Raw genomic sequence first — 144,179 nt, 5'->3', positions numbered from 1 at the left:
GTTACGTGTCCTCACAAATTCAGTTTCAGTTTCGTTGTAGTCACAGTTGTCATCCAGTCTGCTATCTTCGCCGGGCGGTGTGGCTGAGCGGTTCTAGGCGCTTCAGTTAGGAACCACACAACCGCTACGGTCGCAGGTTCGAATCCTGCCCCCGGCACGGATGTGTGTGATGTCCTTAGGTTAGTTAGGTTTAAGTAGTTCTAAGTTCTAGGGGACTGATGACTTCAGCTGTTAAGTCCCATAGTGCTCAGAGCCATTTTCTGCTATCTTCCTTGCTCCATTTCTTTGTTTTCCGGCCACTCCCACTAATTCCCTACACGCATCTCTTAAATGATCGAAGATCTACACTTAGTTTTTGTATCATTATCACTGTGAAAATACATGTACCACTGTCATAAGTCAAACTAGTACAATCTAATTCTCAGAATTATTGGCGTTTCTGGATTCAAAACTCTATTTGCTATACCAAAGCAACTCCTCACTACTCCTGCTCTTCTGTTTATATCCATCCAGTCATTGTCTTCATCTGCCCTAAGCACATAAACGTATCTCATGGTTGTATGACTTCATTGTTGATTTCTTATTTTTTTCCTGTAGATGTGCTGGCTGTACGTTATTTTACTCCTATTGTAATTCATTTTCATTCCAGCTCACAAATTTGCTCCATCATACTGTTTAACCCACACTTTAAATTTATCTGACATAGAAGCAAACAGTAACATATCTCACCTGAATGAAGATGGTTCGCATACGTTATATGCAACCGTAGTCCTACTTCATTTTGTCAGTTTAAGAATTTGAAAACTTTGCCAAGTAGATACTATACAACAAAATTAAAGGAACACTTTATTGAAACCCCGTTATTTTCTTCAATCCTCAAAATTTGGTTCGAAGGTGTCTACAACCTTGCTTTATAAAGGCAGAAAGTGTGGCTCTCGGCGACTTCACACTTGGGCTCGGTGACGCTTCAGACACCAAGGCATCGACACGAAAGAAAAAAATATCAGAGCTCGGAAGTTCATGAGACGTTTAAAGTGGGTTAATGATGCCACATTGCCATCATATTTCACTACAATTCTACCATGGGCGTGTCACACCACGGTAAGGTCGTCACATAGCCCCTTACCCACTTCTCACTCCTTCTCTTGACGCCTCTGCGAGACATGCCTGAAACGCGACGCCCTTGGGGCGTTATTTTCGATACATTGCGCGGTCGAAGACAACAGTTTCCAGTGAGATGAGCAACAGTACGACGTGATCGAACTCCTTTGGAGTCAAGTGTGACCTAAATTCCTGCTCTGATATACAGCGTGGAACCACCAGGGACCGTTAAAAGCAGTTTGACGAAATTGGGACGTGATGCGAAGCGGAAAAGGGGTATTAATGCGTTTCCATCTACCTTTTCCGTGCTCTCCTTTGGCGTGTGCACGGTGGGTTGGTGGGTAAGGGGGAGGGGGCTGCGACGTTGGCACGTGTATGAATAAATCAACAAAGGGTCCCTCTATGACCTCCCCTTCCCCTCCACATTTCGGCATCGCCCTTAGTCTCTCTTGTGAACCTTCGTTGAGCACCTTAAAAATGTCCCTCTAACAGACAGGCCATTAACACACTTCTAAGCGCCGACACGAGAGCCAAACCTTTCGACATTGTATACAGTAAATGGTAAGAATTAGGCGAGTGACGACATGTGGCTCAACCTTTGGCCCATCTCAGTGTAGAAGACTTAAAATGTTTCTTTTGTCTTACAGAATTATGGTAAGGAGACAGCTGTCTTCCGCTGAGGTTAACATGGCCGTTGCCCTGTTTGGAGGTGTTAGGCAACATGATACATTGTGAACGTGCTGGACATTCGCACAGAGTGGTAGGAAGGGTGCTGCACTGACAATGCGAGACTGCCTCTGCAATGCGACGTCTGGGTCAGGGCGGTCGCCGCTGCACTAAACATGGGAGGATTGTGCTACTGGGTGGCCGGCAACCCGGAACCGATGAGCAACAGCACTGATTCTAGCTCAGGCTGTTCCAGCAAGTGCTCTGTGGGCAGAAGCGCTCACATCCTCAGCTCGGAGCTGTGTCTGGGACAAGGAACGTCTTTCCCTTTCGTGTCTAGAAAGAAAGCAATTTCCTCATTCATCACGAATGGCAAAAAAAAAAAAAAAAAAAAAAAAAAAGACTGCAAAGAATTGGTTTGTTATTTGAAGGGCAACATACAGGCAAATATAACTTTTATAAAAGTATTGGAATTGAGGACTTTTTAGAGCCGTAAAGTACTTCTGGTGCTGCTGTAATATGTTTATTTATTTCAGATGAACACTGCTGAAAAAACCTGAATGAAGCTGTAATTCGTGGAGGTTATAGACTAGGTCACAATATACTACTGACTATTAAACAATTCTCTTTGGTACCTCTCCCTAAATCATATCTGGTAGCAGTGTGATAATAGCAACTTTAGAAGGAGCTTGTCTCTGAAAGCAAGTGGTGTCCCGTCCAATCCTAGACAGGGGAGCGGAACTAGAGGCACAGCTAGGACTGAAGCTCAGAGATTCACAGATTTTTTTCTTGCACTCTGTGATAGCACAGATTATGTCATTTTGCTCCACTTGCTTTTTTTTGCGTGGTTTGGATATGCAACTAGAAATTAAGGAGTAGCTGCTAAATACGATACCACTTGGTAACACGACAAAATGGGTCAATATTTTTGAATCTATTTGTGAGTTTGTGGGCAGCATGAACTTGCTGAGGGGAAGTTTTCATCTTGTGGCCACGGACCGTGAGCCACAAATGACTGAACGTCAGCCAGGTTTTGTTTTTACCTTAAAATATAGACTTAAGTCTGACTGTGGAAAGGACATCTGCGTTATACGCTGCTTACACTCTTTCATTCAACAGGTGGCATTGTGTGCTGAAACTGTCGAGCTTCTCGATGTAATGGACACTGTGCTGCACAGTTCGATTATTACTATTTTTTTCTAGTTCGTGAGGAATGAGGAAAATGCTTTCATTCTAGACATGAAAGCGGGAGAAATTCCTGGTCTCAGAGAACCAAAATGGACATCAGACGTTGATTCTCTGGCTGGTATCAAAATTTAAAAATATAAACATGGCCAAGGCTGTGCAATGGGGATTATAGGTACGTTTGGTTCAATATACTATTGTGAGCAGCTACCCTCTGCAATGTAGGGGACAACAACAAAAAAAAGGTAATATCTTCAGAGCTTTACAATGAAGAGTACGCTGCACATCGCTACAGCAAACTAGATATCACCTAATACAAGTGCACTTGTCTCGCAAAAAATCTTTAAGGAACGAAATAAATTGGTAAATCTCTTGTTAACTCTGCAAAGGATACTCGTTAAATTGTTCTGCTCGCCGTGTCCACACAGCCGGCTCATCCTTTACCAGCTGTTAAATTTTTATGGACATCAGTTTGTAATTCTGTCTAATTCCATGTACATTAAATTGTATTTAGAGGGATTTCACAAACAGCTGTGGTAAGGGCGGGATTAGGAGAGCAGCGGCAGTTCCTCATGACGTCACGCCCAGATTGCCATCGCCCCAGCCGTGTGGCAATACAACCACAGCCCAAGCCCGAGAGGTGTTTATCCGCGGGCAAGTGAGCGCTCCCCAGTTTACGGACGAGCGCTCGAGCTGAAACAGCCTGGTACTTGTCACGTGGTGTCAGTACAAACAATTTGGTGACGGTTGTCGAAACTGCACATTCGTCTGTGCATGTCACTGAAGTTGCCAAACTTGACATGTGCACATCGTGTTGGCAGCTTGCAGTTTGGCAGACAGCACGTGCTGTGTGTACGGAGTGTTAGTGTCGGGCTCCCTTCGCTGATGAGTCACGCTTCTCCATGGATGGCCATTATGGGACGACTCACGTTTAACTTCACAGTGGGGAGGCAAGGAATCGTTCGGGTGTCATTGTCCTGCAGATCGTACAACATTCTGGAGGTAGCAGCATCAAGTCTACACTTCATACTAATGCAAGACAGCGCCCGATCTCATATCACCCGGGTCGTCCAAGTTCATCTTAATACAGCGAAAATTCTTGTAATGAAATAGGATGTCAACAAATAAAACATAAGCCCAATTGAAAATGTGTGCTGTTTCATCCATCAGAAAGTAAGACACAGAAGTCCTCAGCCCAGAGAGTGGCCGAGCGGCTCTAGGTGCTTCAGTCTGGAACTTCGCGACCGCTACGGCCGCAGCTTCGAATCATGCCTCGGACATGGATGTGTGTGATCTCCTTAGGTTAGTTAGGTTTAAGTAGTTCTAAGTTCTATGGGACTGATGACCTCAGAAGTTAAGTCCCATAGTGCTTAGAGCCATTTGAACCATTTGAACCTCAGCCAGGAAGAGTTCAGTGATATGCCAATGTATTACAAAAGAACAGGAACAACATCCCCCAGACCTATATCAATTCATTGATCCACATCTGTCCTTGCCGAAGCCAGACTGTCATTATTGCTGGACATGGTGTCATCTGTTACTGAAAATGCATTGGGATCAGTAAGGAGGTAATTAAAATCTGCATGTATACCTTTCTTTGTCGTAAAAATGATATTCTTCTAATCAAAACGAAACAGCTGAGTGCCGCTAGGCCCCTGCACTAGCGTTTCCTGACAACGTGCGAAATCTGCTGGGTGTTGATAGAGTTGGCTATTCTTCCGGTGATTATGAATCAGTGAATGGCGTGTACCTGTACAGGGACATTTTTAAGGTGTCTAGTAAAGAAGCACAGATACCAGCAAGTGAGACGCTGAACGGGGGGTCTCAGTGGGACCATTTGCTGTTTTATTCGCACAAGTGTCAATGTCATAACCTTCCTTGCCCCCCCCCCTCCCCCCCTTTATCCGCGTCACCCAACCGTGTCCTCCGTGCACATACCCCAGGAAAAGGCGGAAAAGGTAGATGAAAACGATGAAAACGTATAAATAGCCTTTTCCGCTTCCGATCACGTTCGAATTTCGTTGAATGGTTTTGAACGGTCCACAGTGGTTCCATCCTGTACACCAGAGCAAGATTTTAAATCACACTTCACGTTCAGTGGGATTGCAGCCGTGTCACGTACATAGAGGAGGGCCTCCTAAGGCCTTTGCCTGTCAGTTCTGAGCAGAGGTATGTTCGAAAAATAGTCTTCGTCCACCTGTAAGGAAACCACCTGGTATTAACGCTGAGTGTCACAGTTAGGGCCTCTGTCGCAGAGGCGTCAAGAGAAGGGTTGGATGCGGGTAAGGGTAGCTGTGACGACTTTCCCGTGGTGTGTCACGTTCACAGCGACGTTGGGTAGAATTTGGTGAAATATCATGGCAGTGTGGCAATAATTAATCCACCTTACATCTCACATGAGCTTCTGAACTCTGACCTACTTTTCTCACGTGTCGGCACGGTGTCTGAATTATCGCCGAGCCTGAAGCCGCGGGGTGCCACTGTGTTGCATCACTACAGAGATGCCGTGTAGCTAGAGCCACCCGTCAGGTAGACCGTTCGCCTGGTGCAAGTCTTTCGAGTTGACGCCACATCGGCGACTGAGCGGAGAAAATCTCCGACCCAGCCGGGAATCGAACCAGGGCGGTTAGGTATGACATTCAGTCGCGCTGACAACTCAGCTACCAAGAACGGACACTATAGAGATAGTCTGTGGGTACCGTCGAGCCAAATTTCGGGCTCTTTCATCGCAAAGAAAGGAAATGACGGTGTTTAAAAAATTGGCCTTTTCAGTTTTTTGTACGAGATATTTCACCCAGGGAAGAAAATTCTTTGTTATGAGAAATGTAGGATAACTATTTTAGTTGAATAATCGTATTTGTTAGATATGTAAATATATTTATGTTGCATGGTTTTTCGAGAACTATGAAACTAAGATAACATACACTATATACTGAATAATATGGCACAATTGGCACCCTCCCTGCTTTTTACGGTATTATGAAAAGTATAATAATGGATTAACCCCTTTTACTTTTTACCTGTTACAGTTATAGACTAATACACTATAGGATTTCAGTTAGGGATATTTTCACATTTAGGAAGCAAATTTCTGTTTGTAAAGGCCGAAAATTCAGTTATAGGCTGAGGTATAGTTGCTTTTCGACTTTAATTGCTATACATAAATTATTAAAAAATGCGACAATCTTCAGGGAAATTCGTTTCCGCCTATTATTGAGCGTGTACACAGAGTTATCGTAAATAGTCTGATAAGCTTTTTAGGCTATTGCAGGGTAGGCTGCGCTGAGAAATAGCTGTTAAGAAAAATATCGATTGGATGAACCGTCTCAGAGTTATTTAGCATTGAAGTTTGTCATTCAGGCCGTTGGGCACACTGATGCAAGTGACCCGTCAGAGACGTTCTCACCAAACCTGTTCTTCGTCTATTTTCCGTAAACCGAACAAAGACCGATACAAAAACTGGACATCGGATGGTAGTAAGGATCGAACCCGAGCTATCATCTACGCTATGAAAACCACCTACATTAATTGTATACTGCGGGCCGACTGAATTAGTGCGTACAACATCCTGATCTGCTAACATTAATTCTGATTAACTCGGAAGCGGCATAAAGTATCGCATTTTTTCTTAACAATTATTTCTCAGCACAATATACTCAGCAACACCCTTACAAGCTTTTCGGACTGCTTCTGAGCACCCTGTATGTCCACAGCAGCAGTGATGTGGTGGCCACACTTGGTATTACTCTGAAAATCTGTTGTTTTAGAGTTGTTAGTCTTCACACTGGTTCGAAGAGATCCACCACAAATTCCTCCGATATACGAATCACTACGTCACAGAGCAGCACTTGCACACTACATCTATGAAATAGCTCATGCTATGCTCCACTGCTTGGAATTTTAAGATTGAAATGTTAGGTAATCTTTCCTACCTTTTGGAGGATTGTAAAGAATGAAAAAATGCTCAAACGAGGGGAGTGGAGTTGGCTGTCATGTCTGTACCATACAAAGCTGGAAATCAAGTATGTGTAAAGTCATGTGACACTGCAATATGGGGAAATAAACAACATTTAATTTTGAATATAATTGTTGGAAATTTCATGCAATGTCAACAGCACCAATGTCAACGTACAAGGTGCGCAAAATAAAGCTGGTCAGAAAAAAAATTAGTGCACCTCAATATAGGCAGCACAGCTTACCTCATCTGCCCTGGGAGTGGACGGGTAAGTAGGATTCCCTGTTTTAAAGTAGATGAGATGTTTTCCGGGGCCAGTTCAGTTTTGTTATGCCCGCTTCAGATAATGTTGCACGTTCCTCCAACAAGGGAAGGGCGCTAAATTCGGATGTTAGGCAATAGGTTCTCGGTTCCTATCACTGGACGAAAACAAAAACGAGAACGTACGAGCAGCAGGACGAATGACATTTGTTCAACTTTTAGTGATCAGATTTTGCAACAGAGACAGGTGGTGTACTGAATCCTCGTCAAAGTGGTCGTCCCTATCAGCGATGTGTATCCAAATTTATGAAAATTTTGTGCCATGAATACGGTGACCGTAATTGCTCGGCTTTATTTGTGCCTTGCTAGTTATATATTAACAAATATTTCTTGTTTTATACAACCAGGAGTATTTGTTTCGTGCGTTACCTGAGCGAATTGCTTTAATATTTGGTAAGTGATAGAAATAAACATAATTATGTATATTCAACCCTGAAGTTTTCTCGTCTTACGCTATATTCAAATACAAGTTCCGAAATACTTTTTGGCAAGAATTTTATCTCAATACATAAAAAATAAAATCGGACTGTGTATGTTTGTGTTCGCAAAACTCGAAAAGTAGTCGGCTGACTGACTTGAAATTTTGACACAATGATGCATTCGAATACGCGTCTGTTTCTGTATAAATATTTTTAAATATAAATAATACGCTAATAAGTACGTAACATACAAAGGGAAACATTGTTATAAAAATCCCTGAAATGTTGTTGACCTGTTTAATTTATATAATGAACGTTCAGTCAGACATAGGCTATGTATTCTTAATATATATTAAGAATATATATATATATATATATATATATATATATATATATATATATATACTTTTTAATACATATATTTTTCTAAAAATGTCGAACCGTTGTTGACTGACTTCATTCTAATTTTTACATGGTATTGTGATGAGAACTCTGATGGAGAATAGGCTATATTTTTAATGCACATATAACATTTAAATATGTATGTATAAAGAGGATAGTTGTTTCAAAGATCTCAAAAAGCTTTTGACCCTTGTACTTCAAATTTTAAGCGGTAATCTATTAAACATTCATACTACAGAATCTGAAATTGCAATAACAATAAAGAAGGCTCAGGGTCACAGAGTAGGGGAGGTAGTGATGGACAAAGTGGGAAGAAGCTGACATAGAGAGCGGAATGGAGAAGAGAGACATAGGGAGCAGGAGGAGATGGTGAGAGAGAGAGGGAGGAGAAGATGGACAGAGGGGGAAAGAGGTGATGGACAGAGAGAGGTGGAAGAAGCAGGAAATGTACAAAGAGAGGGGGAGGAGGAGATTGACAAAGTTAAGGGGAGAAGGAGATTAGGACATGGTTTCTCTTTTCTTTCCGCTCCATTTAACCAGACTTGAGCTACAGTAAAGTGTGGCTAGATACAGCAAGTTCTGATATATACACCTGCACTCAAGCTCCGTTCGCTGCCATCAAGTTTAATCCTGTATTACACACCAGTGTATCACATACAAACGTCAAGAAATAGTTAAATTGCGTGTATTGCAATGTTTCTTAGTAACAAAAGAGACAGTCGCTGATTTTGAAGAGTCGCAACAAAATGTGAATTTGTATGATCATTGGTTACAATTGCTATGTAGAATTCAGTCTGTTCCACAGATCATACGTTTACCACACTTTAAGTAGCTCCCCAACACTTTTCCAAAGTCACGTCTCTCATCACTGACGTTTCCGCTACAATTATTAATCGTCAATGCCCGACGACTGGGACACTCTATCTCCTAGGTTGTGTAGGCAGCAGACGTTTCACATGCCAGCGTTAAAGGGAACAAGGAGTACCTTGAATAGGAGAAAAGCGCCTTTGCCAGATTCAGCTGCTGTAGCCGACAACTTCTCGATGACAGAAATCACGATGGAGCAAAATTTTCACCACTTTCGGGCTTTCCCAGAATAACCGGTGAACAGCCATACAGCCATACCATACGGAAATAGTTACTCGCAGTGTGGATTCTGAAGCCACCGTCCCAGATGTCTGCCTCTGTTTACTGTACGTCACAGGGTCACAGATTGTCATGGCAGGTGTGCCACCAACACATGATTTAAGCGTGCGAAAGAGTCGCCCGGACTAATGAATCACAGTACACACGATGCAAGGTATCCAGTTGACGGAGAGTGCAGTGTTACGAAAGTGCTCAGAGTAATTTCATGTGAGAGATGTTGACGTGGTTGAAATGTGTCTGCTGATAAGTCACGCCATTAACTTGCACCGACGAACGGTGCAGGAACCTTCTATCCAAAGACGTAAATCTAATTGTTCACCTACAGCACCCAACAGAAGATGTGTATTTTCAGTAAAACAACTAATTCCACTTTCGCTCTAGAATTTTGTCATAATAGTTTCAGAAATACATTAGAGATATGAGAGCATTTTTAGTGCTATATAAACTATCTAACTGCAGTCATATTGGGCAGTACTGAGATCCCATCGATCCAGATATAAGCGGTCTGGGTCTACAGCCGACCAAATTTAGCTTTTTTAGGTGACGGATGAGCGGTCAAGGATAAGGATGGTTTCCTAAAGTCCCTGTTCTCTCGCTGAGTTCATATCAGCTGATGTTATCAGAATGAAAGCACATGCCACACTATATTAGTCAGATGTTTCTAAGTAAATTTTTCATGTGTAAATACTTTTTAGGTAATTATCGAAGAAACATTTCATGGTAGTTCTAAAGAAAAATTTAATCTCCACTGCCACTTATAAATTCCTAATTTTTTTCCATTTTACTGTAGGGATTTGGAAATTCCCATCAATAATGGAATTGCCTATGGGAATAAATAGCAGTGAACACAGTTTTTCTTTGAAAATGTAAGCTTTTCCGTCACTACTGCGGTACTAGAAAACAAGGTGTTATTAGATAGGCCTGCCCACTAGATACAGGCTGCCGGAGTGGCCGTGCGGTTCTAGGCGCTACAGTCTGGGGCCGAGCGACCGCTACGGTCGCAGGTTCGAATCCTGTTTTCGGCATGGATGTGTGTGATGTCCTTAGGTTAGTTAGGTTTAATTAGTTCTAAGTTCTAGGCGACAGATGACCTCAGAAGTTAAGTCGCATAGTGCTCAGAGCCATTTGAACCATTTTGAACCCACTAGATACAGAATTATTGAGATAGTAAAATCGATTTCTGGAGCTATACGTCACAAACCATAATATTGCATGTGTCTGGATAGCGAGAAATGTAGCAGAATCCGCATTAGAAAAGAGAAAACCAAAACAATTGTAATTTGTCGGTGCAATGTGTAATTTTAAATAAAAAATTTGAAAGGATCAGTAAAGTCAATTATAAAGTGGTTTTACTGATGAGAGTTTTATGGAGTAATTACTGCTAAAACAATTCTTGAGCATAATGTCAAAAGATGTTATAGTAATTGTATGGTATTTTTACGAAGCAGTTGGTCGTCGTCTTCCGGTTGTAGAGACCTCTCTGCCTTCTCATCTGCACTTTTAGAAGAAAAGCAGCTACACCGTGCAACCTTCACACATTTACTACAAGATACTATATTACGCCAGGGAACTGTGTGCAAAATATACAGTTCTGTATCCTCTTGTGGTTGATAATTCCATCAGCAAAGTTCGCACTTGCATACTTGTTCAACTGGAACTGTTTTGTTTTCCATAGACGGTCAAACTGTGGTTTTGGCCCAAACATTTTCTTACGGTACAGTTTTTTCTTCTGATACCGACGTGCTGATGTTAAACTAACCTCCCACAAACACTGATACAAAAGCAATATTTTGCCACACACGATAAATTAATCCCCTAAAGGTAACTAACTCATTCCACTTTAGGCAGCTAAATTATGGGCTTGAGTAGAAAACATACGTCGTAAAAAGAAGAAGGTGTGAAATTGCTAACCTTCGCACATTATGAATTTTTACTGAAATACTTTTCGTTCATAGTCGGGAAATAATAGGTTATGGGTTATTCTCAAATTTGAATATGTTCGCCTGTCTGTGGATAATGTTAGTACTTTCTACGGATGAATCAGTTTCATTCATACCATGCATACGTGGAAATGACAGAGAAAAATTATATAAAGGATAGCGACGACCTAAAGTTCTGGAAAAGTAGCAGAGTATTGTAGCGTAATGCTATCTCCGTATACATCACTAAGTTTTAGAATTTCGTTCTTGAGAAATGTCTTTGTTATATTTCGTCAAAATATGCAGCATTTAACCGTAAGGATTTCATACTGTTGCAGGGTTGAAGGGGAAATATCCTTTGATGGCAGTTTCCAATCGCAGGCGACTGGGCACGGGAATTTGCCGATGTCCTCCGCAAGGGGATTACGTCTACAGGCTACCTGAATTCGTGAACAGGCAATTTTGTCGGTCGTTCGCTTTCACCGCATGTACTCGTTTATTCGTTTGGTTCCATCGCCAGTCGCTTTGCCTGCGTCCCTGTGCCACTATGACACACACATAAACACACACACACAAACATATACACATTCGCACACTCGCACACTTACGCACACAAACACTGACAGTCACTAAACAGAGGAAGAAATGTCAGACGTGAATTGATATTCTGGGAACGTGGAGTATTTACCCTGACGTGTATTTCTTTTTTATTTTAGCGATGCGATTTACACTACAGGATAAACACCGCAATGTTTTGCTGTTATGCGTTTAGGTGGTAAAAGTTGAAAGAAACAAGATTCTGAACTACGACGAGTAAAATCAGTAACAGAAGATAGTAATTAATCTCTGTTGCAGCTCTTTCAGAGGACCAGGCCGGTTGAGCGAGGAGCATGTCCACCAAAGAAGATGGTCTTCCACTAGAAAACTTCCATTTAATGCTTCAAAATGTGTCCTATCAATCGATTCCTTTTATTAGTTGTGTCATGAATTTCTTTTCCCTGAAACGATTAAGTGCCTCATCATTAATATCCGATTTATTCAGCTAATCTCAGGCGTTCTTCTGTAGCATCTCATTTCAGAAGTTTCTGTTGTCGTCCTGTCTGTACTGTTCATCTTACACGTTTCACTTTCGTGTACTGCTACAATTCAAAAACATAGTTTTAGAAAAGGCTTTCGAATACTTTAAATTATATTAGTTGCTAAAATTTTTATCTGGTTTTAGATAACATTTAGATATTTACATTTTAAACCTGCTACCTTCAGAACCTCAAAAATTGTATTCTAGTCGACACTGTTAAAAGCTTTCTCTAAACCTACAAGTACTGTAAACACGGCTTTTCCTTCCTTTAGTGTATGTTCTAAGCCAAACCGTAGATGCAGTATTACCTAGCGTGTTATTATGTTTCTCAGAAATTCACACTGATCTCTCCAGTGATCAGCTTATACTAATCTTTCCATTCTGCTGTAAATAAATTGTGTTAGTATTTTACAACCTTCAATTATTCAGCTGATGGATGGGAAATATTAACACCTGTCTCCACCTTTCTTCTTTGGTACTAACGTTATTACACATTTCCTGAAGTCTGAGGGTTTTTACCCTGTCTCGTATCTTGTATACCTGGTAGAATAGTTAGAACATGATAGGTTTTCTCAAGGATCTTAGTAATTCCGAGGGAATGTCATTTATTCCATGTGACTTGTTTCGGCTTAAGTCTTTCAGCGCTTCGTCAAATTATTCAGGCAGTATTATATTTCCTGTCTCATCTTCGTCTTCTTCTTCTTCCCTTTCCAGAATATCATCTGTAAGTTTCTTTCCTTTGTGTTGCTCTTCCTTTATTCCCACCATCATTCAGCCTTCCCTTCTATACTTAATACTTGTTTGCCATCTTAGGTCTTGACATTCTTATAGGCGGCATCTATCTATCCTACAGTAAAGTATATTTCTACAGTTCTGGTTTAATCTTTAGCTGTCCCTACTCTGCCATTTTGTACTTCCGCTCAGCCTTACTCTTAACCGTCCGTTTATTCTTGTTTATTCTTTGGAATGCATTATTTTCTGTACATTTGTATTCTGATCTTTTCTTAATTGATTCTATAGACATAGTCCATATCAATTCAGGCAGGCTAGGAAAAAATCTTACCTTCATAGTCTCGGATGTTCTTGAATTTAGCATACGTTAAATTTAAGGAACACGTATTTTTTGTTTTCTCCTAAAAATTTTTGCTACGAGATGCAGCCCTCCAAAGATGACACTACGCGTACCATTTTGAAGATGCGAATTTGAGAAAAATTTTTAAGATGCTGTATCTGTGGAACACTTCTTGATATTTTGTTGGTTTTTTTCTTTATTTGAAAGATAATTGCTTTATGATTACAAAGAAATCCTCCATTTAAACTTATCTGTCAAAATTCTTTTTCTATAGCGTTCTAAATTTTTTTTTAATCTATGGAGAAAAATATTTTTCAAAAATTGTCAATCCATGAAACTTTGATTTTCTTCTGTTGATTAGTACCATTTAGTTCTACATTCCCTGAAGAGGAGAGCGTCCACATTTAGGTTGAGCAGGTTTTATAAACAATCGAAATTTTTGCCATACATAAAACTTGCTTTATTACCATAATATCACCTAAAAGACTCATCAAAATCAAATCCTGGCCTTATTTAACATAATTTTAGTTTTGAAAGATGAGTAAGATACTCATTTTTCAAGCATTTTAAATGGTTCCAAAATTTATGTGGAAGGCCCAAAGACTTAAAGGTTTCAATTTATTCAACTTCTGTGCACTTTGTTTTGTACTGAAATTAGTCAGTCAATGAGCTGAAAATGTGTTCCACTGCTTCAGCACCTTCCTTTGATACAGAGTGATACCTTTTTGTTGAATGGTTCAAATCGAAAAAAATGGTTCAAATGGCACTGAGCACTATGGGACTTAACATCTGAGGTCATCAGTCCCCTATAACTTAAAACTACTTAGACCTAACTAACCTGAGGACATCACACACATCCATGCCCGAGGTAGGATTCGAACCTGCGACCGTAGCGGTCGCTCGGTTCCAGACTGAAGCTCCTAGAACCGCTCGGCCACACCATCCGGCTCTTCCGGTTGAACCAATAGGAACTGGAACACTTACAATCTTCGAAACATTGTGAACAAGAAGTGAGCACTGATGGCGTTGTTGCTGTCCTTCAGCTGGAAACCTATATCCAGCAGCTGGTCCATGTGGCAGCACAAAGTTCACTGCAATTTCGTTTGACTCATAACTGGGGTCTGTAATCTCTGCAATTCACCAGTCACAGTCATACACTCACGCCACAAACTTCCCCGTTCTCAGGTTGTGAATCTGAATGTTATCCTGCTGTTGGTGAGGTGTCGGCTGAACGAACGAAATTTCTTCTTTCTTGCTCTTTAAAGTACGTACAATGTGAGTTCGCCCATCACTTTGAGTCCAGAAATGTGTCTTCTAAGTTACTTTCACAGCAGTAGTTTGTTTGGATCATTCTGCTTTTTTCTGCTCATGGAATTCTTCGATTTCCTCTTTGGACAAAAGACTCTCGTAAAATCCTCAGCATTCTAAATCGCAGCTGTATTTTGTATTGAAAGATTATGTTTTGTAGCGCGGTGCTTCAGCAGGCCTCCTACACCATCACAAGGCCCATTCCCCTGACCAGTGTTACTGTATACGTATTCAGTTGGCACAGGCGACTTACTCAATTCAAGCGGCTCGTAACGATTTTTAAAATGACTATGTACACCATCAGAAATAATGATGAACTTCTCTGCCCCTGTTTGCAGTTGAACAATTTTGCGCATTGCTAGCGCTGAGTCATGTCCTGTGTCACCAATTATAACTACAACAATTGTTGTCTTGTTTTGAAAATATGTCACTACTGTAAAAACTGAAACCTGGTCATTACTCCAGTGATACCCCTGTACTTCTTGTGTGAGAATTACAGACCAATTCTCAGCAAAATAACAGTGAAGCACTCAACATAGTTCTTCAGCCTGTACACACCATTTCACTTCTGAAATGTGTCTTTGTTGCAATTTCTTCAGATTCTGGTGTGTTACTGCTTTCACTGACCATTTACCAAGTTCACCAATGAAACTGTCAAAGTCAACAATTTTCCTAATTAGTTTATTTTCCTCCCACCTCGCATATGTAATGTCTGCAGAGTTATCTGCTACGACTTCCAGGCCAAGTGTCGGTAAGGACAGTCCTCCCTTTCCAGGGCAGTCGCCACATTCTTGAAAAAACAAGTCTCTAGATTTACTTCACAGACAACAAATGACTTCACACGCCCAACCAAGGTGTCATATGTTACGTGCTCTAGTCAGTTCCTCAAATCTACCACACAAAGTTCCAAATTCGCGCAGTACACATATAAACAGATATCTCTAGATGAGTGTGGAACTACCCACTTAGATAGTAAGGCATAAAATTTTGATCTTCCAGTATGTGAAGTTGTATAGTTGCTCTTATAAACTGCAAAAGTTTATTTAATACTGCGAATCATGTACCTCTTCACTTCCACAACGTTTTGAATTTCAATTGTTACACTCATGGTGTCTTTTTTGTTATCACTCTGACGAGAACAGTCCAAATTATATTCCAGATAAAATGACTACACTATTTGAACTTGATCTGCTTCTACAGAATGACCATAATAGGGATCTGGTCTACCAGAGACTCCGTTTACAGACCTCACATTTCTTGATTTGTCTATCATGTACTTTGATACTGATGGAACGTCGTTCAGAATTGCGTTTTTTGAAAATGTCTCTGCAATAGTAGTTAAAACCTGCACCTTTTCACTGTAAGATGCACAATATTCAACAGCTGAATTGATATTTATGAAAATTCCTCGCAAGAGGTGCAAGACTGTTTTGGCTCATTTTCTTCTGAACGTCGAGTTTCTACTTTGAAGAGTGTGGTCAGTTATGCTGTAGTGTATTCATCCGTAGCTTGATGTAAAATCTGCATCACCTGCACCACGGGAGGCTTCACCTTGTTCAGACACTATCATTGTTGTTATTCTGTCAAAACATTTAGGACAGAAAATGTCGTCACTGGCAACATCTTCTCATTTGAAAACAGAGTTTTCAAATGAGAACACTTATTCTCAACCTGGACAAAGTCTGTTTTTTTGTTTGCCTTATACATCACTCTTTTATGGATATGCAAATAGTTAGCACACTTCACTCTCCTGTGGCCCCAGTCAGAAGACATTTGAAACGGTCCTTTTCGCGAAACACATGGCAACTGTGTTAGCTGGCAAATTCCTCACGAAAACAAAGAACTCACTGGATGGTCTCAGGTTTCTTAGAAGCCTCTTCAGCAAACAAATTAGCACTGAACAACTACAGTATAGAAAGCTGCAATGAACAACCACGACAAAGAAACTGACAAGAAACTACAAAAAAGTGTAAGAAATATCTGCAACACCCAAGAAAAGAAATAAGTGCAACAAAGAATGTGATAAGAAATAATTGCAACAAAGACAATAGAAATAAAATTTCTAACAAAGAAAGCAGTAAGAAAGAACTTCAGTGAAGACATACATTATACTTGAAAGTTTAAAAAAAGATTTTTTAAAATAAAACCTGTCCAACTTAAAATTGGAAGCCCTCCTTTACAGAGAATATAGTACTACCTGGTACCAATCAACAGAAAAAAATCTAACTTTTCTGGATTTGCATTAAAAAAATTCTGTAAATTATAAAAAGAATTCAAAAGGCAACAGTAAAAGAACTCTGACAGATATGTCCAAACGGAGAATACCAATGTAATCATAGAGCAATTATGTTTCAAATAAGAAAACTCTAACAAAATAACTAGACCTGTTACAGAGAAACAGCATTTTAAAATTTTTTTGAAATTCGCGTCTTTAAAATGGTATTTGCAGTGTCATTTTTGGAGGCCTGTATCTCGGGGCAGGAATTTTTTTCGGAGAAAACAAAGCAATACAAGTTTCTTACTTACTCGTTAATTTGAACATATACTAAATTCAGTAACATCCGAGATTATGATGGTAACCACCTTGCCTCAAGTGATAGGGATTATGCCTATACCTTACGCTTTCTCCATGGACTTCTGTCCTCTAAAGCCTTCATTACTATTTCTCTAAAAGTTCCTAATTCGCCGTTTCCCATGTTTCGGTCAACCACTGGCTTTGCTTTTTTTCAACAACGAAAATTTGTGCTAGAAGGGAACCCGTACTGCTTGCATTCTGCATGCAATCATCTTGAACAGCTTCTAACTTTTTCACATTTTATTTTCATTCTTTTACACCGAACCCGTATTTCCTTCTTACGCAAGCACACAATCCTATTCTTGGGTAATATTTCGTATCAGATAGCCAATGTCTTCAAGCGAAAAGGTATGAACATATCTTTAACCATTGAGAAGAGGACTGAGCAGAAATTGCCTCATACCACCAACACACGAAACCGCGACACCACACCAAACGGCTGTATACCAAACTAAATGGTTGGATCGTGACTGTTTCTACTCATGTCAGACAGGTAGAACATTTGAAATCAGATTCAAGGAATACATGGCAGCACAAAAAAATAACCAAGAAATACAACACATCAAGAGTAGCTACTCCTGCATGAAACTAAAGACAGTATTAATATCACAGATACCAGCACATTACCTACGCTATCTAAGGGCCAAAAACCAGACATCCTTGAAACACTCCAGCTATACAAACACAGAGAAAAAGAACCTGAGTCTATTATAAATGATAACATTTACAACGCTATTATCTCGGTTTTTAAAAGCAGCCGTTGTTATTAAATTTGCAAACACACACACACACACACACACACTCACACACACACAAACACACACACACGCGCGCGCATACACACACACAAAATTTCCTCCATCTTCCCCTCCTCCCCTTCATATTTATCATGAATTAGTTAGTTACTTGCATCTCTAAATGATATTTTCTTAATCAACGATTTGACTGGACTGACTCGCAAATCCCAACCTATGTTACCACATCCCGATGGTTTCTACCTCTATGAGCTTGAGAATAGAGATGTATTTTTGTATTATTACAAGTATGTTTATTTCTATATACTATTTAAAATCATAGTCCATATGTTACTTGAACCTTTACTTCGTTATAGGGTGTAATGTGTAATAAATGTAATACGAATACTAACAACCCAAAGCTCTGGCACAATCAAAACCTAATATCTCCATCTATCACTCCTTTCACTCTCTATCTCTGAAACCCGCCCTCACACACACACACACACACACACACACACACACACACACATATATATATATACACACACACACACACACAACACCAATGTAACATAGTAATAATAACGAAAATGTTGTTCATACATAATTTTTTCCAATGTTGGTGACATAACTATTACATGAAACGTTGCTAATATGTCATCGTAAGCCGGCCGCGGTGGCCGAGCGGTTCTAGGCGCTTCAGTCCGGAACCACGCGTCTGCTACTGCCGCAAGTTCGAATCCTGCCTCGGGCATGGATGTGTGTGATGTCCTTAGGTTAGTGAGGTTTAAGTAGTTCGAAGTCTAGGGGCCTAATGACCTCAGATGTTAAGTCCCATAGTGCTTAGACCCATTTGTCATCGCAATTACTGAAGTATGTACAAACCATTAAGTTAAGTAAACTTGACAGAAAAGTATCCATGACCACTGGAGATATTCACCGTTCCAATCCTATTTGTCAACGCAGCCATAGATCCCTAGAGTGTTTTACTTTTGCTGTGTTTCTTGCACTCTGAAATAGTATTTTGTTTTGTCACATGCTCTTTGCTCGTGTTAGTTTCCAGATGCCATCTTCATTATTTTGGTTCTTACAAAATGTGAAGGTGTAAGTGATGTATCACGGCAGAGAAAGGTGCCTTTGATCAGTGGAGGTATATTACTTCTCTTTCTTTTTCTTTCTTGTGTTTTCTATATTTCCGTCAAAAATCTCAACAAAGCCATGAGCCATGTTCTGAAATAGTGTTTTGTTTCTCTACTAGACAGTATCATAGATAATTCAATGTCGTAACGTGACTTACTGATCCCATGCTAATCCACATAAATCAACCTGATGGCGGCTATCAACCTTCGAAACGCGCTGTGGAAATAAATAAACAGTCATTGGTAACAGTAATCTACTTCTTTCATTCGACGAGTATATTCCCTTTCACCTGCTTTACTTGCAGAATTTTTATATTCTCTCCATTTCTCAGCATCCCCTGTGTTATGCATGAACTTCTACTACTCCTTGTCTTTTTACTTATGTCATCCTCTGTTGCCTTCCCCATTTCATCTCTCCGACCACTCCATTCGTCTTCTATTATATTTCTTGTTCACGACTCAGCCAACTCTGTCCTAATGCTTCCTCTGAAACTCGCCACATACTCTGCTTCCTTCAGTTTATTGAAGTCCCATGTCCATAACGTTCCACCTTTTCTTCAATGACTTCAGTTTTAGTCTGTACTAATAAACAGTAAATCATAGTCAGATTCCACATCTGTCCCTAGATATGTCGTACAGTTTGTACATGCTTTTACGAATACGAAGGACATCTTTCCCATGAGTCGCCAGGCGCATTTTCTTTCGTGTTTCAGCAGATATTTGTAATTTCGTTTTTGCAGCGTGTAGCTGGTGTCAGCCCAGACAGGTTCTGCTCATCACGTCTTTCATACGACGCCCAGCGTCGGCAGACTACGTCGGTTGTTTCCCATTTCAAAGATCACGATTATTAAATCAGGGTTTTACATACGCATGTAATACAGCGCTACCAGAACAGTATAGTACGATATTCGTTTTACCAACATGTGTTAATAGGAACAGTAAAACACGAAGAAAAATCAGTACACCAGCAGCGACTAAGTAGCGGGGGTCATGATGGTGCTGTCGCTGTTGGAGTACTCGTTATTCCTCGTGTTTTACTGTTCATGTTAAAAGATGCCGGCAAAACAAATTTCACTCTAGAATAGTTTGGGACCACTCTGTCGAATGGGCACGCAAACCGACGCCTTCGATCGGCGCTGGATCTTTCATGAAAGACGTGATGAGCACTATTTGTTTGCGTTGACTCCAGTTACACACTGCAAAAACAAAATCGCAAATATGTGCCTACATAGCGGAGAAAATGAAGCTGACGAATCTTAGGAGAGCCACACTGTATATTCAGTCTGAAACCTTCCAGTGTCCCCAAGTCTGTTCCATGTATACGCCTTCTTTCCTGATTCTTGGACCAAGTGTGAGCGATGATGAGCTTACGTTCTGTGCAAAATTTACCAGGTGGCTTTCTCTTCCGTTCTTTTCCCCTGGTCTATGATCTCTACTACCTTTTCTCCTCTCTGGTTTTCTACTACCAAATTTAAGTCCTCAGTCACAATTAATTTTGGGACTCCCTTAACTATCTGAATAATTTCCTTTGTCTTATCATGCGTTCTTTCACTATGGATATATATTTGTGCTAATGTGGGTGCTGTTGGTTACGTGTCTGTCTTGGGACTATAGCTGTAGGATCGATCCTACCTACGCTTAGCAATTGCTAAACATGTATGAGAATTGTATACACGTAGTAATCTTTTTCTTCTCTCTCTCCCTGTCCATGTCCTCCCGCCCCTCTGTTGGGTCATCTCCCCCTTTTCCCTCTCTCTTTGTCGATATCCTCCTCGTTCCCCCTTCTCACAGTCCATCTCCTGCTCCGCCACAAATCTGTCTCCATCTGCTCCTCACCCCTCTCTCTGCCCGTCTCCTCGTTCCCCCGCTCTCGCTCCATCTGCTCTTCCGCCCCCTTTCTCGACCTGTCCTTTCTCTCTCTCTGACGTTGAGCTTTGTTGTTATTGCAAACGAAACCTTTATTCGGAAACAAAGTCGCTTAAAAATGAATGGTTAAATCCCATACGAACATTAATATGAGCTTTGCAGAAGAGACCTCTCCAGCTACTGGATCTGTGAGTGTAGTGGATCCAGTGACATATTTGCTATAGTTTTAATCTGCAAACGGTTATGATTCGTATTCCATAGCAATATTAGTATTCTAATCATATCTCGGTAAACTGTAAATAGAACTTTCCTCTCAAAACTGACTGTGAGGAAGAAAACAAAACTGCACAGCGTTGTGTATGCGTTTTCTGCGTAAAATTATATATAAGGAGAAAGAATATACTCGTATGTGGAAGAAGCAATTTGTCTAATGGTTAGAAAGCCGTTGTATCTAAGTTACAACTGACTGCGAGGTAGAAAACGAATCCACACATTTTCACATCACAGCATTTCCTTCCTCGTAGTCGGTTTTAACATTTTTGTTTATTAAAAATATTTAGCTTATGTCCGTCTGAATGTTAGTAAAGTATCGTGTAACAAATTGAGGAAAAACCGTCAATAACTCCAGATTTTTGCTGACAACGTCTTCCCATTACATATTAAATACATATTTATGTACTATATGTATTACAAAAATATTTTTCCCATGTCCATCCGAACGTTTATTAGAGTATTGCGTAAAAATATGAAGCACATTCGTCATTAACTTTTCCAGCTTTTAGCTAATTACGTTTCCCGATTATGCATTATACACAGATTTATAAACTACATATGTTAAAGAAATATGTAGTAAGTCTATCTCCATCTAAACGTATATTAGAGTATTTTTTTCTAACCAACGTTTCCTCTCTCTCCCTATATATGTACAGGGTGTTTCAAAAATGACCGGTATATTTGAAACGGCAATAAAAACTAAACGAGCAGCGATAGAAATACACCGTTTGTTGCAATATGCTTGGGACAACAGTACATTTCCAGGCGGACAAACTTTCAAAATTACTGTAGTTACAATTTTCAACAACAGATGGCGCTGTAAGTGATGTGAAAGATATAGAAGACAACGCAGTCTGTGGGTGCGCCATTCTGTACGTCGTCTTTCTGCTGTAAGCGTGTGCTGTTCACAACGTGCAAGTGTGCTGTAGACAACATAGTTTATTCCTTAGAACAGAGGATTTTTCTGGTGTTGGAATTCCACCGCCTAGAACACAGTGTTGTTGCAACAAGACGAAGTTTTCAACGGAGGTTTAATGTAACCAAAGGACCGAAAAGCGATACAATAAAGGATCTGTTTGAAAAATTTCAACGGACTGGGAACGTGACGGATGAACGTGCTGGAAAGGTAGGGCGACCGCATACGGCAACCACAGAGGGCAACGCGCAGCTAGTGCAGCAGGTGATCCAACAGTGGCCTCGGGTTTCCGTTCGCCGTGTTGCAGCTGCGGTCCAAATGACGCCAACGTCCACGTATCGTCTCATGCGCCAGAGTTTACACCTCTATCCATACAAAATTCAAACGCGGCAACCCCTCAGCGCCGCTACCATTGCTGCACGAGAGACATTCGCTAACGATATAGTGCACAGGATTGATGACGGCGATATGCATGTGGGCAGCATTTGGTTTACTGACGAAGCTTATTTTTACCTGGACGGCTTCGTCAATAAACAGAACTGGCGCATATGGGGAACCGAAAAGCCCCATGTTGCAGTCCCATCGTCCCTGCATCCTCAAAAAGTACTGGTCTGGGCCGCCATTTCTTCCAAAGGAATCATTGGCCCATTCTTCAGATCCGAAACGATTACTGCATCACGCTATCTGGACATTCTTCGTGAATTTGAGGCGGTAAAAACTGCCTTAGACGACACTGTGAACACCTCGTGGTTTATGCAAGATGGTGCCCGGCCACATCGCACGGCCGACGTCTTTAATTTCCTGAATGAATATTTCGATGATCGTGTGATTGCTTTGGGCTATCCGAAACATACAGGAGGCGGCGTGGATTGGCCTCCCTATTCGCCAGACATGAACCCCTGTGACTTCTTTCTGTGGGGACACTTGAAAGACCAGCTGTACCGCCAGAATCCAGAAACAATTGAACAGCTGAAGCAGTACATCTCATCTGCATGTGAAGCCATTCCGCCAGACACGTTGTCAAAGGTTTCGGGTAATTTAATTCAGAGACTACGCCATATTATTGCTACGCATGGTGGATATGTGGAAAATATCGTACTATAGAGTTTCCCAGACCGCAGCGCCATCTGTTGTTGAAAATTGTAACTACTGTAATTTCGAAAGTTTGTCTGCCTGAAAATGTACTGTTGTCCCAAGCATATTGCAACAAACGGTGTATTTCTATCGCTGCTCGTTTAGTTTTTATTGCCGTTTCAAATATACCGGTCATTTTTGAAACACCCTATATATATATATATATATATATCGACGCTATATATACCCTATATATACGCGCCATATATATATATATATATATATATATATATATATATATATATATATATATATATATAGGGTGTTTCACTAGATGTGTTTGCCTCTGTAAGTTACGAAGTAATAGGCGACGGAAATATTTATTGCGGTAGGTCACCATAAGAAACGTTACACTCTCTGCGGAGCTATGAACATAGTTTATTGTGCTGTTATCCAAAGAGTTACAGCAAAAAGATACAATTTTTAAATGGAACAATAGTTGTTTCTATCATGCACTGGAATCAGTAACACCAGCTGTGTATACTTCAATTTGAATTACATTTAGCCGGCCAGTGTGGCCGTGCGGTTCTAAGCGCTTCAGTTGGGAACCGCGTGACCGCTACGGTCGCAGGTTCGAATCCTGCCTCGGGCATGGATGTGTGTGATGTCCTTAGGTTAGTTAGGTTTAAGTAGTTCTAAGTTCTAGGGGACTGATGACCTCAGAAGTTAAGTGCCATAGTGCTCAGAGCCATTTGAACCATTTTTTTGAATTACATTCCTATCACTTTTAATTTGGGAGCAACAACCCTTGAAAGTTTCACGGGAAGAAACCACACACACTGCGAATAACGCAATTTACCTTCTAAATGTGGTGTGGCCGAGTTGTAACGTCGCCGGTGTCACGGAGCGAAAAGCTTCCTCCATGCGCCGTTAGACTGCCGACTGTCGCCGCACACGGCCGTATACCCGAGAGTTCGAGCCACACAAAGGGGGCTCAATGTACCACAGTTACTGACATCGGATGAAGATGGCATACACGAACAGTGAGTACGTTGACATGTTGCTGAAGTTCTGCGAGTGCCGACACGACACCACTGAAGCAGCCATGGAGTACGCCGTGAGATAGCCTAGGCGAAGAGCTCCGGCAACCATTACGTTTTACGTGCCGAACAACGTCTTCGCGAAAGAGGCAGCTTGAGAATGCGCCTCAGTGTAAGACGAATAACTGGAAGAAGTGAGGAGACGGAGGTGTTTGTTTTAGCTGCAGTACACCACGATCCTCATCTCAGCTTATGAACCGTTGCTGCAGTCGCTGGTGTCAGTGCAACATCTGTGTGGCGTATAGTACACAGCCGCAGGTTTAGCCCTTACCGCCAGTCACTGACCCAGGAGCTGCATGGGAACGATTTCCGTGCGAGAGTTACATTCTGTGAATGGGCCATGCGTAATTTCATGCTGGAGTCTTTTCAAGGCGTTATGTTCTCTAATGAGTCCAAGTTCACAGATTGTGGTGCAGTGAATCGCCATAACGTGCACTACTAGGCTGCAGACAATTCTCGGTGGGTACGACCTGTCCACGGTCAACGGAGGTGGTCTATTAATGTGTGGTGTGAAATCCTTGGAGACGAAATCATCGGTCCACCCTACTTCCCAGGTGCACTGATAGGTGAGTTATATCGCACGTTTATAGTCGATAGTTTGGGTGGTCTCCTTGAACATGTGTGTCTACACACGAGATTCCATATGTTGATGCAGCACGATGGTCACCCAGCCCATTCTGCGCGTGCTATTGTGGAAGAACTAAACAACAAGTTTGCAGGAAGGTGGTTGGGGCGCCACGGTCCTCATTCATGCCCCGCAAGGTCGCCAGATTTAACACCATTAGATTTCTTTTTGTGGGGATATTTAAAGGCTCGTCTTTATGTCATTGAGCCCACATCCCCAGATGATCTAAAACGGCGCATCGAGGACGCATGTTCCTCCGTGACACCGGCGATGTTACATCTCGTCCGCAGATCCTTTAGAAGGCGCATTGCATTGTGCATTCAGGAACATGGACACACGTTTCAACATCTCATTTAAATCAACTTCCGACAGCCAGAGCATCCATCACCCACCACACAGCCATGTACTATCTACAGCGTTTGGTATCTGCCCCTGTAACTTTGAAGGGTTTTAGCTCCCAAACTAAAACTGATAGGAATGTAATTTAAATTGATGTATACGCAGCTGGTGTTACTGATTCCAGTGCATGATAGAAACAACTATTGCTCCATTTAAAATGGATTTAAGACAAAACAAAGAATTACCATGGATATACGAGAAAACATTCGTTGAAACACAGATTTCTTTCTTCATGCACAACATCTTGCAAACAATAGATGCAACTGAAAAGGTTCATTTCGTCTTCCTAGAATTCCAAAAGGCTGTCGACACTGTACCATGTCCTTGATTACAAACCAAGAATCGATCACTCGAAATATCCTTGCAGATTTGTGTTTTGGTAAAGGAATATTTGACTATTAAAATCTAGTAGGTTATACTTCACAGAGAGAATTCAACAGAAACGAAAGTATCGTTGGGGGTACCTCAGAAAAGCTTAACCAAAGTTCAAATTTTTTCATCATACATGAATAATTTATCGTATAGTATTAGCAGTACTATAAGAGTGTTCTCTGAAGATCCTGTTATGTGTAGGAATAAGTTTTCCCTAACTGATCGCAAGCAATTTCTGGAAGACTTGGACAAAATTTCCTGTAGTGAAGTGAATGGCAGGTCTCTTGAAATGTTGGTAAATGGTAGCTAATGCCTATAACAAAGAGAAAGAGACGTATAGCATCAGATTACAAGATTATTCTTGAATATGTTGAGTATGTCACAACGTATAAGTATGTAGTGCTAGTACTATGAAGCGATATGAAATAGGAAAATTACAAAAATATCAAGAGGAAATAAGCCCCATATGCAAAGGAAAACGTATATAAGACGCTAGTACGATCAGTTGTAGTCAATTGTACGACTGTTAGGTTTCGTTATCAAGTAGATATGACAACAGACATGGAACTAATTCTGAGACATGCTGCCAGGATCGAAAAAGGTCGGAGTAGCACACACGAAAGTGTAACAGAGATTATTAAGAAAAGTAAAGGGAGTCCTTGGTGGGTAGTATAATGATGCTGATTCTGGCTCAAAGAGCATTACCATTAACCATTCCAGGTTGAGAACAACGATTCTAATTTCGCACTATACCCCCACCAAAAATTTATGTATACTCACAAAATGAGTTTTTTATTCCATGAAAAAATTAAAAACTACAAATATCTAATATTCATTCAGATCCAATAATATGAATTGGAAGACCTTTATTTACTTGTTTACCTTGATAAATGAAATGTAATCCAACAATATTATCTAATTTATCATCATCATTTGTAAAGATTTTAGTAATTTAAAATAATTATGAAAAAACTATTTGGGAATTAAGTTTTATATCCTAAGGAACCATCACTAGATTAGTTATATCATCACACAGTTGTTCTGGTGAAAAACTCTCCAAAGTATTGATATAATTTTGATGACTAATACTTCTTAAAGTTTCTTTCACTTAGGGATATAAATTTGCTGCATGTGGTAATAATTCTAAAAAATTCTTCACAATTTAGATGTCTATTTCTGATTATATGTATTCGATTTTGTACATTTTTTAATTGTGCTCGAATAACATAATATCCATAATTAAGATAAATAAATCTTAAAATAAAAAAATTTGGTTTTAAATTTTGTTCATTTAATTGAGGAACAACGTGTGGTAATAAACTATTTATTCGTTCATTTCTTACCTGAAAAATTTCTATAGCTTTATCAAAACGTTCATCTCTCATATTTATATAACTATCCTTAATATTATTCAGTACTTCTAAATGATTTATTAGCCTTTATAGAGCCACTTTATATTAATCTTTGTTTTATATTGGCTATGTTTCCGAATTGATAGTAAAACATCATGAGTAACCGATTTTTTTAAATTGTTTTGTTTGTTGTTTTTTTTATTTTGATATTAAAGAATATAACCCAGTTTCGTTAGTAAATGTGGTTGAATTTTCATTTCTTTTTGAGGACAACTTATGAACATCTTTAAAATTTTCTGATATTGTAGATCATCTTTTTCAAAATTCTTCTTAATAGTTTGCTTTGTATCTTTATATTCTAAATGTTTAGCCAGATATATGTACTTAAACCATGGATTATTATTTTGATGAATAATTATTAAATTTTTTTATCATTACATATTCATTGTTATCTTTTAATCCACAAGTGACATCATTTATATATAATAAAATTTTATATATTTAAATTTTTTAATGCCAATAATTTTTGCTTTGTAGATGGAAAGCGAAAATAAAATGATTTGTCCGTTATTCAATCAAGAGAAAGAAAGTCATAAAGAAATTAAAATGACAAAAATGAATCGGCCTTCAAAATCGGGTTGTATACAAAGGAAAAAATATGAATATAGGGCAAAATCAATATGTCCATATAAAATAACTTTATAAGGAGGTTGTTTGTGTCGTTACCCCCAGATGATAATGATAATAATCAGGATTCGTACACTGAGAAGTAAGTTTAAACAGTTTATTAGCAAAAGACTGATTATAAGACACACATGCTATGCACACCCATCATCACTGTGTCTGACATTGCAACACCGACTAATTATGGCCATATCGTAAGGCTGCATGGTGAACTAAGGAAAGAACCATATTCACGCACGAGGCCGCGCTAGTTATATGGCGCGCTGCAGACTACGGCCAGTGGTATACTCTCCTACGGCGCACTGCAGCCGGAGGCACGTCTACTGTCCAAACTAATTGTGAGCATTCCAAGATAGGTTGGTTGGTGAGCGTGTGGTACATACTGTATGGCTACGTGGAATCCCATAGACCCTTACATTACTCTCCCCAGAGAAAAAGAGCAACTTTAGGTGGCTCAAAACGACCTCCTCGGCGTTATGAATTTATTTCGCCATTCATGGCATCCGAAGGCATTGCGAACTGTCTTTCATTTGCAGACACAGTAACGTTCGGTACAGAGAAGCGAGCTTTCAGGACATATTTATAAAAGCAATCCAAACACAACACTGACAATCAAGTATGCGTTAACATTACAGGATGAATCGATGGACTTAATTGTATTTGCTGCTTCAGTGAAACTTAACTCATTATAGCAAGAAATTACATTTTCATGGATATCCTTAATTAAATCATTGTCTTCAGAAAAAAACTTCATAAGGAATGCTTCCCATATGTTAATATGTATGAATAACTGTAATAAACAGATAATATTCTCATTAATGGCAAATGTCTAGCTGCATGAAATGTAGTTGGCAATACACTGGGCATATCAAATAGTTCACATGATAAATCACAATGTGTGGCATTCAAGAATAATCTACTACTATTCAATTTGATTGTAAAGAATAGCTCAGGTGTAGCATAATTTTTACATGTAAATGTGACATCAAGGGTGGAGTTAAATGAGAAAACTATACATCCAGGACATCATTTACGAAATGGATGATAAAGAGGCGCCAAAATTCTAGGGCAATCATCCCCTGGGGTATGATTGATAAACAATTCTTTCTTACAGCTGTACACTCTACTATCTCAGAATACTGCTGATTCAGGACCAATTAACTTATGACTACGTTTACATGTATGCATATCGTTTTCATTTAGGGACACAAAATATCTTCGAACCTTGCTGATCTGTAGATAATGATTTTGTACATACTTTACATCAAATACCTGCCTGTCTCCATTTCAAGGGTAAGTTTAAATCTCATACATTTCAAAATTATGCTTTGATCTGGAAATGGGTATAGAAACAACAACAGTTAATTCATCTTCAATCATTAAGGAGTGTGTGGTGGTTAACTTGTAGTAAGCTGATAAACTGTAAGAGTTAACAGTAACATGGTAAATCATCGTATATGTTGCATCTAGCTTTCGTTCAATTGATAGTAGGATCTGTAAAAATTGTTCTGGATGTGGTAGTACACTGCTCAAACAATCATTTGAACTACGTTCTAAGGCTGTTCTTAGGTGAAGGCATCAGTTCTAGCATTTGATAAACGATCATTAATCCTTAACAAATGAGTGTTTAAGTGTGCACCACAGCATTTAATGCTTTGAATAGTTCTTAGGTATTTGCATACGGTTCATTACAACTTACTTGGAAATGTCAGATAAATTGCTTTACAATCTGTTTAATGAAAACTGTGTGCTTAGTAATTGTTCTTTGCATATTCTGTAATACGATAATTTCATTACAGAGGTTAGCTGAATTTGTACTGGACTGTTGTTCCAGAGATAATATTTTTCCTGTAACTTCTAGTAGATCTCGACTAGTTAAAATACCAAATACAGTACGAAGGATACTCCCTCCAAAATCAAACCAGGCACATTTACGCCTAATTAAAGTTTTGTGTGGCAAAAGCTTTAAAAACAGTAAATCTCTTGTTAATAATTAGCAAATGTAGACTCTACCTACCTTTTTGCTGTGATGTACCCATTTCCAAAATTGTATCATTTCTCTTGACAGAACGAATTAGATCAATTTGCTTCTTTACAGAATTGAGCTGTTGCTGGATTTCACTCAAATTGTACTTGAGTGCAAGTTTTACATTACTTGTTGAAACTAGGATGTTGGATCATAGTTCAAACAAAACACCTGTACTCTGTGGTACTATTACTACAGCATTAGTAGAATATGCTATCATAGCAAACATTATAATAAAAATGAACATGCCTAGCTAGTTCTAAGTACTAGAGTTAACAATAAACATAAAATAATTGAATTGCTTGTGGTAACCTGTGGAATAAAAGGTTTAGCTTCACATGTGCACTCGTGTAATAGCTTCAATACTTAATTTTCATAACACATTCACATAAGCACATGGCTGAAATAAACATACGCATTGCACTCTCACACACTGCACACGTTTACACAAATTGTAGGGGTGTCTCGAACAGGATCACTTGGAACGTGGCGATGCCTTGGCCTCGAAGTCAGGACTGTGATCTTGCGATTCTCGTTTCCTGGGTTTGAGAACAGCAGGTCTGCCTCTCAGCCAATCCTCATCACCTTACAATGTTACAGGAAATCTATTCGGAAATGGCTTTACGCGACTGACATGAACGACCGAACTAAAGGACAGTTGGAGCTTAAGAGTGACTGTCAACAACACCTGCAAGATCGGATATGGCCCTTTCCAAAACTTCTTAGACTTTTTGACTTGACTCTTCTTTAACACCACATTGCTCAGATACACAAGGTCTCCAACTCAATACTGTGGCACTGCTGCTCAGTGGTCATATTGTCTTGCTTGCTGAAGAAAGGATTGACGATTTCGCTGTTTCACTCCCCTCCATGCTTCCTTTAGTTTGTGTGCTAGATCCCTTACGTGTTCATTGCTGATTCCGGCAGTCGATTGTGCAAAGTCCAAGGGTGAATGCATTCGCCTTCCATAGACGATCTCATATGCACTTAGGCCAGTTGAGATGTGTATTTTGGCGTTGTGACAATTTACCAAGAACGCTAAACAGATATCCCAATTGTCGTGTTTGCTGCCCACATAATGGCTAACCATTTTAATGACTGTTCTGTGGACCTGCTCGACTATTCTGTTTCCTTCAGGGAGTGCTGGTGTAGCCCTTAACTGAGTTATTTGCATGAGCTTACTAGTCTGTTTAAGTAATTCACTCATAAAATTCGTTCCTTGATCGCTAATTATACTTAATGGTGATCCAAACTTAGGAATCCATTCTTTTACAAAAACTTTAGGTATAGACTCAGCACTCTGATCACGTATTGGTATCATGATAAGGTATTTAGAGAAATGATCTAACATTGTCAATATCTATTTGTTTCCATCCTTAGTCTTAGGCAACGGTCCTATAACATCTAGTCCTACTCTTCAAATGGTACACTTGTCTCTGGCAGTTCTGGCAATTGCGCTCAACTTTTTCTTACATTATTCCGTCTGTTGCAGGAATCACATTGTGAAACAAACTCTAAAACGCCAACTTTGCGGCTCGGCCACCAAAAAATTTGAGCTATTTTAATGTTTGCTGCTTTTGTACTGTAATGTCAGGATAATAAAGAAGCATGTTGTTCTCTCATGATTTGCTATTTCATGCTTTCTGGAATTACTAGGTGGTTTCCTTTACTAGTGATTTAGTACAATAATCCATCTGTTTCGACAAAAGTTGATCATAATATCAATAATCTGCCTTGTGGATCTTCTTCTTGAGCTGTCCTTAACTCTTCTTTTCGACTTATTGTAACACAAGCATTGACTTTTCGACTCATTGCATCAGCATTCACATGTTGTTTACTAGATCGGTGAATAACCTTAAATTGGTACTCACTCAGTTTTAATGCACATTGTGTTAATATTGAACTTGGATCCTTTAAGCTCAATAACCTTTTAAGTGCAGCATGATCTGTAATAACCGTAAATTTTCTTCCTGTTAAGAAACATACGTTATGTGTTATACCAAACACCAAAGCACAAAGCTCCTTCTCAGTAGTAGTATAATTACATTCTGTTTCGTTTAATTGTCCGGAAGTAAATGAGATTGGATGTTCATAACCATCAACATCTTGCGACAAGATTGCACCTATGTCAAAACTGGATGAATCTGTTGAAAGAATTAAAGGTTAAATGAAATGCCGATAGGCTAACACAGGGACCACGGTTAGAGTAGTTTTAAGTTTTTCCATTGCCTTTTTGCATTCTGTTGTCCTATTAAATGTGGCTCCTTTCCTTAGTAGCTGTGTCGATGGACATGCTGTATTCGCATAACCGGCTATAAATCGTCTGTAGAAATTTGACAATCCCAAGAATGATTGTAGTTCTTTCAAATTCTGTGGTTCAAGGAAGTTCTTTAAATCTTCAATTAATTTTGGATCAGGTGGAACACCTTCACTGGTTATAAGATGACCAAGGTAGTTAACCTTACTAAATGCAAAATGACATTTACCTATTGACAAAGACAGGTTTGGGCTTCTTAAACGCTCAAAAACAGCTTGTAGTCTCTCAGTATGCTGCTTTATGTTTTCACTAAATATTATTACATCATCAAGGTAAACATGTGCTTGTGTTTGGGTGAGCTCTCGTGAAACAGAATCCATCAGGCATTGAAATGTAGCTGGAGCATTGCAAGGTCCAAATGGCATACGAAAATACTAGTATACTCCTGTAGTAGTAACAAATGAAGTTTTTGCTTGATCATCTGGATGTACTGTTAAGTGGTGATAACCACTTGTTAAATCACATTGTGAAAAAATTCGACATCTGCCCAAGTAATACAAGGTTTCCTCTAAATTTAGTATGGGGTGAGTACCGGTTGTGGTCACAGCATTTAAAGATCGCTAATCAACACAAGAACGGAACTGTGGTTCTCCAGAAATTGATTTCTTCTTTACAATTACAACAGGTGAACACCATGGTGATTCTGAAGGATCTCTTGGTTTTATAATTCCAGCTTCTAATTGTTCTTGAACCATGTCTTCCACCAACTCTCTTTCACTAAATGCTATTCGGTAAGGTTTCTGTGTGATTGGGGCTGCATTCCCTGTATGAATACGATGCTGAACTAAATGAGAGACAGATAAATTTGCACGTTTTCGGAATAAATCTGCATACTCCAGCTTCTAATTATTCTTTAACCATGTCTTCTACTAAATCTATTTGACTAAACAGTATTCGGTAAGGTTTCTGTGTGATTGGGGCTGCATTCCCTGTATGAATACGATACTGAACTAAATGAGTGACAGGTAAATTTTCACGTTCTGGGAATAAATCTGCATTCTCGAACAAAACCGGTGCTAAAATTTTTTGTTCATCAGTTGTCAAATGTTCTATCTTCTTCCAAATCTTGCGTTTCACTTCGTTATTAACTTCGTCTCCTCACTGCAATTTTGTGGTACTGTTACCAAAATCTGTGTTTATAACTGCAGCGTTTGTTACTTCATCTGGAATATGTATTACGTCACTTTCACTTACGCTCGGCACTTCAGCAACTTTCGTTCCTCGTGGCAAAACAACGTCCTCATTGCTCATATTTGTTATTGTCACTGGGAATTTTGCGACATTCTGTCTCATCACTGCAGCGACACCTACACTTGTAGTAACATAACAATGCATTGTACCCAGTAACTGACATTTCTCGGATGGCTCAATTAATAACAAACTTCCTTCCTTGCATCGGGGTGACTTAACTTCAACGTAGAGTGTCTTTCCTGCTCCCTTGGGAATTTGTTGAGGCTGATCAATTTGAACATCGACTCAAACGGTTTGAGCTGATGTATCGTTTGGGCGATCCATTCGCACGACGACAATATTGCTGATCCTTTGAGTACGATCTGAAGAACGATTTTCTAGGTTGAAGTTGCTATGGCCTAGTCTGATCTTTCTTTCTGAGACAAATATATCTGCCTTATCAATGGACAAGAAATCAAATCCAAGTACACTGTCGTAACGCGTATCGTTATTTGAAACTACTTGCACCCTTGCTGTGCTTTTCTCTTTATCTTCATTTTCTCCTTCATCTTGGTCTTGGCCAAGAATTAATTCTACGCCAACTTCTCCATAGTTATGTATCTTTCCTCCATTTAACCTTAGCACTTTTAATAATGGCTATTTCCTTTTATCCCGTTTATCTATGTAACACCACATTAATGAGGTCTGTGCTGTTGCGCCAATAAGTAGTTTGATGTTTCTCCCACGATATACAGCACCTATCACGAAGTCATTTTCGATCTGATTTTCGCTGTAACTTACAGGAATCACTGTCTCTGGCAGGGGGCGGACGGAGTGGTGCCCCGTACGTCCCCATACTCGCTTAAAGATCTGGCAGATTGTCTGTTGCTCGCATTACCTTTCTTCTTTTTACGACAATCTCTCGAAACATGACCCTGCATCCCGCAGTGATAGCAGATTCGATTCTCTTTACAATCTTTACGCTTGTGATCAAGTTTATTGTGTGTGTAACATTGTACTGTTAAGCTGAAAATTCTGCGGTCTTGTTTCTGAATCTCATTCGGAAGTCATAGTGCTTCAGCCAAACCAACAGCTGACTCTACTGCTTCCTGAAACGTTTTACATCGCGCCAGTCTAACAGCTTTGCTTACTTCCTCTCCGTACAACCCATGAATAAATGTGTCCAAGGCTCTCTGGTCGGCTTCGGAATACTGAACGCGATTTTAATTTTCATCTTCTAATAACTCGTACGTTTGAGCGTTGATGTTTCGACTTCTGTCGGCAAACTGCTCGATAGATTCGTCTCGTCACATTCGCAAACTGAAAAGCTGGTCTCCGTAAAACGTTATCGCGTTTTTACGTTTAAATATCTGAACAACAACTATTCTAAACTCGTTGTAATCTTCTGTTTTCAGGCAAGTAGGCTCCACGCTAATGAAATCTTGTGCTGCGTGACCCAGATGGATTCCATATGATTTGAATTAGGTTAATTTGGTCACCGATACGTCAACGTGAGTTCACTATAATGCTTCTAAACTGTAGCACTGTTATGACTTCGAGACATGGGAAATTATGCCGCTGAAAGGTGACATAGTCGTCTCCCGTAGCATAATATTGCTCCCACCAGCCTGCGTCCATGGCGCGCTACAAGTTTTGAGCGGTCGTTCACCTCGATGACTTCGTTTGTGGAGAGTGTAGCAAAAATGTAATTCACCTGAAGAGCTGACACGTTTCCATTAATGGACTGTCGAATCCCAATGGTCTCGTGTCCACTGCAATCGTAACTGATTCTGTCGTTGGGCCAACATGTGAACACGTTGGGGTGGTCTGCTGCGGAGCTCCATGTTCAGCAATATATGATGAATGGTGTGTTCCGAAACACTTATACGTGCACCAGCATCGTGCGCTTTTGGCAGAAATGCTACAGAGCAGACAATCCTCCGAAATCAACGTTCTGTGAAGAGTCTTGTACGTCCAACCACTTAGTGCCTAGTGGTAGCTTCACTGTCCTCCTGTATTCTCACGACAGTAGAACGTGGATATTTTACCAGTCTCGGCGTTTCCGAAACATTCGTTCACAGACTTTGTGTAGTAATAATCTGTAGTTTGACATGGTCGCTTATCTCAGTGGATTTTCCCATTTACATACCTTACCTTCGCTAGGGTGATCCCCCATCCGTCTCGGCAGCGCTTACATGAATTTCGTAGCGCGTCATATGGCGGCAACCAACTTCGCGTTGGGCAGTGGCCATAATATTTTGGCTTATCAGAGTATATTAATTATTCAGTACGGATATTGACAAGTTCATGACAACATTCTCTGATGCACTATTATTCTCATCCATATGATTCTGGCCAGTATATATTTTGAAATAGCAACAAAAACCGATACTGTCCTCCCATAAATTGTAAACTTTCAGTCAAAATCACACAGTTTAACGGATTAAATTGTTATTATACTAAACGTGCTTTGTACTTAATTAAGGACTGACAGTTTCATCTGGTTTGTAAATTTCTTTAAATTTCTCATTCGAGCTGTTAATGATAGGTGTCATCTTACAAAGCCAGTCAACATGGTCTGCAGTTCCATGATTGCAGAAATGTAAGCATCTCACAATTTGATAATGAAAGCTCCATAACAAGCTGCAGTTAGGTTATATATTTAATATTTTTCGCGACAGACATGTTTCAGCTTAATTACCATTATCAAGTGACATCTAGTTGTCAACGACGGCCATGTCGCATCTATAGTATTTTTTTCTATCCATGTGTGGTAAGTACAATATTTTTTTTGTTACAAAATATATTGTGCTAACCACGACTTTTTACAAATTGTACAGAAACTAGATGGCAGTTATAAGAGTCGAGGGGCATGAAAGGGAAGCAGCAGTTGGGAAGGGAGTGAGACAGGGTTGTAGCCTATCCCCGATGTTATTCAATCTGTATATTGAGCAAGCAGTAAAGGAAACAAAAGAAAAATTCGGAGTAGGTATTAAAATCCATGGATAAGAAATAAAAACGTTGAGGTTCGCCGATGACATTGTAATTCTGTCAGAGACAGCAAAGGACTTGGAAGAGCAGTTGAACGGAATGGACTGTGTCTTGAAAGGAGGATATCAGATAAACATCAACAAAAGCAAAACTAGGATAATGGAATGTAGTCGAATTAAGTCGGGTGATGCTGAGGGAATTAGATAAGGAAATGAGGCACTTGAAGTAGTAAAGGAGTTTTGCTTTTTGGGGAGCAAAATAACTGATCATGGCCGCAGTAGAGAGGATATAAATCGTAGACTGGCATTGGCAAGGGAATCATTTCTGAAGAAGAGAAATTTGTTAACATCGAGTATAGATTTAAGTGTCAGGAAATCGTTTCTGAAAGTATTTGTATGGAGTGTAGCCATGTATGGAAGTGAAACATGGACGATAAATAGTTTGGACAAGAGGAGAATAGAAGCTTTCGAAATGTGGTGCTACAGAAGAATGCTGAAGATTAGATGGGTAGATCACATAACTAATGAGGAGGTATTGAACATAATTGGGGAGGAGTTTGTGGCAAACGTGACAAGAAGAAGGGATCAGTTGGTAGGACATGTTCTGAGGCATCAAGGGATCACAAATTTAGCATTGGAGGGCAGCGTGGAGGGTAAAAATCGTAGAGGGAGACCAAGAGATGAATACACTAAGCAGATTCAGAAGGATATAGGTTGCAGAAAGTACTGGGAGATAAAGAAGCTTGCACGGGATACAGTAGCATGGAGAGCTGCATCAGACCAGTCTCAGGACTGAAGAGAACAACAACAACAACCACCACGACTTGATAGAAAAATAATTCTATAGACGAAAAATGGTCGTCATTTACCACTAGACGACACTTGATAGTGGCAATTAAGCCTGTCATGTAAATTATTAAGTATATTACTTTATATCAGGTCGTTTTGAAACTTTCATTTTAATCATGTCTTATAAAGACGTATACCATGCTGCGTGCCCAACGGTAAGTACAGTCTCGAAATCTGTTTAATCTTGTAAAATGCATTACTGTTTTAAATGTGGGTATTTCTACTACCGGTTTTGTAGAGCAATAAGTTTGCATAACTGGTCTTCTGACTTGCGCAATGAAAATGCTCAGTGCATAGTAGGTCTTAATTTCAGCAAGAGTAACAGGATACGAAATGTAGTCCACTTTCTGTTTTTCCGTTAATTGTCTGTTATATGACGTGTGAAGGGATTTGTTTTCGCGAAGAGTATTTTCCAAAATCTGTCACCAAACGTAACTAGAAAATAGTTATAATAATCCAGGATGTCCACTCAAATGATATTAAACTGATACTCTTATACCACGAGTCACAGGATATTTCCAAATGGTTGGCGTGCTTTTCGCTTTCTGCCAAATCCATGATACACATGATTTAGGCATTGAATTTTACTCTTCGTTGTCATCATCTATAATTAAACGTTTTGCCTACTTCGTATTTTGTGCAACCACGTCACTATCAGTGGATTCTTCATCACTACGTCCGTGTAAACTAAGCTCGCTTAACATTATGTGAGAGTTTATTAGACATATCTTGAAAAACGAAAGTATCCACTAGCACGCTTGCTTTGTAACGTAGATTTAACGAATTGCTTCCAATTTCCGTGTAGTAATGGTAAGAACTAACCCACGACCGTAATTGACAAGTGTTTATGTAATGAGTTAGAGTCTAGAATTTTACGTTTGGGCCGATCTTCGTTCCGCCGAGTGTGACGTGATGTTTACGTTTCGCCAGCATTTGTTTCCACGAGTCTGACCCGAGATATTCATGTTTCTTATGACGAGTCAGACTCGTCAAATTACGGCCAGGAGTTAAATTGACCCCCTTGTTACTCACCGAGCGATGTGACGCGTTAGTTGACACACTTAATTCACATTTGGGAGGACGACGCCTGAAATTCATGTCCGGCCATCCTGATTTAGGTATTCTATGATTTCCCTAAATCAGTAAACGCTGGGATAGTTCCTTTGAAAGAGCATGGCTGATTTCCTTCCCCACTCTTGAATTTTTCCGACCTCGTGATGTCTCTAATGACTTCGATATCGACGAGTTCTTAAACCATTATAGTCCTTTTTCCTTCCTTTCCCTTGCCACTCACTCAAGTACTCATCCTTATAGAATACTGTACTTTATGTTTGTTCATTAAAAACTTAGTTATCCAAGAGTTTACAATGAATAGTTTGGAATTTCTTTGCAGCACCTGAATGAATTGCTGCTGAGAGAAAACTGTTGGGTCTTCTCTACAACGCTTTTTCATGGATTATAATCGTAGAATTTCCTTTGTCAGCTGTCACAAGAGTACTTAACTCTTGCGCATTTTCTTGTTAACATCGTTCAATTTCTCAGGTGAGAGATTTCATGAGTATAATTTTATTTTCTAATACTTCATTAAAACTTCGTTAGATTTAAAACGGATGGCACTTTTCACGCATGGTTGTAATTTATTTTTCACTAGCATGTTTTCTGTATGCTATGACATTTTTAAACTGTGGCAGATGCATTTTTGTACTGTGGCTGTGTTTAAGACCTTTATTATTTTAATAGCGTTAGTACATTATCTCCTCTATTACAGAATGTACATTGATATGCTTTTTTGTGTTTATGACAGTCTCCTCAATTAACGTTGTTTAGAGCATCTAATTTCTTTTTGAGCATAGGTGAAATTCTTTGATGTTCTTTATTTACTATAATCTATCTACTTGAGAATGACGAAGAACAGCAAAGACGAGAAGCTGAATACTAACTGCAGATGAAAGTTGTATACGAATTTGTTACTTGTTTACTGCTCTGAATATATACCTAAGTTCATCATATAATTTCATACTTTTCTTTTGCTTGACCAGCAGCTTCAGTCTGACTGATTTCATTAGATTTTTTAATAATACATGATCTCATTAGGTCAGCTCTGTGTATCTTGACAGATCTACACTTATCAGTTCTTGAAAGAGTAGCTTAATGCCACTAGCTCAAAATATCGACTTTTGGAGGACTGTGGCAGTCATGCGGCACAGAATATTTGTAATATATCCTTGCACAGCGTACTGAGATGGCCATGTGTGATTTCAGCACAATCCAAGAGAGGACCTTCATGGCACATGCACAACAAGTAATCTTACCTAAGCACGAAAAAAAGTATAAAGAGAAAACAATGTTAATATACTAGACAAGCATAAAAACAAGTAGATAATTCAAAATCCATATGAAGATAAACTAAAAAATTCAACTGTCACCCAATTTAGTGGAATTGAGATAAAGCTTATTCTCAACATCACAGGAATCTTCATCCTGTCTCAACTCCCCATACGGCAGTCAGCCGGAAGACGAAATTCTCTTCACCTCCTCCTTTTCCTCCTTCTCTCCTTCCTCCATTCTTGGTTACATTTTTGTGTTTGTTTTGCTATACAAATCGCTGCTCATCACAGATCACACTCTAAGAACACTCATTTTATATTTCGATTAAAAATATATTAATTTGAATAGGGAACCAACTTCGTTGTTAACAATAACGAGGAAAATACAAATGGGATTTAAAAAATGTTGTAGGCGCTATAGGCTGTAGTCTAAACTTTTAATTTCGAGTAAATAACGATAAATAACAATCTGTTGGAACTTCGTTTAAATTAGGTGTCAGCAAGTTGTTTAGCGGTATGAACCTGAGCATCAGATAATAGTGACTACATAAAACCTTTAACCCAAACATCCAACAATTTTAACAATTTTTTGAATGATATTGTCGCCATTTGACTCTAATGATTTTTATTTTGTTGTTGTATGATCCTGATTTCAACCTTAGGTTGTTTTCAAGTACAAAAACTTATATTTGAAGAGACACCAGACTGGTACGAAATACAAGTCTTTGTTGAAAAAGCATATCTGGTCATATAGACCAGATCTGTCATTAGTAAAAGTAAGAACATATCCAAAGCGCCTAAATACATTGCAGGCTTCCGTTTCTGGACTCTGTAGTACAGATATTACATGAAACCGCTAAGCAGTAAACAGGTATGCATCACACAATTGTGTCTGAACGGTTAGAGTTGTTGTTCAGACACAGTAATATGGCGCGTACCTGTTTATCGGTTAGCAGTTTCATATAACAGCTGTGCCACAGAGTCCACATACGAAAGTTTTTAATATATTTAGGCGTTTTAAAGATGTTCTCACTTTTACTAATGACAGATCTTACCTATATGACCAGATATGCTTTTTCGACGGCTTGTGATTCATGGCAGCCTGGTCTATCTTGATATATAAACAAGATTTCTTATCTGAAAATGACCTTGAAACGCGTATGTATTTAGTACAGCGATGGCGAGCCATGACAGAATCTCAGACCAGAGAGTTATTTATTGTTGCTAGTCTGCGCTTGACCGCGCGAGAGTTCAGTTGCATGTAGGGAGTAGTAGTTGCTAGTTGCACTCCGTCAGTGCCAGTAGCGCGCGAGAGACAGACGGAGTTGTGTGTGACGACTTGGTGGGCGTCGACATGGGACTCTGGTCAAGATTCAGGACGAGGTATATTTTTTAAATAAGGTAATGAAGCAGCATTGCGCTCATCTGATAATGTAATGCATCTTAAGTGTGATTAATTTGTTCAAGAATCGCCCCAATAATAATTTTGTTTTCAAACCAAGCATTTTAACAAAACAAACATTTTATTGAAAGAAAATTTCCCATGCATTTCCTCAAAGAATTTTAGCGATGCATTTCCTCCAAGCTATGCCGAAAAATAAGAGCAGGTGCAATTTTACTGAGGTAAGAACAGGGCCTAAGATCGACATTTCGGTCTATTTGCGTTTTCATTGTCACTGAGATTTCATTTTTTATTGAATTGACTTTCATTTTTGTGGGGAGCTTACACATGGGTCAGATTGCAATTTTTCATTTATTGTCATTGTCATTAAATTCCATTGCTGGGAGGTTACACTTAGCTCTATGTCCATTAGCATTTGAATAAGAATACTTCTACTATTTTGTGGGGAGGTTACACTTGGCGACATCCGGCCAGAATCGTATTTCTTTGGGAATCTTCTAAGAAACAGTCAGATATCTGCTCTTATTTGCTTCAATATAATTAGAATTTGGCGCAACGCTTTTACTAATTTTATGACTTTCTTTCCTCAGATCATCGGCAATTCGTTGCTCTGTTGTATTTGTGTGTTGTTTTTGCATTGTGCTTATTTGTTTTGTGAATAATTGTGACTATTGTAAAAATGCTGCGAAAGACTGTGAATAGTGTATCGCGAGGTATTATGAATAAAATTACCGACTTAAACAAAGTGACCGATAGTAATTGTGACACGCAGTGTAATGATGACAATCTTGCGTTCACTGACAATCAGTGCGTTCCAACCACTAATGATGATTATTATCTTACTGATGAACAAACGAACTCAATTGTCTCCTCTGTTAATTTGACTACAATTGATGACGCGGGACGCCCTATTGTAATGAGCAATACCCAGCTTAACACACCCGATTTGGAAAATTCAAGTAACGTACAGACAAATTTTTCTAATGAAAATGGACAGGGTACTGAAAGTACGACGGATCCATTTAATTCCGAAATAGTGACCGACAGTGTACATTCGACTGGCAAACCTTTTTGTAAATCTCAGAATAACCAAATGGTTACAGAAAGCGAGACAATTCCAGATCCACCATTAAACAGCACAGTGAATAGAGTAGGTAATAATGGCTTGGATCAAATTATGGCAATATTGCTACAACAAATTAATGAAAATTTCAAACAACAGAATGAAAGACAAGACAACAATCACAAACAACATAGTGAACAGAACAAACAGTTGAATGAAAAATTGGACAACAATTACAGACAGTTAAATGAAAAATCAGACAACAATTGCAGACAGCTTAGCGAGCAGATTACAGCCGTTGCCGCGCAGTGTCATGATACTAAGCAACAGTTATGCGAGGAAATTGAGGCTTGTTCAAAAAAAAGTAGCGATGAAATTAGGTCTGTTGCTCAGGAATTAAGGGAAATGCAAACAGCTGCAACAGAAACACTCAGAGACGAAATTAGCGGAGTCGCTAAACAATGCTCTGAAAAAGCTACACAATTACGCGACGAGTTTAAAGCAATGACAGCAGAACTTTCGCGTACAATGGACGCAAAGATAGACGCGAAATTCGACCAACAGAACTCTCAAATTGACGAACGTTTTAATCTTCACATACAAAACAGTGATACGTGTTTCCGCAAATTTATTCAGGATCAAAATAAAGTAAAACGTCAAGTAATGGAAACAGTCACTGCACAGAGACAAGAAGACAAACGTAAAGTGTTTGCGAAAGCAAAAACATACGTAGACAACAATATTGCTGTAGTGTCCGACAAAATTAATACCATCGAACAGTTGAATGCGGAATTATGTGATGAAATTTCTGATCTTAAATCAAAAACAGATACACACACAGCAGATATTCAGACAGTGACAGACAGATTTGAACAATTAGAAATAACACAGGATTGCGAAGTCATCAAAGCTGACGTTAAAAAATTGAACGAAACCACACGTAAATTACAAAAACAGATTAATACTTCCGACATTAAAAGCGATGATCAGGTAAAAATACTGACTGAAAAATGTGATGAATTGGCCAGTCGTATTGACGCTATTGAAAGTAATAATGACAGCATATCAGACAATACTTCACTGGCTTCATTTAATCAAACACCTGAATTTCAAAATCTACAGCAGACAACTAATGAGATCGATTCGTCTAATAACACGTTGCGTAGAAAATTGTCAAGTTTACAACAAGAAGTAACAAAGATGAAAAATATTTCAGTTAATAACACATCACAGCAGACTCCACTTTGCGAACATTTGTCAGACTCACGCAGTGCGTATAGTTTAGGCAATCAACAGAGAGTATACGACTTAGATTCCAAACAGACACAGACAAATAGATTCTCTTACAATCATGAGCCTGTTCCAACATACAGAGACGATAATTTTGATTACAAACATTTTCTGTCAGTGAGAAAATTTAAAGTGTTTAAAAATGACAGAACACAGATTCATCCGCTAGATTGGATACAACAATTTAGCTTTGCTTTTCCACCGACTTGGCCCGTAATGCAAAAACTTGAATTTATTTGCAGCTTTTTGGAAGGCGAACCGGCAACTCGTATGAGACCGATCGCGAGACAATGTTATTCAGTAGAAGAATTTCAGAATGCTTTTCTGTCAGCGTATTGGTCGAAGACGACACTGCGCGGAATTAAAGATCAGTTAATTAGCTTACCAAATTATGAGAACTCAAATTTTCCCAGTGTGGCGCAGTTTTTTGAGCACATGGTGCAACAAAACCAGTATTTAAGTGAACCCTATAGTGAATCTGCACTCATTCAATTATGTATCTCTAAATTACCACGATAATTAAGAGTGTCACTTTTAACAGGTCAGCAAAAAGAAAACATTTCGGCATTCAGAGATCTGTTACAGCTCTTGGAAGTACAACAATCAGATTATTCTTTCGTAAACAAAAACTTTTCGTATAATAACCAAGGTCAACAGACTTACAGTAACTACGATCAGTCACGTAATTTCAATAGTAAAGGTAATAGACGCTTTAGGAACGACAACCATCGGAACTTTAATAGCAGACAAAATTTTGATTATCAATATCGTCAAAATTATCAGCAACAGGAACCACATTTTAGTAACAATAGAGGTTTTTCACAACAACAGCAACAAAATCAGCCGGTTAGCATACGTAAGCAAAAATGTAATGCACAAGGTCAACCTAACTTTAATGTTTCGCCGCGTGGACGTATAGTCCCTGCTACAACAAATACTAACGCACGGCAGCAAAGGAACAACTACGTACAGAAAACACAGTATCTCAATTCCTATCGCAATGCACCGTATAGGAATGACTGTTACGACAGACGTAAAAATAATGAGGACAATTTTCAGCGTACATCTAACAACAGTCGGTCATACCAACAGCAAAATTATCCACAAGAACCTATTCTCATGAATGAACCCGACAGTAGGTATCATCCAGAGCGTAATACGTCTGGAAGAAGTAATAGAACAGTTCAAATAGTAGAAATGCCACAACATCCTCCTGAGAATAATAACACGTCAGATAGAATTTGACTAGATACAGTACAGGTCGCATCTTCCAGTAACATAAGCACTACTTTTGACACGCAGAATGTTGTTCACGAAAATGTAATTACTTTTGACGATATCAGAGACACTCTTTTGCAGGAAAGACCAGTTGTTCAGAAAACCATTTCACATCCTGTCATCGAAATTAAAATTGGTTCATCGAAATTTTCAGCAGTAATCGATTCCGGATTACCTATGTCAGTAATAAATGAAGAAACTTTTAACGAGTGTAATAAAGAGAATACCTATCCCACATTACCATTAGGCAAAACGACAGTGAAAGAAGCAGTATCGAGTAAAGGAGCAGACGTTAAATTACAGACACATTTATCATGTTGTATTGCAGGTCATACTTTTCACTCAAATTTTTGGATTGTTCCTTTATTGACAACAGACGTTATATTAGGTACTAATTTTCTCGTACAACACGACGCAGTGGTTGATTTTCCTATTTAATAATGAAGGATGAAAATGTGCAATTGGCTTTAGAATATCAGCAATCTTTATCTGCGGAAGAACAAACAATTAACCGCACAGAGGTCATTTCCGTATCACGCAACATAGACTGTAATTCCACATTGTTCACTGATACATACGTACATAACTATAACACTCCAGACGAAGCTGACTACGACGTAATGCAGATGATTTCTGATAAAGTTAAACAAAGCAGTGCAAATACAGACGACGAACGCACGCAACTACGCAAAATTCTTTTACAGCAAGCTCCAGTTTTTGACAACATTCCTGGTACTATGTACGGATTTATGTATGAATTTCGAGTCAAACAGCACGATACATTTAAAGCTAAACATTATCCCATTCCGTATATCCATAGAGAACATGTTAAGAAAGAATTGCAGGATATGCTTGACCAAGGAATTATCGAACCAGCAGTTAGTCCGTACATAAACCCGCTACTTATTGTTAAGAAAAAAGATGGCTTACTTCGCCTCGTACTTGATTCACGTCACATTAATGACATTATTATTAATGAAACAGATCGACCACAGAAATTAGAGGAACTTCTACAGAAATTTCACGGTACTGCTATTTATTCTACATTAGATTTGAAATCGGGATTTTGGCAAATTCAACTTCGTCCGAATTGCAGAAAGTATACAGCCTTTCTCTGTTTTGGCGATTGTTATCAGTTTTGTAAATTACCATTCGGCTTAACTATTTCTTCTGCGGCTTTTATTCGCGGTTTGAACACAATACTTCCGACAGAATTACGACGTACGTAGATGACATTCTTATTGCAGAAGCTAACTGGACTGAACACAATCGGATTTTAAAACAACTGTTGCTAATTTTTCATGCACAAGGACTTACAGTCAATCTCAGTAAATCGCATTTTGGCAAAACTTCCATAAAATTTCTTGGACACGTAATTTCAGCAGAAGGCATTGCGCCTGATCCGGCAAAACTTCAAGCTCTACGTGACATTACTATTCCTACAACGAAGAAGCAATTACGCAGTTTTTTGGGTTTAATTAACTTTTTTCGTAAATTTATTCATCACTCTGCTTTAGACACACCTAGATTATGCCAATTAACAGGTAAAAACAGTATTTGGTCCTGGGATAAGCAAGCACATTCTCAATTCATGAACCTGAAAGAAGCCTTGTTGAATGCTTCACTTTTATCGCACCCAGATCTTACCAGAAATTTTTCTATTGCCACCGACAGTTCTAACACCGCTCTAGGCGTACATATTTTCCAGGAAATTGAAGAAGATGGCTCTACAGTAATTAAAAACATCGCATTTGCGAGTCGCATTCTGTCACCTGCTGAACGAAATTATTCCATTACAGAATTGGAAACGTTATGTGTTGTATGGGCTTTTACGAGATTTCGGCATTTTCTTTATGGCAGACATACCACCATTTACACAGATCACAGAGCTATACAATCCTTACTTTCGGCTAAATTCACTCACGATAGATTCAGCAGATGGAAACTTTATTTAGAGGAATTCAATTTTACAATAGTTCACATTCCCGGCACACAAAATGTTATAGCAGACGCACTATCGCGTTCTCTCAGCAACAATCAGCAAGACGTCGCAACCAACTTCTGCAAAGCAAATTTCAGCGTTATGTACATCCAACAAGTTGCATTTGAAAATTTTATTTCGTCGTCATTACAGGACACAGCACAAGAGCAAAGCAAAGACAACGTGTGGAAAGAAATTAAACACCTCTGGCAAGATAGGAATAATGTTACGATTAGAAACCATTACACTGTACGCAATGACATTCTGTTTCGCCGCTCTCATCCTGACAGCAACAATTGGTTATTATGCATTCCTGACGAACTGGTTAACAAATTAATATGGTATACTCATTTAAGTTATGCACATTACGGAGCCAGAAAATGTTTTCTTATACTGAGACAGAACTGTTATTTTATCAACATGGAGAAACGTATACGACGAGTTTCAGCGTCATGTAAAATTTGCCAGAAGGCAAAGTCAGACACAACGTCACACATTCCTCCATTACATCCAATTGTACCTGTTAAATTGAGGCATATGGCCGCTGTAGACATTTTTGGTCCGATTCCGAGAACTAATAGAGGTTTTTGCTACACATTTGTCGCTGTTGAACTCACTTCAAAATTTGTTACTTTCACTCCATTACGCAAAGCTACTGCTAAAACTGTTTCCAAAGCATTTGAAAAGCATTTTCTATTTCATGTGATGAAGTAATTTCTGACAATGGATCACAATTTCGTTCTGCTATATGGACACAAATGTTACGAGCTAGAAACATTTCTCCGATCTATATATCCAAGTATCATGCCTCTTCGAACCCCTGTGAACGATTAATGAAAGAAATTGGTAAACTGTGTAGAATATACTGCCACAAAAGACATATTGACTGGGATACACTCATATTCTCATTCCAAGATGTAATTAATTCCATTCCAAATGAATCCACTATGCTATCTCCGTCTGTTATACTGAAAAACGTTGAACCTCCAAACAAAATTACAGAATTAGTAAACTTTCCTACATTTCGTCGACTACGACACCATAAAATAATTAACATTGCGCTGAACAACATTAAACGTGCCGCAGAGCGCCGGAGAAGACAGCAAAAACAGGTTTGTACACGCCGAGACTTTCACATTGGACAGAAGATATTAGTACGTACACACTATTTATCCAGCAAAATAAATGGTAAGTGCAGTAAATTTGAACTTCTATACGCAGGTCCATATCGGATTCGCAGCATTCCTCACCCCAATGTTGTACACGTCGAAACTTTGAGAACCAGAAAAAGTAAGGGGAACCACCATGTATACAATGTTAAACCCTTTATTGAATGAAGATATTTTTCCAGGTGAACTTACACATTTTATGACTACTTATGCAATTATATTCACATGACTACTTATTGATGATTATCGCATTTTTTCTTGGCAAGTTGTCATTATTTGTTTACGTATGTACGATTGTTTTCATGTTTTGTTTGTATGCACTGTGAAATAGTTAAGATATAGCAAACACCAGTTGACTTTGACATTTTTTGCCCTATGATATCTCAACATCGTGACTATTTTACATTTTTCTTTTTTTTTGTTGCTGCATTGTGATATTCTCGGTACATTTTTGCCTTTGAACACTGTCTATGCTTTTGACGTATTACGTTCTCTGTCATGTTATGCTGTATGCTTAATTATGTCACCATAAACCAGTCATTATTTAGTGGGTATATGATTTAAATGCAAGACATTAATCTTTGTTCATCAATTTCAGAAAGAAATGATGCGTAAAGGAAATAAATTAAACAGAAATGGGAATTTCAACTACGGAATAGACGAAAGAAGATACAAAAACCTTATGAGGAAGAGTAAATGGATCAGAATTAACAAGCATTAACAAGAATATACAATACACATCATAGAATAGCAGTCTTAACTAATTTTTTCTTTCAGAATACGAAGCGATTGATGCAGGCTGTCAGACAGAACTACACATCTTAGTTTTAGTGATGAAATATGCTAGAGAGAAGGAATAGGTGTGTAATGAGTAATGAAGTGATTTTTTGCAGATGATAATGAATGCTGATGCAGAGTAATGATGAAGAATATGCTACAATGAATAATGAAGTTTTTCTTTACAGGTGATGATAATAGTGAAGTTCTGATAATATGGATAATGAAGTTTTTTCTTTGCAGATGAGGATAATATTGAACTTATGTATTTATGCAATGTAGTTATTTAAGTATTTGTTGCAGTTCGCTTTGACAGCAGGTGTTATATTGCATAGTATAATGACTGAAGGTTTTGGAAAGGACAGCTATGGGACACATTTTTTATACACATTTCACTACCTGTTAATTCGAAGTTCACTACTTTTCAGCACAAAATGCATTTCTTCTGTCAGCTTAATAGTCCATTTTTTATATATTTTTTTTGCAGGAGAAATTATTTATGAGATTAATGCGCTATAAGCAGTTGTTCATTAAATCTATGTCATTATATATACTATACTTGTATCATAACCTTGACTCATGACGAATGACGTTACACATTTTCATTTACAGGAACAAACCAGAAGCAATTTTTTTTTCTTTTTGTCTTCTTGCTTTCCCCTATAATTACCCCAAGCAATGCATTGCTAACAAATAATGCTATCCATTTAAGAGAGTTCTGAGTAATACTGTATGATTTTTGATAGTCACATACGTTGAGTAATAATTACAGTGTGTTACATTTTGAATACTGTATATGTCACTGGAAGAATTAAAAATGTTGTGTACCATTCAATACTTGCTGACCTATTAGTGCCAATAATTTGTATAACTAAATGAATTATGTTAATACTATGCCATTCATTAGCTCCTGTTTTCAATGATGACTTTTCATGTCTGTAACTGGCCAATTAGTGCCAATAATTTGTATAACTATATGAATTATGTTACTACTATGCCATTCATTAGCTCCTGTTTTCAATGATGACTTTTGATGTCTGTAACTGGCCAATTAGTGCCAATAATTTGTATAACTAAATGAATTATGTTAATACTATGCCAGTCATTAGCTCCTGTTTTCAATTATGACTTTTGATGTCTGTAACTGGCCAATTAGTGCCAATAATTTGTATAACTAAATGAATTATGTTAATACTATGCCATTCATTAGCTCCTGTTTTCAATGATGACTTTTGACGTTTGTAACTGGCCGATAGGTGGCAATATTGATTGTAATCAGATGATTTATGAACATTATTCTGTAATACTAAATAAATGGTACAGAAATATTCAATAACTGGGCTATAAATGCTGCAAACTACGAATGTAATTCTCAATGAAGACTAGTATGTGACTTAATGTCCATCAACTACTGACCTAACTACCCTGAATTACTGCAATGTCCATTTGTCCTGTCTATCCTCATGATCATGGAGCACTATATTATGTTTTGCACTAATTCTACGTTGGTGTGCCTTGTAAGAGCGTGGTGTTGACACGACATGCTGTCGACCGCCGTGAGCGATGGAGACGTTATTATGGTCACACTGTTTGGTGTACCTGATGTACTGCCAAAATGATAATATGGAATATTACTACGACATTTCAGTGTCTTGGATACGCTGATAAATACTTCTGGGAAATGAACTGCAAATTGTCTCACTTGGTGTTGTACTACTGTGGAAAGATATGGACTTTCAGTGCAGCTGCGTGCAACCGAAGTGCTACAACCATGACGCAATCCTTCCTAATCCTTCCCTAATTTTTGTAAAATGAAAAAGTGATATACAGTACATGTGCACTTCCTTTCATTTGTTAATAAGATCAGTTATCCTGAAATTACTAAAGACTCCTATAGTGCATGATTACTTTATTACACTCCTTGATTTGTTTGTTTGTTGTAGAAAAATACTAGAGAGTACTACAGTGCGTGTGCACTTTTGTCATTTGTCAATATGATTTGTACTCATTAGGTTTATTTGTCGTAAAAATATTAGAGAGTTTTTCAGTGCGTGTGCACTTTATGCCATTTGTACTCATTACGTATATATATTTTGTGGTTTTCTGACATGTTCTGTACTACAGTGCGTGTGAACTTTTGCCATTTATTAATACATTTTTTGATTTGATGATATGTTCTAAACTACAGTACATGTGCACTTATGTCATGTGTTAATATGTTTTCTACTTAACTTCAGTGCCTGTGCACTTTTCTCAATTTTCAACATGATCTGTACTTATTCTGCATACATTTTGTGATTTTCTGATATGTTCAATACTTCAGTGCGTATGCACTTACGGCATTTGTTACTCATTGTAGATACACTTCCTAATTTGCTGATATGTTCTGAACTGCAGTGCATGTGCACTCAAGTCACTTGTCAATATGATTTTTTGCCATTCTGTTCTGAAAATGCTAAAGAGTTTTTCAGTGCGGGTGCACTTTTGTTATCTATCAAATAATTTGTATACACATTTTTCTGATTTGCTAATATGTTTTGTACTCACATTTTGTCATTGTCTAATATGTTTTGTGCTTGAGGCATGTGCACCACATTTAATTCATGTACTACATCTGAATGTTCTGTAAATTGTAAAAGTTAATTAATTGAGAAAAAATTTGTTGCTCATGGCAAGTCGAAATGACTCACCATCGCTGCCAAAGTTTTGCCCCCCCCCCCCAGTGGAGGGTTATGAAACGCGTATGTATTTAGTACAGCGATGGCGAGCCATGACAGAATCTCTGACCAGAGAGTTATTTATTGTTGCTAGTCTGCGCTTGACCGCGCGAGAGTTCAGTTGCATGTATGGAGTAGTAGTTGCTAGTTGCACTCAGTCAGTGCTAGTAGCGCGCGAGAGACAGTCGGAGTTGTGTGTGAGGACTCGGCGGGCGTCGACATGGGACTCTGGTCAAGATTCAGGACGAGGTATAATTTTTAAATAAGGTAATAAAGCAGCATTGCGCTCATCTGATAATGTAATGCATCTTAAGTGTGATTAATTTGTTCAAGAATCGCCCCAATAATAATTTTGTTTTCAAACCAAGCATTTTAACAAAACAAACATTTTATTGAAAGAAAATTTCCCATGCATTTTCTTAAAGAAAAAATTTACTTAAGTTCAAAGAATTTTAGCGATGCATTTCCTCCAAGCTATGCCGAAAAATAAGAGCAGATGCAATTTTACTGAGGTAAGAACAGGGCCTAAGATCGACATTTCGGGCTATTTGCGTTTTCATTGTCACTGAGATTTCATTTTTTATTGAATTGACTCTCATTTTTGTGGGGAGCTTACACATGGGTCAGATTGTAATTTTTCATTTATTGTCATTGTCATTAAATTCCATTGCTGGGAGGTTACACTTAGCTCTATGTCCATTAGCATTTGAATAAGAATACTTCTACTATTTTGTGGGGAGGTTACAACCTAAGTCCGAAATTTGGATCGTATGACAATAAAACAAAAATTGTTTCAGTCAAATGGCGGCAGCATTACTAAAAAAATTACCATGACTGTGGCTCCAGCCAAAATAAAAGTATTTTTACCAATATGTATATGTTATGGTGCGTATCGTGGAACGCCTGAGGAGAAGGAACGCATCTGAGGAAATGTGTCTTGATTTACTGATCTGCTATAAAAGTGAATACTGAAAATTATCACCAAATGTGGTCGCCACTCTCGGAGCTATTTTGACTTGCACTGTCTTTATTCCGTCATTGCAACTGGTCGTGATCTGACGGTTGCTGTCTGGGACCATGTGTATTTCATCAGCAGCATGCGGCTCTCTCTGCAACTTGTTACAGTACACATCAGGAAGCATAAAACAGTGAGCAGTAGCGAGTATTGTGGAACGTTTTTAATGATTTTAACAGGCACCGTCGAAAACACAATCAATAGTCTTGTGATTGTATTAAGTTAATGGTTTTAGAGTACTACTGAATGTTTGGCTCATTCATTTGCAATCCAGTGGTCAGTCATAGACACACATACACATGTAATTGCTATACCATTATGGTTAATTCGCTTATTTTTGTTTGCTGTAGTATTTTAATTACTCTTCTCTACAATTAATATTCTCGTCTTTCTCTAGTAACTTCTTTCTAAAGAATAGAAAATGCCATACATTGTCATTTTAGAATTTCTTGTTCTGTGTGTGTGTGTGTGTGTGTGTGTGTGTGTGTGTGTGTGTGTGTGTGTGTTTGTATTCGTTTCAGCGTGCATGATATCTTCTCAAATATTTTAGGGGATCTTCCATATTCTTTCTTCACACTAATCTTGGAATGTGGGCGCCGAAGATCTCTTTGTTTGAGTGAACATAATTATCTGAGAAGCGTGCCAGATGTAGGATAAGTAGTGTAAAGCTACAGGTTACAGTTACCTGAGCGTCTCAGGGTTCTATATTCTTTACTGATGCGGACGAGAGGCAGCCATTCTCCCTACTGATTATCACATACTTCAAACGGGTAATCTTGAGTGTCACATAGCCGAAATCGTGTTACAGTAGCCTGAGGAGCCTAATCACGAGTTACAGTTAATATTCATGGTTACCCATTAGGAAGATAGTAAGGCAATGGATACATTAGGGTTATTCGGGTGTCTGCTCAGAGCTCACGTGCCTCGCAATTACCCACTGAAGTTGCGTGAATTTTCCGTTGACATCACCATCTGACTCCGGACAGGCACGGAAAGCTTTTAGAATTGTGTCTTCTCTATTTAAGGTTTGTTGTTTGCCGAGCGTCTACTCATACGTTATAAAGCTGAGTGGTCATAAAATTTCAACAGATAAAGTATTCTGAATGAATGAGTTACGCCACTGCCAGTAAACGCGTAACTCACGAGGTAACTTTAGTGTAACGTATATTACGGGGTGAGGTCTCAGCGATCCTTACGTTTAAACCGATATTTAAGAAGCAAACTATTTGTCTAGATGTTAGTTGACCTCTCCTTCTTGATTATATTGTACAAAATAGAGCCTGCAGTATTTTTACTTTTTTCGCACATAATCACATACTTCTGTGCGGTTTTTAAATGCCATTCTTAGATAAACTGTTAGGGATCGTAAATACGAGTCCAGAATACTTAACACTTAGCGATCAGAGTTTTACATTCTCAAAAATTACGGTAACTCTTTAGCAAGTAAATTTTCGAATAAAATTAAATTCCAGGTTTGAAACCAGAACATAAAAATATCACTTCATGGGCACAAAAAGAAAGGCTGACATTCAATTCTGGCATCTACATTTTTCTTCATCACCACTCAGAACACACTTGACTATAAGGACCACTTCAAGTATTTTGTTGGAGAAACAGGTAGGTCCCCATCACAACTGTCCTGAAATCCTCCCATTGAATGACCCTCTGTTAGCAGAACTGTGGTACTGAGTATTGTAAAATCGTTGTCTTTTTCGTCTATTTCTTGATCTATATCACTGACATGTCCAGCGAACCACTAACGATTTCATCAAACTTACACATAGCTCACGACTGCAGTCTATGTGACCTTGTAAGTATCAACAACATGTGTCAACAACAAACAAAGAAGGCGATAATGCAACCGACCGTAAAACACTGTAGGATTGGCCGTGTAAAGAGGGTAGAGGGGGCATACAAGCATCACGCCGAAACTGACCTTGGATAACAAGTTCGAAAATTTCTCGCGGTCTGAGAGACAATACTCCGTGAGTTAAGGCTTAATTCTGTTTTCATATGTATAAGGTTTTCAATTACTATGTTAAGGATAGCATGATAACACAGTCACAGGAACTGTGTACAACCGATAGCTCCTTAAATACAGCATGTGTCGACGAGTGTAGTCTACGTATCTTTCCTAGCGTGATCAGAACTGTCCTCTCTTGGCCGGCCGGGATGGCCGAGCGGTTCTAGGCACTACAGTCTGGAACCGCGCGACCGCTACGGTCGCAGGTTCGAATCCTGCCTCGGGCATGGATGTGTGTGATGTCTTTAGGTTAGTTAGGTTTAAGTAGTTCTAAGTTCTAGGGGACTGATGACCTTAGAAGTTAAGTCCCATAGTGCTCAGAGCCATTTGTCCTCTCTGGTATTATCAGCAATGCGTTTTTAATTTCTGATCGCGCGAAATTTATCTAAAGCCATTTACGACTGTAAGTTTACCAGTTTCTGTGTATTTAGCTGATTAAAACACTCTCCAAAATAATCCATGGTTGTCTTTCAGTAAGCATGTGTTCTGTAGCATTCTGTAGCTACTGTAATCTTGGGAAGTGGATACCAAGATCTTAATCTACACTCAGTAGCATGAGCACGGACAGGAAAACATATTCTCACAGGACAGTACAGTTGTGTCATTAAGTTCGCAGTACGAAGAAAGGCACGGGTTCAGTGTGACGTCTGTCACTCATTACATCTAGAATCGTTCTTGGCAAAATTACTTCATTTAGTCATCAGTAACGCAGCATAAAACCACAACAGTTCTTCCTATACCCCAAGCTACTCTGTTAGCTGTTTTCATAAATATTTTCATGAAGATACTGCACAGGTGCAATACATAACGGTTTTTCCTCTATGTTCGGATTCCATCGTCAGTGATTTCACTGGTAGCAGCTCCTGTTGTAGTGTCATGGAAATCGAGTTCATCTCTCATTTCTAACAGACGCTGTAACAGTTTACGCTACCTCTAACAACAAACTATTGGACAGACAAAGTTGTCTAAAGTATGTTCGTGTAGGAAAACTACTCGGACTTCAAGTATGGGTCTTGAACAAAAATGTTTACTGCAGTAGTACTCAAGAACAGCAAAATACAGCTCAGTTTCATCGTATAAATTCTGAAACGTATGTTGATTAGTGTAGCTATGAACGTCAGCTGAGCCAAATTGTAAACGGGAATAAATATGTGGAGTAAGAGATGAAATTTTTTTTCAGCTGTATGGGTTGTGTCGGCTAGTGTTGGAGTCAGCAAAGACAAAAACATGGAAGGAGAGAAGTTGCAACGGTCGGCGGTAGGAATCCAAAAATGATCTGTAAATTAAACTTTCAAGCCCTTATAATACTTCATTGCTAAAAAGAAAATAAACGTAACTTCTCTTTGTGAAGTGGCTCCCGTGTCTCCTGCTTGCAAGTACTTTAGCTACTATTACTACTCGCAGAACGGAGGCGAAGTATCGGCTTCCTATTACTCAGTACTGATGCTCTCGAAGTCTGACATCGAACTGGGCCGACCAGGGATGGGCGCATGGTTAAATCAGCGTTGTCAGGGGGGCGCTAAACTCTTCGTGAAGTTGTGTCGCTGCCCACTCTTTCCATTGGGACGCGGGTCAACCCCTTCTTGATGCCGTTTCGTGGAGCAACGCTAGTCGCTGTGCAGTCGATGCTTTAGGAGCCATCTTACAACAAGGGAGAGGAGGGAGGGGGAGGATAGAGGCAGGAAGATGTGTGGCATGAGGAGTCGGGTGCCGCAATTGGGGCCGACGCAGAGCTCCGGCAGCGCCCCGACACCCGTCCTGCTCTCCGAGGGGAACGTCGGTCGAAAAACTCCTGTAAAGCCACCCACCCTCTTCCAGAGCAGACCCGACGAGAAAAGGAGAGACCGGCGATGACGAGGGCGGCGGCGATGATGACGACGACTATGGCGGTGCCTTCTCGACGATGGGCGGTGGGACGAGCGCAGGAAAGTTGAACTGATGCGGCGGCGACGGCGATGGTTCCAGCTCCATCGGTTCCGGAGGTGGTGCCGAAGGGGCACGCAGCGGCGGCCGCGCTGGCCGCAAGATCCTGGTGGCATATGAATCTGGGAACAGAAAATCTGCGGAAGAATGTCGCAAGCGAGAAGCTGTATCTGATGGCGGCGCCGCAACCCAGCATGACCTTGAACAAAAGCATACAAAAGCCCAAATTGCGAGAAATCGTTCCTCTCTCTCAGCGTTTGATGCGACCAAAAACACTGAAAAGAATAGCATCATTAAGTGCAAAGCCATACTTCCATAGCGTGGAATGCGCCGTGCGCTGCAGTATGTGTAGCAACTGGAGCAGCGTACAGTGGCGCTGGCCACCGTCGCGGGATTGGGAGCGGTACGTTGCGAGGAATATGAGCAGTGCTTGCTCCCCCGTGTGGGAGGCATGCAGTTTGCTCGTCTGTTGCTTGAACGTACGCACATATAGTTTAGATTTTCCGTTTGACAGAGGATCAAACGGAGCTATGGTGAGTTAAGTGATTGGCCGCACAGAACTGTTCGAAGAACTGAGCTGTAAACTGTGGTCCGTTGTCTGTAATGAACGCTTCACGTAAACCCTCGAAGTAGAAAAATAGATGACAAATCCAGAATGTTACTACGCGACGTAGTTGAGTTCATGGGCACTGCGAATGGATATTTTCTAAAAAGAATCCACAACAATAAGCCAACCAGGGTTCCAAAAGGAACCAGCAAAGTCAATATGCACTCGCTGCCGTGGCGATTGAGACTTTTGCTAGTCTGAAAACGTTTGCAACGGGGCCGATAGATTTTCAGCCAAGCGCGACGCTGTGACGTCATCTGTTCAATATGGGGCGTCCATGATCGGCCAAGTACAGCGCCGACGCGCTAACTGATTTGTGTGTATAATTCCCCAATGTCCTTGGTGAATCAATCGCAACACATCTCTTAGCATCACTTTAGGAATAAGCACACGCCAATGTCCACAGTCTGTTTGCAGCAGTTCAGGGGAAAAGTTGGTTGATTTGTTGGTTGGTTGATTTGGGGGAGGGGACCAAATAGCGAGGTTCAAAAATGGTTCAAATGGCTGTAAGTACTATGGGACTTAACATCTGAGGTCATCAGTCCCCTAGACTTAGAACTACTTAAACCTAACTAACACATCCATGCCCGAGACAGTATTCGAACCTGCGAACGTAGCAGCAGCGCGGTTCCGGATTGAAATGCCTACAACTGCTCGGCCACAGCGACCGGCAATAGTGAGGTCATCAGTCTCATCGGATTAGGTCAGGATGGGGAAAGGAGTCGGCTGCGCCCTTTTAAAGAAACCATCCTGGCATTTCCCTGAAGCGATCTAGGGAAATCACGGAAAACCTAAATTAGGATGGCCTGACGCAGGTTTCAATGGTCGTCCTTCCGAATGCGAGTCCAGCGTGGTAACCACTGCACCACCTCGCTTGGTCAGGGGAAAAGTCTCTAAAACTTGAGTGTCCTGTGAATCGATCTGACAACAAGATGCGGCAGTAACATCGAATTCAGAATCAGGACCAACAGGAAGGTGAGAAAGGGCGTCTGCATTCGCATGCTTCGACTTGGGCTGGTACAATATTTCCTGCTGATACTGTGACTGTTGGATCCTGCCAACTTGTCTCTTGTAGGGTACCTAGGAAGCTGTTACCTCGGATAGCTAGACAACATACAAGCAAATCATATGAATGGAGTTTGTTTCAGTAATTGATTTGACAATCGTTAACTTTCATTTCTATATGTCAGCGGCTCGTGGTCTTGCGGTAGCGTTCTCGCTTCCCGCGCATCGGGTCACGGGTTCGATGCACGGCGGGGTCAGGGATTTTCTCAGTCTCGAGGTGACTGGGTGTTGTGTGTCTTTTATCATCATTTCGTCCTCATTCACACGGAAGTCGCCGAAGTGGCGTTAAAGATCTTGTGGTGTGGCGGCCGAACCGCCCCGCGAGGGGTCTGCCGGCCGCCAATGCATACGTTCATTATTATTATTATTATTATTATTATTATTATTATTTGTATATGATAGGTCGCAGGCAATTAGCGACACGTAAATAAACAGTGCCTTCACTGTAAACAATTTACATGCAAGCCAATGACACAAGTTCGTAAATCACTGCTGTCGTTAATATCACCGCTTGTCTTCCACTCCGGCTCTTCTAGTGTGGCCGACGCTACGCGTTGCGTCGCTTTTATTCTCTTCGGGTAGAGGCCGCTCCTGTCATGGTGACTTCCTAGTCAGCGTGATAGTGGCTGACGTCGTCTCACTGCCCTCTCTGCTGTATCGTTCTTCGTCTTGGTGCCGGCGCTTGTCGTTACGCTGGAGCAGTGACAATAACAATGCTCAGTGTTGCAGCTTCTGAGCCGTGCGTGGCTTATGGCCTGTCACGAGGTAAGCCTTCCGACCAAACAGATAATGGTGCGACTTTGTCACATTATAGATAATAGCGAGGGATTCCTTATCGATTTGGGAATAGTTTCATTGAGTCTTGGTCAATAACTTGAAAGTGAAAGTAATCGGCCTGTCCTATGAACCAAATCAGTGCGAGAGCACAGCTCCGATTCCGTACGAAGAAGCGTCCACTACCAAAACCACAGGCTTTGTGGGATCGAAACGAACAAGATATCTGTCACTCGACAAGGCATTTTTAAGTTTATGGAATGCAACCTGACACTCTTTGGACCAAATAAAAGGCACAATCTTGCGGTGCAGACGATGCAACGGAGCCGATGTATAAAACGGATGTAATATGTCAAATTGCCGGGAACGGACTGCAATTCCGTCACGTTCTGCGGGACAGGGAGGTCACGAATCGCCATCAAGTGTGAGTGAAGGGGATGAACACGTTGGCTATGAAGAACATGGCCTAAGTACTAAATTCCAGTCTGAAAAAAGTACATTTGTCTAGGTGACACTTCAAACCTGCACCTGAAAAAGCTTACGAAGGTTACTGATACGTTCTTTCGGTGTACGATCTGACACCACAATACCGTCCAAGTACCGGGTGATCAAAAAGTCAGTATAAATTTGAAAACTGAATAAATCACGGAATAATGTAGATAGAGAGGTACAAATTGACACACATGCTTGGAATGACATGGGGTTTTATTAGAACAAAAAAAAAATACAAAAGTTAAAAAAATGTACGATAGATGGCGCTTCATCTGATCAGAATAGCAATAATTAGCATAACAAAGTAAAACAAAGAAAAGATGATGTTCTTTACAGGATATTCTCAATATGTCCACCATCATTCCTCAACAATAGCTGTAGTCGAGGAATAATGTTGTAAACAGCACTGTAAAGCATGTCCGGAGTTATGGTGAGGCATTGGCGTCGGATGTTGTTTTTCAGCATTCCTAGAGATGTCGGTCGATCACGATACACTTGCGACTTCAGGTAACCCCAAAGCCAATAATCGCACGGACTGAGGTCTGGGGACCTGGGAGGCCAAGCATGACGAAAGTGGCGGTTGAGCACACGATCATCACCAAACGACGCGCACAAGAGATCTTTCACGCGTCTAACAATATGGGGTGGTTCTAATAAAACCCCATGTCATTCCAAGCATGTGTGTCAATTTTTACCTCTCTATCTACGTTATTCAGTGGTTTATTAAGTTTTCTAATTTATACTGACTTTTTGATCACCCGGTAATTTGAATACAATGGAACCTTTGTGGTAAGCTGTTCTAAGTAGCATTGTAATATGGCAGGCGCGGAACCGCTGCCAAAGGGGAAGCGCAAAAATTTGAACAACTCAAAATGTGTGTAGAGCACTAACCACATATTGAGACTCCTCATCGAGTGGAATTTGCAAATACCCAACGCGTAAGTCAATTTTTGAAAAACAGCTGCCCATACCATGCCTGCCATTAATTCTTCAGGAGGAGGCAATGGGCAAGTATCAATTATTGTTTTTGGATTCAAAGTGGATTTAAAGTCAACACAAAGACGAAGTATTCCGGAAGGCTTTGATAAGTTGACTCGGGGACAAGTTTATTGACTAGCTTGCTTGCAACTTAGTCTCTAAGAGCATGAGGAACGGGACGTGCCAGAAAAATCTTAGGTTGCACATTGTCCTTCATCGTAACGTGAGCCGCAAAATTATTTGCTATGCCAAGTCCTTCAGAAAATGAATCAGGAAAGTTCAGAAGCAGTTGAGAAACACTGCCTTTTGGGTTGAAAGCAGAAATTGAAAGTACATTGTCTTGACTACGAAGACCAAACAAATCAAATGAATCTAACCCAAAAATATTTTCACAGTCTCGCGAACACAAAATGGTAAATGTCACTGTTCTGGCGTGAGACTGGAATGTGGCACGCAAACTATATGTACCTAGCACTCGAACGACCCAACAGGTATATGCAGTAAGTTACGTGCAATATTTTGTCTACTCTGGTGAGCCAAACTGTTCATATGTGGCACGATTAAGCAACGTAACGCAAGCGCCAGTGTCTAATTGAAGTCTCACACAGCGTCCACCATGATTAAGTTCACAATCAGTTTGTTTGGCTGTTGTTGCACAGGACTTGTGTGGGGTGAGATCACATCCTGAATTTGGTCATTACTACTACCGGTAGACGGTAGTTTTAGAAAAAGCTACATTCACTGAGTGAGAAGGTGCTCCGCACTTACGTGAGCAAACGTGGGTAAATGTCTTTTTCGGTTGCGAGCACACAGACTGTACATGACCTGGCTTTCCACAAGCAAAGCAAGTCGCGTTCCGCGAAGAGGGATTTTGTCTTTCACGCGTTGAAATGCAGCGGGTACACGATTTCACAGCAGACACACGTGTTGACACTTGTTTAATCTGGCTGCAAGGTGGCGGCCTATTTGCGCGCAGCGGTCGGTCGCAAGAGCGGACATGTTTACCACGTTGCGTTATACTGCAGACTGGAGCTACCAAATGGTTCAAATGGCTCTGAGCACTATGGGACTAAACAGCTGTGGTCATCAGTCCCCTAGAACTTAGAACTACTTAAACCTAACTAACCTAAGGACATCACACACATCCATGCCCGAGGCAGGATTCGAACCTGCGACCGTAGCAGTCGCGCGGTTCCGGATTGAGCGCCTGAACCGCTAGACCAGCGCGGCCGGCTGGAGCTACCTACCTCAAAGCTTTCCACGGTGCTATCACACGAGTCCTGATGTACAATAATTTGCAACACTGGTATCAAAGTAGGATCAGAACACTTGAGAAGTTGCTCATGAATCCTACTGTCTGGCAAATCGTACGCAGTTGCATCTCGAATCATTGTGTCACCATAGTACTGTCCACAGTTACGTTGAAAACGAATCTGTCGTGTCAAACCCTCAGTTTCAGTGACCCACTCACGTTATGTCTGTTCTGGCTTTCTCCACAATGGAACGAACTTTTAACAAGCTGCAGAAACCTGTACCTAGTCCTTGTAATACTTATTGAGGGCGGAAACTAAATCCTCCAAACCAGCAACTCTGCCCTACTAGACGGGAATAACTTCAGAGTGATGCGCTAAACTCCTGTGATGGCCGCTGATAGGAAATACACTTGATATGTAGCACAATGAGTGTCGAAATCAGGGTATCACTGATTCCTCTCCTCTTGCTGTTCATGAAAAGCACGGTTCGCCCTCGGTAGCTGAGTGGTCAGCGCGATAGAATGTCAATCCTAAGGGCCCGGGTTCTATTCCCGGCTGGGTCTGAGATTTTCTCCGCTCAGGGACTGGGTGTTGTGTTGTCCTAATCATCATCATTTCATGAGCTGCTGGACTTCCGTCATTAACTGACACACTTAGTGCTTCTGAAACTAAATGAACTGCATTAGATCAAAGCCAGCAGCAGCTGGAGGCGTAGGCGTAGGCGTAGGTGGTGTAGGAGGCGGCTTAGAGGACATTTTAATGAGACGAGCGCCGGAACAAATTATAGGTAGAAGCAAGGCAAAAGAAAGAACAATTAGAAGCAATGCGCTTATAAAGAGAGAAATATTAGTGACGCTCTGCGTTGGAGCGGCGTAGTGCGAAGACAGTGTTGGTTCTGGAATTCTCTACATCTACATCTACATGATTACTCTGCAATTCACATTTAAGTGCTTGATAGAGGGTTCATTGAACCACAATCATACCATCTCTCTACCATTCCACTCCCGAACAGCGCGCGGGAAAAACGAACATCTAAACCTTTCTGTTCGACTCTGATTTCTCTTATTTTATTTTGATGATCATTCCTACCTATGTAGGTTGGGCTCAACAAAATATTTTCGCATTCGGAAGAGAAAGTTGGTGACTGAAATTTCGTAAGTAGATCTCGCCGTGACGAAAAACGTCTTTGCTTTAATGACTTCCATCCCAACTCGCGTTTCATATCTGCCACACTCTCTCCCCTATTACGTGATAATACAAAACGAGCTGCCCATTTTTGCACCATTTCGATGTCCTCCGTAAACCCCACCTGGTAAGGATCCCACACCGCGCACCAATATTCTAACAGAGGACGAACGAGTGTAGTGTATGCTGTCTCTTCAGTGGACTTGTTGCATCTTCTAAGTGTCCTGCCACATGAAACGCAACCTTTGGCTCGCCTTCCCCAGAATATTATCTATGTGGTCTTTCCAACTGAAGTTGTTCGTGATTTTAACACCCAGGTACTTAGTTGAATTGACAGCCTTGAGAATTGTACTATTTATCGAGTAATCGAATTCCAATGGATTTCTTTTGGAACTCATGTGGATCACCTCACACTTTTCGTTATTTAGCGTCAACTGCCACCTGCCACATCATACAGCAATCTTTTCTAAATCGCTTTGCAACTGATACTGGTCTTCGGATGACCTTACTAGACGGTAAATTACAGCATCATCTGCCAACAACCTAAGAGAACTGCTCAGATTGTCACCCAGGTCATTTATATAGATCAGGAACAGCAGAGGTCCCAGGATGCTTCCCTGGGGAACACCTGATATCACTTTAGTTTTACTCGATGATTTGCCGTCTAGATGTTGTGTCGGCTACTGTGGAAGTCAGCATCGACACAAACAAGGAAGGAGAGAGAGGTTGCGATGGCCGACGGAAGGTATCAAAAAATGATCTGTACATAAACTTTCAAGTTATTAGCATATTTTATTTCTAAAAAGAAACTGAACATAATTTATTTTTATGATGTGAGTATTGTGCTTCCTGCTTGCAAATACTTGAGCTACTATTACTACTCGCAGAACGCAGGCTAAGTAACGGTTTCTTGTTACTCAGTACTGATGCCCTCGAAGTCTGCTGCGACCGAACTGGGCCGACAAGAGATGTGCGTCTGGTTAAATCAGCTTTGACGAGGGGCGCTGAACTCTGTCTTCCTGGAGGAGTGGCGCTGCCACCTCTTTCCATTGGCGCGCGGGTCAGCGCCTTCTTGATACCATTTCGTGGTCGGTGTGGTATCGATGCTTTAGGACTGCACAATATTGACCACTGGCATCTGATCTATTGTCAAAACTGAGTCACTACAATTTGATTGATGCTCTGTTGTAAAATACGTAAAACTTTCAAATATAAATATTACTCTAATTCTTCAGTTTCTACCGACACCTTTTATAACAAAATTATCCATGGTTGCATTGCCAGATGTTGGAGCCAAAAGGACTCAATATTTCGGAGACCGATCCTGGCGCCATCGTTAGGTGCAATGATGATCTAGGCCCAGAAGCCATCAAAAGTTGTGTTCATTAGCACGTCCGAAGTTGCGGCGGGATCATTCACAGAAACACTTGTAGATGTTGCCGCTTCCGTCGGTTTTACTTTAAAGAAACTAACGTGGCAATAGGGGTAGTAGAAATTAAAAAGGCTTCGTGACTTAGATTCCCAATTAACAGGTACATTTAACCGTAATTGCTAATCTTCTGCTGTCTAGATCGTGGCCAGCATCGGATCTCATCATTTCCAACAGGGCTTTCTGATTATTCATGAAAGGATTGTGGGAGACCACAGGGTTATTCTATACACTAGAAGTCGGACGGGTCTGGTAAAATATTTCATATATTTCCATAAACACACACATGGAAATGCGATGTAGCCTGTTACAATTACAATATCGGTCACTACACACATAGGAGTGGTACAAACCTGACACAGAAAACTTCTTCCTGCAGGACAACACAAAGGGAACAACTGTGTAATACAAACGAGCATTCTGTCTACTTGATCACTGAGAGATAAGTTGTAATCATTATTATCCGTGAGAAAGTACGAACTGAAACTCAGGCAGGGGCAGTACAAAGCACTATCGCAAAAGCGTTTCTTCGTCGCTCCTGCCGATAGATATACAAGCCGTAACATTTCTGATAGTTGACCACCGAATGATAGCGCTTGCGTTACTGTCAATGGTAAACGGTACTAAATGGAGTTTTAAGGTATTCGGCTGCTAATAAGAACAGTTAGCAAGCACAAAAACGTACAAATGGTGCCCACGTCTGCGCTACTGAACTCCACGGACCTACTCCATCTAATATCTGCAACCAACTGAGGCGAGCAGGTCTCTCCCATCACTTTTTTCACCGATAGTATTACAACTCGATAAGCATCCGGTGGCAGAAAGAGAAATCCATAGCCAACTTACCACAAAATTTTGTTCCGGCTCACAAGGCATGGACTCACGGTTCCCAGGTTCATATCCCTGCACTGGTGGAAATCCGGCGAAAAAGGAGTGACAGACTGATCTCCCGCCTCCACGAGGAATCTGTCTCGAAAAGCTGATCGTCATATTGCAATTTACTAGGAATAATGAAATCATGGTGTGGAAAATTACTCCACCCCGCTAGGCAGCAGTCCTCTCGTTAGGAAAACCTACAGTGATATTTGGTTGCTGGAGAAAATTCTTTCGATGTGGTTTAACAGACTGTTAATTTCATCAACTTTCTAAATATTGATGGGCTTGACCTTAGTGATGTATTAAATGATTCGTGAATTTACGTATAGTATGATCTATCGTCACAAAAGTAAAATTTATTTTTATATGAGACTCTCTCTTTGTCAGAAGGGTTGGACATGGTGGCAGTTGTTCCTACTGGAAACTTTGTGGAAGACTGAAGGAAAGCCTCTGCTCTACAACGTCACCATGTAGCGATGTGGCCAGACAGCCTTCATTAAGGGTACACAAACTTCCAGATATCTACAATACTGGCAGTAATAATATTCAGAACAAAATCATAATTACTATGAAGGTTACAAACACATCTCCTAAAATATATCAACACTGAAATGATTTTCAGTAAAGCAAACGATGCCTTATGGATTTCTGTTCTATAGAACTAACCCGGTATGACAATAACTCAATTTTAATCTAAGTGACCTGTTTACAGTATTGGAACTGAGTTCCTTTTAAGTAGAAATTTATCTTACTTTCGACCTTCCAGACAGCTGTTCCATCTGGAAGATCCGTTTAAAACATTATGCAAATCAGTTAATTTTTGTACAACACTTTGCGCTTGAGCTGAAGACCTTTCCCCTCTCACTTTCCTAACCTCTGAATCACTAAGCTCTTATTAACTTTGTAACCTCCCCACAGATATTTGATTGACAATATTTAAATGTTAACGTGAATAGAACCTAGTGTAACATCCCCGCAAAAATGTAAGTCATTTATGGACAACGACAATTAATGATAAATAGCAATCTGAACCAAATGTAAGCTGCCCACAAAAATGTAAGACAATTCAATGATAATGAAATCTCAGTGACAATGAAAACGCAAATAGACCGAAATGTCGATCTTAGGCCCTGTTCTTACCTTAGTAAAATTGCATCTGCTCTTATTTTTCGCCATAGCTTGGAGGAAATGCATCGCAAAAATTCTTTGAACTTAAGTAAATTTTTTTAAGGAAATGCATGGGAAATTTTCTTTCAATAAAATGTTTGTTTTGTTAAAATGCTTGGTTTGAAAACAAAATTATTATTGGGGCGATTCTTGAACAAATTAATTACACTTAAGATGCATTACATTATCAGACGAGCGCAATGCTGCTTCATTACCTTATTTAAAAATATACCTCGTGCCGAATCTTGACCAGAGGGCCATGTCGACGCCCGCCGACTCCTCACATACAACTCTGACTGTCTCTCGCGCGCTACTAGCACTGACCGAGTGCAACTAGCAACTGTCACTACCGACTTCCTAAATGCAACTGAACTGTCGCGCGGTCAAGCGGAGACTAGCAACGATAAATAACTCTCTGGTCAGAGATTCTGTCATGCCTCGCCATCGATGCTACAAAACATACGTGTTTCAGAACCCTCCACTGGGGGGAGGGGGCAAAAATTTGGCAGCGATGGTGAGTCATTTGGACTTGCCATGAGCAACAATTTTTTTTTTACTAATCAACTTTGCAATTACAGCATATATACAGATATAGAACATGAAGGAAATATGGTGCATATGCATCAAGTACAAAACATATTAGACAATTACAAAATGTGAGTACAAAACATTTTAGCAAATCAGAAAAATGTATATACGAATTATTTGATTGATAACAAAAGTGCACACGCACTGAAAAATTCTTTAGCATTTTCAGAACAAATAAACAGAATGGCAAAAAAAAGTCATGTTGACAAGTGACATGAGTGCACATGCGCTGCTGTTTAGAACATATCAGCAAATGAGGAAATGTATATACAATGAGTAACAAATGCCATAAGTGCACACGCACTGAAGTATTGAACATATCAGGAAATCACAAAATGTATACAGAATGAGTACAGATCATATTGAAAAATGAGAAAAGTGCACAGGCACTGAAGTTCAGTAGAAAACATATTAACACATGACATAAGTGCACATCCACTGAAAAGTTCTTCAACGTTTTCACAACAACTAAATGTAATGGCAAAAAATCATCAAATCACAAAATGTATATACAATATAAATAACAAGAGTGCACATATACTGTACTTCAGAATATATCAACAAATCGCAAAAAATGTCTTTAGCATTTTCACAACAAATAAACAAAATGGCAAAAAATCATGTTGACAAGTGACATAAGTGTACTTGCACTGGAGTTCAGCAAATCGAAAAAAAAAAAATGTATAGGCCATGAACATAAATGATGTTAGCAAAAAATGATTTTCACTATGTTTCAAGAATTATGATAGGAAAGGGAAGGATTGCATCATGGTTGTAGCACTTTAGGTTGCACACAGCTGCACTGAAAGTCCATATCTTTCCACAGTACTACAACACCAAGTGAGACAATGTGAAGTTCTTTTCCCAGAATTGTTTATCAGAGTAGCCAAGACACTGAAATGTCGTAGTAATCTTCCATGTTATCATATTGGCAGTACATCAGGTACAATAAACAGTGGGACCATAATAACGTCTCCATCGCTCACGGCGGTGGACAGCATGTCGTGTTAACACCACGCTCTTACAAGGCACACCAACGTAGAATTAGTGCAAAACCAAATATAGTGCTCCATGATCATGAGGATAGACAGGACAAATGGATATTGCAGTAATTCATGGTAGTTGGGTCAGTAGTTGAAGGACATTAAGTCACATACTAGTCTTCATTGAGAATTACATTAGTAGTTTGCGGCATTTATAGCCCAGTTATAGAACATTTCTGTACCATGTATTTAGTATTACAGAATAATGTTCATAAATCATCTGATTACAATCAGTATTGTCACTTATCGGCCAGTTACAAACGTCAAAAGTCATCATTGAAAACAGGAGCTAATGAATGGCATAGTGTTAACATAATTCATTTAGTTATACAAATTATTGGCACTAATTGGCCAGTTACAGACATCAAAAGTCATAATTGAAGACAGGAGCTAATGAATGGCATAGTATTAACATAATTCATTTAGTTATACAAATTATTGGCACTAATCTGCCAATTACAGACATCAAAAGTCATCATTGAAAACAGGAACCAATGAATGGCATAGTATTAACATAATTCATTTAGTTATACAAATTATTGGCACTAATAGGCCAGCAAGTATTGAATAGTACACAACATTTTTAATTCTTCCAGTGACATATACAGTATTCAAAATGTAACACACTGTAATTATTACTCAACGTCTGTGACTAAAAAAAAATCATACAGTATTACTCAGAACTCTCTTAAATGGGTAGCATTATTTGTTAGCAATGCATTGCTTGGGGTAATTATAGAGGAAAGCAAGAAGACAAAAAGAAAAAGAATTTGCTTCTGGTTTGTTCCTGTAAATGAAAATGTGTAACGTCATTCGCCATGAGTCAAGGTTATGAAACAAGTAGAGTATATGTGATCACATTTATAAATGATGGACACAATTGGGTAAAAAAAATGCAAGTACTAGTATAGGTTTAATAAGTAAAAAGTTTAGTAAGTATCATGAAAGGCTCCTCCTAGAAAAAATACAAAATGGAATATTGAGCTGAAAGAAGAAACGCATACTATGCTGAAAAGTAGTGAACTTCGAATTAACAGGTAGTGAAATGTGTATAAAAGTGTGTTCCATAGCTGTCCTTTAAAAACCTTCAGTCATCATACCATACGGTATAAAACATACTGTCAAAACAAACTGCAACAAATACTTAAATAACTACATAGCATAAATACATAAACTTCAACATCATCCTCATCTGTAAAGAAAAAACGTCATTATCCATATTATCATAACTTCATTATTATCATCACCTGTAAAGAAAAACTTCATTATTCATAGTAGCATATTCTTCATCATTACTCTGCATCAGCATTCATTATCATTTGCAAAAAATCACTTCATTACTCATTACACAACCATTCCTTATCTCTAGCATATTTCATCACTAAAACTAAGATGTGTAGTTCTGTCTGACAGCCTGCATCAATGGCCTTGTATTCTGAAAGAAAAAAATAGTTAAGACCGATATTCTACGATGTGTATAGTATATTCTTGTTAATGCTTGTTAATTCTGATCCATTTACTCTTCCTCATAAGGTTTTTGTATCTTCTTTCGTCTATTCCGTAGTTGAAATTTCATTTTCTGTTTAATTTATTTCCTTTACGCATCATTTCTTTCTGAAATTGATGAACAAAGATTAATGTCTTGCATTTAAATCATATACCCATTAAATAATGACTGGTTTTTGGTGACATAATTAAGCATACAGCATAACATGACAGAAAACGTAAAATGTCAAAAGCATAGACAGTGTTCAAAGGCAAAAATGTACAGAGAATATCACAATGCAGCAGCAAAAAAGAAAAATGTAAAACAGTCACGATGTTGAGATATCATAGGTCAAAAAAATGTCAAAGTCAACTGGTGTGTGTTATACCTTAACTATTACACAGTGCATACAAACAAAACATGAAAACAATCGTAAATACATAAGAAAGACAAAATGTGACGTTCGTTGTGTTCAACTTGTATGTAGTGTAGTTAATAGAGGCGAGAATTAAAGACTTTAATGGAGAGAGAATTTGATAAAATTAATACGTCACTACATAGAATTGCATAATTATTCATAAAAGACGTAAGTTTGTCTGGAAAATATGCACGGTCTGATGTGTAACGACAAGAAGAGCAACCTGCTAACATTACCTTGCCGGGCACTTGCCAAGAAAAAATACGACAATCATCAGTAAGTAGCCATGTGAATATAATTGCGTAAGTGATCATAAAATTAGCAAATGGCATTACAGCATGTTAAATCATAAAGTATCTTCATTCAATAAAGGGTTTTATGTTGGATAAGTGGTGGTTTCCTTTCGATTTTCTGGTTCTCAGAGTTTCGACGTGTACAACATTGGGGTGAGGAATGCTGCGAATCCGATATGGACCTGCGTATAGAAGTTCAAATTTACTGCACTTACCTTTTATTTTGCGTGTACAAACCTGTTTTTGCTGTCTTCTCCGGCGCTCTGCGGCACGTTTGATGTTGTTCAGTGCAATGTCAATTATCTCGTGGTGTCGTAATCGACGAGATGTAGGAAATGTTACTAATTCTTTAATTTTGTTTGGTGGTTCAACGTTTTTCAGTATAACAGACGGAGATAGCATAGTGGATTCATTTGGTATGGAATTAATTACATCTTGGAATGAGAATATGAGTGTATCCCAGTCAATATGTCTTTTGTGGCAGTATATTCTACACAGTTTACCAATTTCTTTCATTAATCGTTTACAGGGGTTCGAAGAAGCATGGTACTTGGATATATAGATCGGAGAAATGTTTCTAGCTCGTAACATTTGTGTCCATATAGCAGAACGAAATCGTGATCCATTGTCAGAAATTACTTTCAACACATGCCCTACATGAAATAGAAAATGTTTTACAAATGCTTTCGAAACAGTTTTAGCAGTAGCTTTGCGTAATGGAGTGAAAGTAACAAATTTTGAAGTGAGTTCAACAGCGACAAAGATGTAGCAAAAACCTCTGTTAGTTCTCGGAATCGGACCAAAAATATCTACTGCGGCCATATGTCTTAATTTAACAGGTATAATGGGATATAATGGAGGAATATGTGAAGCGGTGTCTGACTTAGCTTTCTGGCAAATTTTACATGACGCTAAAACTCGTCGTATACGTTTTTCCATGTTGGTAAAATAACAGTTCTGTCTCAGTATAAGAAAACATTTTCTGGCTCCGTAATGTGCGTAACTTAAATGAGTATACCATATTAATTTGTTCACCAGTTCGTCAGGAATGCATAGTAACCAATTATTGCTGTCAGGGTGAGAGCGGCGAAACAGAATGTCATTGCGTACAGTGTAATGGTTCCTAATCGTAACATTATTCTTATCTTGCCAAAGGTGTTTAATTTCTTTCCACACGTTGTCTTTACTTTTCTCTTTTGCTATGTCCTGTAATGACGACGAAATAAAATTTTCAAATGCAACTTGTTGGATGTACATAACGCTGAAATTTGCTTTGCAGAAGTTGGTTGCGACGTCTTGCTGATTGTTGCTGAGAGAACGCGATAGTGCGTCTGCTATAACATTTTGTGTGCCGGGAATGTGAACTATTGTAAAATTGAATTCCTCTAAATAAAGTTTCCATCTGCTGAATCTATCGTGAGTGAATTTAGCCGAAAGTAAGGATTGTATAGCTCTGTGATCTGTGTAAATGGTGGTATGTCTGCCATAAAGAAAACGCCGAAATCTCGTAAAAGCCCATACAACACATAACGTTTCCAATTCTGTAATGGAATAATTTCGTTCAGCAGGTGACAGAATGCGACTCGCAAATGCGATGTTTTTAATTACTGTAGAGCCATCTTCTTCAATTTCCTGGAAAATATGTACGCCTAGAGCGGTGTTAGAACTGTCGGTGACAATAGAAAAATTTCTGGTAAGATCTGGGTGCCATAAAAGCGAAGCATTCAACAAGGCTTCTTTCAGGTTCATGAATTGAGAATGTGCTTGCTTATCCCAGGACCAAATAGTGTTTTTACCTGTTAATTGGCATAATCTAGGTGTGTCTAAAGCAGAGTGATAAATAAATTTACGAAAAAAGTTAATTAAGCCCAAAAAACTGCGTAATTGCTTCTTCGTTGTAGGAACAGTAATGTCACGTAGAGCTTGAAGTTTTTCCGGATCAGGCGCAATGCCTTCTGCTGAAATTACGTGTCCAAGAAATTTTATGGAAGTTTTGCCAAAATGCGATTTACTGAGATTAACTGTGAGTCCTTGAGCATGAAAAGTTTGTAACAGTCGTTCTAGAATCAGATTGTGATCAATCCAGTTAGCTTCTGCAATAAGAATGTCATCTACGTACGTCGTGATTCTGTCTTTAAGTTCTGTCGGAAGTATAGTGTTCAAACCGCGAATAAAGGCTGCAGAAGAAATAGTTAAACCGAATGGTAATTTGCAAAATTGATAACAGTCACCAAAACAGAGAAAAGCTGTATACTTTCTGCAATTCGGATGAAGATGAATTTGCCAAAATCCCGATTTCAAATCTAATGTGGAATAAATAGCAGTACCGTGAAATTTTTGTAGAAGTTCTTCTAATGTCTGAGGTCGATCTGTTTCATTAATAATTATGTCATTCATGTGACGTGAATCAAGTACGAGGCGAAGTGATCCATCTTTTTTCTTAACAATATGTAGCGGGTTTATGTACGGACTAACTGCCGATTCAATAATTCCTTGGTCGAGCATATCTTGCAATTCTTTTTTAACTTGTTCTCTATGAATATACAGAATGGGATAATGCTTGGCTTTAAATGTGTCGTGCTGTTTGACTTGAAATTCATACATAAATCCGGACATTGTACCAGGAACATTGTCGAAAACTGGAGCTTGCTGTAAAAGAATTTTGTGTAGTTGTGTGCGTTCGTCGTCTGTATTAGCACTACTTTGTATAACATTGTCAGAAATCATCTGCATTACGTCGTAGTCAGCTTCGTCTGGAGTATTATAGTTATGTACATACGTATCAGTGAACAATGTGGGATTACAGTCTATGTTACGTGTTGCGGAAATGACCTCCGTGCGGTTAATTGTTTGTTCTTCCGCAGATAATGAATGCTGAAACTCTAAAGCCAATTGCACATTTTCATCCTTCAACATTAAATAAGAATTCTGAAAATCAACCACTGCGTCTTGTTGTACGAGAAAATTCGTACTTAAAATGACGTCTGTTGTCAATAAAGGAACAATCCAAAAATTTGAGTGAAATGTGTGACCTGCAATACATAATGATAAATGTGTCTGTAATTTAACGCCTACTCCTTTACTCGATACTGCTTCTTTTACTTTCGTTTTGCCTAATGGTAATGTAGGATATGTATTCTCTTTGTTGCACTCGTTGAAAGTTTCTTCATTTATTACTGACATAGGTGATCCAGAATCGATTACTGCTGAAAATTTCGATGAACCAATTTTAATTTTGATGACAGGATGTGAAATGGTTTTTTGAACAACTGGTCTTTCCTGCAAAAGAGTGTCTCGTATGTCGTCAAAAGTAATTACATTTTCGTGAACAATGTTCTGCGTGTCAAAGGTAGTGCCTGTGTTACCGGAAGATTCGTCCTGTATAATATCTAGTCAGATTCTATCTGACGTGTTATTATTATCTGGAGGATGTTGTGGCATTTCTACTACTTGAACAGTTCTATTACTTCTTCCAGACGTATTACGCTCTGGATGATACCTACTGTCGGGTTCATTCATGAGAATAGGTTCTTGTGGATGATTTTGCTGTTGGTATGACCGACTGTTGTTAGATGTACGCTGAAAATTGTCCTCATTATTTTTACGTCTGTCGTAATAGTCATTCCCATACGGTGCATTGCTATAGGAATTGAAATACTGTGTTTTCTGTACGTAGTTGTTCCTTTGCTGCCGTGCGTTACTATTTGTTGTATCAGGGACTATACGTCCACGCGGCGAAACACTAAAGCTAGGTTGACCTTGTGCATTACATTGTTGGTTAGGTATTCTAACCGGTTGACTTTCATGCTGTTGCGGTGGAAAACTTCTATTGTTACTAAAATGTGGTTCCTGTTGCTGAAAATTTTGGCGATATTGATAATCAAAATTTTGTCTGCTATTAAAGTTCTGATGGTTGTCGTTCCTAAAGCGTCTGTTACCTTTTCTATTGAAATTACGTGTCTGATCATAATTGCTGTATGTTTGTTGACCTTGGTTATTATACGAAAAGTTTTTGTTTACGATAGAATAATCTGATTGCTGCACTTCTAAAAGCTGCAGCAGATCTCTGAATGCCAAAATGTATAATATCTGTCCTGTATAATATCTAGTCAGATTCTATCTGACGTGTTATTATTATCTGGAGGATGTTGTGGCATTTCTACTACTTGAACAGTTCTATTACTTCTTTCAGACGTATTACGCTCTGGATGATACCTACTGTCGGGTTCATTCATGAGAATAGGTTCTTGTGGATGATTTTGCTGTTGGTATGACCGACTGTTGTTAGATGTACGCTGAAAATTGTCCTCATTATTTTTACGTCTGTCGTAATAGTCATTCCCATACGGTGCATTGCGATAGGAATTGAAATACTGTGTTTTCTGTACGTAGTTGTTCCTTTGCTGCCGTGCGTTACTATTTGTTGTATCAGGGACTATACGTCCACGCGGCGAAACACTAAAGCTAGGTTGACCTTGTGCATTACATTGTTGGTTAGGTATTCTAACCGGTTGACTTTCATGCTGTTGCGGTGGAAAACTTCTATTGTTACTAAAATGTGGTTCCTGTTGCTGAAAATTTTGGCGATATTGATAATCAAAATTTTGTCTGCTATTAAAGTTCTGATGGTTGTCGTTCCTAAAGCGTCTGTTACCTTTTCTATTGAAATTACGTGTCTGATCATAATTGCTGTATGTTTGTTGACCTTGGTTATTATACGAAAAGTTTTTGTTTACGATAGAATAATCTGATTGCTGCACTTCTAAAAGCTGCAGCAGATCTCTGAATGCCAAAATGTTTTCTTTTTGCTGACCCGTTAGGAGTGACACTCTTAATGATCGTGGTAATTTAGATATCCATAATTATATCAGTGCAGATTCACTATATGGTTCACTTAAGTACTGGTTTTGTTGGACCATATGCTCAAAAAATTGCGTGACACTGGGAAAATTTGTGATCTCATAATTTGCTAAACAAATTAGCTGATATTTAATTCCGCGCTGTGTCGTCTTCGACCAATACGCTGACAGAAAAGCATTCTGAAACTCTTCTACCGAATAACATTGCCTCGCGATCGGTCTCATACGACTTTCCGGTTCGCCTTCCAAAAAACTGCAAATAAATTCAAGTTTATGCGTTACAGGCCAAGTCGGTGGAAAAGCAAAGCTAAATTGATGTATATAGTCCAATGGGTGAATCTGTGTTCTGTCATTTTTAAACACTTTAAATTTTCTCACTGACAGAAAAAGTTTGTAATCAAAATTATCGTCTCTGTATGACGGAACAGGTTCAGTATTGTAAGAGAATCTATTTGTCTGTGTCTGTTCGGAATCTAAGTCCCGTACTCTCCGTTGTTTACCTAAATTATACCCGCTGCGTGAGTCTGACAAATGTTCGCAAAGTGGCGTCTGCTGTGATGTGTTATTAACTGAAATATTTTTCATCTGTGTTACTTCTTGCTGTAAACATGACAAATTTCTACGCAACGTGTTATTAGACGAATCGATCTCATTAATTGTCTGCTGTAGATTTTGAAATTCAGGTGTTTGATTAAATGAAACCGGTGAGGTATCGTCTGATTTGCTGTCTTTATTACTTTCAATAGCGTCAATACGACTGGCCAGCTCATCACATTTTTCAGTCAGTATTTTTACCTGACAATCGGTTTTAGTGTCTGAGGCATTAATCTGTTTTTGCAATTTACGTGTAGTTTCGTTCAGTTTTTTAACGTCAGCTTTGACGACATCGGAACCCTGTGTTAGTTCTAATTGTTCGAGTCTGTCGGTCACTGTTTGAAAATCGGTTGTGTATGTGTCTGTTTTCAATTTAAGATCCGAAATTTCGTCACGTAATTCTGTGTTCGACTGTTTGATGGTATTAATTTCGTCGGACACTGTGGCAATATTATTGTCTACATATGTTTTTGCCTTCGCATACATTTTACGTTTGTCTTCTTGTCTCTGAGCAGTGATTGTTTCCATGACTTGACGTTTTACTTTATTTTGATCCTGAATAAATTTGCGGAAACGCGTATCACTGTGTTGTATGTGCTGATTAAAGCGCTCGTCAATTTGAGTGTTCTGCTGTTCGAATTTCGCGTCTATCTTTGCATCCACTGTGCGCGATAGTTCTGCTGTCATTGCTTTAAACTCGTCGCGTAATTGTGTAGCCTTTTCAGACCATTGTTTACCGACTGCGCTAATTTCCTCTCTAAGTGTTTCTTTTGTAGCTGTTTGCATATCCCTTAATTCTTGAGCAACAGATTTAATTTCTTCGCCACTTTTTCTTGAACAAGCCTCAATTTCCTCTCATAACTGTTCCTTAGTATCATGACATTGTGCCGCAACGGCTCTAATCTGTTCACTGAGCTGTCTACAGTTGTTGTCTAATTTTTCATTTAACTGTTTGGAATTGTCTAATTTTTCATTTAAGTGTTGTTTGAGATTTTCGTTATCTTGTTTGTTCTGTTCACTAAGTTGTTTGAATATTTCATCATTATTGTCTAGTTTTTTACTATTTTGTAGCAATATTGCCATAATTTGACCCAATGTAACATTATCTACCCCGTTCTCTGTACTGTTTGACGGTGTATTTGCAATTGTCGTGTTATGTGTGACCGTTTGGTCATTCTGTAATTTACAAAAAGGTTTATCAGTCGGATGTGCACTGTCAGACACTATTGCGGAATTAAATAAATCCGTCGTACTTTGTGTATCCTGCTCATTTTCATCAGACAAATTTGTGTGTTCGTCACGTGAATTTAATAAACCGGTTGTGTTAAGCTGGGCAGCGCTCATTACAATAGAGCTCCCCGCGTCATCAATTGTCGTCAAATTAACAGAGGACACAATTAAGTTCGTTTGTTCATCATTAAGATCTACATCATTATTGGTGGTTGGAACGCACTGATTGTCAGTGAACGCAAGATTGTCATCATTACATTGCGCGTCACAATTACTATCGATGACGTTGTTTAAGTCGGTAATTTCGTTCATAATACCTCGCGATACACTATTCACAGTCTTTTGCGGCATTTTTACAATAGTCAAAATTATTCACAAAATAAATAAGCACAATGCAAAAACAACACACAAATACAACAGAGCAAAGAATTGCCGATGATCTGAGGAAAGAAAGTCACAAAATTAGTAAAAGCGTTGCGCCAAATGCCAATTATATTTAAGCAAATAAGAGCAGATATCTGACTGTTTCTTAGAAGATTCCCAAAGAAATACGATCCTGGCCGGATGTCGCCAAGTGTAACTTCCCCACAGAAATTTGATTGACAATATTTAAATGTTAACGTGAATAGAACCTAGTGTAACTTCCCCGCAAAAATGTAAGTCATTTATGGACAACGACAATTAATGATAAATAGCAATCTGAACCAAATGTAAGCTGCCCACAAAAACGTAAGACAAATCAATGATAATGAAATCTCTGTGACAATGAAAACGCAAATAGACCGAAATGTCGATCTTAGGCCCTGTTCTTACCTCAGTAAAATTGCATCTGCTCTTATTTTTCGCCATAGCTTGGAGTAAATGCATCGCAAAAATTCTTTGAACTTAAGTAAATTTTTTTTAAGGAAATGCATGGGAAATTTTCTTTCAATAAAATGTTTGTTTTGTTAAAATGCTTGGTTTGAAAACAAAATTATTATTGGGGCGATTCTTGAACAAATTAATTACACTTAAGATGCATTACATTATCAGATGAGCGCAATGCTGCTTCATTACCATATTTAAAAATATACCTCGTGCCGAATCTTGACCAGAGGGCCATGTCGACGCCCGCCGACTCCTCACATACAACTCCGACTGTCTCTCGCGCGCTACTAGCACTGACTGAGTGCAACTAGCAACTGTCACTACCGACTTCCTACATGCAACTGAACTGTCGCGCGGTCAAGCGCAGACTAGCAACGATAAATAACTCTCTGGTCAGAGATTCTGTCATGCCTCGCCATCGCTGCTACAAAACATACGTGTTTCAACTTTCGCTGATAGAGGTGCACAACTCTGACACTGGTCCTATCCAGCAGTTCTCCCATTTCCTGCCCTTGCTCCAGCGCTTTACGGTTGGAGAGGCCCCCGAGTGATGTCTAGCCGTGGGCGTCGAGATGTCAGCGGAGTCCTTGACAGCGTTTAGAGCCAGGCGGCCGGCCCTCAGCTTCGTTAGCTGAAACGGGACTTCAAGAGTCTGAGCGTTTTGTCTGATGCAGATGCGAGAACTGGAAAAGTTACCGCCTAGCAAAGAGCTGTCATCGCTCGCGCCTCTGAATTAGCTGGCAGCAAACTTTGTTGGCTCACTTACGTGGGAACTTCTCTCAGAGCCCCAGGATTTCATTTGAATACTTCACAATAAAATACATATAAATATACATTTTCAGTAATAACCTTAAGATCAAATTTGACAAACCAAAATTTAAACACGAGTTATCTACATTAAGGTGCTTGCCTTTCTGTATTTGTGGCACCACTCAGCCTCTCGACAGCACCTTGCTCCAGTGACTTGTTTTTATAATTTCAACCGCACATATAATATCTCTTTTTCTTCTTCACCATTGAAATTCATACTCAGACAACCCAAAACACCAATCACCTTATCTCGTTGTTTCGACCAGAGAATCTCACGTCCTTAGCTTCCAGGTGAGTCGTGATTAAGCAAAACAGTAAGTCTCAGGGTGAGAAAGTAGACTGTCCTTAACGTACTTCACCGTTTTCCCGCACTGAACGTTGAGGATCACTGAATGAATAGAAGATGGTGACTGACACTAGTGACACTCACCAGTTTTGTAGCCGTGTTACGGTTGATGTATCCTTCTTCAAATTTCTCCTTTAAACAGCACCTCCGATCAAGTAAAGTAAAATGGCTGGCTGTTCTCCCTTTTACATGTACGCATACCGTTTCTCTTTTATTGTGAGTGAATGTCTCCCCGTTGTACCCGACTTTACGCCATTTTGCCTGCATTGCGTGGCCTTCGTCTACCACTTTCAGTGTCCTGAGTCATTCGTTGTAGCAAGGATTCCATTATCAAGTTGGGGTGTGCGCGTGCGCGGGTGTTTTGGTCGTCAGTACGACCCAGGAGTCGACATGGAACTCGTCTATCTGTCGGGGTGAGCTAACAGTCACTATTTCATCTATCGATCCCACACGTCTTCTGTAAGTATTTTTGGGGGAGGGGTTTGCTGCTGAGTAGTTTCCACCCAGCACCTCGGCAGTCATTCCCAGAGTACACCCTGCCACAAGAGTAAGATTCCTTGCTTTGTCTCCGCTTTTGTCTGTATCATCTCCCCTGTGGGAACACATGACCATACTACCGGCCAAATGTTTCCTCACTGAAAGCCTTTAACCTCCAGCTCAAATTACGATAAATTGATTAGGGCCTTCCCTATCCTCATTTCGGCTTACTTTCCCAGACCGGAACTATCAGACGAGTTAGTTAAGACTACTATTAACAAAGGCAAACAGATACTCAGTTACACAAGACAAACTAACAAAGAGAAATTTTTACTCTTATACTGTATAACTAAACAAATCATTTTCCTCTTCTTAATTGGTGAAAGCCATGTTCTACTTACCACTCAACACATCGTAATCTCTTAATGACTACACTGGGATGAAGAAATTTGGGGATGGCTTAATGGGGGTAAATAGCTTTATAGACACACCAAAAAAAGTTTTGCATCACCTAGGTTTCGAGAGTTCCGGAACCTGTACAGAAAATTGGAATACAGATCAACATAAACATCATTTCCACCCTTTTTATTGCTCATGAAAACCACACATTGCATGTTGTACCACCATACAGTGAGATCTTTAGAGGTGATGGTCCAGATTGCTGTACACACCGGTACTTCTAATACCCAGTAGCACGTCCTCTTGCATTGATGCATGCCTGTATTCGTCGTGGCATACTCTCCACAAGTTCATCAAGGCACTGTTGGTCCAGATTGTCCCACTTCTCAACGGCGATTCTACGTAGATTCCTCAGAGCGATTGTTGGGACTCGTCGTCCATAAACAGCCCTTTTCAATCTATCCCAGGCATGTGCGATAGGGTTCATGTCTAGAGAACATACTGGCCACTCTAGTCGAGCGATGTCGTTGTCCTGAAGGAAGTCATTCACAAGATGTGCACGATGGGGGCGCGAATATTCGTCCATGAAGACGAATGCCTCGCCAATATGCTGCCGATATGGTTGCATTATCGGTTGGAGGATGGTATTCACGTATCGTACAGCCGTTACGGCGCCTTCCATGAGCACCAGCGGCGTAGCCGGCCGAAGTGGCCGTGCGGTTAAAGGCGCTGCAACCTGGAAACGCAAGACCGCTACGGTCGCAGGTTCGAATCCTGCCTCGGGCATGGATGTTTGTGATGTACTTAGGTTAGTTAGGTTTAACTAGTTCTAAGTTCTAGGGGACTAATGACCTCAGCAGTTGAGTCCCATAGTGCTCAGAGCCATTTGAACCATTTTGAACCAGCGGCGTACGGCGCCTCCACATAGTGCCACCCCTAAACAGCAGGGAACCTCCACTTTGCTACACTCGCTGGAAAATGTGTCTAAGGCGTTCAGCCTGAGCTGGTTGCCTCCAAACGCGTCTCCGTCGATTGTCTGGTTGGAGGCATATGTGACACTCATCGGTGAAGAGAACGTGATGCCAATCCTGAGCGGTCCATCCGGCATGTTGTTGGGCCCATCTCTACTGTGCTGCATGGTGTCGTGGTCGCAGAGATGGACTTGACCATGGACGTCGGGAGTGAAGTTGTGCATCATGCAGCCTATTGCTCACAGTTTGGGTCGTAACACGACGTTCTGTGGCTGCACGAAAAGCATTATTCAACATGGTGGCGTTGCTGTCAGGGTTCCTCCGAGTCATAATCTCTAGGTAACGATCATCCACTGCACTAGTAGCCCTTGGGCGGCCTGAGCGAGGCATGTCATCGACAGTTCCTGCACTTCTCTCAGTATCTCCTCCATGTCCGAACAACATCTCTTTGGCTCACTGCGAGACGCCTGGACACTTCCCTTGTTGGGCGGCCGTTCCTGGCACAAAGTAACAATGCGGACGTGATCGAACCGCGGTACTGACCGTCTAGGCATGGTTGTCTTACAGACAACACGAGCCCTGTACCTCCTTCCTGGTGGAATGACAGGAACTGACCGGCTGTTGGACCACCTCCATCTAATAGGCGCTGCTCAAGCATCTTGGGGCGTGTTTAGTGACATCTCTGAACAGTCAAAGAGACTGTGTCTGTGACAAAATATGCACAGGCAACGTCTATCTTCAGGAGTTCTGGGAACCGGGGTGATGCAAAACTTTTTTTGATGTGTGTATTTGCTATGTGCTGTATTCCTTCTCCACGTTCGTTTCACGACCCACTACTACATATGAGTGGTTTTCTAGACCTTTTCTTCATTTTGAAAGTACTGTCATACAGCATGTAAAACCTACATATCCTTTTCCCTACCAGGCCTGGTCGTAGGTGGTTGCGAACTAAGATCAAACCTCCGTCTTCATTGAGGGCGTTTTTGCAGTGCAGTCGAGTCTTTCCTTTCTCAAAACTTCCTTTCTCTTAACCCTTCTCAGAGCAGTAACTACATTTTCTTGTAATTCAATGACCGATGGAGGGATTAGTTCAGCAGCTGTCCTAATTGGTATTGACACTGCCTCATCCAACATCAGTTCTGCCGTCGACTAGCCAATCGTACTGTAAATTAACTTTTTTTATTTCCTCAAATTGTGGTATATACTGGGGTGGTCGAGAAGTGTCTAGCCAGAGGTAGTTACCGTAACGTCTCCCAGAAACAACACCACCTACTTTTATGGTGACCCTTCGTGGGTATGCAAGTTGAATTTCGCAGCTCCAGCTTCATTAGTTTCGCCGCCAGGAGTGTCGTATACCGTAGTGTAAGCAAAATGGTGAATATCGAGAGAATCCATAACTGAGAACTTATATCGAATTCAAGGCAACTGTTCTCTGATATGGAACTATCATTCTGCAACGAACAAAGTGCTAATGTTACAAGTGTCAGCGACAGCACCAAATAAATGTCATCTTTTTGGACAATAACAGTTTACAAAGTTAAGTATTTATCATGTTCAAGTTTTAATAAATTACTGACAACGTGTGTGTGTTTCATAGTATCTGATCGATCTCCTCCTAAAGCAATCTCGTAACATCACAATGGCGACCATGACGGTTCTTCTAAGTTTTTCGTCCGCCACATAATGATGTCGCCGAAGCGTACACGTTTCTTCAGTATCTAGATTCCCAGATTTACCTTATGGTTCACCAGGAACCACTAGTATCTGTGGCATTTATGTTTGCGCCTTTGTCTCTTTCTCTCTAACATAGAGTGTTTATCCATGTCTGAGCCACCTCAAGAAATGTCTCGAAACTAAGTTGTTCAGTTTCAGGGGCAGCAGATTGAACTACTGTTGCTCAGTGTCCAACAAATGACGATGTTGCTGTTGCACCAGGCTGTTCCACAAACTATTACTGCTCCCAAGTTTCGTCAGTTTAACAGTAAAGAAGAGGCCTCTCCTGAATACTACACGCAACTGCAAACCCACTTCACAGCTTGTAACATTAAATGCGTGGGTATCGGAGAAAACAGGATATTTATTCCCACATATACCCGACAACAGCTTACAGTTGTACGAATCTGAATAAATGCACAGCGTAAAGCATTTAATAACAAACAGAAAGTAAATCAAAGAACAACTACATTAGCACAGCATGAAACTGCTACCGCATAGGACGTTTATGTGCCGCTGTACATTTGCGGGACAGAACGTCAGAACAGGTCCCTAAATGGCTGCCCCCTCCCCCCCATCCCCTTTTGTGCTAGCGATAGCGTACACTGAATTTCACATTTCTTCCAAACTTTGCAACTATGTCTTTCTTGAAATCGGGTGGTGCTCCAAGTGAGTCAGTGATTGTAACAGGGAGCAGGGTAGTAATCCTCGACAGCGGTCTCGACGTTGCAGTGACTAGTGTTCCGTGGTGCTCGTGGACTACAGGGACACCTCTTGTTGCTGAGACCTCTGTCTTCTCTGATCTGCGTTCCGTGGTAATTGTAATGTCTGTTGCATCCAGAAACGCTGGCTTGATCCGATCCAATGCGAATGTGGGGGTGTACTATTGACCATTATGCGGACAGTTTTGCTGCCCATACGGTCCCTCGTACAGTGGCTTACGCGCTGTATTGTTGCGGAAGAACACATGCGTGTAGTTGTCTAGATCAGCAAAAACGAAGAAGTGTTTTTTTCGAAATGGTTTCTAGGCATTGTCTCAGCTGGCGTATATGTTCTCTCAGTCGAATGGCGAAGTACAAGGCGGTGATTGTATCATCTGCCGTACTGTGCAAAAACTCTGTAGGCAGGCGTAACTTTTGTCCATATAACAGTTCCGCGGCTGCGCTCTTCAGATCACTTGTAAATGACATTCGAAGACCTAAAAGCACGAGAGGCAATGTCCATGTCCATTTCAGTGTTGTGTGAGGTCTCAGTGCTGCTTTTAACTGCCAATGAAGACGCTCAACTATGCCGTTTGATGCGGGGTGATATACTGTGGTGCGTATCCGCTTCGCACGTAATAATATGGTCAATGCTCTAAAGACGTAGGCTTGCAATTGCCGTCCCTGATCAGTAGCAATTTTCAACGGAACTCCGAACCGGGCAATACAGCCACGAAAAAATATTTGCGCTACAGTTTCTGCCGTGATGTCCTTCATTGAAAATGCCTCAGGCCCCCTGGTCCCCTGGTGCCCCTTATTCCCAGATGTACTAGATTGTGCATTCTAGTATTGCCTGTGCTCTGAATTGCTATGGCACAAATGGGTGTATCTTTCCTTCTGTTACGTTAAATGTAACTCTACGTTTGCATCAGGCGATAACACGAACTGTAACCTCAGTCTTTTCCATCGTTTCAATAAATCACGCAACTCACTATCACTTTGTTGTGCATATGCGAGGGCGCAGTAATCAATGGCAGTTGTCACTGCTTCCACATGTGTGATCTTATATGCTACCACTGTTTCTACACGCTTAAGTGCCTCAGCTGGGACATTTAGCTTCCCTTCCATGTACACAATGCTGGTCGTGAACTGGCTGATATTATCGAAGTGTGGCAGCCGAGCCGGTCACTGTGGCCGAGCAGTTCTAAGCGCTTTAGTCTGGAACCGCGCGACCGCTACTCTCGCAGGTTCGAATCCTGCCTCGGGCATGGGTGTGTGTGATGTCCTTAGGTTAGTCAGGTTTAAGTAGTCCTAAGTTCTAGGGGACTGATGACGTCAGATGTTAAGTCCCATAGTGCTCATAGCCATTTGAACCATTTGAATTTGTGGCAGCCGCCTAGGCAATGCATTCTCTGACTCCACCCTATAGGTGCAAATGAGCGGCGAATGAACCGTATAGATGTGAACTGTCGTTATTACAATTTTTGTCTCAATTTTTTCCATTGCAGCGTAGGGGGTGAAAAGCTCATGGTCATATGTTGCCCAACGTTTGCTGAGATGGCGACGACTTATGACTATAGAACGTAATGGGCTGTCGATGTTGATCAATCTGTTGCTATGTACGAAGAGCAACCGTGAGCGCAAGTAGGGTGTGCGTAACCAGGTGTGTTAATTGGGCGTCCTCTGCTATAGCTCTATTCATAGCCTGAAACGCTGTGTCTGCCTCGCTAGTCCAGTGCACTTTGTGGTTACCTTCGGTGCGCCCTTAAGGAGTTCGTCCAATCAGTGCGTGATTATGAATGAACTGTTGGTAGACATATACTGCTCCTAAGGAACTGCCATAGCTCTCTGACTGTTATAGGCTGGGGGTGTTTGCTCCACGTTTTAGTGTGGAGGTCGAATAACCTGTGCGCTCGCCACATATCCTAGAATGTGCTCGTATTCTTATCAAAAACACATTTGGCACGATTGACTGTTAGTCCTTGTGTGCATAGGCATTTGGACACTTGTGTCAAATGCCGAAAATCCTCCTATTCTGATGCGGACGTCACCAACACATCATCTATGTTCATTTATCAAAAATCTAAATCTTTTGTGACCTTGTCCTTAAAGCTCTGGAACGTCTAAGCTGCGTTACAAAATTTGAATGGCATGCTGGTGACCTCAAACAGGCTGAATGGCGTCGTCACTGCTGTTTTGGAAAGGTCTTCCATAGCTACAGGAATCTGTTAGTATGCTCGGACTAGGTCAATGGTAGAAAATATCATCTTACAGTAACATTTGCAAATAGTCTTCCATGTGTGTGGCCGGGTACTGGTCAGGGTTGGTTCTTACATTGAGTTGTTGGCGATAGTCACCGCAGGGGCGCCATTCATTTTTCTTTCGAGGTACGACGTGAATCGGGACTGCCCAACTGCTTCTAGAAACTCTGCAGATACCTTGTGATAGCATGCTGCGAAATCCCTGTTTTGCCGCTTTTACCTTTTCAGGCGTCAAACGTCTACGCCGAGCATGAGTTGTCGGTCCAGGAATGGTCAAAATGTGGTGAACGGCTGTGTGCTTGGCCGTTGGAAGAGTAGGCGACTATTGAGTAATTTCGGGGTATCCTTTCAGTAACCGTATGTACGGTGTATAGCCTGTGACTGGGTGTACAGCTAGCAGGGTGACAAAACAGACTTTCCCTGGTGTCTGCAGATTAGTAGTCAAATCAATTGCCGGCCGGAGTGGCCAAGCGGTTCTAGGCGCTACAGTCTGGAACCGTGCGACCGCTACAGTCGCAGGTTCTAATCCTGCCTCGGGCATGGATGTGTGTGATGTCCTTTGGTTAGTTAGGTTTAAGTAGTTCTAAGTTCTAGAGGAGTGATGACCTCAGCAGTTAAGTTCCACAGTGCTCAGAGCCATGTGAACCAATCAAATCTATTAGTTGCTGCCTTCGCAGATTTCGCAGTAAGTCACAGAAGGGCAAAAAATCTGCTACGATAATAGGCTGTGATATATTGCCATTATAAATTGTCCTTCAAACACACGGTGTAGCCCCGATTAAGAAATATTGTTACGCGACCGTGCGTCCTAATCTTGGAGTCATTAGCGGCGAATAGATTGCAATCGTCACAACGCCAGCGTGGTAGGCGGTTTCCAGGATACACCATGGATACACGGGGTGATCAAAAAGTCAGTATAAATTAGAAAACTTAATAAACCACGGAATAATGTAGATAGAGAGGTAAAAATTGACACACATGCTTGGAATGACGTGGGGTTTTATTAGAACCAAAAAAAGTATTGGTGGACGCGTGAAAGATCTCTTGCGCGCGTCGTTCGGTGATGAACGTGTGCTCAGCTGCCACTTCCGTCATGCTTGGCCTCCCTGGTCCCCAGACCTCAGTCCGTGCAACTATTTGCTTTGGGGTTACCTGAAGTCGCAAGTGTATCGTGATCGACCAACATCTCTAGGGATGCTGGAAGACAACATCCGACGCCAGTGCCTCACCACAACTCCCGACATGCTTTACAGTGCTGTTCACAACATTATTCCTCGACTACAGCTATTGTTGAGGAATGATGGTGGACATATTGAGAATTTCATGTAAAGAACATCATCTTTTCTTTGTCTTACTTTGCTATGCTAATTATTTCTATTCTGATCAGATGAAGCGCCATCTGTCGGACATTTTTTGAACGTTTGTATTTTTTTGGTTCTAATAAAACCCCATGTCATCCCATGCATATGTGTGAATTTGTACCTCTCTATCTACATTATTCCGTGATTTATTCAGTTTTCAAATTTATACTGACTTTTTGAACACCCAGCACTCGTACCAACACTTCTGCCGCTATATGACCAAGTATTATAGTTTCGTTCACGGTCCGCCAGCGCGTGTTTGCAATAGAAGTTGTTGTAGCTGCTGCGGTGTATGATTCGTGCTTGCACTTGCAAGGTGACGTACACTTTTGAGCATTATTACCAAACTTTCTGTGGTACCAACATAGGTTCTGTGCTGACGGCGATCAGTTATGACCTCGTGACTGTCGTCGGCTTGGCCGTTGATGGTTGTGTGTTGTTTGTAAAGCGGCTACCTATGTGGTCAATTCTTCCTGTTGTGACTGCGAGGAGGCTAGCGTCTCCGTGGGTGCATTTTCATGTCGTGGCGTCAATGTTGCGACACTTGATGCAGGATATATTTCAACTAACCTGTCAGACATTTGTGCCAGTGCGTTTAAATCACCCGCACACGCCGTGAGAATTTTTAGAGTGTCTGGCAGCAATATGGATAATCATACGATCCGTAGCACATCACCACCTGCAGTGTTATTTGATAAAATGCGTTAGCGTCTTAAGAGTTTTGACGGGGTGCGATCTCCGAACTTCTCAACGGGCAAAGGCTTATCTAACCTTTTTGCTTCTGATTCCGACAAAAGTGTGACTAATGCGGTTTAGGTCGATGCATACCGTTCGGTATCCGTTGGAGTGGGTAGAATATCCTGGGCTTCTGTTACTAGATCCTCAGTGAGCGCTGCATCCACATAGCTGTATTTAGTCTCGTCCGCCGATATTTGTGCGAGGACGAACTGACTTTGTAATTGGGAAGACCACAATAGAGAAATATGTTGCCAGATACTGATGGTTTTATCGTCATCCTGCTAACTGCACTGCTGGCTGCCGGTTCAGTTGTGACTGATGAGTCGTTCAGTTTCGTGTGGGAACGAGAGAGGCGTGGCAGGCGCGGAAGTTACAAGCGGCGGTGTTGCGATATTGCGCGAAACGCTGAAGCCAGCGCGGACGTGTCGTAGTCGGTCAGGTTTACCAAATGTGTGGGAACCAAGGAAAACAAGACATTTATTGCCACATATACCCCATAACAGCTTGCAGTTACACAGTACATACACAATGCATGCACAACGTAAAGCATGGAACTACAAATAGAAAGTAAACCATAGTACAGCTATATTAATACAGCTTGAAACTGCCACCACACTTAACCTTTATGCGCCACTGTACAAAAGGAAAAGGAGGTCCATCTTCCACAAAGAATTGGAGTATTTAGGACATGTTATAATGCACAGGGTATTAACCTGCTAGTTCGCACTTTCCTGGGATTAAAAATTGCCGGCAACCAAGAAGCTCAAAGATGTAATTAGGGAAGCTTATGTATTATGTTAAACTTTATTGCAAATACTGCGCGAATTGCTGCTCTGCTAAAGCGATTGTGCCTGAAAGGTGTTCCCTTTGTGAGGTTCCAAGAATGTGAAGAAGCAATTCGATAGTTAAAGGATGTACTGTGAAGATGTCGTTGTGTGATTCATTCGTAAACGGCTAAGCCTGTTGTGTTAGCTGTGGATGCATTTTCGTACAGGATTGGAGCTTTGGTCTTCCATAGCATTGGTTCGTCTGATAGACCTGCTGCCTTTGTGTCAAAAACTCTGAACAAAGCGCAGTGTAATTACAATTAACTTGAAAGGGGGCTCTCGCCGTTATCCATCATGTTACCAGGTTCCACCAATATTGGTAAGGTTGGAAGTTGTTTATGATTACAGATCATCGGTCTGTAAGAGCTTTGTTTATCTCTTCCAATCGTGTCTCACTGCAGATAACACAAAATTACAACCCTGAGTTTTTTTAATTGTTTAATTATCTATACGAGATGTTGAACAGGCCCACTGCACAACATTCAAACGCTGACTTGTTGATTTGGTTACCGGCCGGTACTAACACAGCGTTTAATTTCTCTACGGAATCGTGTTATCAAATCGATACTGAGGATTCCGAAATTCTGCCAAATTTTTCCTCTTGGTTTTCGGCGTATTGCTGGAGCAACTGTTTCTCACCTAGCTTTTCAAGTAGTTTTGCAATACGAGCAGTGTGGATGGCTACGCAATTTGAAAGAAGTTCCCCACCTAGTGACGCATCGATACTTTTAGCACCTCACACGCTATCCGCGATGTCAGGTCTTCTGCTGTTACATATCGGAAATGAAGATGCGCGGATTGTGATTCCTCGGTCGCTCCAGGGGGAAGTTTTGTCATTGTTGCATCAAAATCATTGGGGCACAGTTCGCATAAAGCAACTCGTCCTATATCGTTGTACCTGGTAAGAACGGATGACTAAATTCAGCAAATGACATCTCGTTGTACAGTGGATTCGGAACATCAGTCCGCTCTGCCCCAGAGCTCACACGAGTCGCCACGTCCGTCTAGACCGTGGCAACGCATGTATATTGACTTTGTCGGTCCACGATGGTGGATGCTGACTATAGACGCATATATTAAATTTCCTTTTGTAGTTTCCATGGCATCAGCCGCTATTGCTAATACTGTATCGACTTTGTTTTCTGTATCTTGTCTCGAAGGTCTTCCTGAGGTATTTGTTTCGGACAACAGATCACGATTCATATCAGCCGATTCTGAACTGTTTTGTGCTGACAACGGCATCACCATGTAACCACTGCACGTATTCACCTTGAGTATGACAGTGAAGATCAAATGTTCATTCGAGGGTTCAAGAGTCACATGGGGAAGGTCCATTTCTCCCACACCCGGGAAAAAGTCTTAACGATGTTTCTTTCCCGCTACCACGTGAAGGGAATTCGCCGGAAGATTTATTACGCGGCCATCGTAAACCTACCCCGTTGCATCTTCTGGGGCTGCCACGGAAACAGTTCGTTCCGCCACTTCAGACAAAGTATCAACCCCATGATAATAGTTTCTCTACGAGTGTGTTACATCATTCATCCTACATCGTTCATGGTTCCTCTGGTCTGCATCAGCGTCACCAGAACCAGCTGCGGTATTCTTATGTCAGTGATTTTACATTAGAAATTTTGCCCAAGGAACGAGCACGCATCTGGGGTCCACAACAGCAGTCATCTAAGTCCCTATGACCGCCGCAATCGGTACCATCCGGGGAGATGCCGATGGAGACTGATGTCATGCCGCCACAGCTGCCGCTGATCCAGCTGGCAGAGACGAAGCCCGCAGATGCGCTGCCGCCAGACAGCACTCACGACGTCTCTAGAGTCCCACTTGCAGTCAACCTAACCATATCTGCTGAAGATTAGATTCAGAACGCTGAAGATTAGATGGGTAGATCACATTACTAATGAGGAGGTATTGAATAGAATTGGGGAGAAGAGGAGTTTGTGGCACAACTTGACTAGAAGAAGGGATCGGTTGGTAGGACATGTTCGGCATCAAGGGATCACCAATTTAGTACTGGAGAGCAGCTTCGAGGGTAAAAATTGTAGAGGGAGACCAAGAGATGAAGACACGGAGCACATTCAGAAGGATGTAGGTTGCAGTAGGTACTGGGAGATAATGTAGCTTGCACAGGATAGAGTAGCATTGAGAGCTGCATCAAACCAGTCTTAGGGCTGAAGACCACAAAAACAACAACAACTAATTATTAGAGAGTGTGTGTTGCAATATCTTCTAGGCCTCCTGATGTAATCTAGCTGATACAGCACACAACAGCACGATTTTACAACGATGACTGTAACGCTCTCAACTTGTAGACAAACTCGGCGAATTATTCTTTGATTTGGCACAAATCTGTAAAATAAATATTGATAATTATACACACCCTGTATATTGATGATTATGGCTTCAGTGATTTAAGGGACTCTCTGTTGTGGAAACATAATTACGTCATTTCATTAGTATTTTACTTCATTTAGTGATCATATACCATACATATATTCACAGAACACACTAGATTGGATCAGTGAATGTGAGTGCGGTTCCTCAGTACCCCAACTGCTGCATATCTTAAGTGTTTGTGAGTAGTCTAGGGGACCTTCGATCTGAGGAACAGCTGTTAGCGGAAACTCGCAGAATAGTTCGACAATACAAATACTTTCTTTCAGTCCTCTTCTACTGAAAGTGTTTCATGGTGGTCCTATAGGATGGTTACAGGTAATTAAGCTTTCACTACTTAAGCTACCTTACATGCAAAGCTATTTTACCATTTTCGTACCAAACATTATAGGAATAATGTTCAGACTGTTCGGTGTCTGTACTGGTGAAGTGAAACACAAGGAAACAGTTAACGCGACTCTGAAAAAGGTCAGCATGGCTTACTTGTAAAGTTGTTTCGTCACAAGTCTTCTTCAACTGTTTGCTCTACATTCTCTCGTGGAATATACAGAATTTTACCTGTCGGCTTCACTGACAGTCGAGAGTAATGTTTTTCTACTTGCGGATCGCGACCCCCAAGAAAGTCGCAAAGTCTTGCTCGGGGTGTAGCAACCACAGGTAGAAGTGGTTGCGGCATGGCTGGTGACATTTCGTGACGATCACATGCTGTGGTAGAAATACCACACGGAACGAGAACAATTCGTGAAAGCGCATTTAAAAGATGGGCATGCTGAAATGTGATTCCAAATGGATGCAACAACACACACACAGCGCGCGTGCAAGACGTTTCACCACAGTTACTAGAACGCAGTTAAGTAATTGTGCTACGAACCATACAGTAGATCTCTAGGATTTGCAGCAGTGAGAGGAAGCACGAAGTACAGCAATTTGTTCCCAGCGGATCTAGGACGCCTGATGTCACCTCTCGTTGCAGTTCACGCACTGTCTGTTGATATTGTTTCTATTTTCGTAGCTCTGTGTCTTGATTAGAATATCCACAAAATCGTTATTGCTTCTCATCTGGTTCGTTTCTCATTTCTTTCGTGTTGTTAATTGTAATTTCTAAGAAGTGAATGATTGTTCTCTAGACAGTGCTTTATAACATAGTTGAAAAATATCTTCTAAGAAACTAGAACAATAATTTGTAATAAAGTACACCAAATATTCTCGCAGTTAATTAAAAATAAAAAACCGTTGTCTTCTGTTGATACTGGATGAAAGTAAATGAAACAAGTTAATTGTAATTTCTAAGAAGTGAATGATTGTTCTCTAGACAGTGCTTTATAACAGAGTTGAAAAATATCTTCTAAGAAACTAGTACAATAATTTGTAATAAAGTACACCAAATATTCTCGCAGTTAATTAAAAATGAAAAACCGTTGTCTTCCGTTGATACTGGATGAAAGTAAATGAAACAACCATCCCAGCTCATGTCTGAATACTAGCGGTTCCCTAATACCAAAACGTAGGCCTAAGAAGAGTGAAATTTATTTTTTATTAAATTACATAATTACATGATTAATATTTTATCGGAATAGAATAAAACGTAGATTGATTTTTGTAATAAATACACCGTGTAACAATGTATAAAAGCGAACAAGATCCTATAAGTAACTTGAAGAAATTCTAAAAAAGATGTACTTTCTTAAGAACTGACTATTCAGTGAGACCCCACGTGACGATCTTATCGCTTCTGAGTCTTATATGCAATGTGAAACACTAGTTAAAAAAAATGTTCAAATGAGTGTGAAATCTTATGGGACTTAGCTGCTAAGGTCATCAGTCCCTAAGCTTACACACTACTTAACCTAAATTATCCTAAGGACAAACACACACACCCATGCCCGAGGGAGGACTCGAACCTCCGCCGGGACCTGCCGCCCAGTCCACGACTGCAGCGCCCGAGACCGCTCGGCTAATCCCGCGCGGCTGAAACACTAGTTAAGTGGAATATATTTTTCTGTAGGAATTTACGTAAAAATAGGATAACGTGTTCCATTCGATAAAAATTCTAAAACAATCTAAAAAATAGTAATAGAATGTGCAAAATTGTACACTTTTTTACAAGATTTTGGTCAAAAGACATTTCTTTTGTCTACTCTTGAAAATGAGTACTGACACACACATATCCAGATTTAGAATTATGTAAAAACATTAATAATTCAGTATTTAGTTCCAGGACTTGTGTCAGTATCTTTCCTTTGGAAATTTGCTTGACCTCAACGACATCAAGGAGATTTTGACGGAGCGATGTGATTTTAAACAGTCTAGTTTGCAATGCATTACCTTTGGTGGATTTCACAACTTTGATAACATCATTTAAATCGAAAGTTAAAACCGTAGTTGCCAGAGCTTGTCGATGAAGAAAAGCAGTGTGTCCATGAAACATTTGGCATTATTGATTTTAATTATTTCAACCAGCCCACTTTTATTGCCAGTCATAGCTTGAGCACCATCAGTGCAAGTGGCAATAGATTTTGTCCGATCGCCGATCAGTCTGCTACTTGAGGGTACTTTTTAAAAACATGCCGTACGGACACTAGTCAGTAGTGTTCGCAGGAAGTGCTTTGCAAAATAAAATGTTTTCGTTTATTATTTTATCCGTTTCAACGCGTACAAATACCATAAATTGCCACAATATGAAACATAAGTATATTCATCAAACTGTAAAGTATAATGTGGGTTCTCCTTTAATTTTTCGAATGTCACCGGCCATATCGTTTATTCTGCGTTTAGTAGCATTATGGTATCCTTGTTAGCTTCTCTACCTTCTGTTTATCTAACATAATTTCAACGATATCCAGGGCTGCTCGCAAAATGAGATACTCGGCTTCTTTATGCGGCCTTCCTGCTTTAGCGACTCCGTATGCGATCCGATAGCTAGCCCATAACGCTTTCTCTTTGACAGTGGGTGCCTAAAATGAGATGAAAATTCTGTTGAATCAGAAAAACAAATAATTTTTAATCAACAAATAACAATACTGTTTTATTACCTGAATAACATCATTTTGCTGCTGGTTGAGAGTTTTCAGTTTCCTTTCGAAGAAATCCATCGATATACCTGATTACTTGGAATGTTTAGTTGAGAGGTGATGCTTTAGCTTTGATGATTTCATACTCTCATGTTACAATATTTCACTAAAAATTACACATTGGGGTTCATTATTCACGACAGTAAAAACAAACTACAAATAATTGCCATTAAATGGTTCAAATGGCTCTGAGCACTATGGGACTTAACTTCTGAGGTCATCAGTCCCCTAGAACTTAGAACTACTTAAACCTAACTAACCTAAGGACATCACACACATCCATGCCCGAGGCAGGATTCGAACCTGCGGCCGTAGTGGTCACGCGGTTCCAGATTGTAGCGCCTAGAACCGCTCGGCCACCCCGGCCGGCAATTGCCATGATAATGTCTAGCTTTTTCGATTTTGATTCGTTTCTGTCACTGACACTTATACCAGACCTGGAGAGCTGCGCAGATCTTCTGAGAAATTTTTCTATTTTGTGCTGGCTCATGGCGAGGTGCAAAGACAATAATCAAGACCGTACTCGCGAGCGTACTCGGACAGCTCATTGAAGCGAGTGGAAACGTGCCCCTACGTTACAACTGACCCCTTTGGGCCCCCACGCTTCCATCGCGGCGAAGAGTATTATTGCTGCCCACTGAGCGCTGTGACTATCATGCACAGTGCACTTTATTTCTCGATCAGTATAGTATCAATAGAAAGACAATTAAATACTTTCTCTTTAAAATCGCTGGTATTGTTTTATTACGGTTCTGTGGGGGCCAACAGAATTTTTTACTGGGAAAGGGGTCTCATACTCAAAATGGGTGAAAAACACTGGTCCTGAGCATGGTGAACTGGACGAATGGAATACATTAAAACCTTAAAATTATATTCCTGTAGATGAGTGCACTCTCTTTCGTTAAACAGTTTAACTGTTTCTGGGGAGTATACTACTGTGACAGCAGGATAACCAAGTATCACTGAGGGCGACATTGCGTTTTCAAGAATTAAAGGCATAATCTACACTGAAATATTACATAGAAGATTCCACCCATCTAGGGGTAATATTACTTCATCGTCACTATATCGCGGATTTTCGAATACCATCACTGGATAGAACTAACGGTCCGACTCCATCCCCAGCTGATTCGTTAAAGGCACTGTAACTACGATGGCATGGTTAGCCTTCGGAAGTAATTATGTAACTTAGTGGGCGATTTATCGGTAGTTGTTAATATGTGTTTAGTGGGAGATAATGGTTTTTAATATTATTGTAAATAATCGTTATATATTTTAACTGAGAGTGGGGAGTCTCCCACATTGACAATATGATTACCTAGTATCTCTGCTCGGATTTGGTTTTTCAGTGGAATTTATGCTGCTGTTCGATTGAAGCACTACTTAGACGATTCCACTCATCATTACTTCAGCGTCACTACATTGTGGATCTTTGAATACCACCACTAGATAAAACTCACAATCTGGAACCATCCCCATACTGATGTGTCTACAGGCGCTCTTGTTCAACCTGTAGCTGAGCGTAAACAGCTTCATTTGCGGTGACTTGGTTAACCTTCGAAAGTTCTGAAGCAACTATGTGAGTAATTTATCGATAGATATTAATACGTATTTTCGGAGGAAATTATGATTTTTTAGTTACCAATGCAGGATAAGTTTGTTCCTCCTCACTGAGGCGCTGCACAGGATCTTTTCGCTACCTTACGTTACATACCGGCTAACACTGTTGAGAGCCACGCGGAGTAGCCGCACGGTCTCAGGCGCCTTGCCACGGTTCGCGCGTCTCCCTCCGTTGGAGGTTCGAGTCCTCATTCTGGCATGGGTGTGTGCGTTGTCCTTAGCGTAAGTTAGTTTAAGTAGTGTGTAAGCCTAGGGACCGATGACCTCAGCAGTTTGGCCCCATAGGAACTTACCACCACCACCATTGTTGAGCGTACGAATACACATGTCATTACATACCGGAGATGTATTTAAATATACACCATCTGTAAGTGTGTTTTCACATGACATAGACAGTTATTTTACGACAGTACATCGGGACTATGGGGGAACATGAGTAGGTTCTAATACAAGTAGTTACATTACTGTATGGGCACCAAATTTTAATGGAATTATGTTCGGACTGTTTGCGTCCGCTTACACGGTATCAAAACAACAGCTGTAGTACTACTGTTCTTTCCAGACGATGGGTTAAAGAATACGATTTGGCAGTACAAATTGTTGATAATGTGTTACCTTCAAGCAATAGACACTCCGCTGGTTCTAGTCAATGTAATAAAAATGTGCGAAAGTTTAATTAGAGGCACCCTGTATTTAATTTTTTTGTACAATACATCTCGGTCAGGTGGATATTGGGACTACCAGGAAGATGTTTTTATGATCGATAATGTTTCTCTCCATGCACATCATGAAGTGCCTGCTTTTATGATGTGGCACATACTGGCACGGTGTCTGGCGCGCAACACCACATTATCAAACGCCAAGGTCAGGTCGATACTCCGCACAGTGCATCGTCCCAGTGCGTTCGCAAAATCATGCACTGGCAGCACATCGAAGGTCTGCTACATTACACTACATTTGCTGAAAAATCACAACACTTTTGTGTATAGAAATACCAGGGGGATATCACGAGCACGATACAGCACAGATGCACACATCACATCTTCAGAGGTGCGCTACGTGACACTACCCTTGCAGGAAAGTAACAGTATGAGTGTGCAGCAAGACAAGGGAATCTTTGCAATCACAGTACAGCAGAGGTTATAGCGCATCTTGATACTGACATCGGTACAACACCGATATCGCCTCATCTCGTTGGGCATCATGTCAGTGTGATGCTGGCATCGCTTAATTTGAATAATTTTATACCGCAATGAAAATTTTTTCGAAGAGTCTTCTCACTGCAGAGCACAGAATTTGACTGATTAATATTGGTTGAGAGGAAAAGGGGGGGTGGGTGAGAATGGGAGGGAGCTTGATTCACAATGGATGAACACCTGTGCCCTTCCCTGGGTGACCTTACCATGTGTCCACAGTGACCTTCAATATGACATGCAAATTACACTGGACAAAAACCACTGACAGACGAAAAGTCAGAGGATTTGGACAGAAAGAACACTGCCTTTATACTGCCAAGCACTGATTTTAAGTAGATGACCTCTTAACGCTGACGAGTATTTCAATCACCACGTATTGACCTGTTTTGCTCCGCACGAACATGTACAAATAACCCAGGAAAAAATTCCCGATGACAGTATGTAAGGTAGCTTCTGCATCATCCTACGACCCAGCCATGAGGAATGCATTGTGGGTGGTCGAGAACATGTGGCCAGAGCACGTTTTCAAACAGGTTGATCTAGGTTTTGCAGTTATTTCGTGTAGAACTACCACCTCAACAACACACAAAGTATGTTCAAGTTGACCATAGAGGACTGTGACTACCAGGTCGTCATGCCACCCCATCTCTGGCCCCACACTTTCCAGTTCCTTCACGCCCCTCTTTGCGAGATGAAGTTCATGCAAGAACTGACCAGGCAGGATGCACATGGCACTCCTTCCATGACTTATACCTCAATAGAGCATCCTAGTGCAACGATTTTCGCCATGGCCCCGCCATGAACATCCGTGGGAGGGGTCCACGTCGATTTTGTTGGGCCATTTCAGAGAGCTATGTGGCAGCTCATGGTGAACACGTTCTCAGACTTCCTATATACGGCGTTCACGTTGTCCACTACCAGCACTGCTACTATCCGCGCCCTTGAGGGGATATTCACTATTGAGGAGGCACAGTGCACCCTAATGTCGGAGAATGGTGCATAATTTATTCGATTCAGTTGCAGGCACTCTGGTGCCCTAACGCCATTATCTATCTGACCACATTCCCTTTTCTCGCCATTTCCAATGTAGCCGCCAAGAGGATTTTGTGCACATTCAAAATCCAGATGTAGAATGCCTTGCAGATAATCGACTGAGGGTGCACTGTACAATTTCCTCATGATGTAGAGGTCTACTGAGCGAGGTGACATAGTGGTTAGCGCACTGCACTCGCGTTCAGGAGGACGACGGTTCAAACTGTGTCTGGCCATCCTGTTTCAGGTTTTCTGTGATTTCCCTAAATCGCCTCAGGCAGATGCTGGGATGGTCGCTTTGAAAAGGGAATGGCTGACTTCCTTCCCCATCCTTTCCTAATCAGATGGGATCGATGACCTCGCTATTTGGTTCACCCCCTCCCCTCTTCCTCCCAAATTAACCAAGCAAATGGGTCCGTCCCTTTTAATGGGTCATTCTGGTGGAAATACTAAATGAGCAGCAGTATGACAACCTGTTAGACCTCCTGCATCCCATGCAGCATGTTCATCCTGTGCACTGACCCACCTACATGTGGGCCCCTGTGCCTGGATACGTAGATTCATACAGAGTCCGAGGTGGTTCCAAGGATTCATCGTAGGCCATGTGGACTATCAGCTGTTCGATGTCGTGGCCAGGCACGTCCGCCTGACCCAGCAATACATCCAGCTTCAGCCCTGACTGCATTCGCAACATATGCTTCAACCCCATCTCTGCCTCCCACCTCCAGACTGGACACCAGGGCCGCCATCAGTGGGTCTCTCACCCTCTTCCTGCACCTCCCAGACCGTTATATGAAGTGTACCCCTGATCTCCATTCGTGGATGGATGGGAGAGGTGATCACTGTTTAGGAATCTATAGAAACAGAACTACTCTCTCGCCACAAACATTACCTCATCCTGGTAGTACTGGAGCAGGCGGGTATGCTGCCATTCCCACTGTCCCTGAAGTTCTGGAGTGGGCCATCTACAATCCTGGACTGGGCATTGAACCTATGGTACTAGATCCAGTAGTGGATAGTGCTGTTGTTCCGGCCACCCACTCCTGTCGAGACAGACGTAGGCTGAGGCATTTTCGGAGCTATGTGCCAATTTCAGGGGGGAGTGATTACACATATTAGTGCCCAAACTAATTTTTAGTTATATTTTTTGCATTTATTACTTTTACCTTCGTTACATTGAAAAACAAATATATAAAGTTAAAAAGGAATTTTTACCTTTTAGTTTTAAAATAATAGACAATACCACACATCTAACGCCAACCACTACTGTGAGCAAAACATACGTTTATATGAAGACATTACACATTTCGTGCTAAGTGAAAGAAATGAAACATGAGTAAAAATTACAAATCACAACGAAAACAAAAGACTGGTAATTATGGCAAGCAGCTAAAAATTTAACACACAGTCCCACATCACATTTCTTGTACTACGTATATGCTGATATCTTGCTGTTTATTGCAACGCATTATTTTCTTTTTCGAGTTCCTTTCAGAATATCGTATTTCGTTCCATCAATCCTGAGCTCATTTGCTACAATAATGGAATGCAGCATTTGTTCAGGCCCTTTCGTTGGCGTCGCATATCTCCTCAAGCAAAGTTGCACAATTTAGATTCGAAAATTTACGTGAGAGGTTGTATTTCCGTTTTTGTGGTTGAGTATCAAGACATTGTGCACAATGACATCCACAACCAACTGAAAATACCCCATTACTAATTTGTGCAATGAATATTTGTATCCTGTACTGATGCATATTCTGATCCATTCTATCAGTTCCACCCAAGTTCTAGTTGTAATCAGTCAGGATGACGGACTGACGAATCTTAATGTGTTTCCTCGATTACAGAGAATTTCTTTACCTACTAGTTGCTGGGTACACCCCTGTTCTATTTGATGGCTGCAGGAACAGCGCAGCTGTAATGCCATTTACGTAGAAACAGACGATTTCTATTCTATATGGATGTGTGGTGTCTGTTCTTTCAGACATGTTCGAAAGAACAGACACCACGCATTCATGTAATTGATTCGCCTAGGTGGGCAATGTATCCACCTTCTTCATTGTGGATGCAAAAATACGACCTTCCTCCTGAGGGAATCTCAGCGTAGCGAGCAAGGACATTGGTTGCTCTCGGTAAGAATATGGGTCAGCCATGAGGCATGCCGAGATATTCCACCCAGTTACGACGAACACTGTGTTCCGTGTAGCACAGTGGCTAACGCACCTGTCTAAGAATATAGTCCGCCTCCGGCGTTGTAGCGGCACGGACGTGCCTAGCGCACCGGCCGCGCTCAGTTAGTGCGAGCTTTGTTTACTTCAGTGAGGCTTCGCATAGCGGTGCATTGATTACTACAGAACACGATGGCTCTTTCTTACCGGGAAGCTCTGTCAAGATCACGTCCGATGTACAACACACAAGACCAAAATTATGCGTAATCGAAAGTTTCATGCACGTTGTGGTGAGTTATATGGTTATGACGTCCATCGTTTAACAGGTTACGACGGTAGCGGTAGCACATCCGTACAATTACGAGAAGGAATAGTGGCGAAATATGTGGATTACTTACAATTTACCCAAGCTGTTGCCCTGACTGTAGGGGATGAACGATTGATGAAAGTTTGTGCGCCGTCTGGCTCGATTAAGGGACACGAACGACAACCTATAACACAGGGGAAGTGTCATTACTCTTCGAGGACGTCTGGAGACTAGATTGTCGGTAGTGACTTTAAGTGCGTTCTATGACGTTGACGTCAAGTGCGCGCTGGAACATATCTGTGGCACGCAGTGCATGTTGTCGTACTAAGGAGCGAATCCGTCGCAGCAGCCGTACGCCGTATGTTCCCATGGACCACTATTTCGAAACATTTGAGAGTGGAGACCTTGGTAACGGGCATTTCTGCCCACTTCTATGCATCGAGTCTTTCGTAAATTAATGACACTACCCGCCACCGTTCCACACTGCTGAAGCCATCCCAGCACTTCTTGGATTTCGTCTTCTGACTTCGCCAAAAACACGATGTCGTCGGCGTATATGCGGAATTAAAAAGTTGGACGCCTTGAAAGCACCGTCGGAGGCAGTGTAGTGCAAGTTCAAGAGCGACTGCAAATAAGATGGATGAAAGGGGGCAACCTTGCCGCACTGAGCCCTGGATCGTGATAGGTTCAGAGTTAGCGCCGTTCACCAAGAGTCCCCCATTCGTTCCATGACTGCATGTAGGAACACATGGTCCATTAGGTCGAAAGCGTGATCAAAATCCACTGCCACTGGGGCTCTTGTAAACTACATGCCGACATCAATGCTGTGACATTCCTATTGCTCTTCCCAGTTAGACACATTTGATCTAAATATATTTTGTCCTTTATCGCCGCTTGAAGGCTAGCACGAGGGATACATACAAAGACTTAGAAGTCTCCATTCAGTAAGTCGAAGTCCGATAGCTTTGTACTCTACGACAACCATTTAGTTTTGGAACGGGTATCATGATACCCTCTCTGAACTCGGTAGGTGTTAAGAGTTCGTTCTAGTCCGCAGCTCGTGGTCGTGCGGTAGCGTTCTCGCTTCCCGCGCCCGGGTTCCCGGGTTCGATTCCCGGCGGGGTCAGGGATTTTCTCTGCCTCGTGATGACTGGGTGTTGTGTGATGTCTTTAGGTTAGTTAGGTTTAAGTAGTTCTAAGTTCTAGGGGACTGATGACCATAGATGTTGAGTCCCATAGTGCTCAGAGCCATTTTTTTTAGTTCGTTCTAGATCTGCACCCACGTCGGTCCCATCAGAGGAGCAAAGGTGCGGCAGAACTCAAGAGGGAGTCCAACCAGTCCGGGAGACTTCCTTAATTAACCACACTTTAATGCAACGTTCAGATCATCTATGGTGATTTCAACCACAATCCCGTCCACTTCAGTCGCATGCTCGTCTGTTGGCATTTAGCGAAGCACGTCTGCGAGTCCTGCTCTGTCCAGCTAGTCCTCCGCATTGAAACTGCGATAGTGGTGGGCGAAAGATCGTGCAGTATTCTCCTGCAATGTGGCCAGCGATCCATGGGCCATTTCGACGTCCCGTAAAAATGTACGTCGCCGCAGCATCCTTTCTCTCTTTATATAGCGTAATGACGGCCGTTCGTTGTCTAATCCATCGAGCATCCTCTCACATACTTCAGCTCCTTCCATCTTCACTGCCTTAAGACACAGCGGTAGTGCTTTGATACGTTGGACAGCCTGCTGACGATCGGGAGACAGTGGTTGCTTCGCCATCTGACGTAGGGCAGTGAAATAAAATTCAAAAGTCACCCGTTGCCAGTGTGACTTTTCTAGGCTATATCGTGTGAATGTACCACGTAAAGCCGGTTTGACACAGAAGAGCCACCATTTAAACCTTGAATCGTACGCACGTTGACGCCTATGACATTGGCACCATGTCTTCAGCCTCCCCTAAAAGGTTCTCATCCCGCAAGTGGGGAATGTCGAACTTCGATGGGGCCCTGCTACGCCATGTCTTTTGTCGTGGCAGAGCGGTGGTGCAGATGTAAGCCTGGTGGTCTGTAAAGGCCGTAGGCCTTACCTCGGCGTCAACCGTCGCCGTGCGTAGCCCATGTAACACATACAACCTATGTAGTCGACTGGCTGAATGGCTTGTAAAATACGTATATCCGCGGCTGTCACCCAGCATAATTTTACAGGTTTCATGCAGTGCAAGATCCCGGACCAACGTCTGTGTTGCCGGGCAAGGGACGAAATGTGTACGTTGGTCCTCGAGTCGCAGAAGGCAGTTAAAGTCGCCTCTGACACTGTAATTCTCATGATGTCCTCAAAAGAGTGGTGACACTTCCTCTGTGTAAGAGGTTGTGAGCCGGCCGAAGTGGCCGTGCGGTTAAAGGCGCTGCAGTCTGGAACCGCAAGACCGCTACGGTCGCAGGTTCGAATCCTGCCTCGGGCATGGATGTTTGTGATGTCCTTAGGTTAGTTAGGTTTAACTAGTTCTAAGTTCTAGGGGACTAATGACCTCAGCAGTTGAGTCCCATAGTGCTCAGAGCCATTAGACCTTTTTAAGAGGTTGTGCATTCCTGTCTCTTCATCAAGCCAGACGGTGCGTAAGTGCGTAAGCATTCACCAAGCCTACATCCCCTACAGGCAGGGGGACACCACGGGTCGATTGTAAGTACTCCACCTCTGCCACCACTATTCCTTCTCTTAACAGTACGGCTATGCTACCACCTGCGACATAACCTGTTAAACTATAGACGTCATAACCATAAAACTCAACTGGGGCGTCTTTCTCACCTCCTGCATAAAAGCTGTCTTAACGTCCGCTGCCTGCAGCATATCTTGCAGCATTTGGATCTTTACTGGGGGCGAATACCACTGATGATAACTGTAGCAACACGGTAGACGTGTGACGCACGTATATCCGCGGCTGTTACCCAGCGTAATTTTACAGGTTTCATGCAGTGCAAGATCCCGGACCAACGTCTGTGTTGCCGTGCAAGGGACGAAATGTGTACGTTGGTCCGTAAGTGCGTAAGCATTCACCAAGCATACATCCCCTACTCCCAGAACGTCACACACCAACAAATCGGCTGCCTACAGAGTGTTCTTCCTGGAATGCGACCGCTCGACACCCCGTCACTGGCTGCCGTGGATGAGATTCCCTCCCGACTCGCTGTCGGTGGAAGCCAATGACTCACCGTCGACTCCCTACATCTCATCGGTTTGGTCCATTTCTTGTGCCCAATCTCCTAAGGAATTGCTGAGGACACTCGCTGTTGACGGGCTTTCATCTTCAGGTGGGACGTTGCATAATTGTACCCCTCACGTCTCTTTGATGTGGTGGCTCCTCCATGGTCTATAGCAGAGACGCTGTGGGTGTGTCATCATCCTGGCCAGTCGGCGAAAACGAATTATGATCGTTCCCACTGTCTTGATGTCGCCAGGTTTATGCTGCTCGTCTTCTGTGGACAGCCGCCGATTCTTTCGCTTCTTTGGCGATCGCTGTCTCTGTTGTCGTGCCTCCGCCTCTGCTGAGGGATTCTGTTCAATGTGATCCTCTTGCGGATTCGCTTCCATATCTGAAGATCAGTTCGACTGGAGCGTGGAAGGACCATGGCCCTGCAGCTGTTGTGGGGCGTCTGGTTGATGGTGTGACAAGGTCATTTGTGCCCTAAGTGACGTAAAATCGTGGGCGATGCTCATAGATTCTATGGGCAACGACCCGTCATGCGCGTCTCCCACGTCGTTCTGTAGCGCTAGACTTAATACGCAGCGATGTCATCTGCTCTGGTGGGTACTGGGTATCACGAGGTAGCTATACGAGAAGTCGTTGAATACAGTCAGTTTGGACATGGCCTTCCTGCCCGTATCCAGAGCAGGGTTTCGGTTGACCATCGTATATAACGATGGCTTGACATCCACCTATTGATACGTAAGATGATATATGCTTCCGGAGTTCAATTCTTATTTGGCGCACTCCCTTGAGTACGGGATATGTCTCCACAGCATGATTAAGGACCGTGTCATATGGGCGATGTACTGAGATGACCACGTCCGCAGTTCCAGGGAAGTTCGAATACACTTACAGTCCTAACTCCGAGGCTGTCATGATCAACAGAAACCACACCCACGTTCCAGTCAGCGTGGCAAAAACGGTAACCGTCGAAGGATCGACGAGTATGTCTGCCGCACGCTGCCTCGTCTATGAGTTTTAGGCATACGACGCTGGCCACTACGGACAGGTGAATTTTTTTCAGCTCCCAGCGATCTAGATTTATCACATCGCACATAAAACGTTGCATCGTACTAAGGAATAACGCACGCGCATTGTTCCTCAAGTTTACGAGTCCGATACCTCCTCCTCTCGGTGCCAGCGTCGATGTATCGTCAGCACTCACGAAATGTCGGAAGCCCGCCTGTAATCGTGACTCGATTGTGGTGGACAACGGCTGTATGTGTGCCAATAGACTTACTTTTGGAGGATCTAGCACTTCACCTAATGGGCACTGTGATCAACGAAGTGGCCGCCCGGCGTTGTGGTATGTAATGGCGAACAGAAAATCCGCAAACTGTCAACGACTACACTTTATGCACCTGGTCGACACGCCGATATGCCCCCACATCGTTTGGTCTGTGGATAGGCAATCGACTCTTGGCTTCTCACGAGGAAAATGTTGGCCATTTTATTGCGTACGGCGCACACGTCGATCAAGGCTGACGACCTGCTGTTCCCGGGATAATTATACCCTTCCACCGGTAGAACAAACGTCATAACTGGATAAAGGGCATGGCGAGGTGTTAGGTGTTTCGCACGGATGACAAGGACGTCATAGACTACTGGTACATACTGCAAGAGCAACATCTGATATTGCGGCGACACGTGGAATATAGAACATGTCTTTCCAATTACTTGGGTTCGTTATTCACGGACCCTCGTGCTAGTTGGGGTGTTCCGGGTGTGAGAAGTGAAATAGGAATATAGCTCAACGTTCAGAAACTTATGTTCATGCCTTATGTACTCAGGTGACTATGAATCGTTTTTAAGTCAGCGAGAAGCCGACGTGGATACATGCCAACTGGACCGTTGCAGGGTCCCGTTTTTCTTTTGTCAGTGAATTCCATATATCTAGACGGCGTTGGGGGCCGTTTTACGTTTGACTGTGCTAACTGGCACCTTTAGCCCTCCTAATACCATTGGGTCTATAATGACCCCAGGTCGTAATTTTCTGTAAAATATACCTTATTTCTTATTCCTAAAAATTATTAAAAATTCGGACTTTTCCTGAATTAAGTAATGGGTTCGTAATATATTTATATAACTTTTTGAAAATATTTAGTTTTTCAGAAAATCAAGAGAGAACCACTGAATACCATTGGGGTTAAATGCGACCCCATTTTTGTCTTGTGGTATTATTATCCAATAATGCTGCACTGAATCCGTAACTGTTGCTGTATTTCCTTTGTTTTATTCTTATAAATATTGTTGTAACGTGTGGTTGTTGCCAATACTTTATAAGCCGACAGTTATTTGTTCCATACATTTGTGTAGGTCTAATAACAAAGAAGAATTGTGGCACAAACACGAGTTGAGAAGAGCTTGTTGAAGAGGAGAGAGATGGAACGTACTGCGAGTAAAGCCAGGTCCAACAAAATTCACAGTGAAAAATGTAGACTCTACAGAATCAGCTTTTCAGTTGTTTCTTAGGAGAAACATTGTTGATGTAATTCCAAAGTGGACTAACAAAGAGGGTAGTCTTGTTTACGGTAGTAAATGGAAACCAGTAGATCCCATTGAAATGAAGTGCTTTATCGGTGTCTTGATCCTAGCAGGTGCTAACAAGGCCCATAATGTAGCAGTTACACATCTGTGGAACAAAGAGGATGGTACACCCATTTTTAGTGAAGCAATGGCTAGAAATCGCTTTACGCAAATTTCAAGGTGCATCCGATTTGATGATGCAGATGTGAGACCTCACAACCGTACTTCTGACAAGCTGGCTCCCATTAGAGAAATATTGAAATGTCGGTACACACTTTTCAAGAAGCATCTGTTTCACATAGCAACGTAACAATTGGTGAACTACTTGTGGCATTTCGTGGTAGATGTCGATTTCGGCAATATATTCCTTCAAAACCAGGAAAATATGGGTTGAAATTATGGGCTGTATGTGATAGTGCAACGTCATACGTTCTCAATCTCCAAGTTTACACTGGTCGACTAGAAAATGAATCTCGTGAAGTTGGTCAAGGCAAGAGAGTTGCTTTAGATATGGTGAAAGGCTTAGAAAACAGTGGCAGAAATGTAACAACTGACAATATTTCACTAGCCTTAGTTTGGGGAGAGAACTTCTGAAAATCAATCTCACACTCTTAGGAACAATTAGAAAAAATAAAGGAGAACTACCACAAGCTTTCACTCAGACCAAGGGTCAAGTCAAATATTCATCTATTTTTGGATTCCAAGAGCATGCTTCAACTGTTTCATATTGTCCGAAAAAGGGAAAAGTTGTAACTTTGCTCAGTACTATGCATTCAAGGAAGGAAGTGGAAGATCCTGAAGAATGCAAGCCAGTAATGATTCTGGATTAAAATAAAGCAAAATCAGGAGTAGATACCATGGACAAACTGGTTCGAACGTACAATACAAAGAGGATGAGCAAAAGGTGGCCAATGGTATTTTTTTACAACATGATTGATATCAGTACACTGAATGGATTTATCATATGGCTACATCTTACACCAGACTGGGCAGAAAGGACCAACTACAAGAGACGGGCATTTTTCATAGAATTAGGAAAGTAGCTCGACGGAAGAAAGCCAGACAAAATTATTTCCGCAGTACTTCTACCAACAGTACGGAAAAAAAAGAGCAAGGAGTCCGTTTTGTAAAAGGTCTGAGGATAGAAAATTCACCGATAAATGTACAAAATGTCCAAGATGACAATGCCAGTGTTCACAGAACTATATGAGTACATTCCTGACTTGACAAAAATTCTGGCAGCCTGCCACACCTACCATATAAAATTTCGGGAAGAAGTGGGAACAGCAGGTGAAAAGTAGCTGTAAACAGCTTCGAAATTTGATAGGTCTTGAGGACCCACTCATCAAAGAGTGGTTTCATCTGTGTGTGACATACTCAAAGAAACTTGTGGACTCTCTTTACCCCCGAATTGAGGCCTTCATGAAGGACAGAGGCGATTTTGCATGGTACTAGTGTGACGTTTCCTACGAGTGACAAATTTTTCATTTGTAGTGCTTATTTTAATTTCACTATATCTCAGCTCACATTGATTGACTGTTGTGCAGTTAGGCCCTATGTTGAATTTTCGAGTAAAGTCACTACACCTATCGCGTGTTCTTCTTTATTATTCCACTCTTGTACGGTGTCCACATATTTTCACTGCACGGTACTCATTATTTTCTGTGTCCTGTAAAGATTTTGTCTGAATCTTATATACGTAGCATCGGATATCGACGAGTTCTTTTACACTGGTTCTGAGTCTTGACTGACTTAATTTTGATGGTAATAGATTTCCGCATATTGTTCCTGACTTCTTCCATAGTATATAAATAATGTTCAACGAGATCTATTTGTGTTTAACCAAGCACCGGAACACTATCGTATGCTCTTTGCAACCGTCGCGGTACCTCCCATAATATAAGCTTTTTTATGACTATTCATTTCTGCAGATGACAGTTCAATTATCTGCTGCACGTGTTATTAAATTTTCATTCAATTTGTATCTGATTACACGCCCACGGAACTCATTCCATTAATAACATTTGCTCTACATAATAAAGTGACGGTTTCTTCGCATGAACTGCAACACTGCCATACTTAGACATATTTGTTTCCTACATAGCCTGCCTTTTTTGAGTCACCTCTTGGCTACTTACTGTATCGTGCTCCCAAATAACAGCTGAGACAACTGCACTGGCAGTTATGTGTGTGATAACGCCTCATGCCAATAGCAGAACGTCTTTTGACAGATTTCCGATGAATGCAGTTCTATGTTCCAAACGTTCTTAATAAATCAACATAATGTACTAAAGGTTTCGAATAACAAAACACGTGTTATATTGATAGCAAACCTATAAGTAGTTTACACACATATTCATTCTCTGTTCCTTAAAGTCCGGCTTTGATGTACAATTATTTATCACAGTAAGATATAGATTACAGTGTGGTCACTATATTGTATCCTCACGTCGTTAGAGTCATTTTCGACAGCTGCTAGTCGTGAGGAATATCTCTATTTTGCACTTTCGCATAAAGTGTGCACTCAATTATCAGCTCCTCTGCGACCATTGGCAACTTTTGTAGCATGCATTCAAATCGAAAGTCGTGTCAGAGGAAGATAGTGATATCAACATCAAAGGCTAAACGTATATTTGGCGCGATGGAAAATGTCATCGCCGAAATACAAGTAACTACAAAAATATTTGGAATTTAAAATTTGAGTCTATTACTAGCACCATTATTTTTTTCTGTAAGAGGGGCGCTTGCAGTAGTATGACTGTGTCGACTCCAGCGTACTTTGTTTGCATTCGTAATGTCACTTGTGCAAGTCCCTACCCATGACGTCACAAGCCACACATCCTTTCTATGTCATCATGAGCCACATCCCCTTTTTATGACTACATGATACCTTGATCGCTTTCTTCGAAATAGGCCAATCAGAAACCTAAGCCATCACACCCACATTTAGATGTCGCAAACACAGCACAGCACTTTACCGGCCATTAATATAAAACAGGCCAATCAGTATATAGCTACCATCTTGGCTATGGCCGAGGCTGTCCGAATGACTTGTATGATTTATAAAAATACGAAAAAAATGTTTGTCAAATACTGTAGCTGAAATTCTGCTTCGTCAGTAAATTTCTTCGCACATGTGCACACAAATAAATACATAAAGCCTGCAACTTACAGTAATCCCACATCTCTTTGTGTTTTACACCTCACTAAAAATTGTTTATGTCAAATAGCTACTACCTCAACAGTGACACAGCATCAAAAATACAGAAAGGGTGCCATTGAAAGTATTTACACGTCTTCATTATTTATCAGTCTTCGTCGACACACACACACACACACACACACACACACACACACACACTTGCCGGCCGTTGTGGCCGAGCAGCTCTAGGCGCTTCAGTCTGGAACCGCGCGACTGCTATGGTTGCAGGTTCGAATCCTGCCTCGGGCATGGATATGTGTGATGTCCCGCAGTTATTTGGGTTTAAGTAATTCTAAGTTCTAGGGGACTGATGACCTCAGATGTTAAGTCCCATGGTGCTCAGAGCCATTTTGAACACACACACACACACACACACACACACACACACACACACACTTACCCACACATCAGATTTAAGTGCTGCAGGATGAATCATCTCGAACAAGACAGAGTAGCTGTGCAGGCCTTGGTAACTTGGCATTAGACAGCACACGTATGTATAAGCCTGTTTAAATCAGCATCATCTTGAGTAATGCGACGTGCCTGGGGACGAGATAAGTGGGTGAGACTGCCGTCCTGTAGGCAAACCAAAAGATAGGTGCTGAAATCACATTCTCTGATAACCAACAACTTTTGCTACTGATTCGTGTTTGGGATGCATAAATACCTGTAAAGCTGACGTTTTATGCTATTGCCAGCAGTAGGTCAGGGGTTATTAGGATTTTATCGATGTTTAACTGAAATAGAAATCTAGAATACGATTAAAGCTACAAATACCAAATTTGGTATGAGGGTTTAATAGTCTTGAGACTAGTGTCATAATGTGTAGTTTTTGTGTGCAGCATGTTCAGTCAGATCTGATATACGGTACAGCCACCTCCTCCCATGAACTATGGACCTTGCCATTGGTGGGAAGGCTTGCGTGCTCCAGCGATACAGATAGCCATACCGTAGGTGCAGCCACAATGGAGGGGTATCTGTTGAGAGGCCATACGAACGTGTGGTTACTGAACAGGGTCAGCAGCCTTTTCAGTAGTTGCAGGGCAACAGTCTGGATGACTGACTGATCTGGCCTTGTGACACTAACCAAAACGGCCTTACTGTGCTGGTGCTGCGAACGGCTAAAAGAAATTGGAGACTACAGCCGTAATATTTCCTGAGGGCATGCAGCTTCACTGTATGGTTAAATGATGATGGCGTCCTCTTGGGAAAAATATTCCGGAGGTAAAATAGTCCCCCATTCGGATTTTCGGGCGGAGACTACTCAGGACGACGTCGTTATCAGGAGAAAGAAAACTGGCGTTCTGCGGATCAGAGCGTGGAATGCTAGATCCCTTAATCGGGCAGGTAGGTTAGAAAATGTAAATAGGTAAATGGATAGGTTAAAGTTAGATATAGTGGGAATTAGTGAAGTTTGGTGGTAGGAGGAACAAGACTTCTTGTCAGGTGAATACAGGGTTATAAATACAAAATCAAATAGGGGTAGTGCAGGAGTAGATTTAATAATGAATAAAAAAATTGGAATGCGGGTAAGCTACTACTAACAGCATAGTAAACTAATTACTGTGGCCAAGATAGATATGAAGCCCATGCCTACCACAGTAGTACAAGTTTATATGCCAACTAGCTCCGCAGGTGACGAAGAGATTGATGAAATGTATGATGAGATAAAAGAAATTATTCAGACAGTGAAGGGAGACGAAAATTTAATAGGCGTGGGAGACTGGTATTCGATAGTAGGAAAGGGAAGAGAAGGAAACGTGGTAGGTGAATATGGAATGGGAATAAAGAATGAAAGAGGAACCCGCCTGGTAAAATTTTGCACAGAGCATAGTTTAATCATAACTAACACTTGGTTCAAGAATCATGAAAGAAGGCTGTATACATGGAAGGGGCCTGGAGATACTGGAAGGTTTCAGATAGATTATATAATGGTAAGACAGAGATTTAGGAACCAGGTTTTAAATTGTAAGACATTTCCAGGGGCAGATGTGGACCCTGACCACAATCTATTGTTTATGAATTGTAGATTAAAACTGAAGAAACAACAAAAAGGTGGGAATTGAAGGAGATTGGACCTAGATAAACGGACAGAACAAGAGATTGTAGAGATTTTCAGGGAGAGCATTATGGGAACGATTGACAAGAATGGGGGAAAGAAATACAGTAGAAGAAAAATGGATAGCTTTGAGAGATGAAATAGTGAAGGCAGCAGAGGATCGAGTAGGTAAAATGACGAGGGCTACTAGAAATCCTTGGGTAACAGAAGATAAATTGAATTTAATTGATGAAAGGAGAAAATATAAAATGCAGTAAGTGAAGCAGGCAAAAAGGAATACATACGTCTCAAAAATGAGATCGACAGGAAGTGCAAAATGGTTAAGCAGGGATGGCTAGAGGACAGATGTAAGGATGTAGAGGCATATATCACTAGTGATAAGACAGATACCTCCTACAGGAAAATTAAAGGGACCTTTGGAGAAAAGAAATCCACTTGTATGAATATCAAGAGCGCAAATGGAAACCCAGTTCTAAGCAAAGAAGGGAAAGCAGAAAGGAGGAAGGAGTATATAGAGGGTCTATACAAGGGCGATGTACTTGAGGACAATATTATGGAAATGAAATAGGATGTAGATGAAGATGAAATGGGAGATATGATACTGCGTGAAGAGTTTGACAGAGCACTGAGACTTAACGCGAAACGAGGCCCTGGGAGTAGACAACATTCCGTTAGAACTATTAACAAAATTCTACCAACTGCTGAGCTAGATGTATGAGACAGGCAAAATCCCTTCAGACTTCGGGAAGAATATAATAATTCCAATCCCAAAGAAAGCTGGTGTTGACAGATGTGAAAATTACCAAACTATCAGTTTAATAATTCTTGGCTGCAAAAAACTAACACCAATTCTTTACAGACGAATGGAAAAACAGGTAGAAGCCGACCTCGGGGAAGATCAGTTTGGATTCCGTAGAAATGTTGGAACACGCGAGGCAATACTGACCCTACGATTTATCTTAGAAGATAGAATAAGGAAAGACAACCCTATGTTTCTAGCATTTGTAGACTTAGAGAAAGCTTTTGACAATGTTGACTGGAATATTCTCTTTCAAATTCTGGAGGTGGCAAGTGTAAGATAGAGGGAGCGAAAGGCAATTTACAATTTGTTCAGAAACCAGATGCCAGTTATAGGAGTCGAGGGGCATAAAAGGGAAGCGGTGGCTGGGAAGCGAGTGAGACAGGGTGGTAGCCTATCCCCGATGTTATGCAGTCTGTATATTGAGCAAGCAGTAAAGGAAACAAAGGAACAAAACTTTTGAGGTTCGCCGATGACATTGTTATTCTGTCAGAGACAGCAAATGACCTGAAAGAGCAGTTGAACGGAATGGACAGTGTCTTGAAAGGAGGATATAAGATGAACATCGACAAAGCAAAACGAGGATAATGGAATGAAGTCGAATTAAATCGGATGATGCTGAGGGAATTAGATTAGGAAATGAGACACTTAAAGTAGTAAATGAGTTTCGCTATTTGGGAAGCTATATCTGATGATGGTCGAAGTAGAGAGGATATAAAATGTAGATTGGCAATGGCAAGGAAAGCGTTTCTGAAGAAGAGAAATTTGTTAACATCGAGTATAGATTTAAGTGTCAGGAAGTCGTATCAGAAAGTATTTGTATGGAGTGTAGCCATGTATGGGAGTGAAACGTGGACGATAAATAGTTTAGACAAGAAGAGAATAGAAGCTTTCGAAATGCAGTGCTACAGAAGAAGGCTGAAGATTCGATGGGAAGATCACGTAACTAATGAGGAGGTATTGAACAGAATTGGGGAGAAGAGAAATTTGTGGCACAACTTGACTAGAATAAGGGATCAGTTGGTAGGACATGTTCTGAGGCATCTAGGGATCACCAATTTAGTGTTGGAGGGCAGCATGGAGGGTAAAAATCGTAGAGGGAGACCAAGAGATGAAGGATGTAGGTTGCAGTAAGTACTGGGCGATGAAAAAGCTTGCACAGGATAGAGTAGCATGGAGAGTTGCATCAAACCAGTCTCTGAACTGAAGACCAGATTAGATTGGATTAGATTATTTTTTCGTTCCATAGATCCGTGCTGAGGAGATCCTCGTGGGTGTGGAACATGTAATTTTTTTTAAAGCTGAAATAACAATACTAATAGTATGAATATATAGAATACATCATTTGCTTCTATTAAAAAATTCGTCAATGGAGTAGAAGGAGTTGGCCACTAGTAAGTCTTTCAGGCTCCTTTTAAACTGATCTTTATTTGTAACTAAATTTTTTATGTTTGCTGGAAAATTGTGGAAGATGAGTGTTCCTTAGTAGTGGACCCATTTTTGGACGAAAGTAAGTGCTTTTAAGTCCTTGTGCAGATCATTTTTGTTCCTGATATTGTATGTATGAACTGAGCTGTTTGTTGGAAAAAGATATATATTATTTAGGATAAATTTCATTAAGGAGTAAATATACTGAGAGGCAGTAGTTAGTATACCCAGTTCTTTGAAGGGGCTTCTACAGGACGTCCGTGAATTTACTCCACAAATAATACGTATTATACGCTTTTGGACTCTGAAAACTTTTGTTTGACTTGAAGAGTTACCCCAAAATATTATACTATACGTCATTATGGAATAAAAGTAGGCAAAGTATGCAAGCTTTTTCATTTTTATGTCGCCTATGTCTGCTAACACTCGAATTGCAAATACAGATCTGTTAAGGCCTTTCTGCAGTTGTGTGGTGTGCTCCTCCCAACTGAATTTATTATCAAGTTGTAATCCCAGGAATTTAAGACTGTCAACCTCTTCTACCTGCTCTTCTTCATACTTTATGCGTATGTTGGGTGGAAACCTCTTACAGGTTCGAATTGCATATAGTAAGTCTTTTCGAAGTTTAATGTCAGTGAGTTGGCTTTAAACCTTTTTTTAATATCCATGAAAATATCATTAGCAGATCTTTCTAGAACTACACTCGACATACTATTTATTGCAATACTTGTGTCATCTGCAAACAAAACGAACAAAGCTTCTGGCAGTGTAACTGATGAGAGATCATTAATGTACACAAGAAAAAGCAATGGCCCTAAGATGGATCCTTGTGGGACACCACATGTAATTTCTTCCCATTCTGATGATGACTGATGACTTAATTCACCAGTCCTTTGTTTCCTGTTAGCGATGTATGACTTGAACCATTTTGCAGCACTGCCCGTGACACCATAGAATTCTAATTTCTTTAAAAGGATGTTGCGGTTCACACAACCGAATGCCTTTGACAAATCACAGAAAATACCTGCTGCTTGTAACTTGTTATTTAATTAATTAAGTACATTTTCACTGTAAGTGTAAATAGCCTTCTCGATATCAGAACACTTCAGAAATCCAAACTGTGTTGTTGATAATATGTTATTTGTGGTCAGATGGTTGAGAAGCTGCCTGTACATTACTTTTTCTAAAATTTTTGAGAATACTGGCAAAAGTGAATTCGGTCTGTAGTTTGATGGTATCTCTTTATCCCCTCTCTTGATTAGAGGCTTAACATCTGCATGTTTTAGCCAGTAAGGAAATGTCCCAGTTATAATTGACTGGTTACACAAGTAACTTAGAATTGTACTAAGCTCACAAGAACATGCCTTAATTAACTTAGTTGAAATTTCATCATAACCACTAGAATTCTTTGTTTTTAAAGATTTTATTATCGAAGTTATTTCTTTTGGTGAAGTGAGTGACATATTCATGTACCTGAAGCAATCTGTAAAGGCTAGTTTCAGATATTCAAGGGCATTACTTATTGATCCTGATAATCCCATTCTATCAGTAACCACAAGAACAGCATACGGTGAAGCCTATAAATGCGAATTACAGATTATATTCATGGTATTAGCGCTATATTGTGAAGGTATAACGATCTCGTACTGTATTCCGTCTAATGCAGTTGTGTGTACTATAATTTTTATCATGGATTTGCGTTCAGTATGTATGAATACCCCAAGACCTCAAGTTTTACATTCTTGCAAGCAATAGTTCGGCAGTTACTAGGATTTTATTGGAATCAGACGACGAATACTACAAGCGCCAAGGTTTTAATTAGACATTATACTCATGGGCTTAGCGGAATACTGTGTAGTTTTTGAGTTTCTGTGCCAATAAACTTTCACTTCAAATTACATCGAATTAAATAATTTTGATGGATATATACATGTGGAACATTTCCATCACACAGTTGTGATAATCGGTTTTCCATGTGTTAATAATGCAACATTATTTATCATACTCAGCAACTGTGCAAAATCGTACTGTTTACGTTATGAATGTATGTTATGTGAGTAACTGATGCCCGTTGAAATAATCTAAAAATTTGCTATAAGGATCAAAGACATTGCCCCATGTTATAAGCAAACCTGTTTTTTCCAACGATTCCACACACAGCTGATTTCTCGGAAATATCTCCTCGTCACAAAAATGTCGCTGTGAATTCCAAAACGCTGCTCTCCATCTATTGGAATGCCTATAGAACTGTAAGTTTAGCGCAAATGCCTGTTAAATTTCCAGTTTTAAATTCTGCAAAAGGCTTAGATGCACAACTTCGAGATCTCCGCATTTAGATACAGGTATTAATCTTGAAGGTGTTGCTAGCAGCCCTCTTTGTAACATTTTCATTTGTTATAAACGTTCCCACAGCAACAATCAACAACCTATTGCCATACCTCAAAGTATAAGCAATGGGAATGATGTAATTATTCTGATAACTGCTTGACATCATTCCTAAGAGACACTCAATAGGTAAGTCACATTCAGAATATCTTCTCAAATTTGAATAACACAACTTCTTCACACGTAAATACACCCTGCAGGCATTGTAAAGGAAATCTGTAAGTACATGTAATAGTACGACAGTTAAGGACAATGCATTCATTGATATAAAACATTCACAACACACGCAACGTGACTGACCACTACCACATGCAAGAATTTTATAAATAACTGAAGGGATTTTGTAAATTCCTTGTAGATACATTCATCAACATATTGTCCCAAAACTCAACAATGATGTGGTAAAACTCAAAAAGTGCTGTTTCGCTCCAGCCACACTTTTGATTTCTGCCATGAGAGGGCGGAAGTATGGTACCTGCAATGAATATCAGAATATACAGGATGTTCCATTTTTGTATTTCTTGCGTAGTAACAGCAGTATTTACTCTCCTCACAGTGAGCCATCATGATTTTACTCGGTAATATCAACTGTAAAAAAAAAAAAAAAAAATTACTGGCTCTATAATGCGCTATGATGGTGTTTTCTTTAGATGAACCGAATACAGATTTGTGAGAGGATTATAAGACCGAATTTTTCGGTGCCCTACAATGATTTCCAGGTCAGCAATTGAATTAAAATATGTGAAAAACTACCGATTGGAGTGTAACACAACTTTAAGCGTAAAGGAGGAAAAACCAGATTGCAGAGTGGATAGGACGATTTGTCAACAATAAATGACAGCGTAGACATCTGAAAGAAGACCAACATTATTCAATGAAATGATAAGAAGAGTCATGTCTTTCCCTTAAATGATTAATTATAAAGGGAACATTAAATTCTCAAGACACTTTCCAATTCATGTCCCTGGAGAACTAACTGATGGTTCTTCTCTGTAAACACCAGGAAAAAAAAATTTTTACAGTATGAGATGTACGTGGTAAAGTAAAACTATATTCAAAACATGTGATCAGGGTGAATGGGGTTAAAGATGTATGCTACATCTTACACGAGCCAGAGTTTCATTTTTAATCAGTGAGACATAAAAGGTAGTAAAGAATGACCCCTATGTAAATATAATTCTATGTTTATACTATGATGACACTGCATAATGCATAGATTCTTAATCGACCAAAAATGAAAATTGGCCCAATCCATAAAGAATTCGCGCAGCATATTAAGTATTGCTCTTCTGTTACAACACCAAATAGCAGTAGGGTCTTTATGAGATAACCCTTTTTCTCTCCATAAACGCAATACAGAAACAGTTAATCATGAATTAAATGAGAAATATGTTTACAAGATTGGTCGACGGGTGATGTACAGATTGATATGACGTCTTCGCGTCAGAAAAGGCATGTGATAGCACAATCTAGTGCCAAACACACGATGAGCAGAGGTTCAGTGGTTGGAGATATTACTGTGACGGATCAGTGGGAAATAAACAATGCTTATCGATCGGGGGTAGGAAAATTTTATGTGCAGAGATGAACAAGGAATAGAAGTTCTATTACTACAGTTGTCTTTGTTAACCATAGCAGCATCTCTTTACTTTGGCATGGATTTCCTTAGTTAGACTTTGGGTCGCTAAGGCGTCAGATTTGTGTCTCAGAATATTTTTAAGAAGATCAATACGGCCTACCTATGAAAGTATGCATCATTATGAGTACTATGGCGTGCGAAACATCACTAGACACTAATATACTGCAGCTTACTCAGCTGCGTCGTAGCGTAAGTTAAAATATATCGATCTGAAGACGTTCCTAATTAAAATGAAACGAATAAAATAAACTGTGGCAAGACCTGAAAATACATGTGCAATTTTCATCTTTCACGTAGTACTCGTGAATGAAAAGAGAATAACCAGCTGTAGACGAAGAGTACACATTCTGCACCTGTCAGAATGTGGCATGAACTGGTTTCTCCACTGCTGTCAGAACACATGTCCCATAGAAACAGAAACTGAAATAGAAACGAAGACTAAAATCAATATAAATATCCCCAATTAGTTGACCTGTCCTAATGGATCAAGGTGTCTATTGTTAGTAATTTTGGAAAACCACAGAAAAGACCTAAGAACCCGCATAAGTGCATGTGATCACTAATTCCACTGATGGTATTAGACATATGTCACCTTGGCCGGAGGGACCTAGTTCCCAACGGAATATTTTTAGGATACGGATGTTGCACAGTGATTGAAGAACTCGTGTCCTGATAAAGAACTTCATTACGACAATATAACGGGTGATCAAAAAGTCAGTATAAATTTGAAAACTTAATAAACCACGGAATAATGTAGAATAGAGAGGTAAAAATTGACACACATGCTTGGAATGGCATGGGGTTTTATTAGAACAAAAAAAAAAAAAAACAAAAAAAAACACCCCCATATTGCTAGATGCGTGAAAGATCTCTTGCGCGCGTCGTTTGGTGATAATCGTGTGCTCAGCCGCCACTTTCGTCATGCTTCGCCTCCCAGATCCCCAGACCTCAGTCCGTGCGATTATTGGCTTTGGGGTTACCTGAAGTCGCAAGTGTATCATGATTGACCAACATCTCTAGGGATGCTGAAAGACAACATCCGATGCCTCACCATAACTCGGGACATGCTTTACAGTGCTGTTCACAACATTTTTCCTCGACTACAGATATTGTTGAGGAATGATGGTGGACATATTGAGCATTTCCTGTAAAGAACATCCTCTTTGCTTTGTCTTACTTTGTAATGCTAATTATTTCTACTCTGATCAGACGAAGCGCCATCTGTCTGTCATTTTTTGAACGTATGCATTTTTTTGGTTAAAACCCATGTCATTCCAAGGATGTGTGTCAATTTGTACCTCTCTATCTACATTTTTCCGTGATTTATTCAGTTTTCAAATTTATACTGACTTTGATCACCCGTTACCTGGGAGATACACAGCATAAACATTGGTTTCATAAAATGAGTAGAATTTTAAGAGTTTTAACGCTAACACCTTCTTTAGGGTCCATTCGATGCGTTGAGGCTGATGGATTACAAATAATCAAGGAAATTCTCCGGTATCTGATTAATAACACATTTTCCATTTTATGTTATTGTTCAGTTTTGGTAGTGATGCCGTATCGCTTACTGCAGAATCCTTCATGATTGGGACTCCTTACCCTGCAAGCAATTGTCCTGATTGCTACAATTTTTTACTGATACACTGGCTGTATCGCACTTTAACATTTGCATACGGAGACGGAACTTTCTAAATATACTGTTCTTCACACCTTCATGTAAGACTGAAGTAATAAACTGATGTTTTGTAGTTTCGACATATGTTGCTCCAGAGCGCGTAGTAGGTGTTACTGTACTGTTGTATAGTCGCTCGTGACCGAGAAAGAAATCCTACTGCTATAACATTAATAGTTCTGAAAATAAGCACTTGTTTCAGAGACACTTCATCTGTAACAAACTCTGTAGCACTTCCTTTAAAAGATGTCGTTTCAAATTCCAAATTGCTACAAAAATTCGTGACTCATAGAATTCCCAGGATATGTTTCTTCTTTTGCGGTACAGACTTGCACTGACGAACTTTATACCGTAACTATTTTTCTTCCGTATTTCGTCCTATCTAGCGCCTTTCACTACCCATCATTTAGTGAATACCTTGTAATCTTCAAAGTACCTCAGTAAAATACATCAGGAAACTTGTCTAAGTGAGAATTCTATTCTTTAATGCTGGAGTGCATCTGCCTTTTTAAAATATTCATACCAGTATAATATAAGAGGGGGATCTCTGAAGGTCGTTCCCTCCACGTGCGAAAGCCAATAAGAACGAACATCGTAGTATGAATACTCTCTAATCGAATACCCCCACCCATTCTAACCCTTTGGATCCTTTCCTACTAGCAGGTAATTAATTGACATCGAGCTACACGTTTCGCAACTCTGCAACGTAAATGGAAAGAACCCTGGGAACTTGGCTGTGATACAGCCGACATCACAAGACTTCATTACTGATCGCAGTGAGTATTCTGTTCTTTAACGTCCTATCGCAACCCAGGAGAGGTGAAGAACCAAGAAGAACACTCAGTAGGATAGAAATCTGGATGTCTCAAGAATGTCTTTTAAAGTAAATAAGTAGTGCTAAAATACAAGAAACGTGTGTACATCAACCTATAGTTATTTATTGATCTGGTAAGTAGAGAACTTTCTAGCACCTCTTTACAGTACGTTTAATAGCTGAAACCTTTCAATTTTTGTTTATAGCTGTATTGCGCCGAGCTCTGCAGTAAGCGGTGTAGCGTAGTGGTTAACATGACTTTGTGGAATGCTGTAGAATGCGGGTTACCAGTTGTCATTTCTGGAAAGTTCTTGAAATATCGTATGTTCTTAATGTTTGCACATGCTGGAATATTCATTGTCTTTATAGATAACAGCATCCTGGAATTTTCTATGTTTGAGTAAATAGCTGTACTCTCCGTCCAGTGGTTCAATTCCGTTCTGGTTGTACGTTTGTGTCAGTAACAAACGTGCTTTCACTTCTAATTGTTGTGCGTCATTGCTGAGCCTCTATTCGGATTAGGACTTGATTGCGGTTTCCATGCGACAATATCGTCGGATGCATCAAGAGACAGAAACTGATCGTATGTATAAATTCCGTGTGACGTCCGCTAGCTTCCTCGAAAGCTCAGTACTCGTTGCCAACTTTTGCTCTCTATTGTGAGACCATAGCACACCATACTACGGTAACGGTATAAAGAAAAAGGATTCTCTAGTTTCCCTTTGGGTATCCTCTAGGGATGTAATCATTATTAGGTTTCAGAGTGAAAGTCACATAACTGCGTACGGGGAAGGTACCAGGTTAATAGATGCTCAATGACTCTGCACAGAAAATCCAAGGGTTTCCTCCATTATATAAGTAAAGAATTCCAGATAATACACTAGTCTAATGCACTGCTAGCAACAACTCATCGAACAGGAAAAGCAGATAATTTCATATTACAGGATCGCCAATTGGAAACAATCTTTTAAAAATCTCCGAGGTAAAATTGCAGTGATTGTGGTTTTTTTTCGCTAAATATAAAAGATAGTGCTTCGAATGTTGTAGAAAATTTCCAGAGCAGAAAAATGTTAAAACTTTTTATCGTTTTATTTAAATTTTGAGACAAATTATGGCAAGTCATGCAATCAGGTCATGAAACACTCCAGTCACAAGCAGAGTTTCTCGAATGGGGGAAACAGAATGAAACTGTGGCAGTAAAGTCAGCTCTTTTACTAGCATAGTCAGAACCACTATTTCAAATTTTGTTCTAGACAAGATATGATATAATAATGGAATAGAAACTGTACGGTAGTGTATCGACCTTTCGACTGTCAACAAGTAAGTGGAAAACATGCAGGAAGCAAAACTTACAAAACCAATGGAATGTTGCAGTAAAATCAGATCTGCTTGGAAGCAATAAAAAACTTAAGGACAAAATAGAAAGATATTGTAAGTCTGTTGCCTTTTTGTTACCACGCACAGATTTCGCAAATATACGTACTTTTGCTTGGTTAATCCACTACTACAGAATAAACTATGATAATAAGACAGGGTCGCCACCAGCAGTAGCCCTTCCTAAATATCAGTAATGACTAAACTGAAACTTCAGTAGAATAATTAGTTCAATGGGAAACATAAACTTCATTTAAATTAATTGGGTCAATTTATGAACGTAATTGATATGCCAATGGCTTGAAATATTACTCATTCTTCTTTAGTTGAACCTACTGCTTTCATGAATTTATAAGGTTACAGGTCTTCTCAGGGAACATACAAGAGCACAAAATCACAAAATTTAAAAATGAGAAACGCACTTAAACAATCGTAAACGAACGCAAAGGACAGAGGAGGTTAACTTAGACGAATCAGATTAATTCATTGAAACAACACATTAAAATTGGAGGGGGTGGGGGTGGAGGAGGGATATTCAGCTAACAGTAGAGCAAAGGAAAGACATGATAGGTAGATGTTAGGATTGATGTTTGAACATAAAATACGGAGCATAATCAACTGATCTTCTGATACAATGAGACACAGGTTGCTGGTATTCATGTCATGCAGTCATAAAATTTGTGTGATATCTACCGCTCACCCCTCTCGGGGTAGTTTAAGAACAAAACAGATGACAAGATCACAGGAGGCAACCGTCTTATGGAACGGCTCTACCAAGACTTTTCAATATCATGACAGTGTTACTTTAAATGTAATCATTATTAAAAGTTGTGAATATGTAAGGTGTGTAAATTAAAATTTTGATTTCACGCGGTTTGGTTACCAGTGACCATGTTTTAGTTTCAAGGGGATGGTAAAATAAACAAAATATACTCATCTACCGCTAGTTTAAAGTTAGATGACCGCTACACAAATGAATATCAGCTATCCACTTGTGACTCCTCGAAGGTAATAGAATTACGTGAGTCATCAATCGTGTGGTACGCACCGTCTATAGAGAGATGTAAGTGAATAATCAGAAGAGCGCTACATATATGACAGGTAGTGTAATTTGCTGTGACGAGCGGCAGGTAAGAGATTAGCTCTGCTTAAGTTCTTCTGGTCAATGGAATTCGTCGGTATTATCCACTCAGCAGGCATCTTCTGTGTTCTCAGGTCGCTACAGCTGCCGCACAGTTGTCACATTATGTATCAGAATGTATCAGAAAGTTAGAGAATGTTCTCTGAGTGTATCGGACAGCTGTCTCGGAAAGTTCTCCCTCTTCCGACACGCAAACTTGTAAAATCTCAATATTTCCTACTCTCTTCCCTCCCAGAGTACCGAATCAGGATATCGCATCAGAGTGGACAGTTAGGTTCCTCCGCCAGTCGTCAGTGTTGTACTAAAGTTATTGATTTTCTTTCTTTCTCTCTATTCTTCTTGGAAATTTCTCTTTATTCTCCTGCTAGTCTGGAAAGTTTTATAAATGTCTCTAAATCTTTTCGCTTTGCGCAGGCGTCTCTCAGAGGCTACTGCATGTCAGTCAACCTTTGAATTAATCTTTTGCTTCCACCTGGCGAAGTCTGGTGGCTAGGCTCCTAGGCTACTACTGCTATTATTTGTTGAAGTTGGTGGTCAGTCACTTTCATGTCTGAAAATTTTGTTGGTCTCTTTTCATCGCCTTCGGAACTATTTATCAACTCTACTTCTTACATAATAGGCAGACCCCCTGTTCTAAAGCAGCATGAAACCATCGGGTTTGGAGTTGATCACATCCAGGACGATATTGACTGTTCCGTTGCTCGAATCTTCTTGTCAGCTGCTGGAGGGTTGTAACCTTGATCGTCGGTGGTGGACTGTAAGGAGTAGACTGTTGATCGAATCATTGGGAACCCACCATACAGGAGCGTTCACCAAAATTACTCTTCTTGTAGGGCTTCCATCTTGCAATCAGAATATGAGTACATTGGTGCATATGCTTCAAGGATTCCTGTGGAATTTCCTTTCTTTGCTTAAAAAAAATTAGTTGAGGTTCCTTCAGTATCAGTAATTTCATTCTTTTTTTACTTGTTTACATTGGAATTTCCTCCCTTTACTATTCTGCCGTAATAGGCAAAAATGTCATAATTTTATCACTATTGTGTTCTTCTTTTCACCTCATTTCCTATAACCCTATTATATCACATTTTATTTTATGTAACTCCTCATCCAACGTCGCTACCCATTTTCAGATCCTAAAATTCAACAGTTCATCCATCGTTTCTAAATGAAACGTCATAGAAGCAGGTCGGTTTCTAAAATGTATTACAGTGGTTATTTAGAAGATCTTCATGTAGCACGGTGTAGTCGCAAAGAAAAGCTGGACTTGTCCTATGTCTTGAAGCCATGAATTCCTTCAGTCCACTACTCCCAATATTCTTTCACCCTGGCCGACAACTTCCCCGCCTGTTTCTATAGTATACGAGCTTTCCTGGGCCAAAAGAATTCGTCAAGACACGTGAACAGTGCGTATCTTCTGGGTAGTTATGCTGATAGCAGATAAAGTTCAGGTCCGATTGGTGCTAAACCTCGGAGCCTGTGATCATACGGCTAATTTGTCTGCGATTTTTATCTGATACATGCTAATAAATGTACGGTTTGAAATTTTATTTCTCTTTTGTTCATGATTGGCAAAATAGCTTTGTGTTACATGAAAATAGTGCGTAATAGTGATATCGAAGTAGTAGAATCCTATAGTAATTTTTTATCCTCTTCAGTGAGCTAAAACAGGGATAACCCTGAAAAAAAGAACTCCTAATTTAACTTCAATCTGAGGAATACGTTTAGCGAAAGCAGCTGTGCAAGTGGATAAACACATCGCTTCATACTATCGAATAGGTAAGTTGCGATGCTAATGGACTCAGAAATACCAACCGGATTAATGATTAACTTAAGCTGTATTTAAATATTGTAATAGTTGTTAGTTTAGGAAGGTTAATTCTGTTGACAGCGAGGTTGATGAATGTGAACATCCAGTGCAATGGAATCAAGACAGGAAGGGATCGACCGTAAAATTATTCAGTAGACACAAGGATTCTCCTTAGGTGATTTAGGGATCCGCAGGAAAGACTCATTTGGCTGATCAAGTCAGTATTATAGCATTGCTACTAATGTACATCTGACCAGTTCTTCTGCTGGTGCCTAAGTTGTTTACTATAAGCTTTACTAACAATACGCCTTGTAGTGGGTAGGTCACCATTGGTGGTGCCGATTTCTGGCGACAGTAGAACTACACAAACACAGGGACCAACTACATCATTAGGAGCTGCACATGACACGTGGTAGTTCGATATAGACGGCCTTTCTAATACTATCTAAGTAGACAGCAGCTATGATTCCCAAATGAAACGTGCTCTCTGCATGGATGTGGGTCCACAGCAAAAAACTCTTTAAAGTGGAGTGGAATACTACGTCTGGCTAACGAACGACGGCAACATTTTTAGTGCCTTTAGACTTATTAATGCATTACGTTCATATCTAGCAAACCACTCATCTTTATGGTAAATGTAAGACCTATCATTTATGTGAGTGTTGACTGCCGCATCTGATCATTAATGAGATTAAACACATACCATACCCGGTCAGAGCCAATGCACACATTACGCAGTGGTACTAAGACACTCTTTCTCAGCTATTATATGCAAGATAGTTTTCGCTAGGTCACAGGATTATCGCAATATAGGAAATTCTTAGTTTTTCAACAACGATTATATTGCAGTGCGATAATACTAATAGTGACAGCAAGAGGATAAGTGAGACTTAAAGTACATACCTGATGCGAGACCATGTTTTGTGTAAATGATAGAGCATTACCTGAAGGAAATTTGGTTGACAGGGACAGATGAAGGACTTCATTACGAAGATGACAATGATGGAAGACGATGATGGTGAGATATCGGTTAGGGCGTACTAAAACCAGGTACTTAGCACCTGGAATAATATTCTTTTTTAAACTGTGCAAAACACACACACACGTACACACACACACACACACACACACACGTTGACCGCCTGGCGAAAGAGGCCACCAGCAAGCCATCTCTGGACCTTGGCCTCCCAGAAACTGATTTGCGGGCAGTCTTCCGCCGCAAAATCTTGGCGCTATGGGACGATGAATGGCGCGAACTGACAATGTCCAATAAACTCCGTGCTGTCAAGGAGACGACGGCTGTGTGGCGGTCATCCATGCGAGCCAACCGCAGGGACTCCGTCGTCCTTTGTCGGCTCCGCATTGGCCACTCCCGGCTAACACACGGTTATTTACTGCGCCGGGAGGACCCTCCTCTATGTTGCTGTGGGGCAGCTTTGACAGTGGCCCACATTTTGCTGGCCTGCCCCCTTTTAGCTGTGGTCAGGCAGACATTTGCGCTGCCTGCTACGCTCCCTGCCCTTTTAACAGACGACTCCACTATGGCTGACTTAGTTTTACGTTTTATTCGGGCAGGGGGATTTTATCATTTAATCTGAGTGTTTCTGTTTTATTTTATTGTTTTGTGTCGACTCTGGCCTTTGGCCTATGATTTTACACTGATTTTTTAATGTGTTTCTAAGTGGTTGGCTTTTCCTTTTTTATTTCTATGGTCGGCCAACCACCGTCCATCTCTATGTGGTTTTCGTTCGTTTTGTCTTGTCTTTGTCTCAGTCTCTCCTGTTCTGTATCGTCTGTGATCTCTTCTGTTCCTCATTTTTGTTCTCTGTGGGTGTTCTATGTCTTTGGAAAAAGGGACCGATGACCATGGCAGTCTGGTCCCTTTCATCCCCCAAACCAACCAACCAACACACACACACACACACACACACACACACACACACACACACACACACACACACACAGAGAGAGAGAGAGAGAGAGAGAGAGAGAGAGAGAGAGAGAGACATTAAGCTTATTATCGATTCTGAAACGTAAGGTAGGAAATATAAATTATTTGGTATGATCCAAATAACTGCAGCAGATAAATGTGGGTGATTGATCACTGGACTAAAATAATAAAATGAGGCAGCTGCTTTGAACCACATTAACACATACAGTCTAAAGGTGTGCGCTGTAGTCAAGATGCTGCAAAAGATTTCAAAAATATTTACCGCCGTTATCTCATCATAACCTAAAACAGAGTGCCGATCCGCTTCCATACACAGTACCACTGGTCGCCCACACGTGGAGCAACGACGTCTTTTATAGTTCGTTCACTGCACTGTAATTCAGAGATCGATGTGGCGAGTATTAATGTTATATACCATATATGCAGAATCACTGTCTTGGCATGTTAAGATACCAAAAACTGTTTTAAATTAAACTAATTTGGGAAATTAAAACCTACCAAACACGAATTTCAGAAATATGTCTCATAATAATTTGTATGAGCACCATAATCTTAAGACGTGCGTACATCTAGGCCTAAAAGGCAAAATCCCTTTCGCTGCTCAATAGTTATCCCCGAATTTGTCTGCAGTATTCGCGTACCAGACACGTTTACCATATACAAAGCTGAGTTTCTCACAGTTACCAAGGCACCGGAGCAGATGAGACGACACCCACAGAAGATGTTCCTCTTAAGATGTGAGAACCTTAATGTTCTATAGGACCTTCAACAAATCTGAGACAGCTGAATTATATGGAATATGCAAGATATTCTTCTCTTACTGCATCAGCATGGTAACAAATATTGTATTCTGCTAGGTACAAGGCTCATGTGTACAGAAAGAATTGAACCATTTGACGTAGTGGCCAAAGAGGCGTTAAGAGGTGACAGAGCAGTACTAAGCGCCATTCACCTATAGTTTTTATCCCGGCGCCGAGCCGTAATGTCATTCTTTACTGCGAAGAAGAGTGGCTGGAGGTGACGGTTAACAAGTACGCGAGCTGTGTAACCAACTATTTGTCCTTGGCGTTCTTCCTCCTGGTAACACAGTTCGGATGAAGACTCATTCGCGCAGCCCCATAAAGTACTTCGTCTTCTTACTATATACTTTTGATCCGATACGAAGATCGACTCACTTGAAGGACTTGTTGAATGTGTTTCACTGTATGGCATACCTTAACAGAGTGCAGAACTCAACTTAAATGGAGGAAGTCGGGTGTTTTAGCTGTCGACGAGGCGAGTGTAGTACTAATTCTAAATGGTCGTGAATTGTCGGGTCTGCAGCCTAAGATTTTAGATTGGGGTTTTTAATTTGTTGCAGACTGGTGGCTTATTCTGTTTTAGCCCAGTCATCTACCGTCCTGAATTTTGTTTGTGTTATTTTACACATTTATTTGTGTCCTTTCCCTTTTAACTGAAAGTTTTATAACTGGCGATTGTATTGTTCGTTTTTGTGTGTGTGCACGCTTACAGGTTCATGTTTTCTTTTATGAACAGTTATATTTCGACTAACTTCTAAACATTTATGGTTTTCTTTTTACCACGTTCATCTCAAGAGGTTGTGGTAGGTGTGCTAAAGACCCAGTTGTTATTAACCCAAGCAAATACGTAATTACCATCATTGTGAAAATGTTTTCCTTTATTATACTCTTAGCGATATGCATACCTCTTTTGTCACATTCAGCACCAAATATGTCTCCTAACTCTAGCAAAGGCAATCGTGAAGCCACCCATATTTTACAAGTAAAAGGAAAATGCGACCGGAGAAAACGGTTGGAAGAGGATCTTAGGATGTATGGTTAGAAGACGTTGGAGAAAGGAAACTCTATCATCTCGCACAATTGGAGATGCAGGTCGTGTTTTTGACAACAGGTCTGGCTTCGTGTTATTGGTGTAGTGCTTCATCTTTCCGTTTAAAGATTACTCGTTGAAAGCAAGCTAACCTGTTAAAAAAAGCTGATGTAGACTAGACATTAGCTGAATTAAAGCAAGTTGACAAGGAAGTGAAACGTACTGAAATACTGCCTGTATTGCGGAAAAAACTAATTCTTAATAATAGAATGCATCAGACCATGTTTAACTCTGTAACAATGGCAATGAAAAGGATAATGCAGGTACTGGGGCAAAAGGGATATCACCGCACTTCGTTAGTGTGGGTTGCATACATTCAGGGACATCTGCCCACTCCATGATTATGTGATGGGTTTTCCTCAGTCAGCGGGTGGGTCCCTTCCCCCTCCCATCCCTTCCCCTACCATTCCCTCCAATCCCCTCACCTCCCTTCCCCACCCTTCTCCACCTCTCTCCTCCCCTCTCCTCCCTTGCCACCCTGTTTTTTTTTTTTCGTAATGTGTGGCTGTTAGGGAAAATATTTTTCTTTCACATGCTGTACTGTGGTTCTAACGATGAGGGCTGGGGAATGTATACACAATTATTTTTCGTAACATGTTGCATTCAGTTGTTTGACACATATTCTTTGATTTTATAGGTTGTTATGAAGTAGAGCTATGTGTTCAAATTCAGTGATTTTGAAGTTCAGTGTGTGTTTCATTTATAAGTAATTTAAGTGAACTAGAGCATATGATTTTCTGCTTGTATTTCAGTGAGCTAAAGAGCACAATTTTCAGTATGGTGTACTGTGTATGTCTCTCACATTTTCTAGAGATAATTATGTCCCATATCTTTTTGTTGTAGGCAGCGTTAGTGAGCTGGATAGAGGGCTCCAAGGGGAAGACAAAGTACTGGAATGGGTACATCAGATGGAGGCTGCTGAGGATGCTGAAAGGCATCTCGCACTTTAGGATGAGGAGGATATACCAGATTGGGTGGGAGTACTACCAGAAAGCCCAACTGAACTGTTCAATCCTTCAAACAAGAGTATAAAAGGTGATTATACTGCAATCACCATCATTACAGCATATAACTATTATTCTAGAATGCTGATGTACTTAATTGTTATTGCAATTTGTTTACAGCATATATTAAAAAGTCTTGAGTATTGTACTTAATTTTTTCGTAATTCCTCAATTATAGGGCAATCACCAACACTGCCACCACAACAGCTAGGTGTGGTAAGGGTGCTTAGAGCAGTGGTTCCGGGCAGGAACCAAACAAGCACTTGGGCAGCATACATCACCCTGCAAGGCATCACTCATAGCTGTGACAGAGGTGACCAAGGTCACTGCAGACTCCCACCAACAACAACCTGCTGCCACCACTGCACCATCACATACACTCTGGTGTCAGCGGGTGGCTCAGTCAGTGGAAGAAGAAGAGCAATGGTCTCGCACCCCTCAGGCTCGCGGTGGTGAAGTCTCCAGCATGTAGCAGCAGCAGCATCAATCTGAGAGCTCCCACTGGGACTCACTGTTGCTGCCACCTCTTCCTACTACAGCTCAGACTGATCGCCCTCATGGATGAAAGGTATGTGTGCCTTGAGGCATACTGCTCACACCAACAGGCGCCTCCTCCCCAATGCCATCATCCACTAGCTACACACAGTCGTCGGTTTCATCTCCCAGAAATAGTGTTAATGATAGTGTTAATGATAATGAACCTGTGGCTGGCGCCAGTTCCCTTTTAGTGAAGGAGATCAGGTCAGTGACATCATACTGCAGTTAGAATACTCGATGACTGTGGATGCCTTTGACGAGGAAATCTCGTTCACAAGGATTTAGGATCTGGCAGGAGGGTACAGCGACCCTGCCAAATTTCTAAGAGCATGCCTTCCTGTCATGGACGTGGAGCTCCAAATGGTCGTTAATGATATATGGTATCCCACCTGTAAATGTGATGTGGTGCTGTGCATGGAACTGTTGCATCCCCCCAAAGTTGCCTGTAGCGATGAAGAGATAAGTCTTCATTATCTTTGGGGAGATAATGGTGTGATAACGCAGAGATGTTCATTCACTGAGTGGTTTTGTGAATCCACCTTGAGAGGCATACTAGCCTGATTTTTTCGATTTGGAAGTTAGGGGATCTGCTAAAGCACGCAGCCGAGTACTACACCTAAACATTCATACACTTTTCAAAGATCCTGTAAATGAAAGGTCGAACTACATAGAACTATCTAAAAATATGGCTAATAAGAGGGCATGCGTAACTGTCGAAAATAGGAAGGATAAGGCTTGCTTAGCAGGTCAGTCCTGGCTTGCGAAAGAAATTACGATTACAGAGATCATCTAGAGCTCACATGTAGATATGGTGGATACCTTGACATTCATAAGTGTTATAACTTTGATGGTACTGAGTTTCCCCTTGCCGGCTTTTGAATAAAAATGTGACCCCCAACTATGTACCCTCAGACTCAGAGTTTAAATATTGAAAGATTAGGCTGGTTTCGTTGTTTAGGGGCTGGGATACGTAGCTGCCGCATTACAAGCCCAATACTGCTGAGTCTACAGTATACAATATGAATATACACATGAATCGAATGGTCGAAGCTTCCTATCACTAGCCAATTGCGAATTTTGAATGTAACATAGAAATTTATAAATGAAAGATTGAAATAAAATAAAATCGGCAGGTACTATTTTAACGACTTTAAATGATGAGTACGATAGCAGAAGTACCTTTAATAATGCCATTTATTGATGTAAAACACTTATAGGTGTCGATGGTCCAGCAATTATATAAGATATAAGTTGAATAACAGGGAAACAATAGATTCCTACTTCATGTAATTAGTTATGAGCTACAACATAGCACACGAGATGTTCACTTGTAAACGCATACTACGTCTTCGCTGTAGAAGCCATGGAAATCTCACAAGTGCACAAGTCGGCACTACGAAATATTTCTATGTCCCGCAACCACGAGCAAACTGCACAACACTCTCCAAGTATTTCCTGTGACCGTCCATCGCGCCTTCTCGTCCAGTACTCTCCCGTCTCCTGTGAGACCAAATGCTCCTCCCTCACTTCCATAGAGTCTCTCCATTGACTTCAGTAGTCACCTACCATAGTAACGAGCGCTGTAATTGGCTAGAGCGCTCCCGCCATGTCTCCAAGCCAACGCACACTCACAGACGTATTGAAACACATACGAAATACTGGATTTACATTTAAATAACTTGAAATTGAATAAATATTCCTACGGCTGGACCATAAACACGCTCTAACACACATTATTAAATACATAAACAGATTAAGTAAACATATATCAAAGGAATAGAAACGAAAGTAGGCCAGTAGCCTAAGGCCTCTGTGCTTTCTAAAACACAGTAAATATTTGACCAATTTCTTCATGAATAGTATATATCGAATACAACCAAAGACACTGATGAAGAAATATATTTATAAACATGCTGCTACCGTTTTTACGTGTAACTGTGGAGTACTTATGGCCTGACGCGATCAGTATTAATTGGCCACTTTGACTTCCAATAACTCATGTACTACTCACGTTACATGCCTGTAATTCATACCAATTTAGGTTTACACTAATAGCTTTCTAAACACTTCGACAAAGTCTGATGAACCGTTTAGATTTTGGAAATTCGTTGCTGGGTGCTACTTGTATAACTTACAGTCAGATACTAAACTTTAAACTAATAAAGATATTGAAAATCTGATTACGCCATCAGAATCGTCGTGCAAATGATGGTAATGTGCATGTTTCTTTTTAAGGTATCATGATTTCTCAGGCTGTTATTAATTTCTCCATGAACTGTGAAATGTCTGCCATTATGGTTTCACAAAGTCCGCCATCTTTGGCACTCCCAGCATACAAATCTCCTGCATCGACACAAAGCACAGACCTCGACACAGTGTCAACATGGAATTCCCAGCCACGTGGTCGGCCTGGACCATGCGCTGGGGCTACCCCTCTTGCTCTGGCTAATATTCGCCACTAGTCGGTTGCTGACGAGCCCCAGCCTGCCGAGTGACCCCCTGCGACCATGCCAGCTCCGAACTTAAGAATATTTTCAGGGCGCCACAACTGGCCCGTTACCTCACACCGTTACATTCCACAATATAGCTAAGTTTGAGTCACAGGATACCTGAATATCGGTTCATGTTTATGGCCTGGAGAAACGCAAGTCAGGTGAGCCGAAGAGTCATATAGCGGTCGGCCCCGGCATTTCTCAAAATCTGCCGGTGAACGTAAGGTGCTTGTCAGCATGTTCTTATTCTTCGATGATAAAAATAAGGAAAAAGGCAATTATCATTATGTTTTGATCGAGGACACTTCCAAACTGCTGTTCTCTCAATTGCGCAACCACAAATGTAAAAAGTATATTTGTTTAAGGTGCCTCAGTCCCATTTCCTCAGAGACATTATTAGCAGCACATGTAGTAGATTGCGCTGCCAAGCAACTGGTACATGTTGTTATACTTACTGAGGCTGACAAATTCACACAGTTTAAAAATGCTCACCTCCATGAGCGATGTCCGGTTTTGAATGTCTCCTCGTTTCTGTGACCAGCTGTAAAGGTGTACCTATAGCCTCACACATCACCTTTACAGAAAAACACGTACCAAATTTGGCAGCTTACTAAATTGCATCGTCCTATGATTCGACTCTTAACTGCTACAAATCTTGTGTTGGGTGTAATTCTGTGGTTGGCTGCTCACTGAGGGCGAAAATCTTTCATGGGATGTTTATAAGATGTACAGCGACAACATTTCCGTAACAAAATTGAAGGAGAATTAAGATTTGTGCAATAACGCGGTTGAGTGTCATATTTGTAGGTTGCCGTTAAATAAAAAAGCAAAAGCTTCTCGAAGGGACCACTGTCATCTTACGAATAAGTTCCGTGATGCAGCTCACAATATGTGCAATTTGAAGAACCTGTTTAAGGCATGTACCTTTTTCTTCCATTTAAGCGTGTATGACGCTCACTTCCTTGTTGAGCACTTGGCTGATTTTGGCGTGGAGAAAGATCGGGTCAGCATTCTGCCTGAGACCGTTGAGAAATATGTTTCATGCTCCAGACGAATGATACCAAGAATTACGGTTCTTGACACACTAAATTTAATGCAGGCACCTCTCCAGAAACTCGTTGAAACTGTCTCAGAAAGAGGGTATTTACCGACTATGAAAAGTTTCAACTTTTGATTAGGAAGAGGGTTTTCCCATACAAGATTTTGGATAGTACGGCAAAATTTAACAAAACCAAGGTACCCGACTTAGCTGCATTCTCCAGCAACCTTACAGGCTAAGTCATAACGGATGCAGAGTATGAGAATGCCGTGAATGTCTGAGGGGAATTCAATATCACCACTTTGGGAGAGTAAACATGTCGTTACATGAACACAGATGTGTGCTTGCTTGAGGATTTTTTCTAGAAGTTCCAGAGTCTGTACATGGTGACATATTCTTTGGCTCTTGCCTTTTATTACATGGCACCTGGGTTGTCTTGGGACGCAATGCTCAAGGAAACGAAGGGCATTATTGAATTATTGACCTATGCTGACATGCTTCTTTTTGTTGAGTTAGGGGACTTAGCCAGTGTGTCCAGAGACACGCAAAGGCACATAATACACGGATGGCTGACAGGTTCAATGCATCTCTTGATTCGAGTTTCATCATGTAATTGGATGTGAACAACTTATACGGGCATCTCATGCAACAATCACCTCCGATTGATGAGTTTCGATGGGTGCACAAAGACGAATGCAAGAGATTGTATGGAAAAATCGAGGGTATGGCGGCTGGTTCTGACGTGGGACAGGTGGCAGATGCAGAACGCAGATACCCTATCAGTTTGCATAGCACGCATGCTGATTTGTCACTGTGTCCGAAGCAACTAGTTCTGTAAAGAGGCTCCACCCCAGAACTAATGACATCGCTGGGGAATAAGCGGAGATATATTTTCATTACCGTAATGTTCAGCAGTGTCTCAGCTTGTGGGTGTAGCTGGTTAGGATCAACTGGGCTATCACCTTCAAGCAGTGTTACTGTTGTAGTGTGTTAGCAAAATGTATCTCTACATTGAAATATTAGTGTCAAATTGTATCTCAAGAAGTGAAGTGTACCCCAAAAACTTACCTGTACCTCGAGAAACCTATCCCCTATTACACTGTGTGTATAAAGGACGTGAATGACACAACTGACAACAGTTATTCAAAAGATGAGTACTATTATGGAGATGAAGTTCAAGACGGAAAATAAAAAAAATATAGAACGTTTGCGTGTAATTGTGCTTATCATGTAGCACAAATTAAATAAACATGTCTAAAATTACATCTCCAGTGCTTGAAGAAAATCATAGACATAATATCTGGGCAAAACGTGCAAGAGGTCACTTGCTTTAATCGTAAATGTTATTATCTTTACATACAGAAAAGTATTATTTTCTCAACAACCTTGAAATCGTGACCTACACCCTTAATTTTTATATATGAAATTAGTGAATTTACTCATGGCACTTTTATTGCCTATCTCTGCGGCCAATTTCAGAACTTCAATTAATCATCAAATTTACTAATTTAGTACGATTTCATTCTGAATTGCTGGTGTATCCATGTATCATCACAATAAAATAAGAACAGTGACTGGTTGGAGGGGTATGAATGAGAAAAGTTGGGTATTTAAGTTTAGAAAACTAGTGACAAGTTTTTATTCATCCTTCTATAACTACAATCGAGCTGATAAATCTCACAAAAAATGACAAACATAAGTTAGGAAAAGGATGGTGCTTGATTGGCAAAGCATTCATTGGGGTTGAAACTATACAGATTCGCCCTTGAATGAATCCCTTTTAGAATGCAATCAGACTTTGTTTACATGAATCTAACATGAGGCCGAATTCTATCCAAATGGAATCAACTACGACCAAGTAAATCATAAACTATGGTTCACGGAGAACAGGGAGCTGTGAATATCATTTAACAACTCTACGCCAGAGCAGAAATAGTTTACCCTTTCACCTTCATTCAGGGGACAGCAAAAAACAGCACGCTGTGGGCGAAGAGCAGAGCATGGCAGACTTCAGTGTGAGGTGCACCCATTCACTGGTCTGGCCAACCAATCTGACACACAGGCACGACGGCGCGTGTGGATTTGTGAAACGTCAGACAGCCTACTCAGGACGAATAAATTCACCCTTGCAACACACAAATGTCCGAGATCATATGCATCTCCACTGTTGGTACACTTGGAAACTGACACTGGCTCATAGTCCACTACAAGTTAAATACGAAAAGTCTCACCCACTAGGGAATGACCTGAAGTTCTCCACTAGGGGAGGACCAGACGACGATGAAGGCACAGAAATCACCTTCCACCAAACCTTATAGCAGAGCTCCATTAGCAGAAAAAACCGCCTCCACATTGTACAAATCAATCGAACTATTCTCCACTCATTCACTCTCCCCTTTTGACTGTTCTGCTGTCCTGATAGCCAATCTAGAATTGGCACCAGGAATTCTACGCTGGTGGAGCAAGCCTCTGATTGAATATCCAGAGGGGAGCCAATCAGCAACTCAAAATCTGTGTTGTTTGAGATAAGAAGATTTTAAACTGGGGAGGCATTGTTCTCACGGAAACCATGGCCATGTTTCGGCAAAAAATATCTACATAGAAGGGACCCCAGTCCCTCATTTGTGGAGAGATCTAATCTTTCCAGCTGACCATTACCAATACCTGAAAGAAGACTGTTGAGCTTCCTAGACAGTCATGTCCATGAAATATATGTTTTTGCCGCTTCCTAAAAGAACCTTGCGGCTTCCTGGAATCAGGGGAGTTACAGGCTTGCCTCCACTACAAACATGTACCAGTCGCTCTGATGTTTCGTTGAATTGTTCACACGCTGACATTTGTTGATGACCTAGCATTGAAATCCGCAGCCATCTGCGGAATAGTTGCACTTCTGTCACGTTGAGCAATTTTATTCAGTCGTCGTTGGACCCATTCTCGTAGGATCTTTTTCCGGCCGCAGCGATGTTGGAGGATTTGACGGTTTACCGGATTCCTGATTTTCGCGGTACACTCGTGAAATGGTCGCACGATAAAGCCCCCACTTCATCGCTACTTGGAGATGCTGTGTCCCATCACTCGTGCGCCGACAATAGCACCACCTTCAAACTCAACTAAATCTTGATAGTATGCCATTGGAGCAGCAGTAACCGATCCAACATATGCAAAAGACACTTGTTCTCTTATATAGGCGCTGCCTGGTGAACTTGAGCAGATCTGTACTTGTAAGCGCTCTATCCGATAGAATACCTAACTGGCTTTTTTTTATTTATGGGGAAATCTAGCAGTTTCTTGTGTGGTTTCAGCCTTTCCGATGGCTGCTGCTTCCATCATTTGGTTATGTCTTCCTGCTTCGTCTAGCTGCTCCTGGGAGTTCTGTGCTTTCTTCATTATTCTCGCAACAGCTGCTGCACCACCAGCCAGTGAACCTATCACTAATAGACCTGCAAAGGCAGCAGTGAGGAAGGGGACAATTCCAATTGACGTCTTGGGTATTAGAACTGCCCTTGCTGGTTTAACGGGTCCTTTACACACCTGGGCTCATTTAACTGCATTCAACGCTGGCAGGATATAGTTTTAAACACCCCTTCTTCTTCATCGTTGTCGTCTTCTTCGGTGCACGACGTACAGCGTTTATAACTTGCTTCAAATTCACCACCCCTAAGCGGAACTTGCTTTACCACTACAGATGCCGCAATGCGCTAACCTATGCCAATATCCTTTCATGCAGTTATTGCCTTGGCTTTATAATCTAAAATTCTGTCTGTATCGTGACGTCCTGGGTGATCTTTATGTATTGGGTATGCAATGTCGTGTTCCAAACAATCCTCGTCAAGCAGGCCTTATCAGCGCGAGCCAGCCCGCCTCGATAGCTGAGTGCTCAGGCCGACGGAATGCTTTGCTAGGAGGCCCGGGTTCGATTCCCGGCTGGGTCGCAGCTCTTCTCCACTCAGGGGCTGGGTGTTGTCTTCATCATCAGGACCATCTCATCCCCATCGACGCGAAAGTCGCTGAAGGGGCGTCAAGTCACCCGGAATGTGCAATTTGACGTAACGTTTGTCGAGAATACAGTTCCGCATCGAGCGCCGAGCGGGAAGGTTATTGCTTATTTCACTTGCCGCAGCGTCGCTTTTGTGAAGTTTTCCTCGTTAGTGTTGTTCTGTCTGCCGAGTAAATCGTAGAGTTTCCGCTCCACCTTACTGTCTGTTTGTGTTTGTCTACTTGCAGCGGCGTCGGCCGCTCCGCTATGGCTACCGTGGTTTTGACGTGTATTCAACGAAAAGGTACTGTGAGCTTCACTTTCGATAAAACAACGCGACATGTGCAGCCCGAGTCTCTAGAATTCCACAATTGGCTTGTCGATACAATTCATGTCATCTCTGATCAGTTGCACACCGTTTATTTTGATGCAGACCAGTAAGTGCTTTATGCGAAATTTATGGATCCCCTTTACGTTTACAGATTACTGTCGCAACATGGTTCTCAAGTCCCGTTCAAGCATCGCGATAATTCCGTTAGTATGGTGTCAGTCGCAGATGTTGATATTGACTATAACAATGTTCGAGTGTTCAACTTCCTGCCGGAGGTTGATGACAACTTTCTAAAGGACACATTGACTCCTTATGATAACGTGAAAAACGTCCGTCATGAACGTTGGTCTACTCAACACAGATTACACTGTTATAGTGGAATTCGTTCCGTGGAAATGCATGTCAAACGCAATATTTCATCACATTTACTAGTGTGTGGTTATCGCTTTCGGGTCATGTATACTGGTCATGAGGGAACCTGCTTCCTATGTAATGAAAGTGGAAACGTTCGGTATAATTGCCCGCGGAGGGTTTTTGTATTAAAGCCGTCATTAATGCAGCGTCGCAAATTGTCGGTTACTGATCTTGTTCCTTCCACTCCCGACGTCGGACCTACTTCTGCGTCAGATCATAATGAACAAAACATGAGGTCTGATAATCGTGTAACTGAATTTCCGCCTTTACCTCCGCGACAGGTTCACAATCCCATTGCCCCCCAGGATAGAATCCGGAAGAGTGACGAAGTAGCTCCGTCTCACTCAAGATGGTGAGAGTGAGGATTTGGCTGAGCCTTCTGCCCAAACTCCTCCGCATCGATTGTGCCCCCTGCTCCTTTCGATGCTACGATGCCTCACATCTGTGTACGGTGAGTGGAGAAGAAGTTATCTCTAGCATCCCTCCTGTTCGCGAAGTGGCTCCTGTATGTGGAGAGGGGGGGAGCCCCCCCCCCCTCCCCCCCTCGTTTCGTCTTTGTGTCCTCCGTTACAGTATGAGACGACGCAGTGTTCTCCTGCTCCTTTGTCTTTAGACGCCAACGGTTTCCCGAATTTGCGGCCTACAACAACTCCTGAAGAGAATAAAATTAGCGACCAAGTATCACCTGTTGTATTGGTAGTTCCACAGAATGCTTCCGCCTTAGTGACTGGACCTGCAATACATGAGCCTCGTTCTGAGGGGCAGGAGTCTGTGCCTATGACCCCTCCCACCCCTCCGTCTGCAGAAGCGGCAATGCCACGCAGCTGACAGAAACAGCGTAAACAACCTGACCGTGCGGTGACATGTAAGAAATTTATTAAAAACGGGTATTGTCCTCCGATGTCTGATTCACCTATGGAGTTTGGTAGGTTTTATCATCACGCGAGTGTTACGGAAATGCTTCAGGAACTCGGGTGGGAGTCTCTGGAGGAAAGGAGGCGTTCTTTTCGTGAATCGCTACTGAGGAAATTTAGAGAACCAGCGTTTGAGGCTGACTGCAGTAAAATTTTACTGCCGCCAACTTATATTTCGCGGAAAGACCACAAAGATAAGATATGAGAGATTAGGGCTCGTACAGAGGCATATAGGCAGTCATTTTTCCCCCGTACTGTTTGGGAGTGGAATGGGGAGAGAAGATAGTAATTGTGGTACGAGGTACCCTCCGCCACGCATCGTATAGTGGATTGCGGAGTATGTATGTAGATGTAGATATAGATGTAGACTCTACAATGATGCTGCTCAATACGTTCCATACATCCCTGTATAGCTGTGATAAATGACCCAGGCCTACGCGTTCCTATCCTTAAATGTTAATCGTGTAGAATCAGAATGGCGGTTGGCTTCGCTGTGTCAGTTCATTTATGAATCATATGCAGTCGTAGTCTTCTCACAGGAGGTGATATTTAGTAACTTCTCCTTACTTGGTTTTCGTATGATCTTTAATGTAGCACCCGAATATTCTATGGGGACGACCTTATTTTTCGCGAAGGCGTTCCTATTGCTGAGGTGGAAATATTGAATTCTGGCAAGGGCATAGGTTGTTAACTTTTTAATCACACCTTGGTTCTTTTATATGCCTCTTCTGACACTGGTCGTACAGTGGATCGTTCGCGTTTTTATAAAGGGGATATTGTTTATCTGTTGCGTAAGAGTCCTCCAGGTATTCTGTCGGGTGGTGATTTTGTGTGCGGATCAATCTCCAAATTTTAATTTCTCTCGCGAATTACATAAATTGGTCCGCTCCTTACGCCTAAAAGACTTCTGGATTTGTAAATACCTGACGATAGTTAAATTTACCCACTTTACTGGCCGGCCGGGGTGGCCGAGCGGTTCTAGGCGCTACAATCTGGAACCGCGTGACCGCTACGGTCGCAGGTTCGAATCCTGCCTCGGGCATGGGTGTGTGTGATGTCCTTAGGTTAGTTAGGTTTAAGTATTTCTAAGTTCTAGGAGACTGATGACCTCAGAAGTTAAGTCCCATAATGCTCAGAGCCACTTTACTGCGACTTCTAGTTGCTGGTTAGATAGGTTTTACTTATCAGATAGTATTATTACTGTTGAAGTCTTCCCAACTTCCTTCACGGATCACTGTTCTGTGGCCAAAAATCTCAATCCTGAATGGCAACAAGTCAAATTGTTTCACCCTCCGTGGATGCTAAACGTCGCTCACCTAGCTCACCCCTCCCTCAATGACGTGATGTGAGTTGTGTGGGAGCGTACTCTACGGTCCACCGGAAATAATCTCCCACCCTTGACTGGTGGACACAGCTAGGAAAATCGAGGCTCAGGCTAACTTTGATACTTGTCTGTGCTGCCAATGCGCGAGACTGTCGGAGAAGTTATGAATATTACTATTCCATTCTTCATGAACCTTACGCTGCTTCGGATCACGCCCCTCTGCGAATTGCGGATGTTAGGCTTGTAAAGGCAAAATTGTTGACATGAAGAGAACACAAATGAAAGGTTTGAAAATCCGATCGAAGCCGCGTTCATTGGTGACAGAAGAACTGACTTTTATATCATTTGCCTTGGCGTCAGACCCATCGCCGACGCGCTTGTATTCATTATCTGACGACAAATGATGGACGTATCGTAATGGCGCAAGCTGATATAGTGCGTATCTTACACCAGTACTATGTAGTCATCTACGACATCGGTGACTCAAATTAAACCTTTTACGACCCACTTGTCAGCATCTTGGATACGACAAATACACCTAACATAATGAAACGCCCTAAGCTGCCTTTCAGCCTGAGGAAGTTTGGAAACTTATTGTGGGATCGCCTCCTCAGAAGTCCCCGCATCTAGACGGCCCCCAAAGGAATTTTACGTGAGCTTTTGGCCGTTGTTAGGTGCTACCTTTACCTCCGTTTTGAATGAAGTGTTACAGGGTAGAGTAGTGCCCACCTCGTTCAAAGTGAGACAAATTGTTTTAATCCCGAAACGCACTGGACCGGCTGCCACTGATAGCTTTCGCACACTTACTTTGTTAAACTTTGATTATAAGACTGTGGCGAGGGCAGTTAATAGTAATATAGCGGCTCTAATGGACACGATTGTTGCAAAACATCAAACCTGCATACCTGGTGGTACAATTCTTACCCCTATAGTCGAGTGTTGTGGCGTGGTTTCGCTTGCTGCTGTCACATCCGTCCCTTGTGCCCCTGTTTCTCTGCACTTCGATAAGGCATTTGATCTTGTTAATCGCGACTTTCTGCTTCGGATTCTGGAGGCAGTTGGTTTCACTGTCGACACATGGCGAGTGCTCTCAAATCTGTTCACGGGTACTTCGGCTTCGGTGGTTGTTAATGGCCAACTGACGCCCCCAATAAATATCCGCAGGGGAGTGCCTCAAGGAAGCCCGCTTTTAATGACTTTGTTTGCGTTGTCTCTGGAGCCCCTACTTCGGATGCTAGCATCCCAGCTGACACGTTGGACGCTTTCTGGTCGGACTATAGCTGTTCGTGCATACGCGGATGACGTGTTGGTTCTACTTCGCAATCCTGCTGAGATACCTCAACTGAAGGCTGTAATCTATGATTTTTGTCGGAGTTCGGGTGCAAAACTTAATGAAGGTAAATGCAAGCATCTTCCCTGGCGAGGTTTTGATGACGTGGTTGTTCCGTGGGCAACTGCGGTGGATCGGTATACGTCTCTTGGTATAGTCATTGATCGTTGTCCACTCAAAATGATGGCGCTCAACTGGAAGTCTGTTACGAAAAAAATTCAGGGGGCTATACTATAGCATGAAAGGCGTTCTCTTACTCTGCTCCAGAAAGTTCGAATACTTGATACATATGTATTATGCAAAGCTTATTACGTGGCCCAAGTTTATTCGCTTCCCTCGATGATGGCGAAAAAACTACAACAATTGTCTTGTCGATTCTTATGGAAAAGACATATATTTCGCTTACAGTATGAGGTGATCACGAAGTCTCGCTTCTTTGGGGGGCTGAACCTCACTGAAATACGAAGGAAGACGCTAAAGCTATATGTGCGTTGTACTGCTTTGACGGTGACTCAAGAAGCGCACACATTCACGTCTCATTTATTTCTCTGCGTCCGTCCTGCTGGTCTTGAACCCCCTATTGATCTTGGTCGCACAAATTATATAAGTTAAAACACGTTCGTGACTTCTATCTTGCGGTGAGCTATTTGGGGCTGACATCTTATGGAGACCTGTTCTCACCGTGAAATTCCTAAGGAATCATTGGGAAACAGTCCCTTGCCCGAACCTCGTTGAAAGAGAATCGCCGCAAACAACCTGGATTACAGTTCGGTTCAATATCAGTCTTCCGATTTTACCGATGCTCTTAGAGTCCTCGTGGTATAAGTTAGTAAATAACTTGATTCCAACGAACGAGCGACTTTTCCGTATTGGGCTTAGTGAGACGGATTTATGTAGTCGTTGTACGTCTCCCAATACGATACGACATCCCTTCACTTGTGGAGGTCATATGACAAACTGGTCTAGGATCAGGAAACAATTGGCCTACCTTACTCGATCTTCTGAGACTGCATACACTACGGACATCATATTGCACCCAGATTCTTCGTTCTTTCCACGGTCGAAAACACATACCGTTATGTGGTTACTGGGACACTTCGTTCATTATGTAGTAGAAGGAGAAGGGGAAGATCACATGAACTTCATGCAGTACATGATCACTGCCTATTGGACATGCTTGCTAATGCCTCGGTATCGAGACCTCTTCGCCATCATGTAGAATCTGGTTTTCCGTCGGCACGGTGTTGGTCAATTTAATTTTTCTGATGATAAGTGTTTTTCTTTGTTATGTATGTTCCCATCTGATTTGCTTCGGATTGTCCTCTCCTGGTTTTCCTGTCCTTTTTGTTTTGTGGTTTCACTCAGCATCGCTCCAGTTCTATATCAAATGTGTATAGATGAAATATAGATACATATGAGCGTATACAATCCTTGCAATCAACTTGGCATTTTTCTTATTTTGATATTTCGAACGTAATATTGTTTGGATTTGCTTCTAACTTTAGATTCCATTGCAAACTATAAAAATATATATAGAAACCACAAAATTTAAAAAATTTAAAAATTGCTAAACTAACATATAAAGATAATTGATGACACATATCATGTGATTTTGGTGGTGGTTTGTCGGCTACGTTCTCGTTTATTTTTCCTTCCTCCTTTTATTTATTATTCTCTTATCATAATTACTTTTTTCTCCCATTTGTAGCTTATGTCACATGATGATTTGACTATGATCTGCTGAAGTGTCATGATAGAACCAAGTCATTCTGATAAAAGGAATTGCTGAGTGGTCAACGCGACGGAATGCTATGCTAAGGAGCCTGGGTTCGATTCACAGCTGGGTCGGAGAGTTTCTCCACTCAGGGACTTGGTGTTGTGTTCTCTTCATCATCATGATCATCTCTTCCCCATCGACGCGCAAGTCACCGAAGTGGCGTCAAGTCAAAAGACTTGCACCAGGTGACTGGTCTAACCGATGGGTGGTCCTAGATACACGAGATTTCATTTCACCACGAGCCAAACGTTTTTGATGCTTTGTTATTCCCCGGAATGTGCAGTTTGACGTGGCGTTTGTCGAGAATACCAACGTCTCCTATAATGAGTCTCCTATCAAACATGTTATGCTACTTTGGTGGCTGTGCTCTGTTCAACCCATTATATTGCGAATAATCAGCGTCAATACAGATGTTTTGTGTCGCAGGAAAACCAAGCAATTTAACTAGGGCTCTATCCCCTGGACGTCTTTTGACACGCTCTATGAAAAACATGTGTGTTCTGAGCTCTTCTGCGCTTCGTCGGTGTAAAAGCAACCCGATGTTTCAGTGCCACTGCTGTTCTTTAAGATGTAAGTTCTTGGATTTGTTCTCTGCAGTGTGGAAACTGTGAATATCTCACACGATCAGTTTGGGAGGTATGACTTCTCAAATCATACCTTTTATTTTGAGATAAGTACCAAATAACGTACATTAAATTTTAGTTTGCGAGCATCCACCATTTTAATACGATATTCTGTATCTATGTGTCCATTATCACGAACATAGATTGGTCTCCTTTTTATTGCGCTATGTTTGGTTCGATTATAGTGTGCAATTATTCCTAGGCAGATATCTGTCCATTTGTCCGAGCCAGGAAGATTAAAACGCATGCACATTTGACCTCTTTTTGTTCTGTTCGTACATTCCACGATACCGCCTTCAGTTGGGTAAATGTTGAGTAGTGATGTATACCATATCGCTGCATTACGGTTTGACATACCTATTGTAAGAATCTACACTGTGATCGGTTTGGAGGTTGTCACGACGTTGATTCTCCCCCTCAGCAAGAAACGCTCAAACACATCCACAACACTTCTCCCCATTTTTGTTCTAATAGGTAATGCCCACATAAATTTGGAGTATGTGTCAATAACCATCAATATATATTTGAATTCATTATTCTATGTGAATATTCCCTCATATCTACAGAATCAGCCTGCCATAAGTCATCCAAAACTTTAATCATAACATGCCTATGACGGTATGTTTTGCGTCTTGATTTGTGCAGTTCTCGAACTACTATCCCCACACTCCTTCGATTATACCTCTCTCTCCAAGCTTTGTAATTATTGAGACAACCTCATTTGAATGAGCGATACTGCCCGCAACAGCTGATGCTATGAGCAGTCATAGGCGATCTATTATGTCACTGAGGTCGTGCACAACGTGTATGAATTTTCACCACTGACACCAAGTGTTTTCTCTATCCTAGCGTCGCTGTGACGGTCAATGAGATCGATAATAGC

This window comes from Schistocerca americana, chromosome X, assembly GCF_021461395.2.
Source record: "Schistocerca americana isolate TAMUIC-IGC-003095 chromosome X, iqSchAmer2.1, whole genome shotgun sequence".
Lineage (NCBI taxonomy): Eukaryota > Metazoa > Arthropoda > Insecta > Orthoptera > Acrididae > Schistocerca > Schistocerca americana.
This window is presented reverse-complemented; position numbering follows the sequence as displayed.